The sequence below is a fragment of the Mustelus asterias genome, chromosome 28 (assembly GCF_964213995.1).
Source record: "Mustelus asterias chromosome 28, sMusAst1.hap1.1, whole genome shotgun sequence".
In the NCBI taxonomy this organism is placed as follows: Eukaryota; Metazoa; Chordata; class Chondrichthyes; order Carcharhiniformes; family Triakidae; genus Mustelus; species Mustelus asterias.
This window is the reverse complement of record NC_135828.1, coordinates 2,579,511-2,701,518: the sequence shown is the minus strand read 5'-3', so window position 1 is coordinate 2,701,518 and position 122,008 is coordinate 2,579,511. Positions and strand designations below refer to the sequence as shown.

Genomic DNA, 122,008 nt, shown 5'->3' with positions numbered 1-122,008 from the left:
CCATATTCTCATCCTCTTTTCTGATATCATGGAATCAGTGAATCCTCATAGTGCAGAAGGAGGCCAGGGGACATGAGAGACAACAGTTGGCACTGCCAGACCTGCTGAGATTTTCCAGAATTCTGTGTTTGTCTTGAATTTTAATTGCATTATTTTAAGGCTAACTTTTAGAGATCTAGGTCATTCAGTCTGTTATCATTGTAAAATAAACTCAATCAGAAAAAGATGATGAGGGTAGAATAGTGAATTAAGATTTGTATACCTGCCAAGGTACAAACCAGCCTTCCATCCATTGACTCTGTCTACACTTCCCGCTGCCTCAGCAAAGCAGCCAGCATTATCAAGAACCCCACGCACCCCGGACATTCTCTCTTCCACCTTCTTCCGTCGGGAAAAAGATACAAAAGACTGAGATCACGTACCAACCGACTCAAGAACAGCTTCTTCCCTGCTGCTGTCAGACTTTTGAATGGACCTACCTTGCATTAAGTTGATCTTTCTCTACACCCTAGCTATGACTGTAACACTACATTCTGCACCCTCTCCTTTCCTTCTCTATGAACGGTATGCTTTGTCTGTATAGCATGCAAGAAATAATACTTTTCACTGTATACTAATACTTGTGACAATAATAAATCAAATCATTGTAAAATAAATTCAATCAGAAAAAGATGACGAGGGTAGAATAGTGAATTAAGACTTGTATATCTGCCGAGGGTCAAAGACAATGATTTCACTTTGCATAGGTTCTGTCACTTGCTGACATTGTCTGTCTTGAACTGCACTGATTCTGCCCAGAAGCACACTCCACACTTGTGTGTAGAAATGGAAGTGCTGTAGAGATCATCTCATGGGTGTTCAGAGATTCTGAGTGAGAATGCAGTTACCTCTAAACATTTAAATCAACACCAGAGATTTATGTGACCAACAAAAACAATGTACATTAAATAGGTGAGTGTATCTAACAGACCATGCTCAAACCCAATTTTCAGACTTATTCTAATAACTGAGTGGATATTTAATCCACGTGGGGTTAAACTGAAATGATGATGTGAGAGTGCATTATCCAGGCTGCTTCTCTCTGGAGTCAGGTCAGAACCTTGCAATGTACACAAAGCACTGTATCGTGTCAAGTCTGTCAGTCAACTATTTTCCAAATTAATCTCCCACTATCTCTGTCGAGTGTGCCCTGTGACTGATTAGTCATTAGCACTGCCGCCAATCACTGAGTGTTATCAATGAGACAAGCTACTTGTCTGAGAGATGGTGATGTAATGGTAATGTCACTGGACTAATAATTCACAAGTACAGACTAATACTCCTATCATGATCCTATCATGGCAGCTGGTGGAATTTAAACACAATTAATAAATCTGGAATATAAAACTAGTCTCAGTAATGGTGACCATGAAGCTGTCATTGATTGTTGTAAAAACCCATCTAGTTCACTAATGCCCTTAAGGGAGAGAAATTTTCCATCCTTACCTGGTCTGGTCTACATGTGACTCCAGACTCTTTACTGCCCTCTGAAATGGCATAGCAAGCCAGTCAGTCCAAGGACAATCAGGGAAGGGCAACAAATGTTGGTGTTGCCAGCATCCAAATCCGATGAATAAATAAAAAAAATTAACTGCTGGCTTTGTCCTCTTATTAATTTCCCAGAACAGGATGAACATATAAACTAATCACAGGCAAAGTAACATACACTAGAAGCACAATGAATGTCTCAGCCCAGCGGTTCGAGCACATAATCTAGGCTGACATTTGATTTGATTTATTATTGTCGCATGTATTAATATACAGTGAAAAGTATTGTTTCTTATGTGCTATACAGACAAAACATACCGTTCATAGAGAAGGAAAGGAGAGTGCAGAATGTAGTGTTGCAGTCATAACTAGGGTGTAGAGAAAGATCAACTTAATGCAAGGTAGGCCCATTCAAAAGTCTGACGGCAGCAGGGAAGAAGCTGTTCTTGAGTTGGTTGGTACGTGACCTCAGACTTTTGTATTTTTTTCGGAAGAAGGTGGAAGAAAGAATGTCCAGGGTGCGAGGGGTCCTTAATTATGCTGGTTGCTTTGCCGAGGCAGCGGGAAGTGTAGACAGAGTCAATGGATGGGAGGCTGGTTTGCATGATGGATTGGGGTACATTCACGATCTTTTGTAGTTCCTTGTGGCCTTGGGCAGAGCAGGAGCCATACCAAAGAACAAAGAACAAAGAACAGTACAGCACAGGAAACAGGCCCTTCGGCCCTCCAAGCCTGTGCCGCTCCTTGGTCCAACTAGACCAATCGTTTGTATCCCTCCATTCCCAGGCTGCTCATGTGACTATCCAGGTAAGTCTTAAACAATGTCAGCGTGCCTGCCTCCACCACCCTACTTGGCAGCGCATTCCAGGCCCCCACCACCCTCTGTGTAAAAAACGTCCCTCTGATGTCTGAGTTATACTTCGCCCCTCTCACCTTGAGCCCGTGACCCCTCGTGATCGTCACCTCCGACCTGGGAAAAAGCTTCCCACTGTTCACCCTATCTATACCCTTCATAATCTTGTATACCTCTATTAGATCTCCCCTCATTCTCCGTCTTTCCAAGGAGAACAACCCCAGTCTACCCAATCTCTCCTCATAGCTAAGACCCTCCATACCAGGCAACATCCTGGTAAACCTTCTCTGCACTCTCTCCAATGCCTCCACGTCCTTCTGGTAGTGCGGCGACCAGAACTGGACGCAGTACTCCAAATGTGGCCTAACCAGCGTTCTATACAGCTGCATCATCAGACTCCAGCTTTTATACTCTATACCCCGTCCTATAAAGGCAAGCATACCATATGCCTTCTTCACCACCTTCTCCACCTGTGTTGCCACCTTCAAGGATTTGTGGACTTGCACACCTAGGTCCCTCTGTGTTTCTATACTCCTGATGACTCTGCCATTTATTGTATAACTCCTCCTGACATTATTTCTTCCAAAATGCATCACTTCGCATTTATCCGGATTAAACTCCATCTGCCACCTCTCCGCCCAATTTTCCAGCCTATCTATATCCTGCTGTATTGCCCGACAATGCTCTTCGCTATCCGCAATTCCAGCCATCTTCGTGTCATCCGCAAACTTGCTGATTACACCAGTTACACCTTCTTCCAAATCATTTATATATATCACAAATAACAGAGGTCCCAGTACAGAGCCCTGCGGAACACCACTGGTCACAGACCTCCAGCTGGAAAAAGACCCTTCGACCACTACCCTCTGTCTCCTATGGCCAAGCCAGTTCTCCACCCATCTAGCCACTTCTCCTTGTATCCCATGAGCCTTAACCTTCTTAACCAACCTGCCATGTGGGACTTTGTCAAATGCCTTACTGAAATCCATATAGACGACATCCACGGCCCTTCCTTCATCAACCGTTTTTGTCACTTCCTCAAAAAACTCCACCAAATTTGTAAGGCACGACCTCCCACCAAGCTGTGATACAACCAGAAAGCATGCTTTCTGTGGTGCATCTGTAAAAGTTGGTGAGAGTCGTAGCTGACATGCCAAATTTCCTTAGTCTTCTGAGAAAGTAGAGGCGTTGGTGCGCTTTCTTAACTATAGACAGAGGTGACAGCTTTTTGATGAGGTTCTGAACTACCGGATGTGACAACACTTTTCATTGGCTGTAAAGCACTTTAGGAGGTCCTGAGGTTCTGAAAGACAGCAGCTCTCCGGTGACCTCTATCAACTAGACGAACATGAGCAGCAGGTGCATCGGAACACCGCCGCCTGCAAGTTCCTCCAAGCCACACGCCACGGAAAATAACACCGTTTCTTCACTGCCAAAAAACTAGAACATGCTTCCCAACAGCACCTATAGCACATGGACTGTAGGAATTCAAGACCATCTTCTCAAGGGGATTGGGAATGGGCAATAAGTGCTGGCCTTACCAGCGACATCCACATCTCAAAGAACAAAGCACAATCTCATGAATTAAAAAGTTGCTATATAATTGCAAGTTCTTCCTTTCAGGTAGAAGGGAAGGCTTTTGACAACAATGTGTTTGGTAAAGGGGAGATGGTGTGGGCAGGTAGGTGTCAAGGGTTCATTATTCTTTTCATATTGGATAATTGTAGCTAAACTGAAGGACAAATACAGCACTTCCACATGTCTGCCCTGAATGTTCAGCCTAGTTTAACTGCTCCGTTAATAGAATTTGAACCGAATCGGACTTGAATCCAGTCTTCTGACTGAGAACATCATGGGGAGATGGTAATATCACTGAACTAGTAATCCAGAGGCCCAGGTTACCCTCCCTGGTGACATGGGTTCAATTCCTATATGGCAGCTGGTAGAGTTTAAATTAATAAATTCTGGAATATTGACTATTGTAAAAATCTGGTTCACGAATGTCCTTAAGAAAATTAGTCTAGATATCTCTGCAGAGCCCTCACAAGCCACTCATTTCAAGGGTTATTAGGGATGGGCAACAAATGTTGGTTTTGCCAGCAATGCCAATGTCCCATGAAAGAATGAAAAAAGCCCTGGGGTTTGAGGCCAGGAATCATTTAAATGACATGAGCTGATCTTCATTCAACATGAACTGTATTGGATATAGGTTAATTCCTGGTTTACCTCTCCATGGAGTTATTATGGTAGTGAAGATGCATGTGGCCAGCTGCCCAGTAACACACATTTAACTTTGACAGTGAAATGTTTACACTGGATATCTTCTGTGACAGTGAGATGAATTGAATAACAATTTCAAATGATTATTATCAGGAACAATTTGAAAGAACGGGCAAAGTCACAATGGAGTGAATGGCTTCTTTCTGTCCAGTAACAATCTGTAAATCTAGTCTCTAACGTGTGCAAATCTTCTGAGAGATTTCTCTCAGGCTGAATGAGATCTGAAAGCACAACTCAGGAGAGAAATATACAAAATATCACATGTATCTGGGATTCAGCGACAAATCGCCCCTCTGACTGTGGGACAGCACCGACTGGTTGGGCTGAATGGCCTGAGCTCGGCCCAGTTTGGGACCCGCCCCTTTGCTCAACAGCGATTGGCAGGCATTCCGTGACTGACAGCCCGATCTGAATCGTGATTGGTTAATCGTCCCTTGGTCCTGCAGGGACAGGAGTGACCCGCAGTGAGTGGCCTCAGCCCGCACTGAGCGGCGGCGCCAGTCCCTCTCGCCGCGCCGCGCCTGTGCCACCCATCCCCCCGCCCAGCACCAGTCCCTCCCCTCGCGCCGCGCCTGATCCGGGAACACGGCGTCCGGGGGAGGGGGCGGGGTCTGAGTACGTCACCGCGTCGGGTGCGTGAGGCCGAGGGAGCGGGGACGTGGCAGCGCCGGAGAGACCGAGACACCGAGAGGTTGGTGAGTGAGAGACCCGGTTCGAGAGAGACCCGGCCCGGGGGGGAGAGCGGCCCGGCCCGGGGGGGAGAGCGGCCCGGCCCGGGGGGGAGAGCGGACCGGCCCGGGGGGGAGAGAGGCCCGGCCCGGGGGGGAGAGAGGCCCGGCCCGGGGGGGAGAGAGGCCCCGCCTGGGAGAGTGAGAGACCCGGAGCGGGGAGAGCGGCCCGGCCCGAGAGAGGCCCGGCCCGGGGGAGGGAGCGGGGCCTGACACGGGAAGGGAAGCAGGCAGAGAGGAAGGGCCCGGAGAGACAGACTCAGCCCGATAGGAGAGGGAGGGCCGGGGGGAGGTGCCGCTACTGCTGCTGCTTCCGCTCCCGGCCGCTCCCCTCAGGCCCCCGGCTCAGCCTTTCCTCCCGGAGCCGCCCTGACAGGGCCTCATCCCCGCGGGGCCTCCGCCCGGTCACCGTGCCCCCCCCCCCCCGGACACCCCCTCTTCCCCCCCCCCCCCCCCGGACACCCCCTCTTCCCCCGCCCCCCCCCCCGGACACCCCCTCTTCCCCCGCCCCCCCCCCCGGACACCCCCTCTTCCCCCGCCCCCCCCCCCCGGACACCCCCTCTTCCCCCGCCCCCCCCCCCCCGGACACCCCCTCTTCCCCCGCCCCCCCCCCCCCGGACACCCCCTCTTCCCCCCCCCCCCCGGACACCCCCTCTTCCCCCCCCCCCCCCCGACACCCCCTCTCCCCCCACCCCCCCGACACCCCCTCTCCCCCCACCCCCCCGACACCCCCTCTCCCCCCACCCCCCCGACACCCCCTCTCCCCCCACCCCCCCGACACCCCCTCTCCCCCCACCCCCCCGACACCCCCTCTCCCCCCACCCCCCGGACACCCCCTCTCCCCCCACCCCCCGGACACCCCCTCTCCCCCCACCCCCCGGACACCCCCTCTCCCCCCACCCCCTGGACACCCCCACTCCCCCCACCCCCTGGACACCCCCTCTCCCCCCACCCCCTGGACAACCCCTCTCCCCCCACCCCCTGGACACCCCCTCTCCCCCCACCCCCTGGACACCCCCTCTCCCCCCACCCCCTGGACACCCCCTCTCCCCCCACCCCCTGGACACCCCCTCTCCCCCCACCCCCTGGACACCCCCTCTCCCCCCACCCCCTGGACACCCCCTCTCCCCCAAACCCCCGGACACCCCCTCTTCCCCCCCCCCCCCGGACACCCCCTCTTCCCCCCCCCCCCGGACACCCCCTCTTCCCCCCCCCCCCGGACACCCCCTCTTCCCCCCCCCCCCGGACACCCCCTCTTCCCCCCCCCCCCGGACACCCCCTCTTCCCCCCCCCCCCCCCCGGACACCCCCTCTTCCCCCCCCCCCCCCGGACACCCCCTCTTCCCCCCCCCCCCCCCGGACACCCCCTCTTCCCCCCCCCCCCGGACACCCCCTCTTCCCCCCCCCCCCCGGACACCCCCTCTTCTCCCCCCCCCCCCCGGACACCCCCTCTTCTCCCCCCCCCCCCCGGACACCCCCTCTTCCCCCCCCCCCCCCCCCCCCCCCGGACACCCCCTCTTCCCCCCCCCCCGGACACCCCCTCTTCCCCCCCCCCTCCCCCCGGACACCCCCTCTTCCCCCCCCCCCCCCCCCCCCCGGACACCCCCTCTTCTCCCCCCCCCCGACACCCCCTCTTCTTCTTCCCCCCCCGACACCCCCTCTTCTCCCCCCCCCCCGACACCCCCTCTTCTCCTTCCCCCCCCGACACCCCCTCTTCTTCTTCCCCCCCCGACACCCCCTCTTCTTCTTCCCCCCCCCGACACCCCCTCTTCTTCCCCCCCCCGACACCCCCTCTTCTTCCCCCCCCGACACCCCCTCTTCTTCCCCCCCCCGACACCCCCTCTTCTTCCCCCCCCCCCGACACCCCCTCTTCTTCCCCCCCCCCCGACACCCCCTCTTCTTCCCCCCCCCCCGACACCCCCTCTTCTTCCCCCCCCGACACCCCCTCTTCTTCCCCCCCCCGACACCCCCTCTTCTTCCCCCCCCCCGACACCCCCTCTTCTTCCCCCCCCCCGACACCCCCTCTTCTTCCCCCCCCCCCCCCCCCAACACCCCCTCTTCTTCCCCCCCCCCCCCCCCCCCCGACACCCCCTCTTCTTCCCCCCCCGGACACCCCCTCTTCTTCCCCTCCCCCGGACACCCCCTCTTCCCACCCCCGGACACCCCCTCTTCTTCCCCCCCCCCCCCCCGGACACCCCCTCTTCTTCCCCCCCCCGGACACCCCCTCTTCTTCCCCCCCCCCCCGGACACCCCCTCTTCTTCCCCCCCCGGACACCCCCTCTTCTCTTCCCCCCCCCCCCCCCCCCGGACACCCCCCCCCCCCCTGGACACACCCCCCCCCCCCCCCCCGGACACCCCCCCCCCCCCGGACACCCCCTCTCCCCGACACCCCCCCCCCCCCCCCGGACGCCCCCTGTTCTTGTCACATATATTAGTATGCAGTGAAAAGTATTGTTTGTGTGCTATACAGACAAAGCATATCGTTTATAGAGTACATAGACTTTTGTATGTTTTCCCCAATGGGAGAAGGTGGAAGAGAGAATGTCCGGAGTGCATGGAGTCCTTGATGATGTTGGCTGCTTTCACAAGGCAGCGGGATGTATATACGGAGTCAATGGATGGGAGGCTGGTTTGTGTGATGGGCTGGGCTGTGTTCACGACGCTTTGTAGTTTTTTGGGGTCTTAGTCAGAGCAGGAGCCATACCAAGCTGTGATACATCTGGAGGGGATGCTTTCCATCGTGCATCTATAAAAGTTGGTGAGAGTCATAGCTGACATGTCAAATTTCCTTAGTTTCCTGAGAAAGTAGAGGCATTGGTGGGCTTTCTTAACTATAGCATCCAGGGTTGAGTGCAGGGCCAGGGAGATGGTGTCTGCTGTGAACCTGTTGGGTCGATAGGCAAACCGTAGTGGTCCAGGCAATCTAGGAGATGAATGCCATGATTAGGAAAGGGAAGTGGTTCAAGAAGGCAACTCGCCACCTCCTGCTGCCATAGAGGGGAGTGCAACAGCAGTTGAGCAGACTAATTCCTGGAATGTTGGATGGTCTTTTGAGCAGACTGGATCTGTGTTCTCTCGAGCTTCGAAAAATGAGAGCTGAGGTTCACAGCAGATACCATCTTCCTGGCTCTACACTCAACCCTGGAATATTTGGAAAAAAGGATACTTGTATCAGACTCCCATTTATTAACTACAGCTCAACCCTCGACACCATTATTCCAACAAAGTTCATCCCCAAATTCCGTGGCCAAGGACTCCATTCCTCCCTCTGCGACTAGATTCTAGGCTTCCTAACCCTCAGACCACAATCACAAAATTGTTGCAGGGCATGACAGGATGGTCATAGAGGGAATGTTTTCCCTGGCTGGTGAATCAAGAGCCAGTAGACAAAGTGAAGAGTATTTTTAACACTGACAGAGGGTAAATCTGTGGAATCCTCTACCTGAGAGGATTGTGGAAGCTCAACCATTGAGCATGTTGAAGACTGAAATTGAAAGCTTTCTGGATACGAATGACAGCAAGGGAAATGGGGATAGTGGGGAAAAATGGCATTGAGGTTGGTGATCATAGAATCCTGACAATGCAGAAGGAGGCCATTTGGCCCATCGAGTCTGCACCGACTGCAATCCCACCCAGACCCTATTCCCATAACCCCACATCAGCCATGATCTGTTTGAATGGCAGAGCATGCTCGACAGGACGAATGGCCTACTCCAATGTTTGAGAGCAATAAATGTTGTGCTGGTCAGCGATGTCCACATACTCTGGAAAAAATACAAAACTACCCTGCTCCCTAAAATACTTCCTCATCTGACAGTAATTTGCAGCCCCTTCCCACCAACCTTTCCTCACCTCCCTGCCCTTTCCTCACCCCCACCCCCCAACATCAATACATTGCCCGGAATACCCACAATACATCCTCCTAACCTATCAACCTTACTCACAAATACCCTCCCTCCACCACCCTGTGCACCCTCACCCGAATACACCCACTCCCTGACAGCCAGTTTTTAACTAAACTATAGTTTGAGATCTCTCCCAGTGAGACAGACTTCTCTTGGTGGAACCATGGTACAGTTGTTGCACTGCTGGTTCACAGCATCAGGGACTCGGGTTTGATTCCGGCCTTGGGTGACTGTCTGTTTGGGGCTTGCATGTTATCCCTGAGTCTGCGTGGGTTTCCTCCGGGTGCTCTTGTTTCCTCTCATAGATGTGCAGGTTAGGTGGAGTTCTGAGTTCAAACTCCATTTCAAGGATTGGTGCAATCTAAAGCAAGGACTTGCACTTACTTCGATCCTATAATGATCTGGGGTCTTAAATGATGTACCTATGAACCACGGTCATTGCTATAATGCAGGATATGCTGTTTTAGCAATGCTATTTGAAGGACAAATATTGGCCATGATGCTAATGAGAGCTCTGTTCTTCAAAATAGGACCTTGTGCAGGTGAGAGGGGAGTTAGAGCCTGAGTTTAACATCTTATTAGAAAGCTTGTACCTCTAACAGTGCAGCACTCCCTCAGTACTGTGGTGGAGTGTCAGCCTACATTTTGTGCTCAAGTCTCTGGAGCCTGTCTTGAATCCACGCCTTCTGATTCAGAGATGAGAATAGAATCCACGGAGCCAAGGTTCATGCCAAATGTGGAGAAATGCAAGTTTAATTTAACCTGCGTTGCCTTTGTTGCACATTGCATAAGTTTGGGAAAAGAAGGCAGTTTTCTCTTTTTCTCCACAAAAACTGAACTGATATTTATACTCCTTCAAATTGGTAGTAAGATGATCAACTATTAGAAAATCCTGGTGGGAGCTCAGTGCGGTACTTCTGCTTACCATGCTGAGAGTCTAAGATTATCTCACAGTTTGGTGGATTTATCAAATTGTGTGCATCAAGTGTTGCCATTTCGAGTCACTAAACATCCAAGGCCAGGTGATGTGATGGTTCTGCTAAACTGGGCACTATCATATCATCAAGCTGAGGGTGCTGAGGGCACAGCCCCTGTAAATCCGTGCCTAATCGATTATTATCCATCACGCTCATTCTTTTTTTCTGAATGTGTACATCACAGCAGGACAATGTCATTTTAAGTCACTGGTTTGGGAACAGATATAGAACCATTTACTGGAGTCCAAACTGTTCTACATCTCAGCACCGGAAATAATTTCCAGTTAGGAACTTTGGTTATATTTGTTAGCAACTGGGCTTTGAGGTGATTTCTTGTCTGATCTGAGATCAGGAATGAACCGGGGCTTTTGAGATTGCTGTTGTAAAAGCAAACTGTCCATTTGGTTCCCACATTGCGTCTTGTTCCCAGTTTCATTTCCCCCATCCTGACTGCTCGAGTTCTTTCAAGCTGAGTTGACAGGGAGGGTCTTTATAGAAAGATAAAGCTCAGGAGGAGTCCGTTCAGCCCATCGTGCTTGTGCCAGCTCTTTGAGAGAGCTATCCAGCTAGTTCTTCTTCTTCCCCATAGCCCTGCAAATGGTTTCCTTTTCAAATATTTATCCAATTCCCCATTGAAAATTACAATTGAATTTGCTTCCACTGCACTTTCAAGCAGTGCGTTCCAATCATCGAAACCCACTGGGGTAAAATGGTTCCCCACCTCCCTTGCTGCCTGTTTGACTGTGAGTTAACTTTCAAACCCCACCGACTGGACAATGTTGTCTCTTTCTGACTGTACCCCTGTACATTTACTGCCAATGCCCTTGAGGTCCCCTTTCACTCTCCTCACAGGCCTCCTGAGCTCAGCTTGCCTCACCCTGATTCAACTTCCTGTCATATTCTGTCACCTGTTAAGTCCTGCTCACATCAATTTTGTCACCTGCGTTAGTCCTTGCTCCTGCACCATAGAGATGTTAAAACAGCTGCTTTTCATCTTCCAGCGGCCATACTGCAACCCATCTCTGCAATCTCCTCAACCCAACTTCCCGCTCACCATCCTTTGCTCCCCCTGGACCATGGGTGGCATCGCTTTTAGTCATAGGCCTCTGGATTTCTCGCCCTGCCACATTTCTGTACACTTGTCAAAGCCACTTGGAACCCACTAATTTGGCCATCCTTTCCCAACTCCATATTTCCCCTCTTTGGTGAGTTTGTGATTTTAACCCCAAATTTACCTGGGAATACTAAGATGGAGCTTGATGGTGAAAGCTTCTGCGGCTTTGCTACCTGAACTATCCCTTCAGCTAGAATTTACTTTTGAATTTTTCATTGTTTGTACTGTCATCACCAGCTAGTTGTAATTCGAGTAAATATCTCAATCGAAGAATACAAAAGAATTTGGAGATTGTTTGCTTTTAAATTATACATCTCAGGATATTAATCTTGAAAGGAATCATCACTTGCTGCCACTTCCTGATCATATAGAAGATGATTACATGCACGCTGCTTATTGTAGTGAACATCAGAAAAATATAATTATAGTTGCAGCGAATTGCTGTGTGCCCTCAACTTTGTCATTTGGACATGAAAGGATGCATGCTTCTGATAGAATGACTTCAGTACTATGAGTCCCACTGAATTCACTGCAATGTAGGTGATTTGAAGCAGTTAGTTTATTCATCGGAATATTTTAATTTGGTAATTGCATTTTTAAGAGAAATTATTAAAAAGATGAAGAAAAGATGAAGGCCTGATGAAATATATCCTAGGATTCTTTGAGAGGCAAGGGATGAGATTGCAGAGCCTTTGGCTTTGATCTTTGGGTCCTCGCTGTCCACGGGGATGGTGCCAGAGGACTGGAGAATGGCGAATGTTGTTCCTCTGTTTAAGAAAGGGAATAGAAATGACCCTGGTAATTGTAGACCGGTTAGTCTTACTTCGGTGGTTGGTAAATTGATGGAAAAGGTCCTTGGGGATGGGATTTACGACCATTTAGAAAGATGCGGATTAATCCGGGATAGTCAGCACGGATTCGTGAAGGGCAAGTCGTGCCTTACAAATTTGAAAGAATGTTTTGAGGAGGTAACTAAGTGTGTTGATGAAGGTAGGGCAGTTGATGTCATGTACATGGATTTTAGTAAGGCGTTTGATAAGGTCCCCCATGGTCGGCTTATGATGAAAGTGAGGAGGTGTGGGATAGAGGGAAAGTTGGCTGATTGGATAGGTAACTGGCTGTGTGATCGAAGACACAGGGTGGTGGTGGATGGAAAATTTTCGGATTGGAGGCAGGTTGCTAGCGGAGTGCCACAGGGATCAGTGCTTGGTCCTCTGCTCTTTGTGATTTTTATTAATGACTTGGAGGAGGGGGCTGAAGGGTGGATCAGTAAATTTGCTGATGACACCAAGCTTGGTGGAGTAGTGGATGAGGTGGAGGGCTGTTGTAGGCTGCAAAGAGACATAGATAGGATGCAAAACTGGGCTGAAAAATGGCAAATGGAGTTTAACCCTGATAAATGTGAGGTGATTCATTTTGGTAGGACTAATTTAAATGTGGATTGTAGGGTTCTGAAGACTGTGGAGGAACAGAGATATCTTGGGGTCCATATCCACAGATCTCTAAAGGTTGCCACTCAAGTGGATAGAGCTGTGAAGAAGGCCTATAGTGTGTTAGCTTTTATTAACAGGGGGTTGGAGTTTAAGAGCCGTGTGTTATGCTGCAACTGTACGGGATCTTGGTGAGACCACATTTGGAATATTGTGTGCAGTTCTGGTCACCTCACTATAAGAAGGATGTGGAAGCGCTGGAAAGAGTGCAGAGGAGATTTACCAGGATGCTGCCTGGTTTGGAGGGTAGGTCATATGAGGAAAGGTTGAGGGAGCTGGGGCTGTTCTCTGTGGAGCGGAGGAGGCTGAGGGGAGACTTAATAGAGGTTTATAAAATGATGAAGGGGATAGATAGAGTGAACATTCAAAGACTATTTCCTCGGGTGGATGGAGCTATTACAAGGGGGAATAACTATAGGGTTCGTGGTGGGAGATACAGGAAGGATATCAGAGGTAGGTTCTTTACGCAGAGAGTGGTTGGGGTGTGGAATGGACTGCCTGCAGTGATAGTGGAGTCAGACACTTTAGGAACATTTAAGCGGTTATTGGATAGGCACACGGAGCACACCAGGATGATAGGGAGTGGGATAGCTTGATCTTGGTTTCAGATAAAGCTCGGCACAACATTGTGGGCCGAAGGGCCTGTTCTGTGCTATACTGTTCTATGTTCTAAGACTTGGTATCTTTGATCTTGCCACGGCTCTGTCTGTCTCTGATTTATATCATTGTCCACGTACTGTTACCAAGCAGCCTTTCTTGTTAAGCAATGTCAATTGGACTGAAGTATTTTCTTTCTGTTGTGGTGTCTGGACTCTTTCCACTAATACTCTCTTTCCTCTGGTTCTTACTTTTTATTGAGCTGTCAATACTTCCTTTTGATGTGGAGATGCCGGTGTTGGACCTGGGTAAACACAGTAAGAAGTTTAACAACACCAGGTTAAAGTCCAACAGGTTTATTTGGTAGCACAAGCCACCCCTTTTGCTACCAAATAAACCTGTTGGACTTTAACCTGGTGTTGTTAAACTTCTTACAATACTTCCTTTTGCCAGTGCATTGCTGTCTACTAGTATGGTTCTGGCATTTCTTATTGTTGCCACACACTCTGCTCAACACGGCATAAACTTGCAATGAGGCTTAAGAGTATTAAATTATAAGGACAGGTTGAGTAAACTCTCATTCTGTTTGTATTCCCTTGAGTTTATAAGATTGAATAGTGATCCGATGGAGTAGTTTAAAATATTAAAAGGGTTTGATACGGTGAAGCAATTTGCTCTGCTGCGGAGCGTCGGAACAATTTTAAGGCTAGACTGTTTCACAGGGAAACCAGGAAGCACTTTGATGCAAATTTAGAATCGTTCCCTCCACCCGGCTTTGAATGTGAAGACAATTGAAGGCTTTGAGACCAGATCAGTGGGATCTAATTAGGTAAAAGATCAGACTCGGCTGAATGGCCTCAATTCCAAATGTTACTATCAGCAGCTGAACATTATTCTAAATAGTTAGTGAACGCTGGGTGAAATCTCTTCCAGTAAAAATGCTTTGCGATTTAACGTTTCATCTTGCTTCCAAATATACTGCAGAGTGTATAGTCCAGAAATCTGGCCTCTGTTTCTGTTATAAGATTCAGCCTGCCCTGAAGGAAGTGAAAGCTCGCAAGAAGACATTTCTTGGAACACAAACAGATGGACTTATTGAGAATTAAATGTGTCACAGTCAGCACTGTGCTGATGGCAGTTGCTGCTGTGGAACCTGGAGAATTGGCAAATAGTCTTGAGTTAAATGCCTGAGGAATTGGGCAGGTTTTCGTGGTCATTGCTGGCCATGGAAATGAGAATCTGTGAGAGGTGGATTTTCTCTTTTTGAATCTGTTGTAAAGTCAGGGGCCCCCTCCCGGTTTCCAGCAATAATGATGCTATATACAAGGGCCAGTCATATTCGTCTGACAGAAAATAAACCAGGAAGTCACTCTCGATTAAACATTTATTGAGTGTGAAATAAATGATTGGGATGTACACGTGGGGTGAAGCTGAAGAGTTGAAATATAATGAACTTTTGGGAAGCCCTAAACCTAAGGGGTTCCATTATCTTGAAGGAGAAATTGTCATTCTGCAAATATCGAATTAGATTTTCAGACCAGTGAGGGTGTTTGGCAGTAATTATTAGTCATTGCTTAAAAACCCAGTTACATCAAATCACACCTAATTATCAAAATCAAAGTTTTTCAAGGGTTTTTATAGCTGGACTTAGTGCAAGAAATGACACTTGTCATCAGTTTAGTGATTTTACATTGATTGCGGTCCCGGGGGTCTGAGCACCACACCCTCTGGAGAAGGGTGGAATCATCAACAGAAACTTCTGAACATCTGCATTCTTGTGCAAGCTTCCAAAGTTGCTGTCAGTTTCGCTGGAGTAACGATGGTGAACGCTGATAGATTCACTGTCATGACCACCACAAAATCTAGGCCAGCGTTGTCCTGTCTGGGAAGCTTAATTCGTGGCAGCAAAATGGAATTTTGTTTTGCAGTTGGGGTCATGACTGACTTTAATCTCAAATTTTCACTGGCCAGTAACTGCAACAGTCTAACTTTGAATAAGTTTCTTAGATTCCTTGTGAGAGTTATCTTGGCAGGTGTAATGTGAGGGCTTCTCAGTTCAGTGTCCATTTGTGTATTATTGTGCTCAGCAGCAGTTCCATTAACTGCTATGTGACAATGAGTTTACAGCTCTATTTGAACTGAAATCTATTTTGCTACCCTTTAAACAATCACAGATGTTGCAACTGTTTTTAAAGAAAACTTGAGCAGAATTTTTACAGTCCCTGATTAGCATTGGTCACGGCAAAATAACGATGAGGAAGATGGACTCGCATTTGTTTACAGCCTCTCACAATCACTGGACGTCCTAAAGTGCATCCGTGATGAGAAATAATAACTGAACTGAAAGACTACCGTGCCTGTATATCCCACTTTGCCCTGTGGTACAGTGCACAGTCCTTCAGTGCTTGTGGCATAACTGTGTCTCTAAGTATCTTGATGCAAGTTGTATCAAACTTAACTCTCTTGTCTTGTTTTGCCCATCCACACTGTGTTGGAATCCTCATCTCGGAATCTGTTGCGATCTTTTCTGTCTCCCTCAGGCCTTATTTAAATGTTGAAATCTTTTGTTTTTTGTTTCTTTCGGGAGAATTGGGTGATACGTCGCTCATCTTCTTTTGAGCAGTTAAATACTTTCCTTGTTTTCCATTTTCTATGATTTGTTTCTCCTAAAAGCTGTAGGTACAGGCTGAATAACAAGATGTTACAAGCATTTCCCAGAGGTGTGCGCTACTCTGAAGTTTCCCAATGAACAGCCTCGGTGTAGTCATTGATAAGGTCCTGATGGAGATAACTGTATTCATTATTTTAGATTATCGACAGTAAACCTCCAGTCCACAGAATTCCTGATTAAAATGCCAGGGGCTTGTTAGCCAACCTTGGGCGTCTGTGTGGAGTTTGCACGTTCTCCCCCTGTCTGTGTGGGTTTCCTCTAGGTGCTCCGGTTTCCTCCCACAGTCCAAAGATAGAACATAGAAAGCCACAGCACAAACAGGCCCTTCGGCCCACAAGTTGCGCCGATCACATCCCCACCTCTAGGCCTATCTATAGCCCTCAATCCCATTAAATCCCATGTACTCATCCAGAAGTCTCTTAAAAGACCCCAACGAGTTTGCCTCCACCACCACCGACGTCAGCCGATTCCACTCACCCACCACCCTCTGAGTGAAAAACTTACCCCTGACATCCCCCCTGTACCTACCCCCCAGCACCTTAAACCTGTGTCCTCTCGTAGCAACCATTTCAGCCCTTGGAAATAGCCTCTGAGAGTCCACCCTATCCAGACCCCTCAACATCTTGTAAACCTCTATCAGGTCACCTCTCATCCTTCGTCTCTCCAGGGAGAAGAGACCAAGCTCCCTCAACCTATCCTCATAAGGCATGCCCCCCAATCCAGGCAACATCCTTGTAAATCTCCTCTGCACCCTTTCAATGGCTTCAACATCTTTCCTGTAATGAGGTGACCAGAACTGCGCGCAGTACTCCAAGTGGGGTCTAACCAGGGTCCTATAAAGCTGCAGCATTATCTCCCGACTCCTAAACTCAATCCCTCGATTAATGAAGGCTAGTACGCCATACGCCTTCTTGACCGCATCCTCCACCTGCGAGGCCGATTTAAGAGTCCTATGGACCCGGACCCCAAGGTCCTTCTGATCCTCTACACTGCTAAGAATGGTACCCTTCATTTTATACTGCTGCTCCATCCCATTGGATCTGCCAAAATGGATCACTACACACTTATCCGGGTTGAAGTCCATCTGCCACTTCTCCGCCCAGTCTTGCATTCTATCTATGTCTCGCTGCAACTTCTGACATCCCTCCAAACTATCCACAACACCACCTACCTTGGTGTCGTCAGCAAACTTACCAACCCATCCCTCCACTTCCTCATCCAGGTCATTTATGAAAATGACAAACAGCAAGGGTCCCAGAACAGATCCCTGGGGCACTCCACTGGTCACTGACCTCCATGCAGAGAAAGACCCCTCCACAGCCACTCTCTGCCTTCTGCAGGCAAGCCAGTTCTGGATCCACAAGGCAACAGCCCCTTGGATCCCATGCCCTCTCACTTTCTCAAGAAGTCTTGCATGGGGGACCTTATCGAACGCTTTGCTGAAGTCCATATAGACCACATCCACCGCTCTTCCTTCGTCAATGTGCTTGGTCACATTTTCAAAGAACTCAACCAGGCTCGTAAGGCACGACCTGCCCCTGACAAAGCCGTGCTGACTACTTTTGATCATACTAAACTTCTCTAGATGATCATAAATCCTGTCTCTCAGGATCCTCTCCATCAACTTACCAACCACTGAGGTTAGACTCACCGGTCGGTAATTTCCCGGGCTGTCCCTGTTCCCTTTCTTGAATATAGGGACCACATCCGCAATCCTCCAATCCTCCGGAACCTCTCCCGTCTCCATCGACGATGCAAAGATCATCGCCAAAGGCTCCGCAATCTCCTCCCTCGCCTCCCACAGTAACCTGGGGTACATCCCATCCGGTCCCGGCGACTTACCAACCTTGATGCCATTCAATAGTTCCAACACATCCTCTTTCTTTATGTCCACATGCTCGATCCTTTCTGTCCTCCGCAATCCAGCAGTACAACCACCCAGATCCCTTTCCACCGTGAATACCGAGGTAAAGTATTCATTAAGCACCTCCGCCATTTCTAACGGTTCCGCACAAACTTTTCCCCCTTCACCTTTTAAGGGTCCTATGCCTTCACATCTCATCCTTTTACTCTTGACATATTTGTAGAAAGCCTTGGGATTCTCCTTAATCTTACCCGCCAAGGTCTTCTCATGACCCCTTCTCGCTCTCCTAATTTCCTTCTTAAGCTCCTTCCTACATCGCGTATACTCCTCTAAATCCTTAACACCTCCTAGCTCTCTGAACCTTCTGTACGCCTCTCTTTTCTTATTCACCAGGTTCATCACAACCTTCGTGCACCACGGTTCCCGTACCCTACCAACACCCCCCTGTCTCATCGGAACGTTGTCATGCAGAGCTCCAGACAAACATTCCTTGAAAATCCTCCACTTTCCTTCGGTACTTTTCCCCAAGAATGCCTCCTTCCAATTTACCCGTCTAATTTCCTCCCTGATGACACTGTATTTCCCTTTACTCCAGAGAAACACTTTCCTAGCCTGCCTGACCCTATCTCTTTCCAATGCTATCGTGAAGGAGATAGAATTATGATCGCTATCCCCAAGATGCTCACCCACCGAGAGATCCTCCACCTGTCCAGGTTCATTAGCCAGCACCAGATCAAGAACAGCCTCTCCTCTAGTAGGCTTATCCACATACTGTGTCAGGAAACTCTCCTGGACACACCTAACAAACTCCTCTCCATCCAAACCCCTAGCCCTAGGGATATTCCAATCTATGTTTGGGAAATTAAAATCTCCCATCACGACAACTCTGTTATTCCTACATCTCTCCAGGATCTGTTTCCCCATCTGCTCCTCAACATCTCTGTTACTATTGGGCGGCCTATAGAAAACACCCAGCAAAGTTACCGACCCCTTCCTGTTCCTAACCTCCACCCACAGAGATTCCGTAGTCAGTCCCTCCACGGCGTCCACCTTCTCTACAGCCGTGACACTATCCCTGATCAACAGTGCCACTCCCCCCCCTCTCTTGCCTCCCTCCCTGTCCTTCCTGAAACATCTAAAACCCGGCACCTGAAGCACCCAGTCCTGTCCCTGAGACATCCAAGTCTCCGTAATGGCCACCACATCACAATTCGAAGCAGCAATCCACGCTCCAAGCTCATCCACTTTATTCACTACACTCCTGGCATTAAAATAGACACATCTCAGACCTTCAGCCTGAGCACTTCCCTTCTCCCTCACTCGTCTAACCTCCCTCTTACCCTGTCTACATTCCTTATCTATTTGCGAGCTAACCTCCTCGCTCTCAGTCCCCTCATTTCGATTCCCTCCCCCCAACCTTTCTAGTTTAAAGTCTCACCAGTAGCCTTAGCCAACCTTCCCGCCAGGATATTGGTCCCCCTGGGATTCAAGTGCCACCCGTCTTTTTTAAACAGGTCACACCTGCCCCTAAAGAGGTCCCAATGATCCAAGTACCCAAATCCTTGTCCCTTGCTCCAGTCCCTCAGCCACGCATTAATTCTCCACCGATTCCTGTTCTCACTCTCCCGCGGCACAGGCAGCAATCCCGAGATTACTACCTTTGCATTCCTCTTTCTCAGCTGTCTACCCAACTCCCTATATTCTCTTTTCATGACCCCTTCCCTCTTCCTACCTATGTCAGCAGTACCTATATGCATCACGACCTTGGGCTCCTCTCCCTCCCCCTTCAGGATTTCTGGGACTCGACCAGAGACATCCCGGACCCCTGCACCAGGGAGGCAAACCACCATCCGAGAGTCCCGTCTGTGTCCGCAAAAACGCCTATCTGACCCTCTCACCGTAGAGTCCCCAATTAGCACTACCCTCCTTTCCTTACCCCTTTGCACTACTGGGCCAGGCTCAGCTCCAGAGACACTGCCACCGCTGCTTCCCCCAGGTGGGCTGTCCACCCCAGTAGTACTCAGACAGGAGTACTTATTATTAAGGGGCACATCCACCGGGGTGCTCACCATCACCCGAGCTTTCTCCTTCCTCACTGTTACCCAGTTACCCTCCTCCCGTGGTCCCGGTGTGACCACCTGCCGATAGCTCCTGTCAATGACCTCCTCACTATCCCTAACCCGGCGAAGGTCCTCGAGCTGCAATTCCAGTTCCCTAACATGGTCCCTTAGGAACCGCAGCTCAACACACCCAGCACAGATATGGTCGTCTGGGAGGCTAGGAGCCTCCAGGACCTCCCACATCCTACATTGGGAACAACATACTGGCCTGACAGTCATACTTGCCCTTTTAAACACAGGGAAAAAAGTGAATGAAGATTATTCCTCTCTGTTCCAAATTATTTCTACCAAGGTACCCGGAGAAAAGTAACTTGTAAATAAAATTTTTTAAAAATAAGAAACTCACCCCTGCTCGCCCTTTCTGCCTAAGCCCGATGAGCCAAAGCCCCTCAGTTCTCACTCAGCTCCTTCTCACTCCGCTGCCCGCTCCCAACGCTGCCCGCTAGATAGTGGGACCTGCCTTTTAAACCTCCTGTGCACTAAAAAAAACTCAAGAGACCCTTCCCAGTAAACCCCGCGGCCACTGCCGGTTGCGCGCCAAAATTTAAAACTAAATTAAATAAATAAATAACACCCGCGGGAAAGTACTTAAAACTAATTCTTACCCCAAAAATCCTGTCACCAGTCACAGCTCTGCCTTTCTCCACAGCAACAAGAGGACTAACCTCCCAACTAACTGACTTATATAGAACTTTTGACCCTTCCCAGTAAACCCCGCGGCCACTGCCGGTTGCGCGCCAAAATTTAAAACTAAATTAAATAAATAAATAAATAACACCCGCGGGAAAGTACTTAAAACTAATTCTTACCCCAAAAATCCTGTCACCAGTCACAGCTCTGCCTTTCTCCACAGCAACAAGAGGACTAACCTCCCAACTAACTGACTTATATAGAACTTTTGACCCTTCCCAGTAAAAAGATGTGTAGGTTAGGTGGATTGGCCATGCTAAATTGCCCCTTAGTGTCCCAAGATGTTTAGGTTTAGGGGGATTAGTTGGATAATTATGTGAGGTTATGGGGATAGAGCTTGGTTGGGTTGCTCTGTCAGCGAGTCAGTGCAGACTCGATGGGCCGATTGTCCGCCTCCTGCACTGTAGGGATTTTATGATACTGATGCGGGATTCACATCTTGCAGAGTGCCTATGGTATTGTAGACTAAGATTGGTACTGTTCTGATCTTGGGGAATGGGTGTGTGGACAGTGTGGCAGATTGAGTTTTATTTCCACACTACAATTGAAGATTCACCATTTGTGTGGTATTCTTCATATCGGTAGGAATTGTGTGTCTGGCATTCAATGTCAGTTTGGACAAAAGTGTGGACACTGCAATGCTGAAAGCCTAGAACCACACCTTTGAAAGCTTTGCATATTTCAATCCTAAAAGTTTTTCTGTAATGCTTTTCTTGGGAACAGAATAATCTGAGCATTGATAGGGCAATGGATGGATGGTCAGGAGTTCGGTTAGATCATAATAGAGAACCTCTCAATGGGCACATAAAACAGCAAGTCTATTTGCTATTGGCAAACTTCAGAAAGTCACCACCACTTGGCATACGCTGCCCTGTTTACATGTATAGTACACCAAGTAATCACATTTTTAACTTGCATGGATGACCACCATGTGAAAGACCTTGTCCCAAATGTGAGGTTTTATAAAGTTGTTGTGTTTTGGGACTGCATTTAATTTGGGAAGAATGAAGGGGTCACATGCCCAGTAGATATTCTGTACTTTGATTTCCCGAAGGCATTTGATAACGTGCTACATCAAAGGTTGTGATGGAAAATGAAAGGTCATGCCGTAGGGGGTAGTATATTGGCATGGATAGAAGATTGGCTCGCTGACAGGAAACAGAGTAGGCATAAATAGGTCATTTTCTGGATGGCAAGATGTAATGAGTGGTGTGCAACAGGGATCAGTGCTGGGACCTCAATAATGGAAGACCAAATTGGCAAGTGTTTAAAACATGACGGGAAGGTTTGCCAAGCTTGAGCTGGAGGGAAAATCTCCAGGAAAACCCCCCCACCATGAATGACCATTCTGGGATTGAAAGTTTCCAAGCTGGGAAGGGCTGGCGAGCTGAGAACCACTTTGCACTGGTTCAGTACTGGAGGTGCTGAATGCTTACTTGAAGGGCAGTTTGGCCATGGAATAGGAGATTTTTGGTTGTTTTAAATATTAACGAGAAAATTATTTTCTGTTCTGCCGTTGAAAGATATTTATCTTCAAAAATAGTGTTCATTCAATGTTGCTTTTTAGTTTGTTGCAGTAAAAGTTGCAAAACTCAATCTTGTTTAAGTTGGTCACTAGAAAATGAATCTTAAGTTATCAGTCTCTGTGGAGATGGTAACAGTTTTAAGTTGATGTAGACACTGAACATAGTTTAGGAAGGAGGGCTACATCTATCAAGTTGTTGGTGGTTTTAGTGGACACTAAATGACTGGATGATCTTTCCTCTGATGGTGGAGTGAGGTTGCCCAGTGGGTTCTGCCTAAAACTTTGGTATCCACCCAGCAGGTTGGGTTGAAATGACCCCCTTTGGATGAATTGAGTGTAAACAGCTTGGCCGTGAACCATTCCCTTTAATTCTTGTGCATTCGTCTTGTGATGTTGCCGCTCCTTGTCTGCCGACTTGCTCCAGGACTGTGGCTGTTGGTGCTGTTTTTAAAAATGGTGTCACTTTTCAACCACTTCAAGTGTAAGTTGCTAAACTTTACACCGGGCAGGTTTAGGTTTGCCTGGGAAACTTGTTCAACAACTAGATCCACCTGTGCCACTGAATCAGCGATGGCTGAGGGAGGGTGTTGTATGTGAGTAATGCTCTCCATTTCATGAGCCATTATCTTCTGACATTACAGTGAGCATGTTTGTGAATGGATGAAGTTAAAATCTGGCTCCTCGTCGCTTCACATTGAAACATAGAAACTAGAAGCAGGAGGAGGCCATTCAGCCCTTCGAGCCTGCTTCACCATTCATTTTGATTATGGCTGATCATCAAATTCAATATCCTCTAATTTCTTCTTGAAATCAGACGACGTTTTCACCTCAGCTACATTCTGTGGGAGTGAATTCCACACATTCACCACCCTCTGGGTGAAGAAATTTCTCCTCACCTCAGTTCTAAAAGGTTGACCCCTTATCCTCAAACTATGACCCCTAGTTCTGGACTCCCCCACCATTGGGAACATTCTTTCTGAATCTACCCTGTCTCGCCTGTTCATATAATGACTGCGATCAGTGAGTATAAACCTTGTCGAGCAACTCAAAGGTTTAGTATTAATGTGGAATATTTTCCTAAATCAGAAGCTGCAAAATGTGAAAGTAGTTTGTTCTTGCTCCTACGATATTTTAATGTGTTATTTAGACAGGGATCAATCTCTGAACCATATCAAGGGTGCATTGCCTGCAACAAGTATTGAGCAGTTGTGTTAAAATCAGTTTCTCATCAAGTAAAATCACACAATTTAAAATTTGTGGAACCTGGAATTACATATCCTCAGTGTTTGTACCTGAGGCTGTATTGCTGAAATATACTGGATTGTGAATATGTGCGTCTTTGATAGGTTCATGAAATACAATAGCTCCAAAGTATAATTTTATTAATTGACATCAGACACGACACTTCATGACTTGTGATGAACCTTTAGAATTTATTGCAATGAAATGGATAAACCCGAATGGTGTGCCTTTTGTGGTCACAAAAAAATTACTCTCGTGCTTCAGAGAACATGAGCGGTTTCTGTCATTTCTTTAATAAAAGCCCACATCAGTGCAAGAATGCAGTTCATTTTGGTTTGTCTGAAACTTGGGAGCCCTGGGTATCTTGGAAGGTAAAATTCATAAAGCAATGTGCAAACAGATAGCTGAGCTGGCAGGTAGAAACCAAACTATAAATCCACAAACAGAGCACCAGCTAGGCACCTTTAAGTGGTTTGATGTTTTTCTTTGATAATTGGCTTTGTGAGGTTAGATCAGATCAGCAACCATGGTACTTTGTTCCGGTATCTTGTAATGTTTGATTAGTGGAGAGTTCTGAGTCAGTAATTCAAACAGTTCTAAGTTCCTAATCAGCAAGTGATGCCTAAATGATGTGTGTATATCCTTAGAACCTGAGGGTTGATTTATCCGATTCACTCGCTCCCTGCTCTCGCCTTTATTGCTTCTGTACAGGTCTGTTGCTGGGTTTCGACACCTGGGCGACAAATCTATTTAAAATACTCCAGTTTAGCAAGTATGATGGGAATAAAGTCTGGCATCCCATAACTAATGACTACATTTGCTGCCAAAGTGAATGTCAGGTTATTTCTCATTTTGCCGCACCACTGGGCAAGGGTTGTCCCGAAGCTTGTAATTTAGTGATCAAAAAGTGATTATCAACTAATCTCAAACATTTCAACATCTTTAATTATACCACCAGTTTGGCTTTTGTGTTCCTGTTGATGTGGCATGGGTTAGTTTCACTTGGGCAAATACTTCAACATGTGTTGCAGTAAGGCCAAAGGTCGAAGGTTGCTTTTGCACTCTGAACATTATTGATAAAGTAGTTTTTTTTTAACCAGATTAGCTTTGTGACATTCAACTTAGAAATTGAATTTAAATTGTTTTATCATAATCTCTCCTATGGAAGATTCACGCAGAATGTGGAGATTTTGGTCACTTCACAAGCTGAGTAGTGACATTGCTATGCAACATTGTCTGTTTTGGAACCTTTTGCTATTTGCGGAGTGCATGCTGAACTGTGAATATAGCTTTCACCTCCAAACGAAGGGATGGGCTCAGATATAGAGCAGTGCTTTGACGTGAGGTGACTTCACTTTGATGTAATTGCAAACTTATCACAGCATTTAATCCAACTCCCAACTTCGCAATGCTTTTTTGTTCAAAACCAATTTAGAATATTGGAGAGACTTTGTGACTGTCTTTGTTGAAATGTGGATAGCCGAGGGCCTTGCAAGGTCATCTTTCACATCAATGGAAAGTGGTTACAGGACAGTCTGGAAGTAGAAAGTGACTTAATTGCTCCTATGCTTCCCCCCTCTGATGCCTGAGTGCCATACAGCAAGGCCGATTAGACTTGTGTGTATCTCACTGCATGTGTGTCTCCCCTGAGCCCACACAAACACTTCCATTGTATGAAAGTGCAAACTTGAAAACTTTTTCGTTGAACTTTTTCAAAGTTGGTCCATATTTTATTTATTCATGTCACAAGTAGGCTTACATTAACACTGCAATGAAGTTACTGTGAAAATCCCCTAGTCGCCGCACTCCAGTGCCTGTTCATGTACACTGAGGGAGAATTTAGCATGGCCAATGCACCCAACCAGCATGTCTTTTGGACTGTGGAAGGAAACCGGAGCACGCGGAGGAAGCCCATGCAGACACGGGGAGAACATGCAGACTCCTCAACGACAGCGACCCAAGCGGGAATCGAACCCGGGTCCCTGGTGCTGTAAGGCAGCAGTGCTAACCACTGTGCCACCGTGCTGTCCCAGTGCTTGTTCTTTTGTAAAATTGTTAATAGCAGTACCGACCAACTCAAGAACAGCTTCTTCCCTGCTGCCATCAGACCTCTGAATGGACCTACCATATATTAAGCTGGTCTTTCTCTACACCCTATCTGTGACTGTAACACTACATTCTGCACCTTCTCTCCTGTGTATTCTACGAAGTGTGTTTTTGTCTGTGTAGTGTGCAAGAAACAATACTTTCCACTGTCTCCCAATCCATGTGACAATGAATCAAATCAAAGATAGAGCAATGTGAATGATTTGAAGGATATTTGTGCTGAGCTCTTCAATCATTGCTTTGTCAGCCTCCGAGATGTCAGGCTGCATTATATCATGGAGTCTTGCTGTGTGTTGAGCCGGGATATGTCTTGTTTCAGATACGCGGCAGTATAACTGCAGCTGAAGTGTTTTGTGAAGTGTGAGGCTATTTGTTTTTATGGTACACGAACACTGTTTATCTGAAGCACTTTGGAGACTGAGCAGGAGAAGTTTAGAAATTACATACCTGTCCCCTGAGCCTGCTAATGGCTGGATTCTCCAATGTAGCACGGGCGCGAGAATTTGCTTGCTGCGTTAACTGGAGAATGGTGCATAGCAGCAACAGATTCTTTATTAAAAATTCCTTTTGCTACAGCAAAGACTGGTTTATACTGTCCAGCTATATTCACACTGCCCAAACACATTTCCAGAAAGCGATTTTAAAAATTGTTTGTTTTCTTTCTATGACTCTCATTTGAACAATTAAACCCAGTTCCAGAGAAGCTGCTTTTGAGGTCCTCGCTGTGTATAACCTCACACCAGTTGCTCTACAACCTGCCAGTCTCTGAATGTTTCTCACTCCGTTTCCATTGGCAGATTTCGGCATGCTTTTGATCAGCTCCTCCATGTCTGTGCAAGGATGTCGGAATTATCCAGTTGAACAGCTGGCAAATGCTTTGGTAGCTGGATGTTTAAACTTGGCCACTAATGCAAAATACTGCTGGATGCTGAAAATCTGAAACAAAAACAGAAAATGCCAGAAATACTCAACAACTGGCAGTGTGGCACAGTGGTTAACACTGCTGCCTCACAGTGCCAGGCACCTGGGTTCACTTCCGGCCTTGGGTGACTGTCCGTGTGGAGTTTGCACATTCTTCCCGTGTCTGTGTGGGCTTCCTCCGAGTGCTCCGGTTTCCTCCCGTAGTGCAAAGGTGTGTGGGTTAGATGGATTGGCCATGTAAAATGGACCCTTAGTATCAGGGGAACTAGCAGGGTAAATACGTGGGGTTATAGGGATAGGGCCTGGATCTGATTGTTGTTGGTGCAGGCTTGATGGGCTGAATGGCCTCCTAATGCACTGTAGGGATTCTGAGTATTGTGGAGAGAGAAACAGAGTTAATGTTTCAGGTCTCGGACCTATCGCCTGAAGTGAGGTGCTGGTGTTTGAAAGGTGTGTCAACTGTATGTGCCGCCATTACAATAACCTTTATGTAACCTGTAATGTTTGTGTTGCCTGTCCTATGTAAGTTAACACCTGTCTCTGTGCCTTACAGTCTGAGGAGAAAGTCCAACAAGTTTATTTGGTAGCACAAGCTTTCGGAGCACTGCTCCTTCATCAGGTAACTCACCTGATGAAGGACCTTTCAGTCTATGTCAGCTTTGAAATGCATAAAGTGGACCTTGCATTTTTGTTCTGGTGTGATGTATTAATGCCTCAGTACAAAGCACCACTGCACGGCCCAGGAAGGACCATGTTCGTACGGATTAAGTTGCATTTGACTTTGGCAGAGAGTAACTTAGAGAATTTTATGATCCAGTTCTAAATGTTTTCTTTTGTTCTAATTCCAGGTAAGACCAGTCTGGGGATGAACTTGGCCAAATAAGAATGAATCAGCAGGGTCACATGGAATCTTATGGGCAACCTCAACCTGGTTATCAGGGGTACCAACAGTTTGCATATAATAACCAGCATACGGCAGGAGTTCCAACCTCTCAATACGGACCGTATAATGGGCCTGTCCAAGGTTACGAACCAACTGCTGCACCACAAGGTTCGTATTATAGTCAACTAGTTAAAAACAGAAAGAGTGCAGTGTGAATTGATTCAGAATCCGGGTTCACTCTGCTCGTTGCCAGTCCAACTTATTCACACAATTTTAAACAAAATCCTTCCCCTGCATGATACCCTTCTCCTGAGTTGCATGTGAAAGTCTCAATGTTCTTGACGGTGACTTTATAAAATTCTGCTTTTTTGTCTCTCTTTCTGCACGTTTCTGGGTAACAAGTGCCGAGTTTCAAAAGGCAGTAGAGGTGATGTGGAAAGATGTACTCATTAAAGCTGCTAATAAAATAAGTTGGTCTTGTTTTATAAATTAAAAACCCTTGTCTGTGAAAGCTGATCAGTTTCCTGTTAGAGGCTCAGCAGATGTGAACAACAGATGATTGTTTCATGGTCGCCATTATTGAGACCAGCTTCATATCTGAGATTTACTCTCAGAATTTAAACCCCACCAGCTCCTCTGTGGTGGATTTGAAACTGTCTCTCCAGAGAGTGGTGGGATATGGGTCTCTGGACCAATGGATTAGATATGATGTGGAGATGCCGGCGTTGGACTGGGGTGAACACAGTAAGAAGTCTCACAACACCAGGTTAAAGTCCAACAGGTTTATTTGGTAGCAAATACCATAAGCTTTCGGAGCGCTGCTCCTTCGGCAGATGGAGTGGAAATCTCCTCTGGAGCCTTCAACATGTCATTGATGAAGACGAACGTCTCGCCAAGGCCATCCCCACACCCCCACTTCTTGCCTTCAAACAACCACGCAACCTCAAACAGACCATTGTCCGCAGCAAACTACCCAGCCTTCAGGAGAACAGTGACCACGACACCACACAACCCTGCCACAGCAATTTCTGCAAGATGTGCCGGATCATCAACACGGAAGCCATCATCTCACGTGAGAACACCATCTACCAGGTACACGGTACCTACTCTTGCAACTCGGCCAACGTTGTCTACCTGATACGCTGCAGGAAAGGATGTCCCGAGGCATGGTACATTGGGGAAACCATGCAGAGGCTGCGACAACGGATGAATGAACACCGCTCGACAATCACCAGGCAAGACTGTTCTCTTCCTGTGGGGGAGCACTTCAGCAGTCACGGGCATTCAGCCTTGGATCTTCAGGTAAGCGTTCTCCAAGGCGGCCTTCACGACACATGACAGCGCAGAGTTGCTGAGCAGAAACTGATAGCCAAGTTCCGCACACATGAGGACGGCCTAAACCGGGATGTTGGATTTATGTCACATTTTCAGTAACCCCCACAGCTTGCCCCCTGGGCTTGCAGAATCTCACTGGCTGTCCTGTCTGGAGACAATACAATCTCTTTAACCTGTGTTTAATGTTCCCTCCACCCACATTGTCTGTACCTTTAAGACCTGGCTGGCTGTAGGATTCGCATTCTAATCAGTATTCTGCAACTTGATTTTGTTTGTTTGCACTGTTTGAGAGCACATTTCCACTCCATCTGACGAAGGAGCAGTGCTCCAAAAGCTTATGGTATTTGCTACCAAATAAACCTGTTGGACTTTAACCTGGTGTGGTGAGACTTCTTCCAATGGATTAGTCCAGAGGCAATGCCACAATTCCACTAACTCCCCTAACATTCCATCTGCAAGTGCTGAAGGATGGGTGTAAATGGGGAATTGTATCATAAGAATGATATTATTTAGTGTTTGTGTCTTTGGGACTGTGTTCCTCCTGCACATGCCATTGTGGAATTATGATTGCCACGATCCACACACATGGTATTTAAACATTTCTCCCTTGTTGAATGTTTGTTGTTGTCAGGGATTTCCCCTGGGGAAGTGGGAGCTATCAGTTCGTTGGTGGGGAGAGCAGAGAGGAGAAGTTAAGAATCTGCAATTTTCAGCACATGTTGTAGACAGCCCCTGTTAGCTTTTATCTTAAAGCAGAAGTTCCTCATTCTTTTCCTCACCCACTTCCCGAGACCTTTACCTGCCTCTGGGTACTGTAGCACAGCCAGAAGACCATTTAAATCTGTTTACCCTCATTACCTTCCTTATTTCAGATGACCGAGCAAGACCTGTCCCAGTTTAACCTCGTGCTTTACCATGGGGGAAAAAAATCCTCAATTTTTAAAATCTTTAGAACTGTAATCTTGCATTCTCAACACAATTTCAGTGATTCTTTGTTTACTTTCCATGGCTCTCATATCTTCCTATAAAAGAGATTTGTACAACTTGGTCTCCAACTCCAACTAACCAATAACTGGTGCAAATTCAACCTCATTGTCTTCCTGTTCCTTTGCACGTAACCCAGAATTATCTTTGCTGTTCTTTTTTCAATGGCCTTTTCAATCTGCACTTCCCATTAAATATCTTTGTACCTGTACTCGATAAATTTGCGAGATCTCACAAAATCATGCCATTTGCAAGACTCTTTCTTTCCCCATTTTTCCCAAAATATGTTATTTGTTTTTCTGTGTTGAATTGCATTGTGTAACTTGCCGGCCTGTCTGTCCTCCGGCAATCTCTTCCTTTTCCCAACCTTAGTATTGGCAAACTTAAATACCTTTCCCCGTGTGCCTATTTCCAAAACAAGAATGGTATCAACACGATTCTCTGGGATGAATCTTCCTTTACATCCCACCAGTTTTGAACTCTGCGGTTTATCCATTCCTGAGGGAAGAGTAAATAGTTTATTATGTTTTCCCACATCTCCTGCTTTATTGGTTAGATATGTAGTATGTCTTACACTGCAATCGGGCAGCACGCTCCCATTTCCGATAGTAATGTGTGTGCTCGTTGCCTCCTCCCATCCTCCCTCGGTCTCGTGGGAAGTAAACAGCTGAGCCTGGTGACTTATCTATATACAGTTGAATTAACTTCATACTTGTGTTCCGTGGTGGGCTGTTCCAGACGCCTGGGGTACACCCATTTTCATGTACCTCTCACCAATTTGAAGTGAAATACTTCATCATTTCTGTCACCCTTTGCTCTGTGAGAGTGCCCCCATCACTTTAACTATCCTATTTCCTAACTGCTTATTAAAAACCATCATTTACCTGTATGTTGCCCATATTCCTCTCTTATTCTGCTATGTGCTCCTTCATTTCTGTTTTCCGCTTTGTTACCAATGTTTATTATATGCCTCTTCATTTAAAAAACCTTATTTTTGTGCAATTAGTAATTATCCATCAAACCCCAGCCTTTGACTCATCCACTTGACTCCACACCTTCTCCAGCTTGGAATTAAATATCTTCCCACTGTGGCTCTGTTGGACCTGCAGCATCAGACACTGAGTGTTGCCTATGTTGATTTGTCAGTAAGGATTTCCATTAGGATGGGATGTAGAGTGTTACTAATATTGTTCGCATGTTAAGATTTGGGTTTAAAATTGAATAAAAGCACGTGGAAGGTGTGCTTAATGGTGCTTGATATTCTTCTGTGGCCTGTTTTCAGCAGGAGACGGCACATTTACTAATGTCACTTTTTCATTTGGCTTTTGAATAACTTGATTATTTACTGAAGTGAAGCATTTTCTAAACAGTAACCATTTCTGAAATTCTCCCTAATTTATGGCGATTGTGATACAAGTTTCTGTGCTCGATCGCCATCACAGTTTGCTTTCAGTTTCACAAGTTGACTGCAGGGCTTTTTTCCTTCATGTGAATTTAGCGCCCTGGGTTGCGAAAGGAATCTTGTTCAGGCAGGGCGAGTGGGAAGCCACATCTTCAAGGATTTTTGCATCTCCCACCTTTGCATGAAGTTATGTCTGAGCTTCCGCTGTGTCTCAGTCACAGTGCTTAAATTTTTAACCAGTCACCATTTCTGAAGGAAAGTCTCATTGCTGCTGATCAGACCTTCAGTACAAAATTTTCTGTAGTCAAGACAAATTGTCTCGTTTGGTGAGAGAACTTTGTGAATTTTAAATTCAGCCTTTTTGGAGAACAAAGTTCTAATTTTGCTTTGGTTATGTTTACTGTTGCTGGGCATTTCACCGTTTTAACATTTCAATAAGGGTTAGCAAAGATTTTTAATCTTTCTGCACAGTCATTAATTTTTCATTGTGTACCTTTTGTACAGTGCGTCTCTATGGAAAATAAAAACTTGTGATCTTAATTGGATTTTAGTTTCCATGCTTTGCTAATACATCAGCAGTACGTCAATTGTTGTTCTTCCCATCCAACACAAAACCTGGGCAGCAGTCTGTCAGTGTTCCGAACCTCGTCTAGAATCATAGATTCCCTAAAGTGCAGGAGGAGGTCGTTCGAGTCCACACCAACTCTTATCCAGGCCCTATCCCTGGATGTGCGGGTTAGGTTGATTGGCCATGCTAAAATTGCCCCTTAGTGTCCGGAGATGCGTAGGTTAGAGGGATTAGCGGGTAATATGTGTAGGGATATGGAAGTAGGGCCTGGGTGGGATTGTGGGCGGTGCAGACTTGATGGGCCGAATGGCCTGTTTCTGCGCTGTAGGGTTTCTATGATTTCTATGATACCCAAGGCCCAATGTCTTTACCCCACTAATCCCCCTAACCTATATAACTTGGGACACTAAGGGGCAATTTACTATAAGCAGTCAACCTAACCTGCACATTGTTGGAGTGAGGGTGGAAACTGGACTACCCCAAGGGAACCCATGCAGACACGGGGAGAACGTGCAAATTCCACACAGCCACCCAAAGCCGGAATTGAACCCGGGTCCCTGGCACCGAATCAGCAGTGTTGACCACTGTGCCACCGTGCCAATCACATGATTGAAAAGGGCTTCAGAAAACAAATCTTATTCCAAGAACTAGCCAGAAATGAGGCAGTCTGGAAACCAACAGGACACAAGACGCACCATTAAGAAGAATAGAATCATGGCTGAACAACTGGTCAGAGCGGGGGGTGAGAGGGGCTAACTTAACCTTTAACCGGCCAACTCTCTCGCTGCCATAACTCTCTGCTGGATAAGTCGTCTGCTTCCCCCTTCCTGTCAGCACTCTTTGAAAGGCCGCTCGAGGGAACCAGGCCTGTAAGTTGCTTCAGGTTTAGGATTTATCCCAAGGTGATGTCTCTTGGAGGTGATGTAATTTGCAGATTCCAGAGATGATATGGAGCTATCAATCAAAAAGTCACCGAGCTTCAGCCTTTTCTCTATACTTACTCTGCAAAAGCAATTAACTAAACCTTGTATTATCATTATGGATAATGCAGTTCTGGTGTCTGCATCTTCTGGTGGGGCAATGGCACGAGTGAGGTGACCTGCGAGGGAGAGAGGAAAGGCAGGGGGACCTGGGAGAGAGCGAGAGGGAAGCCAGTGAGTGAGGGAGGAAGGAAGGTGGCTGGGGAGGGAGGTGGCGAGCGAGGGGAGGCCCTGAGGGAGGGATGGGGCTAGCGAAGGAGGTGTGGAATGAGGGATGGGGTGGGGATGATTTGAGAGGGATGAATGGAGTGGGTATAGCACGCGAATGATGTCATGGGAACGATGGGTTTTGGGACTTCAAATATTGATGCAAAATAAATGCTGATTTCACCGCAAATATTTGGCTGGTGTTGAATGTGGAGGGCAAGGCAATCTTGTCCAAGTCTATTCTGAGCTGCTGTGGAGCAGTCACAAGCTGAAATCGCAGCCACCTTTTTCCTCTGTCCATACGCCCCTGCCTGATTTTGCGAGTAAGAAGTCTCACAACACCAGGTTAAAGTCCAACAGGTTTATTTGGTAGCAAATACCATAAGCTTTCGGAGCAATGCTCCTTCGTCAGATGGAGTGGTCTCTGTTCTCAAACAGGGCACAGACACAGAAATCAAATTACAGAATACTGATTAGAATGCAAATCTCTACAGCCAGCCAGGTCTTAAATGCACAGACAATGTGGGTGGAGGGAGCATTCAACACAGGTTAAAGAGATGTGTATTGTCTCCAGACAGTACAGCTTGTGAAATTGTGCAAGTCCAGGAGTCAAGCTGTGGGGGTTACTGATAATGTGACATAAATCCAACATCCCGGTTTAGACCGTCCTCATGTGTGCGGAACTTGGCCATCAGCCTCTGCTCAGTGACTCTGCGCTGTCGTGTGTCGTGAAGGCCGCCTTGGAGAACGCTTACCTGAAGATCCAAGGCTGAATGCCCGTGACTGCTGAAGTGCTCCCCCACAGGAAGAGAACAGTCTTGCCTGGTGATTGTCGAGCGGTGTTCATTCATCCGTTGTCGCAGCGTCTGCATGGTTTCCCCAATGTACCATGCCTCGGGACATCCTTTCTTGCAGCGTATCAGGTAGACAACGTTGGCCGAGTTGCAAGAGTAGGTACCATGCACCTGGCAGATGGTGTTCTCACGTGAGATGATGGCATCTGTGTTGATGATCCGGCACGTCTTGCAGAGGTTGCTGTGGCAGGGTTGTGTGGTGTCGTGGTCACTGTTCTCCTGAAGGCTGGGTAGTTTGCTGCGGACAATGGTCTGTTTGAGGTTGCGTGGTTGTTTGAAGGCAAGAAGTGGGGGTGTGGGGATGGCCTTGGCGAGATGTTCGTCTTCATCAATGACATGTTGAAGGCTCCGGAGGAGATGCCGTAGCTTCTCCGCTCCGGGGAAGTACTGAAGCTACGGCATCACCTCCGGAGCCTTCAACATGTCATTGATGAAGACGAACATCTCGCCAAGGCCATCCCCACACCCCCACTTCTTGCCTTCAAACAACCACGCAACCTCAAACAGACCATTGTCCACAGCAAACTACCCAGCCTTCAGGAGAACAGTGACCACGACACCACACAACCCTGCCACAGCAACCTCTGCAAGACGTGCCGGATCATCAACACGGATGCCATCATCTCACATGAGAACACCATCTGCCAGGTGCATGGTACCTACTCTTGCAACTCGGCCAACGTTGTCTACCTGATACGCTGCAAGAAAGGATGTCCCGAGGCATGGTACATTGGGGAAACCATGCAGAGGCTGCGACAACGGATGAATGAACACCGCTCGACAATCACCAGGCAAGACTGTTCTCTTCCTGTGGGGGAGCACTTCAGCAGTCACGGGCATTCAGCCTTGGATCTTCAGATAAGCGTTCTCCAAGGCAGCCTTCACGACACACGACAGCGCAGAGTCACTGAGCAGAGGCTGATAGCCAAGTTTCGCACACATGAGGACGGTCTAAACCGGGATGTTGGATTTATGTCACATTATCAGTAACCCCCACAGCTTGACTCCTGGACTTGCACAATTTCACAAGCTGTACTGTCTGGAGACAATACACATCTCTTTAACCTGTGTTGAATGCTCCCTCCACCCACATTGTCTGTGCATTTAAGACCTGGCTGGCTGTAGAGATTTGCATTCTAATCAGTATTCTGTAATTTGATTTCTGTGTCTGTGCCCTGTTTGAGAACAGAGACCACTCCATCTGACGAAGGAGCATTGCTCCGAAAGCTTATGGTATTTGCTACCAAATAAACCTGTTGGACTTTAACCTGGTGTTGTGAGACTTCTTACTGTGCTTACCCCAGTCCAACGCCGGCATCTCCACATCATGATTTTGCTAGGCCAGAGATAGCAAGGCCCCTGCAGTTTCCCCAGCAAACTCGGCACAGATGGGAGCAACGTGATCTCTCTGATAACTTTATCCCTGAGCAGTTGAGGGAGTGATGAATAACACGTGTTATGTTTTTGTCAAATCCGATAAGCCACAGCTTTCGGGACCTTTCTAATTCTTCCAGTATGTTTCAGAACCGGACACAATGAACATTACAGATGAAGCTGTTTCCTCCACACTGTATCAATGTTAACCTTGAACAGTCCTGCACTGCAAACCCTGTTGTGAAATCCCCGTCACATTTCAGTGAATCAGCAGCAATCTACAAAATGAGTTCTGCATCATGACTGTCACCTTTTTGCATTAAAATGTGGTGATTGTGTGTTTATATCTAAACTATTACTTTTATGGTTTGTCTATTTCACACCGACTTGCCTGAACTGAATTGAGAATTCTTTTCTTTCAGAGTTTGCTAGTTGGAACAAAGATTCTCGCTTTACTTCCACATAATACGGAATTTTAATTTTGTGATGTTCTAATGGCATCACGATGTTCACTCCAGGGTTAATCGTGTTCCTCAATTTATGCAGATTTAAAATCCCAACGAGCCTGTTTTGTTATTTGCAGGTCCATTAAGGCCGACATCAGGAGCACCCCCAACCTCATTACCTCCCTCAACAGCTGCACAATCGACAGCCTATAACCAGTACGGCCAGGGGGACATCCAGAATGGCCCTGCGATGACCGACCAGATGCAAAGGTTCGTACACAATTTGTACTTAAAGCAACTGGACCAGAACCTTTGGGAGTTCAGAGGACCTGAGCGTGAACTTTGACACTCTGAGCCCTGAGTGACTTACGGGCCTGCACTCTACATATGTCTTTTTAGGATAGGCAGGTCACAACAGACTGCGTTTCAAAAATTTCTATTTAAGTCAAAGATAAATGTTGCTCGTTTTAAAATGTGCAGTGATGGCATAGAAAGTTTTAGACTCTGTTATTTGTTAGCTGAGATGCCCAAATAAATGTATTCTTTGAAATAAGCAAAATACTGCGGATGCTGGAATCTAAAACAAGAACAGAGGATTTGGAAAAACTCAGCAGGTCTTTCCAGCATCCTCTGTTCATGAATGTATTATCTATCCATTACTTATTGGGGAAGAACCAGTATAAACTGCATGGGTAAAGACTAAACTCTCCACAAGGATTTTAAAATTAAGATCATGATCCAAAAGTACATAGAAATGCAGCACTAAAACAAGCAGTTCAACCCAACCAGCCTATGTTGCTTATTCTCCATGTGTGCAATAGTCTCACTGTTACCTCCTCTACTATTCTTACCTTTCCCTTCTGCCACCTGCCAAATTGATTCTTGAATGTTGATGCGGTTTCTGCTTCCGTCATTATCGCTGCTGTGCATTTCAGAACTGCTTGCTCTACTTTACATCAACCCAAGTGTGATGATACAAATGCAGCCTTCCCAAGAACTTTGCAGAAGCAGATGTAAGGAGAAAGTTTAGAAACACCTGGGTTCAGAGTAATTGCTCAGTATGTTGTTGACTCTGCTGGCTTAATTGCTAAGCCAGGGTGTAAACTTTCCATTAACTGTATTGAAATAACTTGTGTTTCCAGGAATCTGAACTGTTAAAATTCCTTCACAGGTTCCCAGTGTCTCAATCGTACATGCCTGGTGGTCAGCCGATAGCATACCAACAGTATGCACCCTCGCCCAGTAATGCTCAGCATTTACCAAATCAGATGGCAGCCATGCAGATCAGTGGTTCTACCAGTAACGCACCACCTCCTGTCAGTCAGAGTTATGGTAAGCAATGTTAATGATGGGACTGTGTACAATCAAAGTCATCTTCAAAGACCAAAGAGTTCATATGTTTAAAATATATCAATCTGAACTATAATTCTGAAAATCACGTCGCAAGTTTTTCCTGTCGTTGCATAACATTCACAGCGCAGGAACAGGCCATTCACCCCAGCTGGTTAATGTGTTCCATGTGAGTCACCCCCCCCCCCCCATTTCATCTAATCTCTTACAAGTAGCTGAAGTGTGAATTGGTTGAATTGTTACTCCGCTAGAATTTTGTCCTTGGAAGGTGATCAGTCCAGCTCACATTTGGTGAAATGCACAAGCTTTATTTTTGTTTGAAACATTCCCCCATTTTACATAAATATAAAACATACTGATATGTTTTACATGCTTTCTTAAATTGCCATTTACTTCCTAATCACAATCCTTTTAACTATTTCACTTGAGCATGGTCTCATTCTCCTCACTGGTTAAGAAGCAAATCTCTGTCTTTGCTTTGCAACCGCTTTCCAGCAAATGTACAGGAGCAGACTGGGATAAGCTTCCCACTATTGGATGAACTCGCCGCTGATATAAGGGCGGCACGGTGACACAGTGGTTAGCACTACTGACTCACAGCGTCAGGGACCTGTGTTCGATTTCCGGTTTGGGTCCTTGTCTGTGTGGAGTTTGCACGTTCTCCCCGTGTCTGCATGGGTTTTCTCAGGTGGTCCGGTTTCCTCCGACAGTCCAAAGATGTGCAGGTTAGGTGGATTGGCCATGCTAAATTGCCTTGCACCCAAAGTCATTTCTGCAGGAACTGCTATGTCAACAGAAATTGTATGATTGGATTCACACTCCAGCATTTCCTCCATGGTGAGGAACATGAGTTTCTCATTGCCCTCTTTCCCCATCTCCTGATGACCTGGCAAAGATTGGGATCTCATGGGCACAGACACTTACACATTGGTATGAGTGGCATACATTTTTGGCTCCGGTTTATGCTTTCTTATTATTATGATGGAGGTAACTGCAGAAAGAGGGGATCAGAGTTAGATAATTACTTGTGAATTAATGAGAAAATAATTTGGGGATGAATTCACCGTCATTTGTACAGGACAAAGATTGTTGATAGTCTCCTTGCATTATATTAATAGTTACTTGTCTGCCTAGAGTCCCATAATCAGTTCTGTGATAGTGTGATTCTGACCCCTGGTCGTGGGATTACTAAAAATTCTGATTTTTATACAAGTTAAAAGTCTTTACCTGCAATGGCTTCTCTTTCCGCTCCCACATTGTTACCTTTGGTGTTCCCCAAGAATCTATCCTTGGCCGCCTTTGTCTAAACTGCATGGGGACAAGAGGAGGCCATTTAGCAAGTCAAACCTGTTCCGCCCTTCATTTAGATCATGAATGATCTACGACATAACTTCATTAATACACCTTTGCTCCATAACGCTTAATACCTTTGGTTAATAAAAATCCTTTTTTATACTTTCATGTGATGTGGGCATTTCTGGCAAGGTCAGCGTTTGTTGCCCATCCATAATTGCCCGTGAACTGCTTTCAGAGGGCAGTTAAGAGTCAACTACTTTGCTATGGGTCTGGAGTCACATGTAGGCCAGACCAGGTAAGGACAGCAGATTTCCTTCCCTAAAAGACACTAATGAATGAGATGAGTTTTTACAATCAGCAATGGTTTCACGGTCATCTTTACTGAGACTAGCTTTCAATTCCAAATTTATTAATTGAATTTAAATTCCACCAGTTGCTGTGGTGGGATTTGAACCCATTTCCCCAGATTATTAGCCTGGGCCTTTGGATTACTATTCTTGTGACATAAGCACTGAACGACTGTCTCCCCATATCAATCTCAGAATCAAACGTAACAATTCATCTTGAATGAATTGCGGTTTGCAAGAGGCAGTCCCAGCATCTGCTCCGTGTGTCAGACTGTTTCTTCATTTCACTTCGAAACGGTCCAGCTTCAGTATTTAGAAACTGTCCCCTTTAAAGTTTATTTATTAGTCATAAATAAGGCTAACATTAACACTACAATAAGTTAGTGAAGTTTCCCGAGTCGCCACAGTCTAGCACCTGTTCGGGTCAATGCACCTAACCAGCGCGTCTTTCAGAATGTGGGAGGAAATTGGAGCAACCGGAGGAAACCCACGCAGACACGGGGAGAACTTGCAAACTCCCCACACACGGTGGACCAAGCCAGGAGTCGAACCTGGGTCCCTGGTGATGTGAAGCAGCAGTGCTAACCACTTTGCTATTGTGCCGCCCTTGTCCGAGACACCTCTCAATCAGTCGAAGTAACCTATCTGTTTTCCTTAATATCTTGAAAACTTTGATCATTGACTGTCATGTCTTTTGTTCACAGGGCCACCAACCTCGCATCGTCAAACTACAGCAAGTTTTCCACCCACGGGGCCAGCAGTGTACACACAATATTCTACTCCGCTACAGAATATTTCCTCGAGCATACCCCAGGCTGGTAACCCTCCTCAGCATCCCTTTCCTGGGCAGACTGTCCCTGCCTCAACTTACACCTCTCCCCCCACATCTACGGGTCTGACCGGCATGAACCTCCCTCCTCCACCCGGGGTGTCGAGACCAACAGCAATGCATGGACCACCGCTGCCAGGGCAGTCTCAGACTGGCTTCCCCCCGTCCCAGCCTCCAACAGGACATTACCCACCCCAACCTAATCACAGACCTGCGGCTCCTCAGACTGGTATGCCAGGGGTTGTGCCTGGTCCACCAACTCAGGGCTTTCAAGTGCATCCAACACAACCTAGTCAGGGATTCATACCTCAACAGAATGGTAAGTCTTTATATGTTTAATACTTGGAGCCGCTCTTTAAGCAATGGAGATGACTTATTTAGTGCTTTACAAAATATTCCTTTCAAATGGAGTAAGCAACTGTCGCATGCAAGTTATCCAGGTCATGCCAACTTATGTTAATCTGCTCTCCTACCTTGCTCCCAGTTTCAGCAGGTTCCGATTTATGCTGCCGACAATCTGCTGCCTGCTTCTGCAAAAGAAAGAATGAATTAAAGTTAGATTTTCTGTTCAAAACCCAAGTAATTAATTTGTGTAAAATGGAGGGGATGAAGGAGAGAGAGGGCGGGGTTGTTAAACTTAAGAGATGAGAATTAAACGTTTTTGGTGACATTTTTTCGGATCATTTCCGAGAAATGGATCAGGAATATCTTGTAAAGAAGTTACCCTCGTGCATTTGCAGTGAGAGTTTCAGGCACTTGTCGTTAGTTAACCTACTTGAAACTTCATTGGAGGCTGCCAGGAATGCACCGAGGTTGAATTTACAGATTTTCAGAGCTCTACATTTCAGGGACGTTGAGATTCCTAATATCCCAGCACAACCTCCCAGATGATTCAATGATTTTCCCAAGGGAGTGGAAAAATACAAGGAATCGTTTGCAGGGCTCTGGGGAAAGAGCCGGGGAGTGAGACTCATTCGGTAACTTTCAAAGAGCTAACACCAATGTGAAGGGCCGAATGTCCCCCCCCCCCCCCCCCCCCCCCCGGACCCCCATCCTGATGAGTGTATAACATCTTGTTTCTGTGAGATGTGTTCTGTATATCCTGGTAAAACTGCTCTTTTTCCCGTTTGTCAGTAGCAGATGTCATTTGGATAATCCAATTTACAGCAGCACTGCTCTGTCTCATTTGGTTCTGTGAATAGATTGTTGCACCCTATATTTTGCTCGTTCCCAGCTGTGCTGCTCCAAGTATTCCTTGGTGCTGTGATAATTGCTACTCCGATTTCCTTGATTTGTGATGTTCTTACAGGTTCTTTTGGACAAATGAGGGCGCCCCAGCCAAATTATGCTGCACCTTACACTGGAACACCAAGTTACAGCAGTCAACCCCAATCACAGCAGAAACGATTGGACCCAGACAGCATTCCTAGCCCTGTAAGCACCACAGTTTTTAACAGTCGGCTGCGTGTTCTAGTGTTATTAGAATTGCTTGTACATTGATGGTGATTTTGTGCTCGTGTCACGAGATGAATAATCCAGAGCGCAGGCTTAATGCTCTGGGGGCAAAGGTCAAAATCTCACCATGACAGTTCAGGAAATTTTAAAGTTCTGCAATTGGAAGCTGATCCCCTGTAATGGCAATGTGAAGCTGTCATCAAATGTCATGAAAACCTTCTGGTTTACTCATGTCCTTTAGGGAAGGAAATCTGCCATCCTTACTGGGTATGACCTACATGTGACTCCAGAGCTACTCTTGACTGTTCTCAAGGGCAATTAGGAATGAGTGGCAAAAGCCAGGCTTGCAAGCAGTGCCCCATATTCCATGAGTGAATAAAACAAAATTCTAATTTTACACTCTAAACTGCTTGTAACAAAGATTTGCTTGCATCTGTCCATTGTTTTGTGAGCTTGTTGGGGAGACCTGAATGTAATTTCCTTATATTTTTCTTTGTTTTTATCTGAACATGTTGACACGCCTCCAGTTTAGAAATTTCAGTTTAGAAATTTCAGTTTAGAAATTTCAGTTTAGAAATTGTAATTATGAGTAATGCAACCTGCTTATAACACATTCACGGTAACAGGTATTGCGCTGCAATGTTGTTATACGTAATTGAGTGTATAGGATCTGACTCCAATCCCCTCTTCTTTATCTTGGTGTCCTGCATTCTTGTGAATTGTGCTGGTCAGTGCTGTAACTCTGCTAGAGCAGCCTAGTCTGTTCCTAATGCACTCATTTTCTGGGCTCCTTACTCCTTTCCAGCTCTTTCAATCCTAGTCCTTCTCTGCCTTCACCTCTGGTTGCCCAGGTTGCAGCTTCTCTGGTGCTCCAGCCTTGGCCTCTGCACCCTGTGATTAATTGGCATTGTAATGCACTTGCCTCCTCCATGTCCAGACCAGCTCACCTGTCGGGTCTTGAAGTTCACTGCTGGTTTCCTTCCTCCCTCTTCATCTTTCCTCCTCACCCAATACATGAGAATGGGAACCATAGAGGAGTGTAAGCGACCGATCGCGGACTCAAGCAGGCAGGACAGCAGGTCTGAGCTAGAAGCAGATTCTCGACTGTTGGCTCTTGTTGAGAGTTCCTGTGATGCCAATGTTTGCCTTGTAACCAATGATAGCGTCAGAACAAGACTGGTCTATTACTGGCAACTAACAATATCGCTTAATAATGGTGAATTCTTAAATGCTAAAGGGACACATCTTAAATTGGTTAAGATGATTTTAGGATAGTTGGCAAAAGGTGTACATGGAATAGACTTTTAGCTAAGGTAACAGAGATGAGAACTCAAATTATTTGAACACTCAGGTGGTGAGACTGTAGGCATGTAGTGGATGGTTGAGTTAAATCGCATTCCCTATCAGTTTCGACCTTCTGTTATGGCTTTAAGATTTTCCATTCAGGATTTTATTGAAGACTCATGAAAACAGATAATGGTGATCACCAGTCTTGTATCTTTGGACCCTGTGTCCAGTTTCCTGCAACTCTGTCCAATCCATTTAAGGAAATGAGAAGTAAAGATAATTAAAAGAGAATCTGGCTTAAATGTCAGGATCAGCCAGCATCCTGGAGCGTTCTCAAGGTTGACGTAGACATGTGGAACCTAAGTGGATGTCAGTTGCAGTTGATCTCTTTGTCACCATCTTGACGGGTGCTTGACTGTCAAAACTTCTCAATCTGGGAAGTGATTAGTGAGGTTCCTCTGCTGTAATCACCTTTACACAGCTAATATTTAACAATACACTGGCTCCCAGATACTCGATAGTCTGCAGAACACTCAGCTGGATATGTTTGGGTAAGTGGCTTTCAAGACACTGAAAGAGAGACTAAAAAGGGACATGAAATTTATATTAAATAGCTTGAGAGGACACTATCATACTGTACTTCTGTTTAAAACAAAAGTTTTATCTAATTTGAGTTACCGTTACTACGCAAGTACAAAGTTAAGCTAACACTTTTTATTTATCAAGTTACCATTCTTGCCAGAATACTGTTTTTAAAAAAAAAACTTTCAATCTTGCTTTGAACTTTTTAATATTGAGCTGTGCAAATGTGAAGAGCCCTGCATACAGCATTAAGATGAACAGATAAGCAGTTTATCCGAATAACACAGCTTGCATGTGCAATGATGTATGTGTAAGCGTATGTCAAAGGACTTGCTGATGTGGCACCATTAGTGTGGGAAGGTAGAAGTAACGATTGTTACTCTTCTGTTTCTCTCCTGTTTTGCTGCTCATTTGTGCCTTTTTAAGCAGCTTAATGAACTGCCACCTCAACAGAAAACAAGACATAGAATAGACCCAGATGCAATTCCTAGTCCAGTAAGTCTGCTTGTATATACGTGTGCATTGCTGCCTTTGCTTTTCATTCCAAAAGGCTTGTTGATTTCCATACGCCAGTTGCGTGCTGTAAGGTCACAAAATCGTGTCAGCTTAATTGCCCTTTACTTTCTACATCCGACTTTACATTATTGCATCAGTTAAATGACAACACAAAATTGTACTCCTTCCAGGTGAATTTTTACAGTGTAAATCTTTCTGACAGTCCCAAATCTTTTGGCTTGGTTAACATTTGAGCAAATTATCCTGGTGATCTACTTTGGTACCTTACAGACAGTAGTAGATATAATTGTACTGCTAGAAATCAAATCTAAACTTGCCTACTTTAGCTTGGTGAACATTTGTGGTCCTAGCTTTAATTTGCAACACTGACTAACTTTTTATTTTGCTAAATGTCACTGTTCTTTCTCATTGCATCTACATCAATATCTTTTTTAAAGAATGTAGATCATTTTAACTCCCCCACATTTCTTTCATTGCTTCCCATACACTAGAGCCAGCAACCCCCTTGTAATATTTGCATTGTTTTGTTTGTGTTAATGGTTGCGGAAGACTTGGTTTGCTAGTTAACGGTGATATTATGGGGAAGGTGTGAAGAAGATTAACTTGAGGCAATATTCAATCAGCTACAGTTTCCGAACAGCATGTGCTTGTTGTGAAAGCGAACTGAGATTAGAGGAACCATTTATACTTTGCTCCTGAATTTCAGAATGTAAATGTGGCTAAAAGTTTCATGAATGTAATAAGCAAATGTAATCATGTTTGAAATGTTTATCAATTAATTGAACACGAGTGCTGAATAAAAGCCTAATCTCTTTTGGAGGAGCTATAGTCTCCAGTCTGTCGAGTTGCTTTTGGTTAGCAAGTGACATCAGCCAGTTCACAATACAAGTTCCGGCTTGCTGAAGTCAAGTCTTATCAAGCATTTGTACTTTGCTCCCACTATAATTTTTCACTGCTCCTTGCACCCACTGGCAAGTTCTACCCCAGCTGACTCGATGTTGACCCATGCAGTTAACAGCGACCACTGAGCAATGATAGGTGTTGGGAACCAGTGCCCATTTCCTCATCTTCCTCAGGAGTTCAGAAGCCAGTTGGGTGGCCCCGTCGTCACTCTGGCTGCGATCAGCAAACTCAGTACAGACCTGGAATCTTCCTGGCCTTTGGCTCAGTGTCGCACTAGGCAGTGTCTGCTCACTCATATGTTGGGGAGCTTCAGTAAATGTTTGTTAGGTTGCACATGATAGTAATGTGTGCTTATGTCCTTTTACGATGTGGAGATGCCGGCGTTGGACTGGGGTAAACACAGTAAGAAGTCCTTTTACATCAGGGTGCAATGCATTTAGATACCTCTACCAACTAAAATGGGTTTTGGGTTTGATTGAGCGACAGTTTGTAACGTATTGTGTGCTATGACAGATCCAAGTGATTGAAGATGATAAGTCAAACCGAGGATCTGAGCCATTCTCGACTGGTGTAAGAGGCCAAGTTCCACCGCTTGTCACCACTGACTTTGTGGTGAAAGATCAAGGTAAGATCCCACTGTTGTGTCCCACAAATTGGTCACCTCGATGGCACCCAGTTCATTACATATATCCAAATTAATCTGCATATCTTTAAGTTGTAAATGATTTAACAATTTTTCACATTGCCATAAGATCAATGTCTTAACATTGAAATAGATGGCAATAACTATTGAAGCTCGTGCATGCTGTGTTTCACTAGTCTTGGTGTGTGATTTCACACAGAGTACAAATAATAACATAATCTTCAGTCTGCTCATGGACATGGAGCAAGCTCGAGATTCTTGGATGTGAAGGAGAAAAGTCACCCAGTGCGATGAAGTTTATTATTTGGAAATGCAATGAGAAGTTAGAGAGCAACTTGATTGTCAGTGCCGCCTTGTTTATTTTCTATAATCCTCGCGAAAGGAATGGTCATCATCATCCATTTTGTTTGTTGAGTTAAGAAAATTCTTCCGAACAAATATTCAAGATTCCAAGCCCCACTCACTGAGGCCTTCAGCCTGGCGTACCGCTCCCCACCAGCCCATGGCATCTCCACTCACTCGCCCCCCCCCCCCCCTCAGGCATGCCTCCTCCCTTAGACCCCTGGGAACGCCTCTCCCTTATCACCCGCCCCCTCGCGCACGCCCCTTCCCTCTCCCCTCGCGCACGCCCCTTCCCTCTCCCCTCGCGCACGCCCCTTCCCTCTCCCCTCGCGCACGCCCCTTCCCTCTCCCCTCGCGCACGCCCCTTCCCTCTCCCCTCGCGCACGCCCCTTCCCTCTCCCCTCGCGCACGCCCCTTCCCTCTCCCCTCGCGCACGCCCCTTCCCTCTCCCCTCGCGCACGCCCCTTCCCTCTCCCCTCGCGCACGCCCCTTCCCTCTCCCCTCGCGCACGCCCCTTCCCTCTCCCCTCGCGCACGCCCCTTCCCTCTCCCCTCGCGCACGCCCCTTCCCTCTCCCCTCGCGCACGCCCCTTCCCTCTCCCCTCGCGCACGCCCCTTCCCTCTCCCCTCGCGCACGCCCCTTCCCTCTCCCCTCGCGCACGCCCCTTCCCTCTCCCCTCGCGCACGCCCCTTCCCTCTCCCCTCGCGCACGCCCCTTCCCTCTCCCCTCGCGCACGCCCCTTCCCTCTCCCCTCGCGCACGCCCCTTCCCTCTCCCCTCGCGCACGCCCCTTCCCTCTCCCCTCGCGCACGCCCCTTCCCTCTCCCCTCGCGCACGCCCCTTCCCTCTCCCCTCGCGCACGCCCCTTCCCTCTCCCCTCGCGCACGCCCCTTCCCTCTCCCCTCGCGCACGCCCCTTCCCTCTCCCCTCGCGCACGCCCCTTCCCTCTCCCCTCGCGCACGCCCCTTCCCTCTCCCCTCGCGCACGCCCCTTCCCTCTCCCCTCGCGCACGCCCCTTCCCTCTCCCCTCGCGCACGCCCCTTCCCTCTCCCCTCGCGCACGCCCCTTCCCTCTCCCCTCGCGCACGCCCCTTCCCTCTCCCCTCGCGCACGCCCCTTCCCTCTCCCCTCGCGCACGCCCCTTCCCTCTCCCCTCGCGCACGCCCCTTCCCTCTCCCCTCGCGCACGCCCCTTCCCTCTCCCCTCGCGCGCCCCCTCCCTCTCCCCTCGCGCGCCCCCTCCCTCTCCCCTCGCGCGCCCCCTCCCTCTCCCCTCGCGCGCCCCCTCCCTCTCCCCTCGCGCGCCCCCTCCCTCTCCCCTCGCGCGCCCCCTCCCTCTCCCCTCGCGCGCCCCCTCCCTCTCCCCTCGCGCGCCCCCTCCCTCTCCCCTCGCGCGCCCCCTCCCTCTCCCCTCGCGCGCCCCCTCCCTCTCCCCTCGCGCGCCCCCTCCCTCTCCCCTCGCGCGCCCCCCCCTCTCCCCTCGCGCGCCCCCTCCCTCTCCCCTCGCGCGCCCCCTCCCTCTCCCCTCGCGCGCCCCCTCCCTCTCCCTCGCGCGCCCCCTCCCTCTCCCCTCGCGCGCCCCCTCCCTCTCCCCTCGCGCGCCCCCTCCCTCTCCCCTCGCGCGCCCCCTCCCTCTCCCCTCGCGCGCCCCCTCCCTCTCCCCTCGCGCGCCCCCTCCCTCTCCCCTCGCGCGCCCCCTCCCTCTCCCCTCGCGCGCCCCCTCCCTCTCCCCTCGCGCGCCCCCTCCCTCTCCCCTCGCGCGCCCCCTCCCTCTCCCCTCGCGCGCCCCCTCCCTCTCCCCTCGCGCGCCCCCTCCCTCTCCCCTCGCGCGCCCCCTCCCTCTCCCCTCGCGCGCCCCCTCCCTCTCCCCTCGCGCGCCCCCTCCCTCTCCCCTCGCGCGCCCCCTCCCTCTCCCCTCGCGCGCCCCCTCCCTCTCCCCTCGCGCGCCCCCTCCCTCTCCCCTCGCGCGCCCCCTCCCTCTCCCCTCGCGCGCCCCCTCCCTCTCCCCTCGCGCGCCCCCTCCCTCTCCCCTCGCGCGCCCCCTCCCTCTCCCCTCGCGCGCCCCCTCCCTCTCCCCTCGCGCGCCCCCTCCCTCTCCCCTCGCGCGCCCCCTCCCTCTCCCCTCGCGCGCCCCCTCCCTCTCCCCTCGCGCGCCCCCTCCCTCTCCCCTCGCGCGCCCCCTCCCTCTCCCCTCGCTCGCCCCCTCCCTCTCCCCTCGCGCGCCCCCTCCCTCTCCCCTCGCGCGCCCCCTCCCTCTCCCCTCGCGCGCCCCCTCCCTCTCCCCTCGCGCGCCCCCTCCCTCTCCCCTCGCGCGCCCCCTCCCTCTCCCCTCGCGCGCCCCCTCCCTCTCCCCTCGCGCGCCCCCTCCCTCTCCCCTCGCGCGCCCCCTCCCTCTCCCCTCGCGCGCCCCCTCCCTCTCCCCTCGCGCGCCCCCTCCCTCTCCCCTCGCGCGCCCCTCCCTCTCCCCTCGCGCGCCCCTCCCTCTCCCCTCGCGCGCCCCCTCCCCCTCCCCTCGCGCGCCCCCTCCCTCTCCCCTCGCGCGCCCCCTCCCCCTCCCCTCGCGCGCCCCCTCCCCCTCCCCTCGCGCGCCCCCTCCCCCTCCCCTCTCGCGCCCCCTCCCCCTCCCCTCGCGCGCCCCCTCCCCCTCCCCTCGCGCGCCCCCTCCCCCTCCCCTCGCGCGCCCCCTCCCCCTCCCCTCGCGCGCCCCCTCCCCCTCCCCTCGCGCGCCCCCTCCCCTCGCGCGCCCCCTCCCCTCGCGCGCCCCCTCCCCCTCCCCTCGCGCGCCCCCTCCCCCTCCCCTCGCGTGCCCCCTCCCCCTCCCCTCGCGCTCCCCCTCCCCTCGCGCGCCCCCTCCCCCTCCCCTCGCGCGCCCCCTCCCCCTCCCCTCGCGCGCCCCCTCCCCCTCCCCTCGCGCGCCCCCTCCCCCTCCCCTCGCGCGCCCCCTCCCCTCGCGTGCCCCCTCCCCTCGCGCGCCCCCTCCCCCTCCCCTCGCGCGCCCCCTCCCCTCGCGCGCCCCCTCCCCCTCCCCTCGCGCTCCCCCTCCCCTCGCGCGCCCCCTCCCCTCGCGCGCCCCCTCCCCCTCCCCTCGCGCGCCCCCTCCCCCTCCCCTCGCGCGCCCCCTCCCCTCGCGTGCCCCCTCCCCTCGCGCGCCCCTCCCCCTCCCCTCGCGCGCCCCCTCCCCCTCCCCTCGCGCGCCCCCTCCCCCTCCCCTCGCGCGCCCCCTCCCCCTCCCCTCACGCGCCCCCTCCCCTCGCGCGCCCCCTCCCCCTCCCCTCGCGCGCCCCCTCGCCCTCGCCCCATCCCTCTCGCCCCATCCTTCTCTCCCTCGCGCGCCCCCTCCCCCTCGCCCCATCCTTCTCTCCCTCGCGCGCCCCCTCCCCCTCGCCCCATCCTTCTCTCCCTCCCGCGCCCCCTCCCCCTCGCCCCATCCTTCTCTCCCTCCCGCGCCCCCTCCCCCTCCCCTCGCCCCATCCTTCTCTCCCTCCCGCTCTCTGAGTAAGTCTACACACATTCCTTGATGAATGGGATTAGTATATTTTCCGTGTAGCATGCCATTGTTTTCAGCAAAGGTTAATGTATATGGCTAATTATAACCATGTCTGTCACTTGTTGGAGATTTTTATTGGACTATATTGGGCTCAGGAATATGTGGATTGAAAGTACCTTTTAAAAAGTTGCAATTAAATGGATCATGGGTGAATCGGTGGTATGTGGAATATGTTCTCATTTTCCATGGCTTAGTGGGGAAGAATTTATATAGAATGTGGGAGTTCTGCTTTTGTTTTATTGAGCACAAAGTTACAAATGAGACAGCTCCCTGAGATTACACTGAAGTTCAGCCCTGCTTTTAGAGATGTAGTGTTGTTTGAAAATATTTCTGTTTGCCTTGCAGGGAATTCAAGTCCTCGTTTTATTCGATGCGCAGCTTACAACCTTCCTTGCACTTCAGATATGGCAAAACAATGCCAAGTCCCCCTCACTGCAGTCATTAAACCGCTTGCGACATTACCAGCTGATGAGGTAACTGTTTGCCCTTTCCCCTGGTTACCAAGTTTAAATTATATTCTTTTTTAGTCGGGTGAACTCTTTCAAATCTGACTCGACTGACTTTTCATTTCCGAGAATGTAAAATCAGACTAAAGCATTGAGTGTTGGCTTGAGCAAAAGTCCACCAACTTTGTCAACTCAGCTGGAATACCATTGGTTCCCATTGTTGCTTTTGATCTGTTTGGACTGATGATCCAGAGATCCCTGGGTAATGCTCTGGGGGCCTGGGTTCGAATCACCCCATAAATTGAATTTAATTTTTAAAAATCAGGAATTAAAGTCTAATGACGACCATGAAACCATTATTAATTGTCGAAAAGATGGCATTATACAAAGTCAGAATGGTGAGTGACTTGGAGGGGAACTTGTGGCCCTCGTCCTTCTGGTGGACGTGAGTTTGGAAGATGCTGTCTGAGAAGCTTTGGTGAGCTGCTGCCGCCACTGTGTGTTGGTGTTGGACAGAGTGAATGTTGAAGGTGGTGGATGGGCTGCTCAGAAATAGGCTGTTTCGTCTTTAATGGTGTTGAACATCTTGTGTGTTTGATATTAGATCAGCTAGCTGGCCAGTTGATTCAGTGACTTGATGAGTTTTTCGAATGCAGAAAATTATCTTGTTAGAGTCATGGCTTTGTGTTGAGTCAGGAAGGCAGTTTTGCAACTGGATTTTTTGAGCTGATATGGTATCCTCATACTCTATTTCATTTCTGAGCAGCTTGTTGTACCTCTCCAAGTCAGCTGGAGTGAGACATGATATGGAATTTGTTGCATTTTCCATTATTCCACAATCTGTCTATGAAATCAGATCCGACTACAAGTGGGTAATCTGTGCAGCTGCCAACGTACAGAATTGCATTCCATGTGCCAGCAGGAAGTTTGTGTCTACAGAATCTCTCTAAATTTAGCTTTGTCATCCGTAGGATTTGTACGTGGGGTGGAGAGGGGGTGCAGAGGAGAGAGAAGCCACACGCATACTTCTCAGAAATTTGTTTTCACGAAATGGAATGTGCTGTGGGCAGCAATCGTTCACTTTATCGGGGACCTACCTTGCTGGTGTTTGCTGTCACGTTTACGTGAACGATGGTTTCTTTGCTGCCAGTGCCACTGTGCTGAAGCAGTGAACAGAACATGCAGTCTTTAAATTAATGAAGTTTTTCTTGTCGAAGTTCTTTGTGACAATGGTTCCATTTTGCAGCTGTTGAGATAAATCCAGAAGCTGTAAGTGATAGCCAAGCGCTGGAGGTTAGATCAGCACATTTGATTTAGGCGTTTCGAATTCCTGGATCACGCACTTGTGAGGTGCAGTTAATGCCATCAGCATGGATTGCATTTTTCCCGTTTTGGAATTAGGATAAAATCTTGGGTTGGAATAGAGCAAGGATTACGCTGTGCCTGTTTCCAAGATAGGAAATGTGAAATTGTTTGACGTGAAAGCAATTAACTGCGGCTGTAAAATCCAGTGATGCACTGACCACTAATGTGCCAATTGTTGTGTGAGGCTGCAGTATGGAAGAAGATGGAGTAACGTCACTGCACTATTGAAGGTGAACTAGACACCCATTTCCCTGTGCTGCCTGGAAAGGAATTGGCCACCGGAGTATGGCAAGTCTCCTCATCTCCCCGGAGCTGTTGCTTGTTAAACTGATATTTGACCGAGACTCTCAGGTTTTACACTGGGCAGAGGTAGATTCAGAGCCAACTCCTGTGACGTGTCTAGGGATATTTTACTACTTTGAAGGTACTATATCAATACCTCTTGTTTCATAGGGATCATTGAGTTCCCTGTAGAAAGCTTTCTGGGATCGATGGAGTGAATTGGATTTTCAGTAATTATGTTTTTTGGTCCCGTTTGCACTTTGCCAGAGGATAACCGGTGACTGTTTCCCAATAGGGGTGTATACAGCTTTGTTTCAAGCCTTTTGTTGTGTTGCCGTTGTGCTCTGTCACATGTCCGAGCTCTGACTGATATGCTTGCTGGAACTGTTAACCTTTGCTGGCCACCCATCCTTTCTCCAAATCACTCATAGCATTTTATCTGCTGATATCCTGACCTAGTTTACTCCATGTTCACATCCGAACACTTCACAAATAAAGGAAGCAAAGAACAAGTTAAAAAAACAACACTGGGGATCAGACAACTTATATAAGGATCTATAAGGTCAGACAACTTTTATTTAGTACTATGTCACCGATAGGAGGTTCAGAAGTAAGATTGATGCATGAGACACAGTCAATTCAGGTTGAATTGACAGGTTGCAAAGTTGGGCCGAGAGGTGGCGGATGGAGTTTAATGCGGAGAAGTGTGAGGTAATTCACTTTGGTAGGAATAACAGATGTGTTGAGTATAGGGCTAACGGGAGGACTTTGAATAGTGTGGAGGAGCAGAGGGATCTAGGTGTATGTGTGCATAGATCCCTGAAAGTTGGGAATCAAGTAGATAAGGTTGTTAAGAAGGCATATGGTGTCTTGGCGTTTATTGGTAGGGGGATTGAATTTAGGAGTCTTAGCGTTATGTTGCAACTGTACACAACTCTGGTGCGGCCGCACTTGGAGTACTGTGTGCAGTTCTGGTCCCCACATTACAGGAAGGATGTGGAGGCTTTGGAGAGGGTGCAGAGGAGGTTTACCAGGATGTTGCCTGGTATGGAGGGGAGATCCTATGAGGAGAGGCTGAGGGATTTGGGATTGTTTTCGCTGGAAAGGCGGCGGCTAAGAGGGGATCTTATTGAAACATATAAGATGATTAGAGGTTTAGATAGGGTGGATAGTGATAGCCTTTTTCCTCTGATGGAGAAATCCAGCACGAGGGGGCATGGCTTTAAATTGAGGGGGGGTAGTTATAGAACCGATGTCAGGGGTAGGTTCTTTACCCAGAGGGTGGTGAGGGATTGGAATGCCCTGCCAGCATCAGTAGTAAATGCGCCTAGTTTGGGGGCGTTTAAGAGATCCGTAGATAGGTTCATGGACGAAAAGAAATTGGTTTAGGTTGGAGGGTCACAGTTTTTTTTTTTTAACTGGTCGGTGCAACATCGTGGGCTGAAGGGCCTGTTCTGCGCTGTAATGTTCTATGTTCTATGTTCTAATTCTGGAGCATTGCGTTGGTCCCAGATGTATATTGATGGCAAAAACAGAAAATGCTGGAAAATCTCAGCAGGCCTGACAGTATCTGTGGAGAGAGAATAGAACCAACGTTTCGAGTCCGGATGACCCTTGGTCCGAGTTCTGAAAATCTAAATCTAAGCAAACAGGTTTTTTAAACTCTTCTGTATTCTTCATGGAATGATAACAATTAGAATTGTAATTGCTTTGTGGCTCAGGAAGATTGAAAAATGAATTTCTAATGAAAATTCTGAAATAAATGCATGAAGTGCATTCTCCTTTGTGCTCTCGTACAATACATAAGTTTTATTATTTGCCTTGCATAGCCCATTTATCAAGAACTGATCACGTTGGCATGAAGAGGAAAATGTGAAGGATTGAATTAATTTTCTACCCAATTAAATATTGAAACCTTTCTTTTGATGCAAACCGCTCAGCCTGTGTGTTTGCAATTATCTCTTGACAAACAAGTGGTTGCTTTCTCACAATACGTGTGGGATCAGTTCCTAGAGTGTTTCGAACCAACAAGACCCCAGGCCATATTCCGTTTCGTGATGAACACCAAATCAGAACTTGTAAAGGTTCATCAAGAAGTAGTGACCATTACATTGAATTTGAGAGTGTCTGCCCCCACCCCCCCCGCCCCGCCCCAAACCTTCCAACCCCACTGAGTCACAAAGCATGGTGCTAAGTTCAAGTAAGATAAAGAGGTAAGAAATGAATTGACCCGAGTAAGCTCTGCTGGACTGAGAGTCCACACGGACAGCAGAAAGTATTCATCACGATTGTTGGCACGAAAAACCCTGTTAAATGGCAAAGGCGCCACTTAATGTGGTTCAGCAACCATTATTATAACAAATGAGTTAAGATTCAGCATCCAGCTGAAGGAAAAGGCAGTACCCAAGTTCAACAGAATGTAACAACCCAGTTGACTGGAAACAGCATGAAAGTGATGAGCTGCACAATAGGAACGTGAATATGGAACTTGCAGTCAATGCCCAACTAACAGCAAAAATTTTTAAACCTATTCAGAGCAAATGTCTCTTAAATGAAATATGGGCCCATTTAAAAACGGATGCAGGCATGATTACAATGGGCCATAGAGAAATGATTGACTTGCTAATTGAGTTATAAACAGAAAATGTTGGAAATATTTAGCAAGTTGGGCAGCATCTATGGAGAGACAAACCAAGCTAATATTTCAGGCCAATGACTTTTCGTCACTCTAGTGGCTTGATCAAGTCATTTTGGCTGACATCTGAGTGCTGTATGGCGGGAGTGCTAAGTTGTCAGGTGTGCTGTCCTTTGGAATGAGGCCGTGCTTGCCCTGTAATGCCGTTTGCAGGGATGGGGGTTTTCCCCTCGTGGTCTGGTCAAAGTTTCCCCTTGAACGGACACTGCCAAAGCAGAATACCTGATTGGTTTGTGGCATCTAGAGCAAGTTGACTAGCCTGTTTGCCGATGCAATAAGTGAGGACATGTCAAAGATACTGGATTAAAGGTGCAAAGCATTGAGCGCTCCCGTGGATGAAAGCAATGTGAGATCAATGTGCACTCATGGTGGGTGTAACATTTTTGTTGCTAAGCTATCTGAACCATTTTCAGTGTCTGATTTAGTTGTTGAAAAGTGAAAACATCTATAGCCTCTATGTTTCTGTGAATTTGACTTTTTGTGCTGGTGATTTGTGTCTTGAATCAAACTAACTAAACTAATTGTATTTGCTCTTCGTATTACAGGCACCACCTTACATTGTCGATCATGGTGAGACAGGTCCAATAAGGTGCAACAGGTGCAAGGCTTACATGTGCCCCTATATGCAGTTTATTGAAGGTGGGCGGAGGTTCCAGTGTGCGTTCTGCAGCTGTGTCACTGAAGGTAATCCATTTTATTCTACCAGAAGCAAACTGTTGAGCTATTTGAATCCTCTTTATGTTGGGCCTCCATATAAAACGCTATTGGAGAGCAGCACGGTCATGATTACAGGTTTTCATGCAGCACTATGTTGAAAGGTCAGGGACTGCGCTTCAGAGCATACATACTCTGCTTTTCCTTTGACTTCACTGCAGTGGACAGAGCTAGCATGAACCGTGTACTGGGCATGTGCAAATTTCTGTTTAAAAAGCCAATGATCATTTCTAACCATGGATTTGTAACTCCGAGGCTACCTGTTCTACAAGATATTTGGCATATCACCAGATACATGGCTTGAAGTTTTGACGCTTAAAGATACAATTTCTGGGTTTGGGTAACTTCAATTTAAATATAATGGAATAAACAGAGTAATGTGTGGATTGGCCTTTTAAACTTAGTGTTCTAATGCGTGACTGATTTGCCCAAGTGCCCTTTCCATCCCTCCTAATCCTTTGTCCTGGTGGATCTGGATTGGTTGTACTGTAACTCCCATCTCTCTTTCCCCAGTACTGCCTCACTATTTCCAACATTTGGATCACACTGGCAAACGAATGGACTACTATGACCGGCCAGAATTGTCACTTGGTTCCTATGAGTTTTTAGCTACTGTAGACTACTGCAAGGTATTTGATATCATTGATTATACTTATTTATCTGCAGCCCCTCTTGTAGGTAAATTGTAAGTTTTAAATCCTCCCCATTATAATTCAGTCAAAGACAATATATTGTGCAAATCTTGTGCAAGTTTTCTGATTTACGTTATACTCTGCATGCTATATCTTTCATACTGTGGCTTTGAATGATTCAGAATTTAGGTTAACTGAGGTCAATATCTTATTGAATGTAAAATCTTTCCAGGTCTGCGCCTTTGCAATTTAATGTTGTCAGATAGCACAACGACTTGGAGAGAATTCAGACTTGTTATTGATATCCTGTGCTTTGCTCTTGGAGACTCATTTAATTGTTTTCAGATACAGGAATGCACAACGCAGCAACTATTTTTGTCTTGTGTATCCCTGGGCAGCATCTTACGGCTGTGTTTGCATTGATATATATCCATGGCTGATTAAACAATATCAGGAAGAATATTTATGAATGGGGATCGCCGTTAACTTGGAATATTAATTTGCAAGTTAACTTACAAGGTCCATTCCTATTGCAGATAATTGGGTGAAAGATGGGGGGCACGGTGACACCGTGGTTAGCACGACTGCCTCACAGCACCAGGGACCCAGGTCCGATTCCTGGCTTGGGTCATTCTGTATGGAGTTTGCACATTCTCCCCATGTCTGCGTGGGTTTCCTCCGGGTGCTCCGGTTTCCTCCCACAGTCCAAAGATGTGCGGGTTAGGTGGATCGGCAATGCTAAATTGCCCCTTAGTGTCAGGGGAACTAGCTAGGGTAAATGCATAGGGTTATGGGGATAGTGCCTGGGTGGGATTGTGGTCGGTGCGGACTCGATGGGCTGAATGGCCTCCTTCTGCACTGTAGGATTCTATGATTCTATGTTTTTGGAATCACTGTTGTATGGTGATTTATCAAAATGTACCAGTGATTTCCTGCTTCACTGTACCAAATTTTATCAAGTTGTTGCCGAAGGAATGTGGGGCAGGACAGTGCTAATGTGTTGATTCATTTCTTCCAACTTTGTCAAGATAAAGCTTGAGGCAAGTCAACATCACCTCTATTTTCCCGTCAACCTGATGATAGCATCAACAGAACTTGTACAGGATTTCCCAACTCAAAGCTGCTTTGTTCCGTTCTGTTTTCCTGGCTGAAGGCAGTGACTAATTGTTGGGGTGAAACTTTCCAGTTGCTCTGCTGCTCACTATATGCCAGGGCAGTGGGTGAATGTTGCAGAGTTGAGCTGTGGTCAAGGTTGATGCAAGATACTTTGCCTGAAATGGATTTGAGAGCCTTCAGCTGAAATCTCATAAAGGGTTTCTTTTACAGAACAACAAAATTCCTAATCCCCCTGCTTTCATCTTTATGATTGATGTGTCTTACAATGCACTGAAGAGTGGGCTAGTTCACCTACTATGTGAAGAGCTTAAAACTCTGTTGGATTACCTTCCAAGGTGAGTGGACATTAACTATTGTTATAGAAATGGTAATAGAGGCCATTGTCGGTGGTTTCTCAGTGATGTTCCTAGCATGTACCTACCTAGTTGAAACAGGTTGTAACCCACTCCAATACTTAAAATGATTATACTTTAAATATATTCTCAATTTTATACTGCTCTAAAGAAAATAATCCCGGTTACTCTAGTTTCCATGCAATTAAAGTTGCTCATCCAACAACTACCCCGCTAAACCACCTCTGACACTGTCTAAAAGCCTTATATCCTTCCTAAGTGTGGTGCTCGGAATAGAACACAGTACTCCAGCCAAGGCCTAACCAATGATTTATAAAGGTTTAGAACAATCTTCCTTCTGTACTCTGACTATTTATAATGATGTGGAGATGCCGGCATTGGACTGGGGTAAACACAGTAAGGAGTCTAACAACACCAGGTTAAAGTCCAACAGGTTTATTTGGTAGCAAACGCCACTAGCTTTCGAAGGAGCAGCGCTCCGAAAGCTATTGGCGTTTGCTACCAAATAAACCTGTTGGACTTTAACCTGGTGTTGTTAGATTCCTTACTCTATTTATAATGCCAAAGATCCCATATGTTTTTTCTTTAACAACTTCATGACTTGTTCTGCCAAGTTCAGAGTTTGTGTATGTAATCCATCAGTCCCTGCACCATCTTAAAAATTGAACCTTTAGTTTAAATACTGTTTCTTCACATTTTTCCTTCCAAAACACCTCACTTCACACTTGCAATAAATTTCATCTGCCATGTATGCTCCTCAAGTCTGTTACTCTTCTTCCCATTGTTTGCCATATTTCTGTATTTAGTATGATCTGAAATCTTTGAGATTACTCCCTGTATACCCAAGAGCAGGTCATTAAAATACAACAGAGCAATGGGCCTAATAACAAGCCTGGGAGGACAGCACTGCAGAATTCTATCCAGTCTGACAAATAATTGCTTATCACAATTCTCTGCTATTACCCTTCAGCCAATTTCATATCCAAACTTCCCCAGCAATCCATACTGAATTGTAGTATTTTGTTTACTTCAGTCCCTCAGGGTAGTGTCCTAAGCCCAGCCATCTTCAGCTGCTTCATTAATGACTTGCCTTCCATCATAAGATCAGAGGTGGTGATGTTCACTGTTCAGCGCTATTTGTGGCTCCTCGGATAATAAAGCAGTCCATGTCCACCTGCAGTCAGACCTGGACAACATTCAGGCTTGGCTGATAAGTGGCGAGTAACATTCGCGCCACAAGTGCCAGGCAATGACCATCTCTGACAAGGGAGAATCCAACCATTTCCACATGGCATTCATTGGCATTACAATCACTGGGCCCCTGGTTATCAACATCCTGAGGATTACAATTGACCAGAAACTGAATTGGGTTAGACATATAAATACTGTGGCTATGAAAGCAAGTCAGAGGCTGGAGATTCTGTGGAGAATAACTCTCCACCTGATTCCCCAGGGCCTGTCCACCATCTACATGGAATACTCTCCACTTGTCTGGGTGAGTGCAGGTCCAACATACTGAAGATGCTCGACACCACCCAGCAGCCTGATTGATTAGAATCCCATCCATGACCTTCAACATCCATTCCCTCCACCGCTGACAAACAGTGGCAGCAGAGTGTACCCTCGCCAAGGTGCACTTCAGCCACACACCAAGATTCCTTCAACATCGTCGTCTTGTCTCTTAACTTCCACCACCGATGAAGGACAAGGGCAGCAAATCCATGGCAACACCGCCACCTGCAAATTCTCCTCCAAGCCGCATACCATCCCGACTTGGAAATATATCGCTGTCCCTTCACAGTCGCTGTGTCAAAATCCTGGAAGTCCCTCCCTAACAGTGGGTGTATCTATGCCACATGGACTGTCGCAGTTCAAGAAGGCAGCTCACCACCACCACCTCAAGGACCAATTAGGGAGGGGCAATTAAAATGATGGCTTAGCAGACGATGCTTATATCCCAGTAAAGAATTAAAATAATTAGCTGAATATCTGTAATTACAATGATCAAAGAAATATCAGGCATTCCTTCTACCCAGTGAGAAATTTCTTAACTGGAAACTCCACTGCTACTGCTGCCATATTTGACCCTGATCATTTGCTTATGGTTTGTCAGTAATATTGTTCCAGCACGGGGCAGTCTGTTTAAGACACATCATTTTGGAATTAATATGGCTTAAAGCAGTGTGGTGAATTTCTAAACTTATTTCTCCTCTTCCAGGGAGGGCAATGCAGAAGAATCGGCAATAAGGGTTGGATTTGTAACGTACAACAAGGTTCTGCATTTTTACAACGTCAAGAGTTCATTGGCGCAGCCACAGATGATGGTCGTGTCTGATATTGCTGACATGTTTGTCCCCTTGCTTGATGGGTTCCTGGTCAATGTAAATGAGTCACGGGCTGTCATAAACAGGTAAGGACTCCAATCCAGTGCTGATTCTACAGCATTGTATCCCAGCACCTTTCAAAATGAACGGCAGAGGCCAGGTATTTTGATGTCTGATGTTCATATTCAGAGGTTTACTGGTTGTTCAGTGATGTGTCTGCTGTATCATAGCTGTCAAGCTCTCAAACCTATTCCTTCTGGCATGAGGGTAATATTTAGAAACCTGAACTGTCTTTCTTTTTAAAGAGTCTGAGCTATGATGTGTAGGTTAGGTGGATTGGCCGTGCTAAATTGACCCTTAATGTCAGGGGGATTAGCAGGGTAAATAGGTGGAGTTACAGGGATAGGGCCTGGATGGGCTTGTTGTCACTGCAAGCTCGATGGGCTGAATGACAACCTCCAACAGTGTAGGGATTCTAAGATATTAAAATGTTATCACTTCTGGACAATAGCACTGGGAAATGGTCTCTGCGACTTGAACATTCTGTTGGTACTCAGATGCTTGGATTTAGGCAAGTTTTAAGAGCTCCAGTTGGGCTAATTTCTCTCTGGTCTATTCCACACGTTGCCAGATTTATTGAATTTAGTTTCATTGTTTACTGCGGTGATGGTTAGAACTCACAACATATATCCACGTTCCTGCTCACTAAGACGGATCTTAGTGAGGCGTGGGCGACTGAGAGGATAACAATTGAGCTGCTAATCTGCAGTTTGATCTGAACATGATGTTTGGTAAATCTTGACACTGAGTTGAATGTACATCGTGAGGTTCATAAAACTGAATTAGTAAGTTGAAAGATTCAACAGTGATGACAATGTAATGAATCTGCTCTTCTCCAGTTTGTTAGAACAGATTCCTGAGATGTTCGGGGATACCAGAGAGACGGAGACAGTCTTTGGGCCTGTCATTCAGGCTGGCCTGGAGGCCCTGAAGGTAAGCCTCCCTTTTATATCAAAACCTGCTTAGAATTCGTATTTTCCCCAAGTAGTGAGTGTTGAAAAATCAGGTTAATGGGATTGAAAAATGTCAACACATTAAACCTTTAATGTTCACACTCTGTTCAAGGATTTGATTTTATCTATTTTCTTTTCACCGAACTCTTGCTGGTTTGTTGAAATATACCGCATTGCAATTTCTCTTTCAGATGGGGCGAATCGTAGAATCCCTACAGTGCGAAATAGGCCATTCTGCCCATAGAATCTGCACTGACTCTGACAGAGCACCTTTACCCAGGCCCCCTCTCCCTGCGCTACCCTCTTTATTCCACACAATTCCCATGGCTAATCCATCTAACTTGTATATCTTGGGACACTAAGGGGCAAGTTAGCGTGACAATCCACCTAACCTGCACATCTTTGGACTGTGGGAGGAAACCGGAGCGTCTGGAGGAAACCCACGCAGACATGGGGAGAATGTGCAAACTCCACACAGACAGTGACCCGAGGCTAGAATTGAACCCAGGTCCCTGGAGCTGTGAGGCAGCAGCGCTAACCACTGTGCCACCGTGCTGCCCTGTCTGAGTTATACCCAGCCTTTCCTGTTCGTACTCTCATTTGGCTGGATGATGGGGATTATGGCTCCTTGACACGGGTGGCACGGTAGCACAGTGGTTAACACTGCTGCTTCACAGCTCCAGGGACCTGGGTTCGATTCCCGGCTCGGGTCACTGTCTGTGTGGAGTTTGCACATTCTCCTCGTGTCTGCGTGGGTTTCCTCCGGGTGCTCCGGTTTCCTCCCACAGTCCAAAGATGTGCGGGTTAGGTTGATTGGCCATGCTAAAATTGCCCCTTAGTGTCCTGAGATGTGTAGGTTAGAGGGATTAGCGGTAAATATGTAGGGATATGGGGGTAGGGCCTGGGTGGGATTGTGGTCGGTGCAGACTCGATGGGCCGAATGGCCTCTTCCCGCACTGCCGGGTTTCTATGATTCTATGACACGTTTAGTGTTGGTGCAAAGCAATATTTTTCTCTCTGGCCTCCTCAGCTGTGTTTGATAATACTGCTCTTCCCAGGCAAAGTGGAGATGATTGAGTAACCCTGTCCCTGTCAATCCCTCCTGCAAATCCCACTGCTGTCAATGACTGGGGCTGATTTCACACGAGCAGTTTGTCTGTAACTTTCCTCCACTCACTGCATTCTGTTGGAGAAATGATCCTGCCTTTAATGGGGGATCTTACTGTCGATGAGTTATTTTTGCTGTGCGTCGCAGTGACCCATGTTTGCTGCGTGTCTTGTTTTGCCTCCAACTTGTTGTCTGACAGTCGTGTCAATGATAATTCTGACTGCTGGTTTCTTTCACAGATTCTTTCTTTTGTACTTGCAGGCTGCAGAATGTGCTGGCAAACTGTTCATATTTCACTCAACTCTGCCTCTTGCTGAAGCACCTGGGAAACTGAAAAATAGAGATGACAAGAAGCTGATTAATACGGATAAGGAAAAAGTAGGATGGTCCAGATGGCTTTTCTCTAACTTACAGTTTATTTGCAAGGCTTGGTATTCAAAGTAGATTGAACAATGCCTTTTGGTTAATTTGAATTGTGTGTTGGGATGTGGATGAAGCCAGCAATGTCACGTTACATAGAAACATAGAAGATAGGAGCAGGAGGAGGCCATTCGGCCCTTCGAGCCTGCTCCGCCATTCATCACCATCATGGCTGATCATCCAACTCAATAGCCTAATCCTGCTTTCTCCCCATAACCTTTGATCCCATTCGCCCCAAGTGCTATATCCAGCCGCCTCTTGAATACATTCAATGTTTTGGCATCAACTACTTCCTGTGGTAATGAATTCCACAGGCTCACCACTGAAGAAATGTCTCCACACCTCCGTCCTAAATGGTCTACCCTGAATCCTCGGACTGTGACCCCTGGTTCTGGACTCCCCCACCATCGGGAACATCCTCCCTGCACCTACCCTGTCGAGTCCTGTTAGAATTTTATAAGTCTCTCTGAGATCCCCCCTCATTCGTCTGAACTCCAGCGGAAACAATCCTAACCTAGTCAATCTCTCCTCATACATCAGTCCCGCCATCCCCGGAATGGTAAACCTGCTAAACCTTCGCTGCACTCCCTCGAGAGCAAGAACATCCTTCCTCAGAAAAGGACACCAAAACTGCACACAATACTCTAGGTGTGGCCTCACCAAGGCCCTGTATAATTTCAACAACACATCCCTGCTTCTGTACTTGCAACCTCTCGCAATGAAGGCCAACATACCATTTGCCTTCTTTACCGCCTGCTGCACCTGCACGCTTACCTTCAGCGACTGGTGCACAAGGACACCCAGGTCCTGCTGCACATTCCCCTCTCCCAATTTACAACCATTCAGGCAGTAATCTGCCGCCTTGTTTTTGCTTCCAAAGTGAATAATCTCACATTTATCCAAATTATACTGCATCATTATTTACTGTGTAATATGGGATTGCAGACCAGGTGGGCTTGGCTGGTTTCCAATCTGGGTGGGTATTCGGGGCCCCGTTGAGTTTTTTTAATGATAGTGTGATAGTTTTCATGGTTATAGTTTATCTAATGCTGGCCCACAAACATTTAAGGAATTTAATTTCCCGCTTTGTCACGTTGAAACTCTCAACCCCTGGTTTGCCTGTCCTTAATGATTAGAATACTGGACTAAAAATAACTGTGACTATCTAAATAGCAGTTCATCTCTGCCCGATTGGATCCTGCGTTTGTGTTGAACAGTGCAGAAAGTCAGTGAGTGATGAGGGTAGATCGGAAGGTGAACCAATTTAAAGAAACTATGGATGGGGTCAGATCGGGGGAGGGACTAGACATCTACACTCCAAAAGGAATGGGAGGGAGTGAATGTGGATGCCGGACTTAGAAGAGGAAAGAAAAACTACTTGCAGGAAAAAAATCATGTGGGAATCGTTTTTAGTGCGGTGAGAGAATTATGTCTGGTAACCGCAGTGAATGCTTCAGTAGTCAAGCTCAGTGAGGAGTAACCCATGAACCACGGGGAAAAAACCATGGCAAATAAAACACTCATGCACTGAAACAGAAGCTGATTGTGCGCCTTGATTATTTATACATGGCTCCATTTCTTTAACGTGTGCGTTTGTTATTACAGGTCCTGTTCCAACCTCAGACAAACTTTTACAGTAACTTGGCCAAGGAATGTGTGGCACGAGGCTGCTGTGTGGACCTCTTCCTCTTCCCCAACCAGTACGTGGATGTGGCTACCTTAGGGTTGGTGACTTACCAAACCGGAGGCTCCGTTTACAAGTACACTTACTTCCAGGTAACGTTTGTAACTTGTACTGTTGGTGTAGATATCCAAGAATTTTACACCCCTTCAGAGGTTTCGATTAAACCTGCAGAAATATCAAGACAATTCTTTCACAGCTGTGTTAGGTAGGAATTGTACATATTCATGTAACCTTTAGAAGATGTCACTCGCTAGACCGGCATTTATCGCCCGTCTCTAGTTGCCCTTGAGAAGTTGCTGGTGAATGATTATGTGAACAGCTGCAGTCCGTGTGCTGTTGGTACACCCACAGCGTTAATTTGGTGTGGGGGAGGTGCAGGGTCATTGTAACAAGTAATTCCATTTTTAGTTAACTGGCTTAAAGGACAGTGTTTTAAAATAATATTACTTGGAATGAATTGTTAAGCCGACTTTTAAATCGATTTTTCTTATGAATTAAATTTGACTTGTGCTTTTCGAAAAATGTCTCTCGTTTGGAGACTTAAGCTCTGACTTTGAACTGTGTGTCAGGAGTCCACATTCCTCATGCACTCTGAGTTAGACTGGCTACTGTGGATGGGGTTAAACAGAAATGGGGATGTTTGATTTCAAGTGCAGTGTTACGGCAAACTGTTCTGAAACTCTTCTTCCTTGTGTGAGTTGGACTTGGGATCAAGCCCCAGATTCCTTGTGGAACAGATCCGGATGATCCTTGACCTCGGAGGTGTAATGAATAAGAAAGTAACTTGTATTGGCATCAATCCGTCTCAGGAGATGATGAACTGCACCAAGGGTGTGTGTAAGAGAAAGAGAGTGATTACTCTCTTGGGTGGCACAGTGGTTAGCACTGCTGCCTCACAGCGCCTGGGATCCAGGTTCAATTCCAGCCTTGGGTGACTGTCTGTGTGGAGTTTGCACATTCTCCCCGTGTCTGCGTGGGTTTCCTCCGGGTGCTGCAGTTTCCTCCCACACTCCAAAGATGTGTGGGTTAGTTTGATTGGCCATGCTAAATTGACTCTAGCGTCAGGGGGATTAGCAGGATAAATACCTGGGGTAACGGGGATGGGGCCTGGGTGGGATGGTTGTTGGTGCAGGCTTGATGGGCCAAATGGCCGCTCCTGCCCTGTAGGAATTCTCTAATTCTCTGATACTTGTGAGGAAAAATGGGTCTGGCTGCTGTGTTGCTCGCACCGTTCTTGCCACAAATGGAGCAAATTATCTGCACTTGTACATGGAGAAGAGAAAAATTGTGCTCAAAATCTTAATTAATAAACATGGAAACCTGGCCAAGATTGGAAAATTGTGCAGAAAAATGAGTAATGGAGTGGGAATCTGTCCGGCCAACCGTACCATCTGAATGACATTGATAGCAACCTTAGAGAAGTCTAGCCCTGGCCTACCTAAACAGCAAGAGTTACCATTGGTACAAGATGGTGATTTTTAAGTGGGGAGTTAGGGCATTATGCTTCAACAGTTTGGGGTTCGAGTTATCACTTTTGAAAGGTGGGGTACTCATTTTGTCCTGCTTTCAGCTTCTACTCAAATATCACATGGACACAATGGGCAGAACCAACCCTCCTTGTACTGGAAATTGTTCTGTTTCTCTGTTTACATAAAGGTGATGTACTTAAATTGGGAAGTAGCTGTTCAGAGAAAATAAGTAGAGTTTTCTGACCACTTAACTTTATTCAGCAACTGCATTTCATTAATATTCCTTCTGGGAAAATGCGTAAATTTTAAGTTCATTTATAACCTCAGCTGGTTCGTATCAATGAGTAGTCCACTAAAAATGTTTAAAATGATCTTGCTTGTGAAAACTGCTGTGATATGGTGACGCATCAATTTGAGTCGATGAACCAATGATATCGCTTCTTATCATTCTGATTGCCAACTCTGGGCATAGTCCCGGGAGTGTCATCGCATGACCTCCAACCACCCTTCCCCCATACTCACCATTGGTCACTCAACATGTCCATCCTCATGGCACCGCGTCTTTATGGCCACTGCGAAAATGAATAGACTCATTCACCCGACTGATCAATTGTTGATGGTCAGTGAAGTAGCCTTTGTTCCCATGTTTGATGATTAAAGATTATTTTTAAAACACATCTTGTTTTCCTGTGTTCTGGACAATTAGATCGTAAGATATAGGAGCAGAATTAGGCCGCTCTGCCATTCGATCATGACTGATATGCTCCTCAACCCCATTTTCTTGCCCTCCCCCCATAACCTTTCAACCCATTACCAATTAAAAATCTATCTAACTCCTTAAATTTACTCACTGTCCCAGCATCCACCGCACTTTGGGGTAGCGAATTCCACAGATTCACAACCCTTTGGGAGAAGTAGTTTCTCCTCAACTCTGTTTTAAATTTGCTATCCCTTATCCTAAGACTATGACCTCTCGTCCTAGAATGGCCCACAAGAGAAAGCATCCGCTCCACGTCTACTTTATCCATACCTTTTATCATCTTGTATACCTCAATTTGATCTCCCCTCATTCTTCTCAATTCAAGAGAGTTTAGGCCTAAACTGTTCAATCTCTCTTCATATGACAAACCCCTCATTGGCTTTTAATGTCTGTAGATTCCAGGGGAATCCAGGAGGGCTGGCTTTTCAATCTATTGATATAACATCCTAATTTAGCAAAAAAATCCAGAGGTTAGAACTATCTGGCCCACAATGCTCTGTTACATCGATACATTGAACTTGTGGTAAATCTCATGCTAAAATTGCTTTGTCATAAGGCTGTCTTTAATAAATCACACTTATACTTACAGTTTGCAACAATATGATTACAAATTATTTTCCAGGTTTACTTTATCATTAAACCTGGTTTACAAACTAACATCGCATGTTGAATGATTTAGCATTCATTAAATCAGCACAGAGTGAATAACTCCCAATAATATTGCTGTCTACATATTCCTGGATTTGAACTATTGGTATTCGGCGATGATTTACAAGAAATGCTCTGCTTGGGTTATATTTTAGAATCCCTACAGTGCAGAAAGAGGCCATTTGAGTCTGCACTGACTCTCCGACAGAGCATCCCATCCAAGTCCTATCCTCGTAACCCCATACATACCCCGTTAATCCTACACATCTTGGAACACTAAGGGGCAATTTAGCATGGCCCATCCACCAAAACTGCACATCTTTGGAGTGTGGGAGGGAACCGAGGCACCCGGAGGAAACCCATGCAGACATGGGGAGAACGTGCAAACTCCACACAGTCACCCAAGACTGGAATTGAACCTGGGTCCCTGGCGCTGTGAGGCAGCAGTGCTAACCACTGTGCCATTTCGGCAGGTTGCTGTTTTGCCCCAAGGCCTGGTGATACATCATGAATATTGGTGTAATTGGAAATGAATTAATTGAAGAATGTAGCTGTTTGATTCGTAACATACAGTGATCTGCAGTACGACAGAGAGGTTTGTCTGAAAGTATTTAACTCAATTCCTCTTTTTAAACCTATTTTTTCATGACGTGGGAGTTACTGGTAAGACCAGCATTTTTGGCCCATCCCTAATTAATATTGAACTGAGCGGTTTGCTAGGCCATTTCATAGGATAATTAAGAGTCAACCACATTGCTGTGGGTCTGGAATCTCATATAGACCAGACCAGGTAAGGACAGCAGATTTCCTTCCCGTAAGGACAGCAGATTTCCTTCCCGAAAGGACATTAATGAACCCGTTGGTTTTTTGCAGCAATTCTCCAAGAGAGCAATTCAAACTAAAAAGCTTGCCCTTCTAAAGGACAAAGCAGCGTTTACTTTGCAGTATAGATTTTAAAGTGCTGTTTATTTCCTTCCAGGCACAAGCAGATGGGGAGCGCTTCCTAAATGATCTGCATAGGGATGTGCGGAAAGTGATTGGGTTTGATTCAGTGATGCGGGTGCGCACAAGCACGGGTATGTTGTGAACTGACGGTGTTATTAACGATCGCATTGGATTTTTCTTTTGAAAATATGACTTAGTACAGGTTTCTCCTTGTATACAGGCCTGTGTGCAACCTTTGTGTCTCTGTAGTTGTTTCTAAAGGGATGCACATCTTTAGCCATTGACTTGCTTTTCTGACCTGTGTACACACTATGCAAAGCTCGATCTGAGCACTACTTTTAAGGCAACATGCGCTTCTAGCATTTCTGAAATGCAAACTAGTTGCATTGAATACCAGCAACTTATTAATATGTGACTAAATGGAGACTGCATTATTCACAGTGACTAAAAACAAATCTTCAACCAGCAAGGAGCTCTAATCTACGATGCTCTGATCATGAAAACCTAGTGTTACCCAAGATGGATGCAGCTTTAATCTGAAAATATTTGTTGTCAGATTAATCAAAAATATTAACCCTTTAATTTTATAATGTGATGCAAATAGTAAATAATTATTGGGTATATTGACTCTTAATCAGCTTTTATTTTAATATGCACTCACCGTTAAATGCTCATTTTTTGTTGCAATTTTGGCCATACTTATCCAACATGTAAGATTGTCAGTGCAATCAGTGAGAATGGGAATCCCCTTATGAAACACGTCCCATGACTCTGATTACAGTCGATGCCCCGAGATGGATTTTAGCTCATTGTGAGTGGTATCATGTTATATGGATTAGTTTTAGTTTGAAATGTGTTCACGTGAAAGGTTGGGTTGTCTGCAGATATAACCTGGAAATTTATTTATCAGTGTTCGCAAAATCTTAGCAAAGACCACCTGGTTCTAAGTATGAAATCATGATTCAAAATTTGACTTTGTCGTTAACTGTGGTGGCATCAAAAATGTGCTTTTATTCCCAGGGATTAGAGCAACTGATTTCTTCGGCTCTTTCTATATGAGTAACACAACTGATGTTGAGTTGGCTGCGTTAGACTGTGACAAAGCTATCACTGTGGAGTTCAAACATGACGACAAGTTGAATGAAGATAATGGAGCTCAAATTCAGGTGAGAAAAAAGCCATTAGATCATCGAGCAGCTAGCCTGCTTTTAATTGGTAGCAATTTTTCCAACCAGTTCGTAAGTGTTCTAGAGTATATACAATTCTCTAGTGTAACCATTTCAATAGTGACTGGCCCGCCTGGGGAATTCTGAATCCTGAACCATCCGCTGACTACTTGGCTGAGATTGGGTGCTTACTCTATAGTAATGAATACAAGCCTCACACCTCAGCAGTATATTCCTTGAGAGCACCATTACTCTTGTTTAAGTTGGCTGTCTTAACTTGACTTTACACTGGTGTGATAATCATCTACAAACATAAGCTGGTATCAGTCCGTCAAAACTTTTCATTTGAGGTGTGCCTGGGTACCTTTTAACTTTTGCTCCCTAATTTTCATCCACTTCACAAGGACGAGATCACATATAGATACAGATGGGGAAGGCCATTCTGAGTATTTCCATCCATCCCCTAAAGTTCCTGCATCTCATCTCTGTTGCTTTGCCTGGATGTTTATTCTAGGTATTTGCCTGTTGTTATAAATCTGTGCTCTCTGTTTTGCTGTTGTTTATTCATGTTCCAACTTGGGCCTTTCTACGCGGTTCACGATGTTATCTGTGCTTCTTAATCACTTTCTTTCAAAGCTGAAAAGTCCACGTTTCCCCTCAGAGCTCAATTCTCAGGCTTGTGACTTTTCTTTGAGCCGCCTCCAGGACTTGACCGCTGTGACCATGCGTTATTCAAGTTTCAGTCTGACCAGAACACTGGGCAGATTGTGCATTAAACCCTTTCACTTGTACCCCGTTGTTTTATCTACTCGAGTGAAATATTCTGTTTGCTTTGTTGATTGCATGGAACAGTGATTGGACAAGTTGAAAATCCAAATCCACTTGAATCCTTGTCCCTCGTTAAACTTCATTTCCTTTCGAGCTATTTGTGGAGTGTGTCAGTGGACTTTAGCAAGCGGCCTCACAGAACCAGTAATAGAGACAAATAACTTACGTGCTGAAATTTAAGTGTATTGAACATTCTAACAGGTTAATAGAAATGCTGAACGTTAATCTACTGCATCGCAGAGAATGGAGAGAGGCCATTTGGCCTATTACGCCTGTGCCAGCTCTTTGAAAAGGCCTGTTGTTCCCCCTGCTCGTATTTATCCAATTCTCCTTTTGAAAGTTAGCATTGAATTTGCTTCAGACAGTGTGGTCATCTGTATTCAACACTTGTGTTTCTGATGGTGTTTTTGTTAAAGTTGGAAACGGAAAAGTGTTTTTTCCTCTCTCGTACTTAAATAGGTTCTGTGCACAGTTCACTTTTTTTCAGGATCTGCTGAAGTAACTTTCAATGTTTATTTTTCTGCATTTGACAAATGGGCATTTTCCCTTCCTTCCATCTCCACAGTGCGCTTTGCTCTACACCAGTTGCAGTGGACAGAGGAGGTTACGTATACACAACCTATCCCTTAATTGTTGTACTCAACTTGCCGACCTGTACAGAAACTGTGAGACTGACACACTTATCAACTACTTTGTGAAACTAGGTAAGTTTCTGCCAGAATTTTGACGTTGCTTCTTTGTCAGAAATTGCCTTTATACAGAGGGCACTGAACTTGGCTCAGTGTCATCTTGCTGTGAGCTTGTCTTGGCGAATAATGCTACGTGGGTTAGCTGATCTCTCGGCTCACATTCAGGGTGCGACAGTTAGTCTTGCTGTCGCTGGGTGGGGGAGGGGACAGTCAGTCAGTCAGAATTCCTGCTCTGATAGTTATCTCTTGGGCAAGGCGAATACATAGATTTCTTCTGAGAATGGGTGTTAGGTCTGACTGTGATTCTCTGCAGTCTAAATAACTTGCCTTGACGGTGCAGCCTCACAAGTCAACTATGGTTGTTCTGAGGTACTTGGAGAGACCTGTGTGCCATTGAATTAGACTGAATGTGACACTATCCGATGGGGAGAAAGGTGGTGGAAAACGATACCGCAGTTTGCTATCGAAACTAATCAACAAAATTCACGGCTGGAATCCAGTGTCTGGTTTCAAATAATTGTCAGCAGTTAGCCTGGAACAACATACAAGAGAACGACTACTCCCCAAATTAATTTCCATTTATAAAGTACCTTACAACGGGTTTTTTTAAATAGACTCTGAGTATACCGCAAAATTCAGAAATATTGTGTATGTTGGGTGGAAGAACAGTGATATTGTTTTTGGCTCCTGATCTCCACCCATTGTTTAACTGTTTCACATTTAGCAGTTTGGTTTCAAATTCCCGTCTTTAATTTAAGCTCATATTTCCTTGAACAAAAACTAGTGTCAAAAATGCAGTCGTTGTCTGTGAAGGTGTCAGAGTCCTACACAGAATGATAAGGCTTTTAATACTTTACCGAGAGCCAATTAAACTCTGCGTCTAATGTCAAAACCAGCGGTCCAGTTTGAAACTTGTGTACTCCATTGAATTATAGAATCCCCACAATGCAGAAGAGGCCATTTGGCCCATCGAGTCTGCACTGACTCTCTGACAGAGTATCTTACCCAGGCCCTCACTCCACCTATCCCCATAACCCTACATATTTACCATGGCTCATCCATCTAACATGCACATTTTGGGACACTAAGGGGCAATTTAGCATGGCCAATCCACCTAACCCGCACATCCTTCGACTGTGGGAGGAAACCAGAGCACCCGGAGGAAACCCACGCAGACACGGGGAGAATGTGCAAACTCCACACAGACAGGAATCGAACCTGGGTCCCTGGCGCTGTGAGGCAGCAGTGCTAGCCGCCGTGGCGTTTTGTTTCCTAGATTTGCACGTAGCAATCTCCAGAAGATTTATGTTTAATTCTCGCAAACTCTGGAGTGTTGGTGAAAGCCAGCTACCTAACCATGTTGGAAATAAACTGCCCATATATCCTAGTGGGAGTTCTTTAGGTCTTTATTTCCGTTCCAACAGATGAAAGGCTTAGTTTAAGTGTTTAAGAGATGTGTCAGGGTTTGCAGTTTCCAAGCCATTCATTTCACAGCAGGCAAGCTGTCACATTGTACATGCTGTTGGCGTAATACTCGCAACATTTCCTCATTCTTGCAGCATATCGTGGCGTCCTGAGCAATCCCACAAAGACCGTACGAGAGACCTTAATTAACCAGTCTGCTCAGATTCTTGCCTGCTACCGCAAGAATTGTGCGAGTCCGTCATCAGCTGGACAGGTAAGTTGCTGGCATTGTTTACGAGCCACTGTTTATTGGCTGGCCTGTTAATTTAAACACGGACTGGTCTGGAGGAAATACCCAATTAGCATTAGAGAATGTTTCTCCACCATCAACAATCATGAACAATATTGACTCTTTTCCTCCTCTCTGTGTCTGTGCTCTTTGACCGTGGGTTAAAATCAAACACACATCACAGGCTATGGGACACCATAACCTCTTTCTATTGGCCTGAAATTGGAGAATTTAATCCTATAAGATCAGTTTTAAAAATGGAAATGTTAATAGGATTTTGGAGGAAGAGTGCTGAGAATTGATCTAAACCTTTAAATACGGCGGTTACCGGCGATTGAAACAACCGTAGAGGCTGGCAGCGTGAGATAGTTGGATTAAAATACGGCGAATGGTCATCGGTCATTTATTCAAGGAGTGTCATTGGGTGAATGAAATGTGATTTAGCCATTACTTGGATTTTCTGACGTTTAGACGCCCCTTTGCTGAACATTATCTATCATTGAGAAGACTCACAACACCAGGTTAAAGTCCAACAGGTCTATTTGGAATCACGAACTTTCGTGGGGGCTGCTCCTTCATCAGGTGACTTTAACCTGATCATGTGAGACTTCTTACAGTGCCCACCGCACTATCTATCATTGATATTGGATATTGAAATGTTCAGATTGCCACTGCCATTAGCTATCATTTAAGTCCTCAGACTGAATTATTAGACAGTAAATGGTTAAATTAAAGATAATCAAGTTTCTGCAGCGAAATATCCACGTTGATTTGTCCTGTGTATTAGCATATAGTTCAGAAAGAGCATCACTATTTAGAAATAAGGAGAGACTGGAAACTCCCTTGTTAATCAGGAGTCCAATGGAGAGGATTGAGGGAATTTGCAGTGTGTGGGGAAGTTTGAAATGGTTTATTTTGACCCATGGTGGTGTTGCTGAAGAGACTTGCTCTGTTCACATTTGGTCATGTTTAAGGTGGATCAATATCTTTGTGGATACCGGGGTGAGGTTGATGGTCCCCGATCAGTAATCCAGAGGCCCAGGCTAATGCCCTGGAGACACAGGATTGAATGGAATGAATAAATCTGGAATTAAAGGCTAATCTTATTAGTGACAGTGAAACCATTGTTGATTGTTGTAAAAGAAAATCCATCTGGATTTTTGTTGTTAAAATCCCATCACTGATTTACTTTAATGTGTTTTAACTCAGTCTGCCATCCTCTGCTGTTCTGACCTATATATTACTCCAGACCTACAGGAAATTGATTGACTGTGAATGATCTCTGTCACCTCTGGAACTCAGCTATTTTGTCCATGTTTGGACCAAAGTTGTAATGATGTTAGGAGCTGTGACCCTGGTGGAATCTAAACTGAGTGTCACTGAGCGGCTTATTGTTGAGTAAGTGCCACTTGACAGCACTGTCGACAACTTCTTCTATCACTTTGTTATTGATCGAGAGTAGACTGATGGGGCAGTAATTGGCTGGGTTGGATTTGCCCTGCTTCTTGTGGACAGGAGGTACCTGGGCAATTTTTCAGATTGCTGGGTAGATGCCAGTGTTATAGCTGTACTGGAACAGCTTGGCAAGGGGCGTAACTAGTTCTGGAGCACAAGTCTTCAGTACTATTGCCAGAAGGCTGTTAGGCCCATTGTCTTTGCAGTATCCAGTGCCTTCAGTTGTTTCTTGATATCCCTCGGCTGATGACTGACATCTATAACACTCGGGAGTTCAGGAGAAGGCGGAGATGGATCATGCACTTGGTACTTCTGGTTGAAGATTATTGCCAATGCTTCCGCCTTATCTTTTGCATTGATGTTCTGGGGCTCCTCCATCATTGAGGATGGGGATATTTGTGGAGCCTCCAATCCAACCATCCCCCCATTAAGTTCACTGATATTATAATCGCTGAATCCCCCACTATCAATGTCCTCGGGGTTGACATTGACCAGAAACTGAACTGGATCAGGCTCATAAATACTGTGGCCACAAGAGCAGGTCAGAGGCTAGGAATCCTGTAGCGAGAACTCAACTCCTTAATCCCAAAGTCTGTCCACCATCTACAAGGCACAAGTCAGGAGTGTAATGGAATGCTCTCTATTTGCTTGGATGAGTGCAGCTCCAACAACACTCAAAGCTTGACACTACCCAAAAAGCAACCCTGATCCAGTACTTTCAGCATTCACTCCCTCCATCACCAACACACCATAGCAACAGTGTGTGCCATCTACAAGATGCACTGTCGCAACTCAACAAGACATCTTCGACAGCACCTTCCAAACCAAGGACCTCTACCACCTTGAAGGTCAAAGGCAGCAGATGCATGGGAATGCCACTACCTACAACATTTGTGTCTAACTCAGCTCTCTGGGTCCCAGTGATAATATATGTGTAGAGCAGTGGAGTACAATATAACCTGAAATGTCAGCAATGTAAACTAACCAGCGACCAATTTCTGGGAATATTTCACTTTGCTTTGAATAGTAAATGAATCACCGAAAGGAAACCTACCCCTGATCGTAAGGCTCGGCCTCGCCATAATGTTAAGCAGGAGAATGAATTTGCAGGGTTCTCATAGAATCCCTGCAGTGCAGAAAGAGGCCATGCAGCCCAGGGAGCCTGCACCAACCACAACCCCACCCAGGCCCTATCCCTGTAACCCCATGCATTTACCCTGCTAGCCTGCCTGCCACCTGAGGGCAATTTACCATGGCCAATCTACCTAACCTGCACATCTTTTGGATTGTGGGAGGAAACCCAGGCAGACACAGGGAGAACGTGCAAACTCCGCACAGTCACCCAAGCCGGGAATTGAATCCGGGTCCCTGGTGCTGTGAGGCAGCAGTGCTAATCACTGTGCCACCGTGTCGAAGGTTGCGGAAGGAAAAGCTAGGGAATGGGACAAAATTGGACGTCACTTTGAAAGATCTGGTCCAGGTGTGATGGGCCAAATAGCCACCTTCTGTGCTGAATGATTCCATAATTTTCTTAAAATTAACTGGAGAATAAAAATGAAGGGCAGCTGCAAATGGGCAGTTTGTGTGTTGCAGAGGAGGTTGATGTGGAGCAGGGGGACCTGGTCTTGGAGCTCAGGACATTGTTGACATGCATTAATGACTGGAACAAGGGTATCGCTAATGAATTTCCCCAGGTTTACAGACGGGGAGTAAACTATTGTGTGTTGAATAGAACTGTGTTTGGTTGCAGTAAGGGAAGGCAAATAAGCTGTTCAGTTGCATCGAGTTGCATGCTATAATAGTCTGTAGTTACTCATGTACCATGTAGGCTTCTTTAAGATGCCCACTGGGCATCTCTTTGGCTACTCAGCTGCTGTCCCTGTCAGATCAAACCTTTATAAGGCTATTTCTTAATTAAAACTCTGACCTGGGAATACTGACACCGGCTGTGAGACACACAGTGAGCTGAAGGGAAAGGGCAGCACTCGATTCTCAACACTATAAATGTCCGCTCAGCAGCAAAATGATTTCTGCAAGTTAAAATGAAACGTACCATCTCATTTCAGCTTCAGTTATCCAGACTTTTCTTCATCCGCAGAGGAAATTTAATCCGTCGCGTTTCTCAGTTTTGCCTCAGTTTTTTTAAAAGAAATAATCAACAATGTATTATTTTGTGGTTTATGTTGCTTTGGGTTTGCTGATTGCACTTTTACCTCTAAGTTAGAAGGTTGTGTTTCAAGCCTTTACTCCAGGGACTTGAGGCTGCAATCTGACTGCAGCATTGAATTAATGTTACACTGATGGAAGTGCCGTGTTTTGAAAAAGGCTCTTAAACCATCTGCCATCTCAGGGTGGCTAAAACAGATACCAGAGCATAGAAGAGCAGGGGAGTTCTCCCCGGATAAATATTTGCCCCTCAAATATCATCTATTATCTGTGGATTTACCTGGTTGCTGATTATGGGAGCTTGCTGTGTACAAATTGTACAAACTCTCTTGTTTCCTTCTCTATGAACAGTATGCTTGGTCTATATGACACGCAAGAAGCAATACTTTTCACTGACAATAAATCAAATCAATTCAAAATTGCTGCATTTCCTACATTGCAAAGATGATTATAATTCAATAAATACTTTCCCAGTGAAACATTTCAGGATGTTTTACAGTCATTAAAAAGACTAAGTGGGTAATTGCCGCGATGGATCTTAGCCAGTTCATGGTCATTAAAACAAAACTATTGTAGCAGCTGAAATTTGTTTTGAAATTTGCGAGCTCAGGTTATCAACTTTACTGCCCTTTGTTTTGATGGAACCAAAAATATTTGCAGCATTGTCATGGAATTTTGTGTTGCTTCAATGACTATTGGTGTTTGGAAGTTAACGTTAACTAGTGCTGGTGATGTTGGTTGTTTGGAGCTGAAAGCCATTAAATACTTGTTTGTGCTCCTTGTAAAATAGCTTTGCATATGATTTAGTGATTGAGACTAAATGTGATATGAGCACTGACTGCCTTTCATATTTAACATAGCTATTTTTGGGAACACGGATGAAGTGGGAGAGAGACTGGATTAGATTTCATCTGTTTGAAATGCAAATCACACTGACACCTAGGTGCAGTCATTGAGATGTGCTGATGAACATAACTGATTTATTCTCAGACTATCCCCCACTCCTACAGGTGCCATGCACTAGGGGGGCATCGGTGACCATGCACCTCCATTGGATTGATCCATGATTATTTGGCAAAGAATTGCAGGGCTTTGCCATTGCTTTCTGCAGTATGGCTAACCAGGAAACTCTCCCACTCTTACCGCTTGCCGTCAGGCGTACTGGAAGGATTTACAGGCTGATAATCAACCTGTTCAGGTCCTGGAGTGGGTCTTGAAGCTGGACCTTCTGACCCAGAGGGTAGGATTGCTCCCACTGAGCCCTGACCCAGAGGGTAGGATTGCTCTCACTGAGCCCTGACCCAGAGGGTAGGATTACTCCCACTGCTGCCTAACCCAGAGGGTAGGATTGCTCCCACTGAGCCCTGAGCCAGAGGGTAGGATTGCTCCCACTGAGCCCTGAGCCAGAGGGTAGGATTGCTCCCCCTGAGCCAGAGGGTAGGATTGCTCCCCCTGAGCCAGAGGGTAGGATTGCTCCCCCTGAGCCAGAGGGTAGGATTGCTCCCCCTGAGCCAGAGGGTAGGATTGCTCCCCCTGAGCCAGAGGGTAGGATTGCTCCCCCTGAGCCAGAGGGTAGGATTGCTCCCCCTGAGCCAGAGGGTAGGATTGCTCCCCCTGAGCCAGAGGGTAGGATTGCTCCCCCTGAGCCAGAGGGTAGGATTGCTCCCCCTGAGCCAGAGGGTAGGATTGCTCCCACTGAGCCCTGAGCCAGAGGGTAGGATTGCTCCCACTGAGCCCTGACCCAGAGGGTAGGATTGCTCTCACTGAGCCCTGAGCCAGAGGGTAGGATTGCTCCCACTGAGCCCTGAGCCAGAGGGTAGGATTGCTCCCACTGAGCCCTGAGCCAGAGGGTAGGATTGCTCCCACTGAGCCCTGAGCCAGAGGGTAGGATTGCTCCCACTGAGCCCTGAGCCAGAGGGTAGGATTGCTCCCACTGAGCCCTGAGCCAGAGGGTAGGATTGCTCCCACTGAGCCCTGAGCCAGAGGGTAGGATTGCTCCCACTGAGCCAGAGGGTAGGATTGCTCCCACTGCTGCCTGACCCAGAGGGTAGGATTGCTCCCACTGCTGCCTGACCCAGAGGGTAGGATTGCTCCCACTGCTGCCTGACCCAGAGGGTAGGATTGCTCCCACTGAACCCTGAGCCAGAGGGTAGGATTGTTTGCAATAGGCTAAAATCATATTATAGTTATCTCTCCAGCTTTCTCAATAGGTTAGCTGATAAAGGCACGATTTTGGACCTCAGTTGTCAGAGTGAATGGTAAATTTGTGCTGAGTTAGTCAGGGTGCTACAATGAAAGGAAAAACATCCGGCACTCCTGCTGCTGAGAGAGCAGGTGAGGAGAGCATTGGACTGTGGTGCCCTTCAGGAGCTCACAGTTAAAGGACCGTGATGCTGATGGACACCTCACTGCAACAGGCAGAGAAATCAGTGGGCAGAGGGTTGGAGAGGGGGCTGGTGAATTACATTGACAGGTGTTTAAAGATAAATATCAGGTACCACTATCTTAGATCAGCTACAAATGGATCAAATTTCAACCTCATCAACAATGCCCACATCCTGAGAATAATGAACAATAAAAAGTCACAGCTAATCCTGGCCTGCATTATTTCCTCTTTGCCGTTTGGTCAGTATCCTGGAATTCCTTACCCACCTCCATGTGGGAATTACATCAGCACATGGACTGCAGCAGTTCAGTGGAAGTCCCACCAGTTACATTGGGACACCTCGGGGTGGGCAGTAAATACTGGATTGCACAAGCGATATCTCCAGAGCCTGGGAATGGTTGAGGACTCTGGGTCTGTACTCGTTGGAGTTCGGAAGGATGAGGGGGGGATCTTATTGAAACTTACAGGATACTGCGAGGCCTTGATAGAGTGGACATGGAGCGGATGTTTCCACTAGTAGGAAAAACTAGAACCAGAGGGCACAACCTCAGGCTAAAGGGACGACCCTTTAAAACAGAGATGAGGAGGAATTTCTTCAGCCAGGGAGTGGTGAATCTGTGGAACTCTTTGCCGCAGAGGGCTATGGAGGCCGGGTCATTGAGAGTCTTTAAGACAGAGATAGATAGGTTCTTGATTAATAAGGGGATCAGGGTTATGGGGAAAAAGCAGGAGAATGGGGATGAGAAAAATATCAGCCATGATTGAATGGCGGAGCAGACTCGATGGGCCGAGTGGCCTAATTCTGCTCCTATGTTTTATGGTCTTATGGAACAATCAGCTTTACCCTTGAGGGCAGGAAGTTCTTTCCAGCCTCGTACTGTAGAAATGGCTCAAGCATTCTCATTTCTAAACAGTTTGTGTCTGATATCCTGCTTAAAATCAGTAAATACACCGTGCCAGAGATTGTTTTTAAAAATTGGCTTTCTTCTGCTATGTAATTTGAAGAATTTGATGACACGTCCCCTGTTTTTGAAACTAGTTATATTGAGTTTCAATGCTTTTGATCGGATATTATGCAGTATTTTTAATGCCCCTAGAATCATTGACCTAACAATATTATACAAATACCCGCTGCAAGGAGCGGGCGGGTAAGTGGAACTAAACCACTATCAGATCAGCCATGATCTTATTGAATGGCGGGGCAGGCTCGAGGGGCTAGATGGCCTACTCCTGCTCCTATTTCTTATGTTCTGAAGGACTCCATCCCATTCTCCCAGTTTCTCCGTTTCTGTTGCATCTGATGTGATGCTGTCTTCCACAATCGTCCTTCTGACAGAGCTTCCTCGTTCCTCAAACACGGATTTCCCCAATGACTGACTAGGTCCATAACTATGTCAATCCATTACCCACACTTCTACCCCCCCGCCCCCACTGAGGGATCCGCTTATACTAACTTCATTTATTTTTAGTGTCACAAATAGGCTTACATGAAGTTACTGTGAAAATCCCCTAGTCGCCACACTCCAGCACCTGTTTGGGTACACAGAGAGAATTTAGCATGGCCGATGCACCTCACCAGCATGTCTTTCAGACTGTGGGAGGAAATCGGAGCATCCGGAGGAAACCCACATTCTCCCACATGGGGAGAACGTGCAGACTCCGCATAGACAGTAACCTGAGCTGGGAATCAAACCCGGGTCCCTGACGCTGTGAGGCAGCAGTGCTCACCATTCTGCCACTCTGTCCTCACGTTCCACCCCACCAGCCACATTCAAAGGATCATTCTCTGTCATTTCTACCACCTCCAAGTGTGATGCCACCCCCAAACACTTGCCCCTCCCTGTCAGCATTCCAGAGGAACCGTTCCCTCCACTGCAACCCAGTCCATTCTTTTATCACCCCAGACACTTCTTCCCATTCCCACGCTACCTTTCTCAGGAGGTGCATCACTTGCTCTTTTCCCTCCACTCTCCTCACTGTCCAAGACTCCGAACAATCCCTCCGGGCGAAGCAGCAATTTACTGGACTTTCAGTTTGGTCATCTACATTTCCTACTCCAAGTGTGCTCTCCTCCGCAGACTGGGTGACTGCTTTGGGGTAAACCTCCACTCCATCCGCAAGCGTGACCCCAACCTTCCGGTCACTTCCAGCTTAATTCACCAATTTGCTTTTATGCTCATGTTTTTGCCCTTGGCTTGCTGCAATGTTTCAGTGAAGCCCCCAACACAAGCTGGAGGAACAACACTTCATTTTCCGATTGGGCCCTTGTCAGCCTTCTGAACCTTCGAACATTGAGTTCAGCAACTTCAGACCATAAACCCTGTCCTCCATTTTGACTTTATTTTGCCAAATGCCAGTCTATCTTTTACTTTCATTCTGAATTGACCTTCATTCTGCAAATAAGACATATTCTGGACCTATGCCTTGTTTCTATAGTACGAGCATTACCACTCCCTTTGCCTTTCGTTCTATGACATCTTTGGCATTTAGTCTCCCCTGCCCTTTAACCCATCACTTTTGTTCCACCTAACCCCCACCCCTGCCCTTTTTAAACAGAATAAACCCATCGCATTTTGACCTCTCTTCAGTTCTGAAGAAGAGTCACATTGGACTTGAAATGTTCACTGTTTCTGCCCCTACAGATGCTGCCAGATTCCTTCTGGGTCTTCCCAGCATTTGGTTTTTATTTAATGTTGGATGCTTGCTGGTCTCCATGCATGCCACTTGGTTTAATCTGACTTTTTGTTCCATTTGCCTTCTCTCCTTTAAACTTTTATGGATTTTGCTTCACTGGTGATTGGCAGAAAATACCCAATTCCAGTGACCCTCTGTGCAATTATATTACTGGGTTGCTGCTGTGTAAAATTTGGCGGCTGCGTTTTACTACACGATGTCTACATTTCAGAAGTATAGCATCAGTAAGGTGCTTTGGGGATGTCCTGAGATGGAAATGTCAGTCTGTATTTAGAGAAAACTGAATAGCTTAAAATAAAGAGTTTGTATTTATATAGTGTCTCTCGATATCCCTCATCGCTGCACTTGGTTTTTGAAGTGTCGTTACTGTATATTATGTTTGACACTTTGAGTGGAAAGTTAGAAAAGAAACATAACTCAGTTTTTGTGCATGTGGTGAATTTTCAGACACTCGGATCACCTGACTGATGAATAGAAACTCACAGTTCACTCAGAAATAATCATTCTGAGCTTTTGAAATGTTGATTGGATCCCCTCTGCTTTCTCAGCTGTAGTGGAACAAAAAACAAATTCTCGTGGCTTTGTTGATAATTCTCGCCAGTCTATTCCCGGTGAATTTACGCTGAACTGTCCGGTAGTTTGCTTATTGACTGCCTCTTCCCTCTAGCTGATCCTGCCAGAGTGCATGAAGCTGCTACCTGTCTACCTGAACTGTGTGCTGAAGAATGACGTCCTCCAGCCTAGCGCTGAGGTCTCCACTGACGATCGTGCCTACACCCGTCAGCTCGCCATATCCATGGATGTAGCAGAAACCAGCGTGTTCTTCTACCCGAGGCTTTTACCCGTGGTAAGTAAACCATTAATGTGTTGTTTCCTACATTGCAGTGACTACCCTAGAAGTACTTAATTAACTGTAAAGTACTTTCTGGTGGTTGTGAATGGTGCTATATAAATGCAAGTCTTTTTTGTTCACCCAGGCACTGCAGTAAAGCACACATTTAAATTTTGAAGATCTATCTCGGCGCATGCCATCAGAGATTGATAATCAGCCTGAGAGTGTCAATTTTTGTCTGGTGTCCTGTGACTTAATTGTAGCAGTCAGCTTCAGTTTCTGCTTTAATGTTGAGAGTGTGTGTGAAAAAGGACAGTAAGATTGGGCTGTCCCGATTAAATGGGGAAATGTTGAAGGGAGTGCGCTGCTCTGGAGTACCCAATTACTGTATTCGGCTATCGAGTTGCTAAGTTGGAGGTGTTGCTGACGGGTAACCTGGTCTAAATTGCCCTTCCTCGATCCTAAACTCTCAAAACTCCAAAGCTCTCAATTCTAACAGGACTCGACAGGGTAGATGTAGGGAGGATGTTCCCAATGATGGGAGAGTCCAGAACCAGGGGTCACAGGCTGAGGATTCAAGGTAGACCATTTAGGATGGAGGTGAGACATTTCTTCACCCAAAGAGTGGTGAGCCTGTGGAATTCATTACCACAGGCAGTAGTTGATGCCAAAACATTGAATGTATTCAAGAGGCGGCTGGATATAGCACTTGGGGTGAATGGGATCAAAGGTTATGGGGTTATGGCGGCACGGTAGCACAGTGGTTAGCACTGCTGCTTCACAGCTCCAGGGACCTGGGTTCGATTCCTGGCTTGGGTCACTGTCTGTGTGGAGTTTGCACATTCTCCTCGTGTCTGCGTGGGTTTCCTCCGGGTGCTCCGGTTTCCTCCCACAGTCCAAAGATGTGCGGGTTAGGTTGATTGGCTGTGCTAAAATTGCCCCTTAGTGTCTTGAGATGGGTAGGTTAGAGGGATTAGCGGGTAAATATGTAGGGATATGGGGGTAGGGCCTGGGTGGGATTGTGGTCGGTGTAGACTTGATGGGCCGAATGGCCTCCTTCTACATTGTAGGGTTTCTATGATTTCTATGAGAAAGCAGGATTAGGCTATTGAGTTGGATGATCAGCCATGATGGTGATGAATGGCGGAGCAGGCTCGAAGGGCCGAATGGCCTCCTCCTGCTCCTATCTTCTATGTTTCTAGAAGCAGAATCTGCAGGTCAGAATCTTTGGGTCCTTTCTGACAAAGGGACACCCAGCATTTCTTCATGTTTCTCAGATGCTGATTGCTCACTTGTACAATTGCAGCATTGTCTCTTTTTCATTTTGATTTTACTGGGAGCAAGCTGATTTGTTTAGTGATAGAGTAGTTCACCTTGGGCAACGTGAGCCTTTCTCATGCAGATGAGCAGAGCAATTCATAGTCTCAGCCCACCGTGATCAACATGTAATCTAGGCCGACACTGAGGGAGTGCGGCACTGTCAGATGCTAAAGCAAAGCTGTCTGCCCCCAGGTGGAAGTTAAAAGATTGCATGGTATTATTCGAAGACGAGTCAGGGCAATTCTCCCCTTGTCCTGGACAATACATATCCCTCAAGTAACACTGCTTAAAAATAATTGTAGAAACATTGCCTGCTCATTATCATTTTGTGGGAGTACGCTGTGCGCAAATTAGCTGCCGTGATTCAGAGTGATTACACTTCAGAAGTAGTTGATTGGCTGCAAACTGATTTTGAATGCTGTGGGGTCCTGAAAGGTGCTATATAATGACCATGAAACCATTCTTGATGGTCAGAAAAAGCTATTTGGTTCACTAATGTCCATTCGGGAAGGAAATCTGCTGTTCTTACCCGGTCTGGCCTACATGTGACTCCAGAGCCACAGCAATGTGGTTGACTCTCAACTGCCCTCGGGCAACTAGGGATAGGCAATAAATGCTGGCCCAGCCAGCGACGCCCAAGTCCCACAAATGAATAAAAAAATACATAAATGCAAGTTATTTTTCTTCTGTATAGTTGGAACAAATTCAGTCATCCATGTCAAGTTGTTAAAAGGGTATCAGTTGATAAATCGATATTCTGGCAGTCTTTTATTTGAGGAAAAGTCTTTATTCTGGCCATAAAACTCTGCTGCTTTTCTCTCTCAGCACAAAATGGATGTGGATAGTGATGATTTCCCAGTGGCCATTCGTTGCTCCGAGGAGCGATTATCTAAGGGTGGCATCTATCTGTTGGAGAATGGATTGAACCTCTTCATTTGGGTGGGAATGAACACACAGCACGACCTCATCCAAAGCATCTTTAATGTGCAGTCATTTGGGCAGATTGATTCAGCAATGGTGAGTTTGAGTGGAGAGTGAACCCTGCCTCTCTGTTACCCTTCATATCAAAGGTTTTTGGGCTTTGAATCAGAAATAATAAACGTAGCAGCCGTGTATCATGTGACTTTGAGTTGGGCAGTGTTGAATTATTCTTAACCTGGTCGTTTTCCCCGGAGAAGTCTGACGCAACAAAGCTTGTCGTAAATTTCCTAATTACAGTTTTTCAGTCCCTTGAGCTGTGAACTTTCTTTTTAAACTGTGCACATGTTCACTTATGATAAAGACTGCCCAATATGTCAGGGCTTCTCCAGTCTATTATCTTAGTTTAGATATAGCTCTTGGGGCTAAAGGGTCAAGGGATTATAGAGGGGGGGATCAAAATGAATGGTGGAGCAGAGTTGAAAGACCGAATGGCCTCCTCCTGCTTCTAGTGTCTTTGTTTTTATTTTATGGGGTTTACACCCATAACGTGGAGTCTGTCATCAGCAGATCCACAACACAAGAAGTGACATTTCCCAAGTTTGGAAGGAGACAGATTGATTTTGGTGTTATTGTGGATGTTTGTAACAATGCAGCTGTGTTTAAGGTGCCATTTTGCATAATTGGAGCATTGAATCATCATAGAATCCCTACGGCCCATCGGATTTGCGCCAACTCTCTGACAGAATATCTTACCCAGGCCCCCTTCCCCTGCTCTATTCCTGTAACCATCCCTGTAATTTACCATGTCTAATCCATCTAACCTACACATTCTGGGACACTAAGGTACAATTTATCATGGCCAATCCATCTAAGATGCACATCTTGGGAGTGTGGGGGGGGGGGGAAACCGGAGCACCCGGAGGAAACCCATGCAGACACGGAGAATGTGCAAACTCCACACAAGCCAGTGACCCAGGGCTGGAATTGAATTCGGTGCTGTGAGGCAGCAGCACTAACCACTGTACCACAGTGCCGCCCATTGATATGAAGTATCTGCTCTTCTCAGCAGCGCTGGATGAACCATGGAGCTTGTTATCCCAACATCAGGATCCAGCCTGACTCTGAAACTAACTGTGGACCTGATTCCCATTTACAATTCAGTGTGCCTCTAGCAGTGATAGCTATTCAACCTGACCTTGTTCAGTGTGAAAATGCAGCACCTGTTAGTGACACCAACAGAATATAACCAGTTTCAGTCCCCTCATTCTGTTGATGAATTTTGTTTCTAAATAATGTTAAATATTAAAAGAGAATAAGTCTGAGGAACAGATGCACCCTCTAATTCAGATCTTTTTAAGCATAGGTGCGTAAACCAGCAAAACCTGTGGCAAATTACCATGGTTCCATGAATTTCCCTTGTGATCCTGCATTCAGTAATTTAAGTGCTGAGTTAAGGAAGAACACAGAACATTACAGCACAGGAATTGACCCTTCGGCCCTCCAAGCCTGTGCCAATCATGATGCCTGCCTAATCTAAAACCGTATGCACTCACGGAGTCCGTATCCTTCCATTCCCATCCTATTCATGTATTCGTCTAGATGCCCCTTAAATGCCGCTATCGTACCCGCTCCCACCACCTCCCCGGGCAGCGCGTTGCGAGTTCTGTTAAACGTACTCTGTTCTTGGTGTAGCTGCGAGCTGGCTGATTCTTGGCTTCCATTGCTTTTTCAGAGTGCTCTGCCGTTGCTGGATAATCCATACTCCAAAAAATTACGGTCCATGGTTGATATGATTCGTGCTCAGCGACCCAGGTTTATGAAGGTAAATGTATGAATTTTATCATTGGCATTGCCTTGCCATTCCTTTGGTTTGTGCGGTGAGTTGTTTATCAGATTGCCCATTTTCGTTATGATTTGGATGACCGGGTGGAATCACCATTCAGGGATTGAGTTGAAAGATTGTGGTGACACAAACTGAGTCTAAAGACTCGTGATTTGTACTGGTTAATTTCAGGATGCAAGAACAGCTCTGCAGTCTGTTCCTCGTAACTTGCTGTCGGGATATCTGCCTTGCAGTTGAGTGCAGAACCACATGTTTCCCTCCAATTGTTCTCTGTCCGAAGTGAAGCTTACCTATCAGCTCCTGAGCAGGAAGCCTGTGTCCTGATCTCTCTGGGAATCTGTCTGTGATGATGACTTGGATATGAGCATCTCTGTATTTCTCTGTTCACATTAGGCCCTAAGCAGAGTGCGGAGACCTGATGTTAGCGACTCCACATGAGTGTTCCTGCTGTATTGTACAGCATCACCTTGATGCCTATCCTTGGATTTTATCATGTATTTCGGTGAAGTGCTTTGAGACATTAGAAGAGTATGACAAAATATTGTAAATGTTGTGATTAATAGCAGTAACCCAGTCAATGGAATGATATTAAAATTTACAGCAGTGTTTGCAGTGTCATGGAGCAATACCAGATTTAGTGGGAGATGAATCTCTCCATCGCCCTATCTCTCCATTATTCTGGATAATTCCGATACCATTCAGGTTATGTTGGGGAGGGAACCGTTCTGGAAGTGCTTTAAGGACTGAAAGGTTGCTGGCTGAGCTTTTACGATTCCAGTCAGTCGAAAGAATTGGCGGTGTGATCCGTTTCTCACAGCGTGTTGCAAGCCCACGCTTCACTGAGCCAGAGTTTCTCTGCTCTGTGAGCTGGAGCTGTTGTGCAACATCCCCAGCGGCTGTGTATTAACAAACCTCTTAAAAGCAACTGAAATTAGTGCACTCAGTATACTCTGAATACCATAAGAACAAGTCAGTAATAAAGCTGTCTTGCGGATCATACAGAGGGAGTGCTGCATTAGCAGATGGGACATTAAAGCAAGACCCCATCAATCCTTTCAGGTCAATGTAAAGAATCCCATGGTGATATTCAAAGCAGAGCAACAAGTTCTCCCAGTCAACAACAAAAACAGAAAATGCTGGAAAATCTCAGCAGGTCTGACAGCATCTGTGGAGAGAGAATAGAGCGATAAATGGTCATCCAGACTCAACGTTGGCTCCATTCTCTCTCCACTGATGCTGCCAGACCTACTGAGATTTTCCAGCATTTTCTGTTTTTGTTCCAACATTCCAGCATCCGCATTATTTTGCATTTCAGTTCTCCCATTCTCCTGGCCAATGTTCATCCCTCAATCAACCCAACATAAACACAATTTATCTCATTTGCTATATGCAGTGCACAAGTTGTCAGTTGTATTTTCCCACCTAACAGTGACTGCTCTTTGAAATGAATCCGTTAGTTATAAAATGCCCAGAGTCTGGTGAAGCAGCTTCCGAATCCAAGCTCTTCCCCCCCGGTAATCATCGACTTCTTCTTACAGCTGATGATTGTGAAGCAGGACGACAAGATGGAGGTGCTCTTCAAACACTTCCTCATGGAGGACAAGAGTGCGAGCGGTGGAGCTTCATACGTGGACTTTCTCTGCCACATGCACAAAGAGATTCGACAGCTACTCAGCTAAGCTGGGGAGGGGGGGGTGGGTGAAGCTTCGGGGGTGGGGCGGGAGTTGCAGAGCCGTTTACAAGGGGCTGCTTCCCGATGGGGCCCAGCAATCTGGAGGTGTAAACAAGGATCCGATTTGTCAGCAGCTGCACAGAGGCAACGTGGGCGTGTGGCTAACTTGTTAATACTGATGTAATGTAAGGAATTAATAGTACAGTATAATGTATATGATTTAGAATCTTATATGAGAGCTATCTTTTCAACACTGATACTGCTGTGTTCCTTGTGTATGAGGAGGTGAAAAGTGAAATGCACTGAGTGTGATTGGATGTATGAAAGAGAAAGCTCCGATACACAAGCTTTCAAGTCAAAATAAATTGAACAAAATCCAGTTTGTGGCTTTGCTAACATGGTTCAACTTTCTGGAAATTATTTTTATATACATCTAAAAGTAATCATTTCATGTTGTACAACAGCCTTTTATTTTTCCCCCATTCTGTCTGTTAATTAGGTCTTTAAATGTGAATAGGTTTGTGAATGAAAATAAGTTATCTATTCACTCGACTGGTGTGAATGCTTAACATTTCTATTGATTAAACCCCCAACTCTACTCCCTTGCGGATTCTAGGTGAAAGTATCTGACTTTGTGGCAAGGGCTTTGAGGGTGGGGTTGGGAGAGGTTTTTTTAAATACTTGCAAAATGTGTCAGTATTTTTGTGTTTCAGATTTTATTAACTGATCGGGGGGGGGGGGGGGGGGGGGGGGGGGGGAGGGAGGGAGAGAGAATGAGTGTGTAGCAGAGGTATTCTCAAGCTGCTCTGTCCAGAGTCACTGAGCTCTTCCATTCCTGCCCCATAACTTACAATCCTGAGCCAGCGTTATCCAACTAAACACATTAACCCCAAGACAGAATGATACAACAGCCTCCCTCCTGCCACCAGCCTCCCAGTCTGATTGTAAGCTTTGTGATTGCAAGACTTTGGGATTTGATGTCACCCTTTGAAGACAGGAGTACATAACTGCTATTGTATCCACTCGGCGGGAGATGAATAGTGGCGACGTGGAGTCATTGTGTATATTTACTTTCCCTAACCTATTCCCAACACTCCCAGATAATCTTTATATCTGCCAATTCCTGTTTACTGGATTGGGTTTCCATGCTGATTTTTTTGCAGCCTGCTGTAAATGAAAAACAATGTGCTGTTGTAAACGGGACATTAATTTTTGATGCAATAAATACATTTCTTTCCAAATGTCTCCTCAGATCTGCCCTCCGGTTTCTGTATCGGTCTTAGTATAGCAGTGCATTCGAAGTGGAGAGATTCACATTTATCTGGCAGTGTTGGTGACTGCATTCTTGAATGGGATACATGTTCATTAAATAATCTAATCTATAGCTCGATTTGTAGTTTTGGAACGGCAGTTATCACAGCAGTCCGTGGAGGCCTGCCTACCAGTGTGAGCAAGGACATGGGGAGATCCCTTCTCTCCATTGCTCTGGAATGAATAAGTTGCGTTGTGGTGGTGATAAACACATTCATAAATTCACAAAGGACACACCTTTCCTGAGACTTAAACCATGGAAGCGGAATTTGTTAATTTAATATTCTGCAAGTTTCCTGTCTGATGTCTGAGAAACAAGGTTGTCCAGATTGCCACCTTTGTCGGCCTGTATGAAGAATCAGCGTTTGTACTTTGCAATTTGCACCCAGCTGCAAATTTCCAGTTTGATCGGTAGCCACTTGGGAGAAGAAAGGAAGGAAGGCCAACTTCAGAAAAGACATTTTGCTTTCCCCCAACCCCACGCACGTCTGTGTTCCAGCAGAACTGTGCAGGGGGGAGGTTTAACTGTTTGTACAGTGTAGTTTGTAAAGGAATATTGTTGTTTTGTCTGCCTCCTGCATGAGGTGGTTTCAGAGTTTCTTGTGATTGAGTATGGTAACTGGCCCTGTTGTAAATCTGAACAGTTTATATGTGATATATTACTCTGCACACAGCCCAATAGGATGGATGTTCATAACAGCAATTCCTCCTGTGCCACTGCTGGTTTTGGATTCTCTGACAGGTTAAACGATGGACTCTCCAATCAACATGCAGACTCTGAAAGGCACTCCATTCAGCCATCCACCTACTTGTTCAGGAATGGGTGCCGTGAGAGAATAAAACCCTAAAAAGGAAGGGTAAAAATCAGGAGTTTCAAGCTGCTTTGTTCTTTGCATCAAATCAGCATTCCAGATGTGTTGCTGCTGCAGTGAACCCCTCAGTGAAGCTGCTTGACACAGCTTGAAAACCATTGTACTCCGAGTAGTCATGATCTGCCCACAGGCAGATCCTCAGCTGATTTCTCCACATTCTTTTTGGACTCTTCTCCAGCACCAACCAGCTGGCAGAATCTTACTCTCCTGTTTGACTTTTCCACATTGTGAAATCCCATGTTCACCGCAAGGGATTTTCCCATGTAAATGTGCATTCGATTTGTTGATAGCAGAAATATAATTACGGAAAAATGTCCTGTCAACTGACTGAACCCACCCCCACCCAGATTCATAGAATCCCCACAGTGCAGAAGGAGGCCATTCAGCCCATCGGTTCTACACCGACCACAATCCCACCCAGGCTCTATTCCCGTAACCCTACATATTACCCTGCTGATTTAGCAAGGCCAATCAACCTAACCCGCACATCTTTGGACTGTGGGAGGAAACCGGAGCACCCGGAGGAAACCCACGCAGACACGGGGAAAATGTGCAAACTCCACACAGACAGTGACCCAAGTCTGGAATTGAACCCAGGACCCTGACGCTGAGAGACCGCAGTGCTAACCACTGTGTCACCGTGTATTCCTGCAACTTTGCTGAGTTGAGGGGGGCAGATGATCCTGTGATGTCCCAGTTACCATTCTGGGATATACTGGGGCTTTTTTTATTCAGTTGTGGGACATGGGCGTCACTGGCTGGCCAGCATTTATTGCCCATCCCTAGTTTCCCCAAGGGCAGTTGAGAGTCAACCACATTGCTGTGGAGTCACATGTAGGCCAGACCAGTTAAGGACGGCAGATTTCCTTCCCTAAAGGACTTTAGTGAACCAGATGGGTTTTTCTGACAATCGACAATGGTTTCATGGTCACCAATAGATTCTTAATTCCAGATATTTTTATTGAATTCAGATTCTACCATCTGCTGTGGCGGGATTCGAACCCGGGTCCCCAGAACATTAGCTGAGTTTCTGGATTAATAGTCTCGCGATAATACCACGAGGCCATCGCCTCCCCTTGGGTTGTGAGCATCGCAGCCTGGATGTCCTGTAAACTGGCCCTTCCTCCCACCAATTCCTTCCACAAACTGATCTGACTCCGGTCCATTGTGTCAAGCTAGCTTAAATAGATGGTGAATTGTATCCAATCTTATCCTGACTCTCACTAAGTTTTGTTTCACCCTCCCCTCTCCTTTGGGGGGTGACCCTGGAGAAAGAACCTGCACTTGCACACTTGAAGCATTCTGCGACTAGTAGGCACACACACTGTTTTATCACTGTTCCTGAAAATCATGTCTTAATATAACTTGTGTTTGGGTTTCACACTTTCCATGTCTAGTCGTGGCACCTTCTCTGTTTGTTGATATCAGATTGATCCACACGTTTTATTCAAAAGAGGAAAGTGTAAAGTTGCTGTCAGCAGCAGTACATTGAGACAAGAGACAACAGCTGATTAGACAGCTCAGAGCTATCCCGACAGCTACTGACCAACTTTAAAATTCTGTGGATTTGATGTTGAGCATTGAGATGAAAGAAAAACATTCTGATCAAATAGAATTGCTGTTAAGAATTCTTGTCAACATTGTTTTCCAAATATAACCTTTTTCTCTTCCTGGTTCAAGGCTATGATTGTTCCATCAACTCTGCAATCTGATTTTCTTTTACATTTTCTGTGCTTCCTTTGTGTTCATTTTTTTTGGCATGAGTTTATCCTCAAAGTCTGTACTCTGTACAATGATGACCGATCTGTGCTTCCAATACTTGGTCTCAAATTTCCAGTAACTGCAGTGTTTTAATTTCTAATGGTGTAGCTGTTGTTCAGATTAGTGTGTGATTTTTTTTTCGTTATAATCATTCTCAGGTTGCTGGTATCCCACCCCGAGTTGTCTTGAGATCTGATACACCCGAATGTCTTGGTAGGCTCTCTGGGAATGCAGTTGAGACATGGGGCAGGATTTTATGGCCTCACTCGTCCCGAAACAGTAATATCCCACCCAAGGTCAATGGACCTTCCCATTGACCGCCCCTCACCCGCTCCGATTCCCGCAGCGGGGAGGGTGGTAAAATTCCAGCCATGGTGTGGGATAGGGGTCACATATCAACCAGCAACATGGCATACTTCCTTCCCTTGAGGGTATAAGAACATAAGAACTAGGAGCAGGAGTAGGCCATCCTTCACCGCATTGTAGGAAGGATGTGGAAGCATTGGAAAGGGTGCAGAGGAGATTTACCAGGATGTTGCCTGGTATGGTGGGAAGGTCTTATGAGGAAAGGCTGAGGGACTTGAGGCTGTTTTCGTCAGAGAGAAGATGATTAAGAGGTGACTTAATAGAGGCATACAAGATGATCAGAGAATTAGATAGGGTGGACAGTGAGAGCCTTTTTCCTCGGATGGTGATAGCTAGCACGAGGGGACATGGCTTTAAATTGAGGGGTGGTAGATATAGGACAGATGTCAGACGTAGGTTCTTTACTCAGAGAGTAGTAAGGGCGTGGAATGTCCTGCCTGCAACAGTAGTGGATTCGCCAACATTAAGGGCATTTAAATGGTCATTGGATAAACATATGGATGATATTGGAATAGTGTAGGTTAGAGGGGCTTTAGATTGGTTTCACTGGTCGGCGCAACATCGAGGCCCGAAGGGCCTCTACTGCACTGTTATGTTCTGTGTTCTCTCTGGCCCCTCAATAAGATCATGGCTGATCTTTTCGTGGACTCAGCTCCACTTGCCCGCCCGCTCACCATAACCCTTAATATGAGTGAACCAGTTGGGCCTTCATTCCAATTAGACAGTTTCACAGTCACTGAGACTAACTTCACATTTCCAGATTTTTTTATTTTAAATTGAACTAGGGTGGCACAGTGGTTAGCACTGCTGCTTCCCAGCGTCAGGGACCCGGTTCGATTCCCGACTTTGGTCACTGTCTGTGTGGAGTTTGCATGTTCTCCACGTGTCTGCGTGGGTTTCTTTCAGGTGCTCCAGTTTCCTCCCACAGTCCGAAAGACGTGCTGGTTGTGTGCATTGGTCATGCTAAATTCTCCCTCAGCGTACCCGAACAGGCGCCGGAGTGTGGCGACTGGGGGATTTTCACAGTAATTACATTGCAGTGTTAATGTAAGCCTACTTGTGACACTAATAAAACGTTTTAAAAACTCTCCTTCTGAAGTTGTCTACCCAGTTTTAGTCCAGGTTTCTAGATTGCTAAACCAGTTACGGCCATTACACACCAAAGTGGTGCCTTACTTAAAGACTAAAGTGGAAATATTCAAAATTTTGTTCTCAGCAAAGGTGTGGTTGCCCTGGGGGTGCTGATGCTGAGACTGCACATTGGTGAAGGTAAGGTGAGCACAAATCATTTAACTTTAATACAGGAGTGTCCCAACCTCCTTGGAAATTGGATTATAAATTGTCAGCGTGCCCCACCCTATAGGGCATTCCGGAATGATATGCAAAACAATGGGATTGGTGTGATTCTCGTGTGAGGATGAAGGGGACACTGATAATTTAGTGCGACAGAACCATTCATAGAGCAGTTGGGAAATCTGGCTTTTCCTGTACAGCTAAACCTGTTGATAGAATCATAGAATCCTTACAGCCCAGAAGGAGGCCATTTGGCCTATCAAGTCTGCACTGACCACAATCCCACCCAAGCCCAATTCCCATAACCCCATGCATTTACCCTGCTAATCCCCCTTGCACTAGAGTCAATTTAGTATGGCCAATCCATCTAACGAGCACATCTTTGGTCTGGGAGGAAACCCATGCAGACACGGGTGAGAACGTGCAAACTCCACATATACAGTGACCCGAGGCCAAAATTGAACCCGGGTTGCTGGCACTGAGAGGCAGCAGTGCTAACCACTGTGCCACCCATAACCATGGCCGTTTCTGCCCAAAACCAGCTCGGGTAGACTGACTCCAACATTCAAAATCCTCTGAATCGTGGAACCTTTGCGGTAACTTGAAAGGAATGTCGAAACAGGTTGCCCTTTAAACCTAAATTCCAAACAGAATCTTGATCCCTCTATTTCCCATTCACCGCAGCCTCCGGTCTGTCTGGTTGATGAGCCAGGCAGTTTGGGTTAGGATATTCAGTTGATTACTCATGTTCATCCCTTCACTATAGACGGTATTCCAAGATAATACATCAGCCTGCAATATGTTCATTGCCCACATGAGGGCAGATGTGCATATTGACTGGAAGAGCAGCTAATAGCAAGGAGCCAACAAGCTGTGTCTAAGATCATCTAAAATAGGAGCAGGAGTAGGCCATTCAGCCCATTGAGCCTGCTTTGCCATTCAACTAGATCGTGGTTGATCTACCTCAACACCATTTTCCCGCACCATCCCTTGTAGTCTTTAATATCTACAAATCCATCAATCTCTTTCTTGACCATGTTAGAGTCAGGGTTTTACAGCACTTTGATTGTCTCTGCGGCAGCCATCAAGCACCCACCCCTCTATCCTAATCCCATTTTCCAGCACTTTGTCCGTAGCCTTGTATGTTGTGGTGTTTCAAGTGCTCATTTAAATGTTTCTTAAATGTGAGGGTTCCCACCTCCACCAGGCAGTGAGTTCCAGATTCCCATCACTCTTTGGGTGAAAACGTTTTTCCTCAAATTCCCTCTAAATCTCCTGCACCTTAAATCTATGCCCCTTGGCTCTTGACCCCTCTACTAAAGGGAAAAGTTCCTCCCCATTTATTCTGTCATGTCCCTCGTAATTTTTGTATATCTCAATCAGGTCCCCCTCAGTCTTCCCTGCTCTCCGGAAAACAACCCCAGTCTAACCAGCCTCTCTCCGTAGGGGAAAGTCTCCAGTAGGGGAAAGTCTCCAGCCCAGGCAGCATCCCGGTGAATCTCCTCTACACCCTCCCCAGTGCAATCACATCAGTAATGCTTCAATGGCTGAACCTCAGTACTGAGGGAGTGCTGCAGTGTCAGAGGATCAGTATTGAGGGAAAGCCGCACTGTCGGAGGGTCAGTACTGAGGGAGCGCCGCACTGTCAGAGGGTCAGTACTGAGGGAGCGCTGCAGTGTCAGAGGATCAGTACTGAGGGAGCGCTGCAGTGTGTCAGAGGGTCAGTACTGAGGGAGTGCCGCACTGTCAGATGGTCAGTGCTGAGGGAGTGCTGCACTGTCAGAGGGTCAGTGCTGAGGGAGTGCCGCACTGTCAGAGGATCAGTGCTGAGGGAGTGCCGCACTGTCAGAGGGTCAGTACTGAGGGAGTGCCGCACTGTCAGAGGATCAGTGCTGAGGGAGTGCCGCACTGTCAGAGGATCAGTACTAAGGAAACGCTGCAGTTTCAGAGTGTCAGTACTAAGGGAGTGCTACACAGTCGGAGGGTCAGTACTGACGGAGCGCCGCATTGTCAGAGGGTCAGTACTGAGAGAGTGCCACAGTTTAGCAGGTGACATATTCTGGATGTGACATTAAAGTTACCCTGTCTGCTCACAAGTGTACATACATTAATGCAATTAATTAATTAAAAAGCATTTTATATAAAGCAGTCGATATTAAATCTATAACATCGTTTCATATATAGAATGCATGAAGTCATATAACCTGGAGTGAAATGCATCGGTCGAAGAGGGACTTGATTCATATGTTTTAATCGGGAGAATAATTTTCAATTCCTTCACTTCAGCTGGGAATGCTGAAAGCTCTGGAGTTGAGTCTGGTTACAGGTGGAGCGCTCCAGGGCGAGGTGGGATTTGAGTGGGTATTGAAATAACTGACTTTGTTTTTGGAAGCACTCGAGTGAACAGATTTATTAATTGTAATTAATCACTGTCTTTATCACATTGCACGAACATTATTGCAGAACGATTCACACTCCAGCTATTATTAATCACACGGAAATTTAATTTGTTCCCATTGACATTTTAAATCACATTGCAGTGAATTATTTAGCTACATGTGATAATTAGTGAGGATGAGCAGGGAAGGTGCCTGTGCTTGAACTGAGAGAATTCTGGATTTGACATGAAACTCGAGAGGCGAAGGTGGGAGAAGATTTGGATCGAGTACAAACACCAGTGTTGGGCCATGTGCCCAAATGGCCTGTTTCTGCGATGTTAAATTCTATCTGAACTCAACGTGGAACCTTGATGTTGCGATTCCTCTTGTTAAAGGCGATGGTGCCTTGGGACATTCTCAACTGAGAGAAGGTACAGTATAAATGCAAGTTCTTCCATTAACTTTTATCTGCTTCTGTACCAAAGGAATCTAAAGGAGATGGGCATCTGGATATCTGAGAATAATGTTATCAGCTATGAGATGCAAATGAGACGGTCGAGTTTAATGTCAAATGTACTGGAATTGAATGTTTGATGTGGAATTTTCCACCAAGTTTCATCTCCCTCCAGTCAAAGACAGGAAGTGTTTTGTGTAACAGTCCAATCTGTGAGGAACATGATTTCAAACTCTCTACGTGATGAAAGTCCAGACAAATAACCCAGTTTTCACACAACTGCATTGGCATTGGTCTATTATCAGGCGGTTTGGCAATGATCGATGCTGCCAAGATGTGGCTCACTCATGAATGAGAGATTCCTATTTTCAATATAAGATCAGACATTGGTATCCAGCTTTAACTCCAAAGTTAAATTATTTCTCTTAAATGTGTTATTGCTTCTGTTAGAATACTGGACTAATGAATGAATGCAGTGTTCTCCCAGTAACAACTGCAAAGACTTGTTTCCAGGTGCTGGTTTAAACATCTGGACGAGACCCCCTGGCCTGATTCACACAATCACAGAACTTCTGTGATCAGGAACCCCTGACTATTTGGCAGACTGTCAGAAATTACACTTCACCAGGTACAGTATTAAAGCTTGTCTACCAACTAGGCTCCATCAAAGTTCGAAGGGTCGGCCGGTTCAATGGAATTCTATATTTTATTGTTGTTTTCCCTGTTGTGGTCGACTGGTAAACATTTTCTGCAACAGTTGCTGAGTTTTCCTTTGGGTAGCTGAGAATGTTTTTCAGAATGAAGTTCAGAGGGGTCCCTGGGCATTTATCAATCGTTGTTTGAAAATCTCTGACCTGAGACTGTGTTCAGGACCCACGCAAAGTATTTCCACTTTTCCAGTGTCTGGAACGTAAATTTCCCAAGTATCTCTCTCCTTCAGAGATATCTGAGTGCCTGGCTTCCAATGTAGAATTTGGATGAACTTTACCCAGAATTTGGAGCAAGTTAGCATGTCTTCCTTGTTTTCACAACCTTGCTTTGATACTTCGCAGAATGTCCTTTGTACCCAAACACATAAACATCGAATAAATATGTTGTCCCCGCCTTCAGCCCTGTGACCTTCTCCACTGTCACTGCATGCTGAGTGTTCATGTGGTGGAAGTGCTTGCAATGCACCTTCTCAGATACTCTCCTCCTCTCTGGGCCAAAGCATCGACTTGGTTTCTTCATCTCATTCTCCAGCTGGCCCTTGACCTCTCTCTTGTACAGACAATACTTGTTTTGCTCCTGTGTTCCCAGCCAAGCAACAGTGACCGAGTTGCAGGTCCTCAGTTTGTCAAAGGTTTTCAATTTGAGATTCTCTGGAAGTCTTGGGAAAAAAGCTTTGTTTGGACGTGTGGACACCAGGATTTTCACAGCAGCCTTCGAGGACTCTCTGGATTTAATCCCAATGACATACCTTGCCCTGGCTTTTCCCGAAAGCTGAAAATGCTTCAGATTTGCTACTTTGGCTGACAAAACGAGCTTGCCATTTCTCCTGATTTGCACATAAACCTCCCCACAAGCGTCGAATGTGAATTGCACCTTTCGGTGCCATCTGTCAGGCCTGAAACTGAACAACTTCTGACCACCTTTCCTGATGGAGATCAGGATCATAATTCCTTCCTTCAGATCCAGAATGTTGGGATCTGGCCACTGTAATGTTTGAGCAAAGGTCCCTATGTACGCAGAGCTGGTGTTGGTGAGAACATTCACAGCAAACACATCAAAATAGTACCGGCTGTCAGGTTGCAATTCCGACACGGAGTAAGCGTTTCTGTTCCCGACACAGAGCCGCGTGATGTCCGACTTTGGCTCCTTGGGGCCGTGGAAAACTCTGGAAGGCAGCAGCAGGTCTTCCATTCCAGTGAGGTGGACCACCTGTCCACCAGAGTAGATGGATATCACTGGCAACTCCGGCCAGAGACCCTCAGGACGTTCGACCCGAGCCTCGGCAGCACATAAGCTGTGATAGTTGCGTTTCTGATTGACTAAGAGGCAATATTGAATGTGTTCCTGGTAGCGGAATGTTGAGGGACTGGCTTTCCACGCCAGGGCGACTGTCGTCTGCCCTACAGCAGTGACATGTACCCGAGGGTCAAAGGGTATCTCGGGGTCGGGAGGCTTGCTCTGTGGGTTGATTGTCATGTAGGCTCTGATCTGAGTGTCGCTCCCAGTTGCGATGAGCTGTAGCCTGTAGAAGGCGGGATGCGATGAGATTTGCACGTAACTCTTCACCGCATTCCCCTTGTAGGTGAAAAGATCTCTGGTGGTGTCTGAGCCCCGCTGTGTCCTCTCTGAAAATGGGTGAGCACCTGAAATTCAGAGATTGTCCATCAGTATCTCAAACATGTTTTTTGAACAAATGCATGTTGTCCCCTGTTCCCCAATCCAGGCCCTTCCCAAAATATTTCTCAACCAATGAATTGTCTTTAGCTGCTGGTGTAATGTGGGAATTACTGCGGCCAATGTGCAAACTCCCAGAAAAGTCTGTGTGCTAAATAACCAAGTTGTCTGTTTTTTTGTGGTATTAATTAAGGGGTAAATATTGGTCAGGGAACCGGGGTAGACTCCACTCTTTTACAAATAGTGCCAGGGGACCATTCATATCGACACAAAAGGACTGACAGCGACTTAATTTAATCGCTCATCTAAAAGATGGCACCTTTGACAGTGCAGTATTCCCCCGTCCTGCATTCATAGAATAGAATCATAGAATCATACAATGCAGAAGAGGCCCTTCGGCCCATCGAGTCTGCACCAACACATGAGAAACACCTGAACACCCACCTAATTCCATCTGCCAGCACTTGCCCCAAAGCCCTGAATGTTATGATGCGCTATTTGCTCATCCAGGTACTTTTTAAAGGATGTGAGGCACCTCCACCACCCTCCCAAGCAGCGCATTCCAGACCGTCACCACCCTCTGGGTAAAAAGGCTTTTCCTCATATCCCCCCAAACCTCCTGTCCCTCACTTTGAACCTATGTCCCCTCATGACTGACCTTTCAACTAAGGGGAACAGCTGCTCCTTATCCACCCTGTCCGTGCCCCTCATAATCTTGAACACCTCGATCAGGTCGCCCCTCAGTCTTCTCTGCTCCAACGAAAACAACCCAAGCCTTCCCAACCTCTCTTCATAACTTAAATGTTCCATCCCAGGCAGCATCCTGGTGAATCTCTGCACCCCCTCCAGTGCAATCACATCCTTCCGATAATGTGGCAACTGGAGCAGCACACAGTACTCTAACTGTGGTCTCAACAAAGTTCAATACAATTCCAACGTGACCTCCCTGCTTTTGTAACGCTTTTGTAAGGATTGGGAGTGTCAGTGTAGATTTTAGTGTTTAAGTCTGGACTGAGACTTGAACTGGCAATCTTCTGACTCAGGTGAGAGTGCTACTAGCTGAGTTACAGCGAACAATTGTATAGGAGAGTTAAAGGGCCTGTGCAATGGGCTCTCTGTACCATGAGGACATCCAGCAACAACAACCTAATGCAGCATCTCTGAGGATGTCGCCAAGTTGGGAATGGCAGTTCCTACTTCACGACAGCAACTTCACTTTCAGGAGTAATTAACCAGCTAGAAAGTGCTTTGGGACATCCTGAAGTTGGGGAAGGTTCTGCATGAATACAATTTCTTTCTTTCTTTGAATGCATAGTCAGAGGGATGAGGTTTATTCGGAGACTTTTTAAAGAGGGAAGGGCAAAAGCAAGGCAAAGAAAAGTGGAGGGAGAGCTCTCGAAAATAAATGAAAACATTTGGGTGGCACGGTGGCACAGTGGTTAGCATTGCTGCCTCACAGCGCCAGGGACACGGGTTCGATTCCCGGCTTGGTTCACTGTCTGTGTGGAGTTTGCACTTTCTCCCTGTGTCTGTGTGGGCTTCATCCGGGTGTTCTGGTTTTCTCCCACAGTCTAAAGATGTGCGGGTTAGGTGGATTGGCCATGCTAAATTGCCTCTTAGTGTCAGGGGGACTAGCTAGGGTAACTGCAAGGGGTTATGGGGATAGGGCCTGGATGAGATTGTGGTCGGTGTAGACTCGGTGGGCTGAATGGCCTCCTTCTGCACTGTAGGGTTCACTCTACGAAATGTGAAAAAGATGAACTATCATCTGATTTGGAGGAGGGATTAGAACGTGTTAGTGAAATTCACAGGCAAGGGAGGGGAAGAAACTGGAGGGATCTAACAGTGAGGATCTTGTAGCTGATTCACTGCTGGTTACAGAGACAGGTGTTGGCTACACAGTGAAATCTGGGAGAATCCAGCTCAATTTCTATTTGAGGCTGCAATCTAGAAAAGTCTAATCTTCACTCCTCCTGAGATCCGCATTCTCTGATTTGTGATTTAAACTAATCCTCGAATCCCCTGGCACCTGGTGATGCCGTATTTCTCCCAGCTTTTCCGTTTCCTCAAAGAACAAAAACAGAAAAATGCTGGAAAATCTCAGCAGATCTGACAGCATGTGTGTGGAGAGAATAGAGCCAATGTTTCGAGTCTAGATGACCCTTCATCAGAGCTGACTCTGACTCTATCCTCTCTGCACAGATGCTGTCAGACCTGCTGAGGTTTTCCAGCCTTTTTTTCCGGTTTTCTTTCGGATTCCAGCATCCGCAGTATTTTGCCTTTATCTTCGAAGAACATCTGCTCCTAATTTTGTCTTTGCTGCTTTTCCACTTTGGACCGCGTGTTTGGCTGATGTTGGGAAAGCTGCCTGAGGAAGCGGTGAGGCTGGCTCAGTCTGACTGAGTGCAGCAACAAGTCTCACTCTGATCCTTACCGTGTGTCAGCCATTCCTGAACTGAGAGCCGCCACTCCAACGCAGCGTCACAAGGGCTCACTGTAACGGAAAATGGGCTCCTGTCCTTCACCAGAAAGTAGCGGCTGTGGGGAGGGCAGGCGATAGAATGAGTTGCTGACAAATTACATCACAAAATAGAAAAGACAGTGGGGGCCCACAGGAATCGAACATCTATCTGTCACTGTCTCGTGTGATAGTCATGATGTGGAGATGCCGGCGTTGGACTGGGGTAAACACAGTAAGAAGTTTCACAACACCAGGTTAAAGTCCAACAGGTTTATTTGGTAGCAAATACCATAAGCTTTCGGAGCACAGCTCCTTCGTCAGATGGAGTGGTTATCTGTTCTCAAACAGTGCAAACAGATTATCTGTTTGCACTGTTTGAGAACAGATATCCACTCCATCTGACGAAGGAGCTGTGCTCCGAAAGCTTATGGTATTTGCTACCAAATAAACCTGTTGGACTTTAATCTGGTGTTGTGAGACTTCTTACTGTCTCGTGTGTGCATGTTTGTGTGTGCGTGTTTGTGTGTGTGTGTGTGTGGGCATGTGTGTGTGCACGTGTGTGTGTTTGTTACTGAGGATATTTCTTGGTGTCATTTATATTGTGGGTGTCCATAACTTAGAGCACTTATTTCACATTTGCCTTTGATTTTCACAGAATCTAGAGTGCAGGGGGAGGCCACCCTGCCCATTGAGTCTGCACTGACAATTCCACACAGGCACTATCCCCATAACCTCACATATTTACCCCCCTAGTCCCCCTGACACTAAGGGGCAAGTTATCATGGCCAATCAACCTAACCCACACTCTTTGGATTTTGGTTGAGTTATATTTGTTTCTGCACCTTCCCAAGTGAATCCACTATTGTGGCCAAAAAGAGGGAACTGAGAGGAGATGATGTCCCTTTGGCTGTTACTTAAAGAGCAGTGGGGCTGATTGGGACTATAGTTGCTATCTATTGGAGCAGACAGAGAGCACGGTTGAGGTAATAGATTAATACTTTTCACTATTGTTTATCTGGAAACAGACATTCCCAAAGTAACAGTAAACAAACCGAAAGGCAAAATGGATAAAAGTTAAAGTTTATTTATTGGTCACAGATAAGGCTTACATTAACACTGCAATGAAGTTACTGTGAAATTCCCCTAGTTGCCACACTCCGGCGCCTGTTCGGGTCAATGCACCTAACCAGCACATCTTTCAGATTGTGGGAGGAAACCGGAGCACCCGGAGAAAACCCACGCAGACAAAGGGAGAACGTGCAGACTCCACACAGACAGTCGCCCAAGCTGGGAATGGAACCTGAGCCCCCTGGCGCTGTGAGGCAGCAGTGCTAACCACTGTGCCACTCTGCTGCCCAAAATAAGTCACTAGGTTGGATGGAAAGGGCAGTAAGAGGGGCAGCTGAAGAAGTGTTGCCATCATCCTCCTGTCTTCCTTTGACTTGGGGATGGTGCCACAGGACTGGAAAATTGCAAATCTTCCACTCTTGTTCAAAAAAGCATATTTGAATAAAGCCAGAAACTGCGAAGGCCAGCCGGTTTAACCTCAGGGTGGAGACATTTTTTAAAATAATAATTCTGGACAAAATTGGACAAACCTGGTGTCATAATGGAGAACCAGCTGGATTTATTCAGGGTAAATCATATTTGAGCAACTTGCTTTGGGGGTATTTTTCATGAGGTAACAGAGAGGGTGGATGAGGGCAGCGAGAGTTCGATAAAGTGCCACATAATAGGCTTGTTAGCAAAGTGAAGCACAAAGAGAGAAAGTGGGAAGGAGCAACAGTGGTGAATGGTTGCTTGCTGGATTTGGATATAAGTGTAAGTGATGCTGCCTAGGTTTCAGTATCAGAAAGAGCAGTGAATCTAGTACAGGTGAATGACTGGGACTTGGGGTACAGGGCTCATCATGAAATTTGCACAAACCTTGGACGTTTAGCAAACAGCGAGGAAGAGAGTGGTAGACTTCACAGGCTGTTGGTGGAATAGGTAGTTGAAACTTTTACACTTTGATCAGGTGAATGAAGAGAGACAATAAAAGTTAAATGGTGCAATGGTGAGGGGGAGGGGGCAGCAACACAGATGGGCAGTGTTTGTCGGTAGTTTTTTGATGGTCAGATTAACAAAGCGGTTAATACAGCATTCAGGATTCTCAACTTTACAAATAGAGGCACAGAGTGCAAAGGCCAGGAAGTTCTGGTGAACCTTCCTACACCACTAGCTCAGCCCTAACTGGATGTGGAGATGCCGGCGTTGGACTGGGGTAGGCACAGTAAGTAGTCTCCAACAGGTTTATTTGGTGGCACAAGCTTTCGGAGCGCTGCTCCTTCATCCCTAAGCGGAGTTCTGTGTCTAATTCCTGGCGCCGTAGTGGAGGTGGGACATGGGGGTGGAATGAATTTACTGAATGGCTCCAGAGGTGAGGGGTTTATGGTCACTTGGAGAAGCTGGTCCTTTTCTCCTTCCAGCGGAAAAGCTGAGGATATTTGATGGAGACGTTTGAAATCACAAAGCTAATGAAGAGAAGCTGTTTTCAATGGCTGAAGGGTCAGCTGCAGAGTTAAGGTGATTGGCAACAGAGGTGGTTTTGACATGAAGAAGACTTTTTCACAGGATGAAGTGTTAGCATTTGAAATACAATACCTGATGAGTTGTGGTCTTGAATAAATCCGAACTCAGGATCAAGATCAAATTAAATCAAATAAGATGTGTGAGGATCAGAAACTTAAAGATATGGAAGATACGGAAATTGAATGAATATGCATGTACGTGGCTCTTGGGCAGAATGTTTGTGTGTGCTCGCCTAGATTAGCAAGGGTAAAACAAACTTCAATATACTAAATGCAGCCAGTCACAAGAAAATTATCCCCACACCCAAAAACCAAACACTGGAATGTTGCTGACAACTTGGGAATGTTTCGGGAACAGTCGGTCATTTGGGTAGTAACTGTGAGGAGAAAAAGAATGAACCTATTGGATCGATGGACATTGACAAAAGGCATCGACCTAATGAGGTCCACAAGAGGAGGAAGAATTGCATCTTTACCACTACCTCATTGCTTCCAATGAATTACCTGGTAAGATTGCTAATCAGCCCTGATCAGTCTTTTGACTGCATCTGTGATGAACCTTTACTGGAGGAACAGGACGGGAAGCAGAACCTGGCTTCTCCAGTTTAAGTTCCTGGCTGTCCTGGTATTCAGGGGTGTGCAGGTTAGGTGGATTGGCCATGCTAAATTGCCCCTTAGCAGCAGGGGGACTAGCAGGGTAATCATGTAGGGCCATGAAGATAGGGCCTGGGTGGGATTGGTGTCGGTGCAGACTCAATGGCCCGAATGGCCTCTTTCTGCACCGTAGGGATTCTATGATTCTTTGATCTACGATGAGAGGTGTCAGCTGTCCCTGCTCTTACCTGTGCGGCACGTCTTTGAAGAGGAAGATGGTTATTTCCCTGCCTTCTGGAAGGAGTGGTGAGTGGTTGTACAATGCTTCACCACCAGTGACTTCCTCCCACCTCTGTTGCTGCACGGAGACCGGACCCACACCCCGGCACAATTGCGCGGGGATAAAGTGAAGGAGGAGCTGATAAAGGATCCGTGACGTTGACATATCCATCAGGGGCTGGAGGAGGAAGTGTAGAATGGTCTCAAACAGCAACATCTTCTAGATCACGCCATATTCATTACATTTATATAGCAGCTACCCCATCCTCACAATGCCCCTGCGCCGCTGCGTGTACAGACATTCTGTTTCCAATGAACAGTCGCTCTCTACCTTGGTCGGGATGAAGTCAGGTCCAGATTATTCCCTGGTCCCGTTTGCTGCTAGCAGAATTCTATCAAACCAGGCCACATGCAGAGTAAGATCCCAGAAATCTGCAGCATTAACATATTAGCAACAGAGGAATTGCTCCAGATCCATCAAATTCACCTTCTCCCATCCTGTTTGTCACACACTCCAATGATAATTGCAATGATCAATCTCTATCAATGAGTTTACAACAAATCCAGGAATTAATTGATGAACGCTGTCAGTTGCGGAGAGCTTTGGGAACTTTCTGTAGCTCCCACACTCGCTACAATCATCACATTGAAGAAATTAATTCCTTCTGAATAAGCTACATAGTCGCTTAGTACCTTTAGACTCATTATTGTGGTTACGGTGCTTGAACGTGTGTTTCAATAACTAATGTCTCCACTAGGATGGTTCCACTAGTAGGAAAACTAGAACCAGAGGGCACAACCTCAGGCTAAAGGGATGATCCTTTAAAACAGAGATGAGGAGGAATTTCTTCAGCCAGAGAGTGGTGAATCTGGGGAACTCTTTGGTGCAGAAGGCTGTGGAGGCCGGGTCATTGAGTGTCTTTAAGACAGAGATAGATAGGTTCTTGATTAATAAGGGGATCAGGGGTTATGGGGAAAAGGCAGGAGAATGGGGATGAGAAAAATATCAGCCATGATTGAATGGCGGAGCAGACTCGATGGGCCGAGTGGCCTAATTCTGCTCCTATATTTTATGGTCTAGACTGATGCTCCAGTGCAGCACACAGAGTGCAGCACTGTTGGAAGCACCTACCGTGATTTTACCGGCTTGCCCTGCCCAACGATGGAACGAACCAATAAGATCACACGTGAGTCGGGAACTCAGGATCACGCCCGATTTCTCGGTTTTCGCGACCTTACCGGCACCGGATTACCAATGCATTCGGCCTCTTGCCCATTTCCGGTGAGAGACTGAATATATTATTTAAATTTATTTAAATCTTCATTTGCCATGTGTTTAGCGAGCCCGGTGATCGGTCATCCCGGCTCACTTGACTTTATGGTCTCGATGGGAGAGGTTCTCTCCGGCGAGGAAAACACCTGCTCCCCAAGAACGGGGAACAATCGTATTGACCTCACTGGTGGAACCGGAGGCCATTGAGGCCCCCAGGGAGGTCAAGGGCAAGGGAGGTGCCCCTTAGGCATGCCAGCCTGGCACCTTGGCAGTGCTCACCAGGCATTGCTGGAGCAGGGCCTGAAGGGGAGGGTCGGCTTGATCGGGTAGGAAGGGGGCCCCTGCTACTCTGAAGCAATTGGTTGGGGGGGGGCGGCCGCTGTGCCCTTGCCTGTGATCAGTGGGGGGAGGGAGGCCCGCTGTCATTCTGCAGCTATGACAGTTCTGGTCGACGCACTACCAGAAGGACGTGGAGGCGTTAGAGAGAGTGCAGAGAAGGTTTACCAGGATGTTGCCTGGTATGGAGGGTCTTAGCTATGAGGAGAGATTGGGTAGACTGGGGTTGTTCTCCTTGGAAAGACGGAGAATGAGGGGAGATCTAATAGAGGTGTACAAGATTATGAAGGGTATAGATAGGGTGAACAGTGGGAAGCTTTTTCCCAGGTCGGAGGTGACGATCACGAGGGGTCACAGGCTCAAGCTGAGAGGGGCGAAGTATAACTCAGATATCAGAGGGACGTTTTTTACACAGAGGGTGGTGGGGGCCTGGAATGCGCTGCCAAGTAGGGTGGTGGAGGCAGGCATGCTGACATCGTTTAAGACTTACCTGGATAGTCACATGAGCAGCCTGGGAATGGAGGGATACAAACGATTGGTCTAGTTGGACCAAGGAGCGGCACAGGCTTGGAGGGCCGAAGGGCCTGTTTCCTGTGCTGTACTGTTCTTTGTTCTTTGTTCTATGATAAGTGGTGGGAGGGGGGTGGGGGCACTGCCAACCTGCGATCGGTGGTGGGGCGTGATTGGTCTGGATGGTGGGTGGGGCAGCGGGGGGGGGGATATCTTGGGACATTGTGGGGCTCGCGATTGGCGGTGGGCCCCCTTGATAGCGGGGGTTGCTGAGTTGAGATTGGCTGCAACAGCAGAGGCCTGACAGCTCTCTCTCTGTCAGGCCTCTGCTATTGTGCATGTGTACCACAGAGGTTTGCACATGCGTAATAGCTCCCTCTGCTGCCTGATCAGGTTGGCTGGCGAGTTTAACCCCGCCCACTGCCTTTCGCAGCTAGAAATAGTCTCGCCCATTTTTTCAAGCACTATGTTCATAAGATTGGGAGTAAAAGCTCGCCCAAAAAACGTATCTGCAACTCTCCCATTTTCATTCTCGCTGGACACAGAATGTTTCTCATAAAATTCTACCCATTATCTCAAAGAAGATCAGAGGAGTTCTCCCCAGTGCCCGAACCATTATTTATCCTCGGATAACTACACGATCAATGTCGTTATCACATTGCAGTTTGAGAGAGCTTGCCCCGTGTTTGCTTCCGACATCGGGGATGATGCTTCAGAAATACTCCATTGGCTGGTGAGCTCTTGGAGATGTCTGATGGTCATGAAAAGCGCTATGTGAATGCACGCCTTTCTGAACTGCCCAGCAATGTCCGTGAACAGAAGGAGCTCTGCTAATACACTCCAAACAGCTGAATTTGTTCAAGAAAGCCAAGGTGCAATCTCGGATAATTCCAGTCCTCTGCTACAGATCTGAAAACTCCCTGGAAGGTGCAGAAAATCAGAATGTTCCCTCTTTACGATGGTAATCAACCTTGTGAAGGAACACCCAGTGTTAGTCCCACATGATTACAGATCGGGGCTGGGAGCTCCCCTCGAGCACTCGTGAGGGTTATTTTAACGCTGGGGTATGAAGTTCTTCCCTACCTCGAGTCCGTGAAAGGCGTCACAATGAATCAAAGTATTGCCGGTTGCTGAAGGGCCAAGTGTAACAAGAGTAAGGAATTCCACAAAGAATTCTAATAAGATGCAGAAGTTATTCATCTTAAAAACCCAACAATGATCGGAGTATTTTCTAAATGCTATGAAGCAAAGAATGATGCAGAAACTGAGAGATTTTGGAATCCAGATATAAAGATCACAAAATGTTAGCAGCCCGTACAAAAATATAATGTAAAAGACCGATAGAATGTCAGCCTTGATCTCAAGGGGATTTGGATTACAAAGGGGTGGGAATGATGTTACACTAAACTTTAGACCCCATCTGAAATAACTATTCAGTTCTGGGCACCATACCTCAGGGAGAAAGTGTGGCAGAGACACACCAGGATAATATCAGGGCTAAAAAGGTTAAATTATGAGGGAAAGGTTGAATAAACTAGGCTTACAGTCCCTTGAATGTGGAAGATTAAGGGATAATCTTATCAAGGAGTTTAAGATACTTACAGGCCCGATGGAGAGAAACTATTTCCTTTGGCCGGGGAGTTAAGGAACATTACATTAAAACGAGAGCCAGACCATTCGGGGGTAATGTCAGGAAGCTCTTCTTGATACAAAGGGGAGCGGGATTCTGGAAACCTCTCCCACAAAAAACTGTCAAGGATAAAGGAAAATTGGAAATTTCCAATCCAAAATTGATAGATTTTTCTTGAGTAAAAGATTAAGGATTATATGGAATCAAGGTAGGGAGATGAAGTTAAGATACAGATCAGCCATGAACTGATTAAATGCAGGAAGGGGCTGGAGGGATCCTCTTGTTCCTCTGTGAAATGGGAGAGGGAAGTTCACAACAATGGTGGTGGGGGGAGGGAGTTTAATTTGATGTTTACACCCTGGTATACACAGAGGAGGAATGGACCGAATCATAGAATCCCGACAGTGCAGAAGGAGGCCATTCAGCCCATCGACCACAATTCCACCCAGGCCCTATCCCTGTAACCCCACATAGTTACTGCACTAATCCCTCTAATTTACGCATCCCGGGGCACTAAGGGTTAATTTAGCATAGCCAATCAACTGAACCCACACATGTTTGGACTATGGGAGGAAACCGGAGCACCCGGAGGAAACCCACGCCGACACGGGGAGAACGTGCAGATTCCGCACAGACAGTGACCCAAACCGGGAATCGAACCTGGGTCCCTGGTGCTGTGAGGCAGCAATGCGAACCACTGTGCCACCGTGTCATCCGAATCACTGTGTATCCCCCAGTCTCCACTGTAGCCACAGCAACAATCACTGGTGACTGTCAGTCACTCTGCTCCTGAAGGCCGAGTGGAAGGAGCTTTGGGGAATTCTTCAGGAGAAAACGTCTTTCAAAAAGAATTTTCTAGGCTTTTACTGGAGAGAGCTCCTCACCCAGTGTTCGCTGACAAAGCATCAAAACCACCAGAGCGCAGAATCGGTGCATCGAGCTTTCTCCAGCAAGGAAATCCTGAAAGCTGTTCAAAACACACAGACTCAATATCACTCTGCACACTCCCCGCACAGCCCCCCTCCCAGCCCCCTCCCCCGCACAGCCCCCTCCCCCACACACCCCCCTCCCACACAACCCCATCCCCCTTAGCCCCCTCCCGCACAGCCCCCTCCCCCCCACAGCACCTCCTGCACAGCCCCCTCCCCCGCACAGCCCCCTCCCCCGCACAGCCCCCTCCCCCGCACAGCCCCCTCCCCTCCCCTGCACAGCCCCCTCCCCCACAGCCCCCTCCTGAACAGGCCCCTCCCACACAGGCCCCTCCCACACTGGTCCCTCCCACACAGGCCCCTCCTCCACAACCCCCCTGAACAGCCCCCTCCCCCACAGCACCCCCGACAGCCCCCTCCCCCACAGCCCCCTCCCTCACAGCCCCCCCAATCACAGCCCCCTCCCCCACAGCCCCCCCCACCACAGCCCCCTCCCCCACAGCGCCCCCCACCACAGCGCCCCCCACCACAGCCCCCCCCACCACAGCCCTCTCCCGAACGGCCCCCTCCCCCACGGCCCCCTCCCCCACGGCCCCCTCCCCCACGGCCCCCTCCCCCACCGCCTCTTCCCCCGCCGCCCCTTCCCCCTCCCCCACTGCCCCCTCCCCCACTGCCCCCTCCCCCACTGCCCCCTCCCCCACACAGCCTCCCCGAACAGCTCCTCCCCACCCCCTGCACAGCCCCCCCACCCCCCACGCAGCCCCCCCCACTCACCGCACAGCCCCTCTCCACCTCCCGCACGGCCCCCTCCTCACCCCCCCCACGGCCCCCTCCTCACCCCCCGCATGGCCCCCTCCTCACCCCCCGCATGGCCCCCTCCTCACCCCCCCCCCCCACGGCCCCCTCCCCACCTCCCCCACGGCCCCCTCCCCACCCCCCGCACGGCCCCCTCCCCACCCCCCGCACGGCCCCCTCCCCACCCCCCGCACGGCCCCCTCCCTACCCCCCGCACGGCCCCCTCCCTACCCCCCGCACGGCCCCCTCCCCACCCACCGCACGGCCCTCTACTCACCTCCCACACGGTCCCCTCCCCACCCCCTCCCCCACGTCCCCCTCCTCACCCCCCCCACGGCCCCCTCCTCACCCCCTGCACAGCCCCCTCCTCACCCCCCCCACGGCCCCCTCCTCACCCCCTGCACGGCCCCCTCCCACAAACATCCACTCAAAAACTGAGGCTTCATTTCGGAAGAAGGATCTTGGTGGTGAAGGAGTCTTCAACGTTTGACAAAGACTTAGGAACAGAACCAACTTGGAAAGATCACCACGTAATATTCTCACACAGGGTAGGATGCGGAATAAATTGAAGTTTCAGGGTTACCTGCAAATTCGACATGGGGAATTATCGACAGCGATTGTTTCCTTTACCTGTGTGAACTGCTGGGGTCCAACTGCGTCTTCTTTTCCATGTACTGTTCAGATCTCAATTCCTTTCAGATCCCAATTCCTTTCAGATTAGTTCCGTTCACCCATTCCAACGCAAGGCAGAAACCGCGGTGTCGAAAGGGAAACAGTTTTCCGTTATTGAGACTCAGTTACCATCGGAAGCAGCAAGGGGTGATGAAACAGCTAATCCTAGCGGGGAGGAGAGATTTACTGGGGATGCAACTGACGTGTCTTAAACAATCAATCTGAACCAGATAGGGTCCAGTTCACATCTATCCAATTAAACACTGCCTTCCCCTGACATCGCAGCTGTCCAGAGCCAGGGGACATCCCATCTGTTAGACGATGCTCCATAATCCCTGGCAAGCCCCAACGGAGAACAATGCAAGGATGAGGAATTTCATGAAAGCTAAACAGATTGATTCGCAGAGAAGGAGTTTACTGATTTAATGAGGTTAAGAGCCAGGGAGGATAAGGGTTTTGTTGAGTTTAAATTTAAGTCGGCAGAAAATTCTGTCGATGGAATTCTCATCATTAAGCTCTTGGCATAAGACATCCTCTGTCTGAGATCTGGCTCCTTGTACAATAACCTTTCATTTCATTGTAAATTCATTTGCAAAAAATGCCACAGGCATTTCAGCACAAATATTTCAGAGACCATTTGCTTCTGATCCGCTGGAACTCTGTGAGCGACCTCACAAAGGATTTTACTCTTGCAATTTATTTTTCTGACATCTTTTCATTCTGTTAACCCGTTATCCTGCACTCCAATTCGCATTTTTGCAAAGTCTTGAATTCAGATTTAGACGGTTGTGTGTTCAGGTCCCCAGTCCAGGATTTCAGCCCAAATATTAGGGAGAGACAGAGGAGTGCCGCACTGTCAGAGGGTCAGTACTGAGGGAGTGCCGCACTGTCAGAGGGTCAGTGCTTAGGGAGTGCCGCACTGTCAGAGGGTCAGTACTGAGGGAGTGCCGCACTGTCAGAGGGTCAGTGCTTAGGGAGTGCCGCACTGTCAGAGGGTCAGTACTGAGGGAGTGCCGCACTGTCAGAGGGTCAGTGCTTAGGGAGTGCCGCACTGTCAGAGGGTCAGTGCTGAGGGAGTGCCGCACTGTCAGAGGGTCAGTACTGAGGGAGTGCCGCACTGTCAGAGGGTCAGTACTGAGGGAGTGCCGCACTGTCAGAGGGTCAGTGCTTAGGGAGTGCCGCACTGTCAGAGGGTCAGTACTGAGGGAGTGCCGCACTGTCAGAGGGTCAGTGCTTAGGGAGTGCCGCACTGTCAGAGGGTCAGTACTGAGGGGGTGCCGCACTGTCAGAGGGTCAGTGCTTAGGGAGTGCCGCACTGTCAGAGGGTCAGTACTGAGGGAGTGCCGCACTGTCAGAGGGTCAGTGCTTAGGGAGTGCCGCACTGTCAGAGGGTCAGTGCTGAGGGAGTGCCGCACTGTCAGAGGGTCAGTACTGAGGGAGTGCCGCACTGTCAGAGGGTCAGTACTGAGGGAGTGCCGCACTGTCAGAGGGTCAGTACTGAGGGAGTGCCGCACTGTCAGAGGGTCAGTGCTGAGGGAGTGCCGCACTGTCAGAGGGTCAGTGCTGAGGAGTGCCGCACTGTCAGAGGGTCAGTGCTGAGGGAGTACTGCACTGTCAGAGGGTCAGTGCTGAGGGAGTGCCGCACTGTCAGAGGGTCAGTGCTGAGGGAGTGCCGCACTGTCAGAGGGTCAGTGCTGAGGGAGTGCCGCACTGTCAGAGGGTCAGTGCTGAGGGAGTGCCGCACTGTCAGAGGGTCAGTACTGAGGGAGTGCCGCACTGTCAGAGGGTCAGTACTGAGGGAGTGCCGCACTGTCAGAGGGTCAGTGCTGAGGGAGTGCCGCACTGTCAGAGGGTCAGTACTGAGGGAGTGCCGCACTGTCAGTGGGTCAGTACTGAAGAAGTGCCGCACTGTCAGAGGGTCAGTGCTGAGGGAGCGCCGCACTGTCAGAGGGTCAGTACTGAAGGAGTGCCGCACTGTCAGAGAGTCAGTACTGAGAGGGTGCCGCACTGTCAGAGGGTCAGTGCTGAGGAGTGCCGCACTGTCAGAGGGTCAGTGCTGAGGGAGTACTGCACTGTCAGAGGGTCAGTGCTGAGGGAGTGCCGCACTGTCAGAGGGTCAGTGCTGAGGGAGTGCCGCACTGTCAGAGGGTCAGTGCTGAGGGAGTGCCGCACTGTCAGAGGGTCAGTACTGAGGGAGTGCCGCACTGTCAGAGGGTCAGTACTGAGAGAGTGCCGCACTGTCAGAGGGTCAGTACTGAGGGAGTGCCGCACTGTCAGAGGGTCAGTGCTGAGGGAGTACTGCACTGTCAGAGGGTCAGTGCTGAGGGAGTGCCGCACTGTCAGAGGGTCAGTGCTGAGGGAGTACTGCACTGTCAGAGGGTCAGTGCTGAGGAAGTGCCACACTGTCAGAGGGTCAGTACTGAGGGAGTGCCGCACTGTCAGAGGGTCAGTGCTGAGGGAGTGCCGCACTGTCAGAGGGTCAGTGCTGAGGGAGTGCCGCACTGTCAGTGGGTCAGTACTGAGGGAGTGCCGCACTGTCAGAGGGTCAGTACTGAGGGAGTGCCGCACTGTCAGAGGGTCAGTGCTGAGGGAGTGCCGCACTGTCAGAGGGTCAGTACTGAGGGAGTGCCGCACTGTCAGTGGGTCAGTACTGAAGAAGTGCCGCACTGTCAGAGGGTCAGTGCTGAGGGAGTGCCGCACTGTCAGAGGGTCAGTACTGAAGGAGTGCCGCACTGTCAGAGAGTCAGTACTGAGAGGGTGCCGCACTGTCAGAGGGTCAGTGCTGAGGGAGTGCTGCACTGTCAGAGGGTCAGTACTGAGGGAGTGCCGCACTGTCAGAGGGTCAGTACTGAGGGAGTGCCGCACTGTCAGAGGGTCAGTACTGAGGGAGAGCCACACTGTCAGAGGGTCAGTGCTCAGGGAGTGCCGCACTGTCAGAGGGTCAGTGCTGAGGGAGCGCTATTCAAACAAACTTTCAACTTATCTACAAATACAACTGTTGGATCAAACCTATTTACATGTACCTCAGACCCAGCATAACATCTCATTATAAATGCACAAACCTAACACCTGTACTCCTTTCATCTCTCAATTCTCCCAGACAAGCTGTCTCTATTAACCTTTCCCCATTCACACACAAACAGATATACTGCCTTTTACATAGAATATCACAATATTCCCCACAAATACTTCATAAAATCAATTCTCACAAACGCAACTGGAAGCTGTACATGGGATCTTGCTGTGTGAAAATGGCTGCCATGTTTGCCAAAACGGCAGCAACAGCTGGGCTTCAAAGGGTATCTTGAGTATGAATCAGCCCAAGATGTTTTGAAAACTATCATTAAACCAGACCTTGTACTGAGAGGGTTAATGGACTCCAGGCAGCCCAACACTTCAAACCTTTAATGCACACAGTGCATTGTCCAATCGCCAACATTCATGTTTATGCCTTAATTTCTTTGTTTAAAAGTGACCCACTGAAGGAATTTGGGGCGGCACGACGGCACAGTGGTTAGCACTGCTGCCTCACAGCGCTAGGGACCTGGGTTCAATTCCAGCCTTGGGTCACTGTCTGCGTGGAGTTTGCACATTCTCCCTGTTTCTGTGGGTTTCCTCCGGATGCTCCGGTTTCCTCCCACAGTCCAAAGATGTGCGGGTTAGGTGGATTGGCCATGATAAATTGCCCCTTAGTGTCAGGGAGACTAGCTCGGGTAAATACTGAGGGTTACGGGGATAGGGCCTGGGTGGGATTGTTGTTGGTGCAGGCTCGATGGGCCGAATAGCCACCATGACAGCTGGGAAATTTAAATGAATTTATAAATCTCATAGTTCTCTTTAACAAAGCCTGATGGAGACTGGGTCATTAAATCTGTTCAAGGCTGAGTTTTGATTGATCAGGGAGACAAGTGAAGTTGAGGCCACAGTCAGATCAGCCATCATTGTATTCAGTGATGGTGCAGGCTCGATGGGCTGAATGGCCTCCTCCTTCTCCTGTTTCTGATGAACAAAGGTAGCCAGTTCCTTATTGTAAATTTCCTGCAGGAAGGATCGATCTGTCCCTGCAAATTATTCCATCACAGCAGAACTGAAAATGCAAGAAGGAAGAAGATCTTTAGTTTGGGACGCATCCCGACAATTCCTCCTCCCAGGGAGTTATGAATCTCACTCTGATAAGGGAGCATGAGCTTAAATGTCAGTCAGTGCGGCTGCTGATACTCTGTTTTCAAACCCCTCACCTGAGCAGTGCAGCTTGCGGGCATCGAACTATCTCCACATTGTTACAAGTCAGGTTGGATATTTCAAGGTGTTCTATGAAGTTCGCCTAACCTGTAACATTTTACCTTGAATTTGGCGAGGAGGAGCACGGGAGGTTTCATAGAACATAGAACATAGAACATTACAGCGCAGAACAGGCCCTTCGGCCCACGATGTTGCACCGACCAGTTAAAAAAAAAACTGTGACCCTCCAACCTAAACCAATTTCTTTTCGTCCATGAACCTATCTACGGATCTCTTAAACGCCCCCAAACTAGGCGCATTTACTACTGATGCTGGCAGGGCATTCCAATCCCTCACCACCCTCTGGGTAAAGAACCTACCCCTGACATCGGTTCTATAACTACCCCCCCTCAATTTAAAGCCATGCCCCCTCGTGCTGGATTTCTCCATCAGAGGAAAAAGGCTATCACTATCCACCCTATCTAAACCTCTAATCATCTTATATGTTTCAATAAGATCCCCTCTTAGCCGCCGCCTTTCCAGCGAAAACAATCCCAAATCCCTCAGCCTCTCCTCATAGGATCTCCCCTCCATACCAGGCAACATCCTGGTAAACCTCCTCTGCACCCTCTCCAAAGCCTCCACATCCTTCCTGTAATGTGGGGACCAGAACTGCACACAGTACTCCAAGTGCGGCCGCACCAGAGTTGTGTACAGTTGCAACATAACGCTACGACTCCTAAATTCAATCCCCCTACCAATAAACGCCAAGACACCATATGCCTTCTTAACAACCTTATCTACTTGATTCCCAACTTTCAGGGATCTATGCACACATACACCTAGATCCCTCTGCTCCTCCACACTATTCAAAGTCCTCCCGTTAGCCCTATACTCAACACATCTGTTATTCCTACCAAAGTGAATTACCTCACACTTCTCCGCATTAAACTCCATCCGCCACCTCTCGGCCCAACTTTGCAACCTGTCTAAGTCTTCCTGCAAACTACGACACCCTTCCTCACTGTCTACCACACCACCGACTTTGGTGTCATCAGCAAATTTGCTAATCCACCCAACTATACCCTCATCCAGATCATTAATAAATATTACAAACAGCAGTGGCCCCAAAACAGATCCCTGAGGTACACCACTTGTAACCGCACTCCATGATGAATATTTACTATCAACCACCACCCTCTGTTTCCTATCCGCTAGCCAATTCCTGATCCAATTTCCTAGATCACCCCCAATCCCATACATCTGCATTTTCTGCAGAAGCCTACCATGGTGAACCTTATCAAACGCCTTACTAAAATCCATATATACCACGTCCACTGCCTTGCCCCCATCCACCTCCTTGGTCACTTTCTCAAAAAACTCAATAAGGTTAGTAAGGCACGACCTACCTGCCACAAAACCATGCTGACTATCACCTATCAATTCATTACTCTCCAAATAACTATAAATCCTATCCCTTATAATTTTTTCCAACATCTTGCCGACAACAGAAGTGAGACTCACCGGTCTATAATTCCCGGGGAAGTCTCTGTTCCCCTTCTTAAACAGGTGTTCCCCTTCACTCCAGGTGTGATTCCACTGACCCTTAGGGAGCTTTTATCAAACCCAAAGTTTAATTAAGAATATTGTTGACATGTATAGCCAGACAATTAGCAAGAACTTTTAACAATTACAAACAAGAAACACAACAGCCACAATAATGTGTAACTCTTAAGGAAATATCTCTGGTGTTCCAGCCAAAGGCAACATCCAATACGCAAAACCCTCCAAATACGCACAATACAGCATAGGTTAATGCCCACTCGTTACAGGAATCCAGCCTCCTGGGTTGAGTGCTGAAACTCCCTTGTGCAGAAACTCAGAAGAGGTTGTAATCGAATCTGTTTCCCAAAACACAGCTTCTTTAAGGCAGGATGGCAATAAGCCTCTCCTTCAGCGAACTGATAATAGTTTCAGAACCAAACAAAGAGAAGACCAGGAACAGAGAGAGAGACTGCCTCTTAGCTTGCTGCTAAACTGAAACATAGAAAGAAACATAGAAACCCTACAGTACAGAAAGAGGCCATTCGGCCCATCGAGTCTGCACTGACCACAAACCCACCCAGGCCCTACCCCCATATCCCTACATATTTTACCCACTAATCCCTCTAACCTACACATCTCAGGACACTAAGGGGCAATTTTAGCATGGCCAATCAACCTAACCCACACATCTTTGGACTGTGGGAGGAAACTGGAGCACCCGGAGGAAACCCACGCAGACACGGGGAGAATGTGCAAACTCCACACAGACAGTGACCCGAGCCGGGAATCGAACCCAGGTCCCTGGAGCTGTGAGGCAGCAGTGCTAACCACTGTGCTACCGTGCCGCCCATGCTGCTTCCAACACACTCCCCAAAACCAAACTGAAAGCCCAAAGGAAAAACCCCGATCACCTGACTGCCACAGCTTAGCTCCACCCCCAATGACATCACAAAAACTGTGAGCTACATGATTTTTTTAAAAAACCTTCCTTAAAGTTACACTCACATGACAACATCTTGTCTCATTTCACGCGGCCATTCCCAAAAGATCACCACACTGATGTTCAACTTTGTGCAGATTGGAGATTCACGTCACTAACCTCACTGGGAATGGACAGTAAACACCAGCCTTCCCAGAGGTGACTGTCTCCCGAGAATTAATCTGAATAAATAAGAGTCCTTCAATTTGGAAGTTTGTGTGTGCAATATCTGCTGTATTGGTGGCACGGTAGCACAGTGGTTAGCACGGCTGCCTCACAGCGCCAGGGACCCTGGTTCCAATCCCGGCTTGGGTCACTGTCTGTGTGGAGTTTGCACATTCTCCCTGTATCTGTGTGGGTTTTCTCCGGGCGCTCCGGTTTCCTCCCACAGTCCAAAGATGGGTGGGTTAGGTTGATTGGCCATGCTAAATTGACCCTAGTTTCAGGGGGATTAGCAGAGTAAATACATGGGGTTGCAGAGATAGGGCCTGGGTGGGATGTTGTCGGTGCAAGCTTGATGGGCTGAATGGCCTGAAGGAATTCTATGATTGCATGTCAATCCCCAAGATCCGCTCTAGAAATATAGATAGTTTGCTTCACCAGCTTGTCCTGGGGCCATTGGTGTCTGTACACAAGAATTTATTTAAGATGCTAAGCATGTTGTGTGGAATTATATTCACCGTTAACCTGCTCCAATGTTATATTTATTTGGATGAGTGACCCAGTGGTCTTATCTGAGCAGAACATTCTAGGTCAAGTGTCACTCCAAGATTCTGTTCCTTCCGAGGCAATCCTCATGGTGAAGGATGATTTGATTCCAATCCGGTTTGATGGGTTCTCAGGTAACTGTTAATGTCTCATCTGCATGTCCCAAGATTTGTCGGTTAGGGGATTAGCGGGGTAAATATGTGGAGTTTAATTTAAAGTTAATTTATTAGTCACAAGTAGGCTTTCATTAACACTGCAATGAAGTTACTGTGAAAATCCCCTCGTCACCACATTCGGGTACACTGAGGGAGAATTTAGCATGACCAATGCACCTAACCAGCACATCTTTCAGACTACGGGAGGAAACCGGAGCACCCTGAGGAAACCCACGCAGACACGGGGAGAAAGTGTCTGCACAGACAGTGTCCCAAGCTGGGAATGGAACCCAGGTAGCTGATGCTGTGAGGCAGCCGTGCTAACCACTGTGCCACCATGCCGCCTATGGGGAAAGGGCCTGGGTGGGACTGTTGTTGGTGCAGGCTCAATGGGCCGAATGGCCTCCTTCTATACTGTTGGGATTCTATAATTAAACAAGGTCTCGGCAGGGACTATGCTCCATTTTGTACAGTTGTGAGCACTGAGTCCAAACACCTCGATCACGTTGAATATTTGTCCATTCCGGTTCGCTTACACTTGGCTGATTAACATAGGAACAGGAGGAAGGGACGGCCATTCAGTTAGATTCTGACTGATCCATTTCCTAACTCCATTTGCCAACTTTGCTTAAACCTTTAATCCCTTTTGCCGAACAGAAAAGCTACTGATCTCAGCTTTGAAACTTTTCGTTGACTCTCAGTCACAAAAGCTTCCCAGCTCTGACGAAGGGTCACCCAGACTAGAAACATCGTCACTATTGGTTTATATTAAAGAATTGCTTTTCTTTATTAGTGCAACTTAGAAATGTGAAGGCCCATTTTCCGACATCAAAGCTTTTTATTGCCAGAACTAATTCAGGTCTGTCCAAAATCTCAAAGAAGAAAAGTTTGAGTAACTCAGGACTTGGATAGAAAAGAAAGCAGAGAAAATATAGAATATCATCATCCTCATTTATTCAACGAATCTTATAGAGTTCAGTCATTTGATGATTCAAAAAGTTAAATGTCGATTTCATGCAAGTTCCAACAGAGTCACTCTGCAGGGTGAAGAACATGTGAGTTTTACAGTTCCCAATCCAACACATTTTCTCTCCTGAGTCTTTCCCCTCAATGCTGTCCCTGTGCTCATTCCATAGAAAGACAGTATTCTCACCTGGGAATACACTGGCTCGGGGCAGGGACTGAACTGCCCAATAACACAGATAATTACACCATCAACAAACACAATCAAAGAGGCTCTGATAGTTTTCCCAATGTCAGGCCAACATTTCTCAAACAACACGGCACAGTGGCTAGCACTGCTGCCTCACAGCGCCAGGGAGCCAGGTTCAATTCCTGGTTTGGGTCACTGTCTGTGTGGAGTTTGCATGTTCTCCCCGTGTCTGTGTGGGTTCCCTCCGGGTGCTCCGGTTTCCTCCCACAGTCCAAGGATGTGCGGGTTAGGTGGATTGGCCATGCTAAATTGCTCCTTAGTGTCGGGGGACTAGCTAGGGTAAATGCATGGGGTTATGGGGATAGGGCACATTGAGATTGTGGTCGGTCCAGACTCGACGGGCTGAATGGCCTCCTTCTGCACTGTTGGGATTCTATGAAAACAGATTATTGATCACTCCCCTGGTGGAGGGAGGCCATTCAGCCCATCTCCCCCTCAAACAAGGAAAGCACTGAATTCAACTCCCCCCGACTCACCTGTTTAACAAGCCAAAGGTTTTTGCCCTCCAGAAGACCAGATATTGAACACTCAGTATGTAAAGAAGTTTCATTTCAATTTCACCTGCTTTAGCCAATGAACTAATGTCTCGTTTTGTCTTCAAGTTATTATCTCTTAATTATCTTACCCAGTAGGGGCATTGCTGACATTGCCAGTACTCGTTGCCCATCCCTCGTTTCCCTCGAATTGAGTGGCTCACTCGGCCATTTCAGAGGTAATTTAAGGATCAACTGCATTGCTGTGGGTCTGGAGTCACATGTCGACCAGACTGGGGCAGGACGACAGATTTCCTTCCCTAAAGAACATTAGTGAATCAGATGGGTTTTTATAACAATCAGTTGACAAGGTCACCAGCACTGAGATTAGTTTTATATTCCAAACTTATCGATTGAATTTTAATTCCACCAGCTGCCGCAGTGGGATTTGAACCCATGTCCGTAAAGCATTAAATGGGATCCTGGATTCTGAGTCCAGTGAAATTATCACTACTTTATCATTCCCCTATGTTATGTGAAAGATCTTTAGAACATAGAACATAGAAAGCCACAGCACAAACAGGCCCTTCGGCCCACAAGTTGCGCTGATCATATCCCTACCTCTAGGCCTATCTATAGCCCTCAATCCCATTAAATCCCATGTACTCATCCAGAAGTCTCTTAAAAGACCCCAACGAGTTTGCCTCCACCACCACCGACGTCAGCCGATTCCACTCACCCACCACCCTCTGAGTGAAAAACTTACCCCTGACATCTCCTCTGTACCTACCCCCCAGCACCTTAAACCTGTGTCCTCTCGTAGCAACCATTTCAGCCCTTGGAAATAGCCTCTGAGAGTCTACCCTATCCAGACCTCTCAACATCTTGTAAACCTCTATCAGGTCACCTCTCATCCTTCGTCTCTCCAGGGAGAAGAGACCAAGCTCCCTCAACCTATCCTCATAAGGCATGCCCCCCAATCCAGGCAACATCCTTGTAAATCTCCTCTGCACCCTTTCAATGGCTTCAACATCTTTCCTGTAATGAGGTGACCAGAACTGCGCGCAGTACTCCAAGTGGGATCTAACCAGGGTCCTATAAAGCTGCAGCATTATCTCCCGACTCCTAAACTCAATCCCTCAATTAATGAAGGCCAGTACGCCGTACGCCTTCTTGACCTTTCTTAGAGTTGGAAAGGCGCTGTATAAATACAAATCTTTTTCTCACAAATTCAAATGGTACAAATTGGACAATTGCTTTGGATTTTCTAATCCAAATGGGCCTCTGTCGCACCAATGTGTCCGCACTCAGCACAGGAAAATGGCCTTCTTCATGACTCTATGAAGCAGAGTTCCCGATAAACAAATCCAGAGTGGATTGGAGCAAAATCCAATTTTGGCAGACCAATAAAAAACTGTTCACAGAATCATGGAATTTCAGAATGAAAAAGCACAGAAAGATCCCAGTCACCAGATTGTGACTGCGTTGACTATTTGCTTGAGCTATCCTCCGAATCACTTCACCCTCCTCTCTCCCCATAGAGCTGGAATTTTTTTCCTTGAAGTATTTATCCGATTCCTTGCGAAGGAAAGTAACTCCAGCTACATCAATCCCTCCACATTCCTGAAACTCCGCATCCCTGGTATTATTCTGGCACATTCCTCTGCGCCCTCTCCAAGACTGTGACATCCTGTTGGTGCCCAAAGTTGGATACAGTACTCCCAGCTGTGGCCTAACCAATGAATTATAAAGGGTTTAACACAACATCCCTGCTTTTGTAATCAAATCCTCAAACCCAAATCCTTTTTAAAAAAGAATTCTCAACTTGTCTTGCCACCTTTAAAGGTTGGTGTAAGCATCTCCTGCTCTCTCTGTTCCTGAACCGTCTTCAAAATTATAGCAGTTAGTTCCTAATTTCCTTTATCATTTTGCCTTTCAAAACACGTCACTTTTCACCGGATTAGAACAGTACAAGAAGAACATCGGTCAGAACATTGAATACAGGAGTCGGGACATCTTGTTGAAGTTGTACAAGACATTGGTAAGGCCACACTTGGAATACTGTGTACAATTCTGGTCACCCTATTATAGAAAGGATATTATTAAACTAGAAAGAGTACAGAAAAGATATACTAGGATGCTACCGGGACTTGATGGATTGAGTTATAAGGAGAGACTGGATTGACTGGGACTTTTTTCTCTGGAGCGTAGGAGGCTTAGGGATGATCATATAGAGGTCTATAAAATAATGAGAGGCACAGGTCAGCTAGATAGTCGATATCTTTTGCCAAAGGTAGGGGAGTCTAAAACTAGAGGGCATAGGTTTAAGGTGAGAGATACAAAAGTGTCCAGAGGGGCAATTTTTTCACACAGAGGGTGGTGAATGTCTGGAACAAGCTGCCAGAGGCAGTAGTAGAGGCGGGTACAATTTTATCTTTTAAAAAGCATTTGGACAGTTACATGGGTAAGATGGGTATAGAGGGATATGGGCCAAATGCGGACAATTGGGATTAGCTTAGTGGACATGTTGGGCCGAAGGGCCTGTTTCCATGCTGTGAACCTCTATCACTCTTAAAAAGAGTTAAACTAAATTTGTTTCTGCTCAATAATGCTACCTTCGGGGAGATGTTGAAGATTCCTTTCTGTATCTCCATAGAAATCACAGAAACACAGCCTTCTGCACTTAGATAATCTCGGAAAAGGCTTCAACCGAATAATTGGTGATTAACTCCTCATTAAAGTAGTGAGCGAAGGAATTGCGAACAACCTTAATCCTAACATCCCCAGAGCCAATTTTGGGATTTTAGCTTCAGTCCCTGCGCAGTCCCAAGTGTAAATTAGCAGCACATCAACGTTTAAAAATAGAAATTCAATTTACTTCCACTTCCCCAAGTAGTATCCTGCTGCACACACTAACTGGCTGCTTTGTGAATAAATAGTGTGAGATTTAATTGTTGATAGCACCATTGAGTAAGGTTAAATACACAGCAATCTCCCCTCACACACATGCACAGAGGATACTGCAATATAAATCACCCCTTTAAACCCAGGAAAACAGAAACCTGTGCATCCTGGGAAGGATGAACAGACAAGGTACATCCCTCTGGTTTCTAGAATCGTACAGCACAGAGGGAGGATATTCGGCCCATCATGCCAGTTTTAGCTCTTTAAAAGAGCTATCTAATTCGACTCTCTGCCCCGCTCTTTCCCCCACAGCCCTGCAATCTTCCCCCTTCAAGGATTTAACCAATTTCTCTTTTGAAAGTTATTAATGAATCTAATTCCACTGCCTTTTAGGCAACACCTTCCTGATCACAACTAATGATTTTGTAAAGAGGTTCCTCCTTATCTCTCCCTTTGGTTCTTTTACCTATTATCTGAAACTTGTGTCCCTTCACAAGTTTATTTATTGTTGTCACAAGTAAGCTGACATTAACACTGCAATGAAGTTACTGTGAAAATCCCCTAGT

The 122,008-nt window shown here is 47.0% G+C and overlaps 2 protein-coding genes across 7 annotated transcripts; one reads left to right on the top strand and one right to left on the bottom strand.

Moving 5' to 3' along the window:
* The first annotated feature begins 5,219 nt into the window (after window positions 1-5,219).
* LOC144480181 (protein transport protein Sec24C-like) lies at window positions 5,220-87,620 on the top strand. Of its 6 annotated transcripts, none has more exons than XM_078199335.1 (24): window positions 5,220-5,355; window positions 27,458-27,660; window positions 35,780-35,912; window positions 36,814-36,974; window positions 39,340-39,783; window positions 40,774-40,898; window positions 43,218-43,283; window positions 44,721-44,832; window positions 49,082-49,209; window positions 54,070-54,208; window positions 54,752-54,867; window positions 56,197-56,321; window positions 58,558-58,749; window positions 59,563-59,656; window positions 61,046-61,162; window positions 62,810-62,980; window positions 66,745-66,841; window positions 67,731-67,876; window positions 69,270-69,408; window positions 70,953-71,071; window positions 80,455-80,634; window positions 82,765-82,956; window positions 84,593-84,682; window positions 86,242-87,620. In XM_078199335.1, exons 2-24 carry the CDS (start codon window positions 27,495-27,497, stop codon window positions 86,380-86,382), a joined length of 3,393 nt encoding a protein of 1,130 aa, XP_078055461.1. In that variant the 5' UTR covers window positions 5,220-5,355; window positions 27,458-27,494; the 3' UTR covers window positions 86,383-87,620. The 6 variants fall into 6 exon arrangements, with proteins under 6 accessions (XP_078055461.1, XP_078055458.1, XP_078055462.1 ...); XM_078199332.1 differs by having other exon boundaries at window positions 43,215-43,283; XM_078199334.1 differs by having other exon boundaries at window positions 5,229-5,351; window positions 43,215-43,283.
* Window positions 87,621-94,381: 6,761 nt separating this feature from the next.
* Window positions 94,382-103,316, bottom strand: LOC144480124 (protein NDNF-like). The gene is made up of 3 exons (XM_078199269.1): window positions 103,069-103,316; window positions 99,630-99,733; window positions 94,382-97,164 (listed from the first exon to the last, which is right to left on the bottom strand). The coding sequence occupies exons 1-3, from the start codon at window positions 103,314-103,316 to the stop codon at window positions 95,816-95,818; spliced, it is 1,701 nt and encodes a 566-aa protein (XP_078055395.1). The 3' UTR covers window positions 94,382-95,815.
* Between the last annotated feature and the right edge of the window lie 18,692 nt (window positions 103,317-122,008).

Excerpts from the sequence above, each read along its gene's own strand:
- LOC144480181 (XM_078199332.1), top strand. The coding sequence starts at position 27,495 with ATGAATCAGCAGGGTCACATGGAATCTTATGGGCAACCTCAACCTGGT. Across the intron at positions 49,210-54,069 it reads CGACATTACCAGCTGATGAG|GCACCACCTTACATTGTCGA; the intron begins GTAACTGTTTGC and ends TTCGTATTACAG. Across the intron at positions 56,322-58,557 it reads CTGTTGGATTACCTTCCAAG|GGAGGGCAATGCAGAAGAAT; the intron begins GTGAGTGGACAT and ends CTCCTCTTCCAG.
- LOC144480124 (XM_078199269.1), bottom strand. The coding sequence starts at position 103,316 with ATGTTGCTGTTTGAGACCATTCTACACTTCCTCCTCCAGCCCCTGATG. Across the intron at positions 99,734-103,068 it reads TTCAAAGACGTGCCGCACAG|CCGCTACTTTCTGGTGAAGG; the intron begins GTAAGAGCAGGG and ends CCCTCCCCACAG. Across the intron at positions 97,165-99,629 it reads TCAGGAATGGCTGACACACG|GTGCTCACCCATTTTCAGAG; the intron begins GTAAGGATCAGA and ends TCTGAATTTCAG.